Consider the following 103,179-nt stretch of genomic DNA (forward strand, 5'->3'; position numbering starts at 1 on the left):
ACTTTGGAGCTTGTGTTAAAAGAGAAGAACTTGATGTTTTTCCAGGCATACAGTTTTACTGTATTTGTTTCAGTTTATTTGTGTTACACTGAATCCTGATTTAGATCTATGACACATGTGCAGTGCATACAATGCATACTTACACCATCTCCAACAAATGTAACTGTACAATGCAGCTATGCTGACCACAACAACTGCATCTGATCTTCTTCATATGAAACAAAATGCAATTTGTTATAGGCTGTAATTTCATCGGGGTTGTTCACGATGCTGACACAACAGCCTGTATCCTGCCATTACACTTAATTGTCAAAGCTCTGCCAACATAGATTCAATTAGTTTCAGTACACTGAATTATAGGTAAAGAGAGCACATTAGAAAGGTGAAGATTTGTTGGTTTTTTCCACCCTTTAAAAAAAAAATTAAGGGCTATTGGCTTTTCTACTTGGAGCACTCAAAGTGCTTTACACAACTTGTCTCATTCACCCATTCATGCAAGCACTTTTTCCCTGTGCTCTTTCTATGTAAGTGCTTCTATCTAACATTCAGACACATTCATGCTGCGATGGATGCATCAGAGAGCAACTAGGGGTCTATCTTGCCAGCCTTGGCATGCAGATCTTGATCGAACCACCGAATTTCTGATTAGTAGGTGACCTGCTCTACCACCTGAGTTACAGCCATCCTGCGGTGAGATCACTGCTACACTATAAAATCAGCATGAAGAGCACAGAGGTTGCACTGCACTGAGTTTGGTAAAGAGTCAGAAACCAACAACTAGGCAGGGATCTGTTACGCGGCTTTGTAAAGTCATTAACGGCGACTGAACTATTGCAGTGCACAGTTTTGGACTGAAATGTTATTTAAATGATTTGATTATAAAAAGAAAAAAAATCTCTAAAATTCGTTTTTGAAGTGTTTTCTGTACCAGGCTTTAGACTTTCTGCCCTAAAGATGGTCTGTCAGGATGGAGGTTTTAGCTGCATGGAATACCCTGTGTACATAAGATGTCAGTTACAGATTTTGCATTTTGAAATTCAGTCTTTGCAGCAATCATCGGAAGAAAATGTGACTAATGTTCTTGCAGCTTTGGCAATATGTAATTTCCTCCTTAAGAATCACAATTTTAATGCTAAACAATATAATGCTCAGCTCAGCATAAAAGCTGCTCCTAATAAAGAAACTGGAGTCTTATCTTGTTAGAAGCCTACACATTAGAATGATGGACACCAAAATGAATGAGCTATAGTGAAGCATCCATCACTGGACTGCTTGCAGGAAGTTTAAAATTTACATGTTTTTAACAACAAAAACACAATCCCTCTTCATCTTATGAATGAGTTTGTAGAAAGTCTGTTTAACTTGGAAACAGATTTTCTTCTGAAAAGATGCAAAGACACAGATGAAGGAATGATCAAAAGGGAGAAAGGGCTTTGGGTGGCCCCTGAGCTTCCGATTGTCCCATATTGTGTTTTGGAAAAAGTTACTTTGTTTGGTGGTCTGAGTTTTCTGAGGGCACTAGTCTGATCCGGGACATCCTGTTTCCTGAGGCAAAGACATTTGCGTTTTCCCTTTTCTGTCCTGGGGTGCTGCCCACAGGGCTGGAGAAACTTGAAGGATTTGGCTGTTTATGTTTTTAATAAAAAAGTGTTTGTTGTAACTGGAAGCAAGATGAAGGTTCATATGTAAGATAATTGCAGTAATCGGGTCAATAAATGTAAGAGTTGCTGTCAGTGTGTAAAATACTGTGGTGATGAAGGTTATTTGATAATCAGCTTGATCTTTTTTTTTACATTTTAGATTTAACAGAAGACAGTCTGCTAAAAGAAACATGAGAATGTTTCACTGATACAAGTACAAGCCTAATTCATTCTTTTGTGGTTCGCTTAGGTTTAGCATGCCAGATAAGACAGAAGAAGAATCTCTTGCCAGGTGGTCCAAAAATATAATTTTAATTAGTTGGATACAATAGTGAAAAAAACTTGTCATGGACACCAAAATCCCCAAGACCTGTCAAAATATTGATTCCCTAAAACTATATGGAAATATAATGACTATTTTCAAATAGCAGATTTACTTATAATTCACAGACAATTCTCTTCTATATTATTACAAAACCCCCTGAAACAATTTAACTATGTACTGTGACCATCTCCTTTAAAAACACACACCTATCACTCTGTAAGGGAATTTCCTGTGCAGAGTTTACTCTCTCCCCTAAAAGTTGTCACTATCTTCCTTCTCTTCCAACTGTAAAGAGTGTGTTAGGGAGGAAGGAATGTGGTAATTTGAGTGGGTGGTAGTGGGGCTGGATGGGGAGGAGTGCAGCTCAATTAGGTGGTAGGAACTACCTGAGGAATGACAGCACATAGCTGTATCTTCAGGCACTAACAAAGGTTATTTAGAAGGCTGTAACAACATATTTTAGCAAATGGACATGCATTATGTAGATGCCTCGGGGGTCCGGGCACACCACTCAATTCTAGTGATAGACTTTAATTATAAGTAACACTAATTCATGCAATTTGGTAATGAAAAACTTAAACATCCATGTCACCACTAGGTTATTTGTCATGAAACTGGCACGTGAGAGACAAAGGGTGGACCCATATGCAGGGTCATCAGACAGAAGTCTAACTCAAAACCACATATTTTACTTGCTGGTAAAAGGTGAACTAACCAAACAGGAATAAAGCAAAACTGACTCAGTGCTAACAGAAGGACAGCAGCTCACACACATACATGAGGGAAAACATACGGAGAACAGAGTGAGACACAGACAATGTATACACAGGAGGCGATGGGGCCAAGTGGACACACCTGCGGAACACAGCTGAACAAAATCTGAGACTGCGAATTGCTAAGTTAATAGCTAATGCTAGCTAGTGTGGTTAGCAAGCTACATCAACAGATGAACAGACATTGGCTAGTGCTACGAAACACATGAATGAAAAAGTATATTTTACTTACCAAACTCCCAGATGAGCTAACCCTACAGCTTTGCCAAAAAACTATTAAAAATACTAAATATGGGACAGTTGGTTATTCTAAAAGAAGATGATGCCGTTCAAGTTGCTAAGAGAAATTGGTTGTTTTATGGTAGCATGTCTGTATCTGTTTGCCTATGGAAAGCCCAGTGCACCAGTGCAAATGTGCTTGTGTAGTTCTCCCAATAGCAAGTAGCTTGATGTGGATGAAGCTGTGAGACCGTGTGCACGAGAAAATGCTAACTTCCTGGTTTGAGACCGGATGTAGGGTTGTACATTTCCGGTAGCTTTACTTTGCGGTCAATCACTACTGCGAAGATATCCTCCAAAATCATGTCCAAAACTGGAAAAAGGAAAGATCGTGTTAAGTTACAAAGAGCAGAAAGTGGGAACACTCACCACTGTTGTGTCATAAAAAAATCGAATGATCAATTTTGACGTTTAAAGAGTTTAGATCGATCAGTTGTTTACATCACTCAACACAAGCAGAACTGCATTACAAAATCAGAAGACACATCATCCACATTCAGAAGCACATCTTTGTATAGTGACAGTTATTATGATTTAAACAGGCAAATGTTCAGCATTCAAACTACAGGTGAAGAATAGTCAAACCAGATGTTTCCCCGTTATGTCGATATCAGCTAGTCAAGTACACACCTACACAGCATGTTAACAAACTGTGAAAAAAAGCCACACAAAAAATGAATAGAGATTGACAGACCACATGACTTTCGCGCATTGCATGCCGGGTACTCGTGGCAAAACAATCAAAGCAATGCATCAAACGCAAGCATTTGCAGCACCGCAAAACGTTCATTCTCTGGTTCCAATACCTTCTTGCTTTTTCTTTGCCCCTCAAAAAAGGTTTGTACAAAACGAAGGAGTATTGCTGGCAAGGGTTTCTATACATTAGTGTTTATGAAGGGTATGTTGTGACTTACCTTCAAAATTACAGTGGTCCCTCGCTATAACGCGGTTCACCTTTCACCTCGCTGTTTCGCAGATTTTTTAGTGAAAGTTTGCATGCTTTTTACATCACATTGTGTCCTGCGTCCTGATCGCTGCAGACGATCTCCTCCATGCCGTCTCTCCTGTACAGTACAGAATTGCTGCATCGCTAGCAGTGTGACTCTGAAGTGCAGTACTGTATGTCGACATGTCAACGAAACGTTTTGCACCGTCAAAAAATAAAATTGGTTACTTGATTTCACCTATCGCTGGTTATTTTTAGAACATAACACCAGCGATAAACGAGGGACCGCTGTTTACAGATACTGAGAAATATAAAATTTGAATCCCTTTTCTCTTTTGCTCTGAGGCGCAGGGGAAAAAATATCGACAAGTCGATGAACATCATTTACAGATATATTGGGTAAATGCCCAAGACATCTATAGAAATATAAATCGCGGCTTGACTCATTCATTTGCTTAACTTGTTTTGGACCGTAAACAGGGCGCGAATAGGACACCGGAAACAAAGCTCCCCACAGGAGTTTCCGTACCGGAAGTAGCATATGCTAACGTGCACGTAGTCTATTGTAGCCCACAGAGCAGTTGTTTGTGACACTGCCCCCTGGTGACAGTAAAGAGCTACAACATTCAGATGACAAAACTGTGGGTATATTGTGCGCAGGACCTCAGCAGAACCAAGACGAACAGTTTGGAGAAGGAGAACAGTATGATTACGAGAAAGGGTCTTTAAAGTCACCAGGGACTGACCTATTGCTTTAGAGAGTTTTGCAGCAGTTTGATTGAAATGTTATGTTATGTTAATGATTTGGTTGTAAAAAGGGAGAAAATAATCAGTTGAAGGGTAAAATTACGTTTCAAAGTGTTTTTTTTGTACCAGGCTTCAGATTTTCTGATGTAAAGTTGGTCTGTCGTGACTGACTCCCTTTTGAGCTAGTCTCCAGCTATTTGTAGGTTTTGTTGCTTCCTGTTCATGTTTTAGCGGAGAGGATTTTCACTTAAAGAAAACTGAAGAAAAAACAAAAACACTCAAAAGTACACACTGGCTATAGTTTTCTGGATCAAGAATTGAAAAACTTTAAATCAACTTATTATTTTATTGTTAATACAAGGCAATTTTTCTCTTACCAGCTGCTTTTAGTGCCTACATATAAATCCATTAATAACTGCCATAATTACAAGTGAATGTTGTTGGAAAAAGAATAATAATATAAAAAAAACGTGTTCATTTCTCAACTTAGCTGATGTGTTCATTACAAGGTTTTCATCACATAGCAGTATCCGGATAACTGCCTGCTTAATGTGCTTCACTTGGTGTTTCCGCTGAAAAGACAGACACGGCAAGCACAAAACACCTCGGTCCGACAGACACAGTTAATGGTCATCACCTCACTCCCGCAGAAGCCTCATCTGATGACAGCTTTATAGAAACCTGGCCTGACCTTTAGCTCACTATTGCCATGGAAACAGGTTTATACCCATGTCAGCTTTTCATGTCAGCAGTGTGCTATTATGACAGTATCCAATATAAAAGGTACACAGTTTTCACCTGGATGATCAGCTCATCTCCAAATAATTGCCTAAGCAACTTTTTTGTGTGTATTGTACGATATTTACACCATCACTCGCTGTTAGATTGGTTTATGTGCTTACAGGCAAAAAAACAAAACAAAAACTGGCAATAAATCACTCTGTGAGTGATTTGCGGTGTTTTGAGGTCAGTGGTTTGGTGTAATTAGGCCAGACACAGTAAAACAGTGAGAGACAGCTGTGAGAGCGCTGAGAAAGAGATGGAAAAAATAGAAATAGAAGAGAGGAGGAGCAAGATTTTGAGATAGCTCCTGAGTTCTTTTTTTAGGCTAAGAAGTGCTAAGAAGTGCTAGCTGTATCTCACTGATACAATGCTCTCATACACAGCAGAGAGTGGGCCAGAGCCAAAGGGCTCCACACTGAACCTCGCTGCTTAGCCACGAATACTGCCAGGAAGAGTGTGCCACCTACAGGTGCCAACAGAGAGTGAAGAGGTAAACTGACATCTTCACTCTTTCACTAAACGAGCAGTGATCATTTTTTTTTAGATTTGATGTCTCCTTGTAAATTAATGGATAGTTTTTTGCTTTAGTCATAACCAGTAGACGTATGCTTGTGTAGAATAAGAAGTTAATTTTAAGGAATACAGGAGACGATTAATCTGTAGACATAAATCAGAATGAATAGTTTTCAGCAAACATGCCCAAAGAATGCACGTCTAAGAATGCAAACATTCACTGGATACATAGAATAGTGGTTAGTTAGTGGTTATAAAGTATCACAAGTCAAAGATGTTTCTAAATAGTGGGTAGAAAATAGAAAAAATAAATAAAAGTAATCTGAGATTAAAATGTTTACAAACCAGAAACAGAAAAATGAACAAAGCCACAGAAGCGCTCACACTCCATTCCTCCTTTCCTTTTATAGGCTCTTCTTTTAAAAAGCTCATTGCAGCAGCTCTTTGTAGGTTTGGATGAGTGACTTGTGGAGCTATTTCCTTTTGGCATACCTTCACTCTCCTCTCATGACGAGACATTTTGGCTGGCAGGAGGGAAGATGAGTGGAGAGTTGGGGGAGAGGTTGGAACATTTAGATTTATTCTAAATGAACAAATGCCAGGTGTCACATAAACTATAGAAATTACACACACATCTACACTACACTGAACACACTCCATCCATTACTTGTTACATTCCATGTTAAGAGGACATTTGTCAGAAAGGAAATCCACCCATGAATGAATCCCATACACTTTTTCTTCACTTCATCTTCAGCTCTTTTACCTCCTTCCTCTCATTTACAGGGAGGGCTCTCCACTGGACCAATCCTCTGTCTTTCCTTTTTGTTTTGTTTTCTCCAATCAGCTGCTCCCGCTCCAATAATTATCTTTAACTGCTGAAGCCAGTTAAAAGCTGATGCATCCCAAATTATTTAAAGTCCATTTAAAAGATGCTTTATGAAGAAAAATAGTATTAGGGACTTTTCCAGTGAAACCGCAGCCCACAAATGCTTACCAACTGTGCTATCCTCTTTTACACACACAAGTCATAAATCATGAAACACTCCTATTATGCTATGGTAATATAAAGTACTCTGAGTGGTCAGGGAGACTAGAAAAGCTTGATTTAATGCCTCTCCTTCCCACTATGAGTGTCCAAACATTTACCGCAAAGCTTTTCTTTTTTGTTAAACTCATCAGTGAGTAAGACCAGTGATCACTGCAGAGGTAAAACTGAAAAAGAGAAACAAAGTGCAAATGAAACCACCTGTTTTTTAATCTGTACTACCAGCTGAGCGCCTGGCAGACAGCTGACCCGGTTGTGAGATGGGTCCAAGTTCTCTGTGAGCAATTAGCATTCTTTTCTCCGAGGGCTGAACAGTTTTCAGGCACCTTGTTAATATAGTAAAAGAAAATGTAATAAACTCACAGACACTTCACACTAATAGTGTTGGCAAATGCATTTCACTTTGACTGGAAGTTAATAAAGTGTACTTGTTATTGTTTAACTTTTAACTGAATAGGAGTTATTTTATACTGTACTTTTGTGTTTGGCCATCAAGAACAATATCTTAGTCACTAAACTGAGACAAAGTAGGTGGAAAAGGAGAAGACGTGGGAGAAACTGGTGCATTAATATAGCTCCAAATTATCTTTGAGAAGTGCAATGTGCAGCAAAGGTGCACGCCCCTGCTAAATGAGCCCTGACAAGCTCTCAGTGATGCCAGAAGGGGGGAAAAATGAAGGGAAATGGAAAACAAAGCCTGAGAAATACTTCATCCAGAGCTGTTTTTTTTTTTTAACATTTTTTGTGTGCCGTCTTTGACTTTATTTTTTACAAGTCAGTTCTTAATCTGAAAACTGCTTTCTAGTAATTGGTCCTAATGAGGAACAAATAAAAATGTGCTCACTGCATGTGTCGTTATAGTTGTGTTGAAAGAGAACCACTCAGAAAACGTCACACATTTCAATCTACATACTGTAATATCACAAAATTAATAGCAAGTTAATTTAATTTATCTTTAAGGCAACCAGCACAATGCTATTTATAGGCCTTTCCATCAAAGACTTCAGCTTTCCACTATGTGGCTATTTAAGACCCTATTTATTGTACTTTTTCTCTATAAATACATCTTTTCCGCTGTCACCTCCAGTAACCCTGGTGTTATGTGAGTCTTGACCAGACGTTACAGGTCACCTTCCTGACATAATCCAAAACAAACAGTTGACAGGATAACCCCTGGCCAGGTTAGAGGATTACTGTCTGACTTCATCATTCAAAAGACACTACTCCCACTCCATTCACGCATAACTAATGACAAGTACACAAGTAAGCTTTTCCAGGTTACTGGATTTACAGATCCATGCGTGTACGTGTATGCGTGCATATATGGAAAATTTCTTCTCACAGTTTATTGAGCTCTTCAAGATTACCTCATTTGTTTGTGTAATTATCAGACAAAAGCACGAAAGCGGGGAATTCTTGTATTCTGTAGTTAAGTCCTGTTGCATATGAGGGTACCAGCCTCGGGTCATTTGAGTAATGACTCAAGTTCTCTCTCATTTGCTCTCTCTTTTTTCCTTTTTGTGAAGCTCTCTTCACCCATAAAGCATTTTGCTCTCTCACTTCTGACTTTCAAAATATTTTGTGCAACATAAACTGATGCAATCTGTTTATTTTGAGATAGTGTGTGTGTGTGTGTGTGTAGGAGGGGGAAAGTCTCAGTGACAACACACAGGAAGCTGTGTTTTCCTGCAGTATAGGTAATACAGACATAAATATAAACAAAAGATAGAAACATTAGAAACATAAATAGAAACTTTTTTTTTAACTCATTCAATTAAATGATACAAACAAAAAATAACTACCTTCAAATACTTTCTCTACAAGGCAATTTGTCCATAATTTTTTGGAAAAAGCCCAACAATTTTGCAATTCAGCCTCTGTACAGCACCACAGGGGATTTTAAATCAGAATGTGATTGTAGTACCGATCTCTGTGTTATTGTCATTGTCTATAATCAAGAGATGTCTCCAAATACGTAAACTGGGTTTACACCAACGTGCCAGCATCTGGTTATGTTCAAGAACAAGAAAGCCAGATAAGACTTTTCAGATTCTTTTACAATTTTCTGCAGAGTTCTGAAAAAACATTCTTCTGGCAGATGAAACCAAAATTAACCAAGATTAACAAGAATAACAGGAAAACAAAAGTATGGGGAAAGAGAGAAACAGTCCATGATGTGAAGCCTACCACATCATCTGCCAAACATTGTGGAGGGAATGTAATGGCATGGGCATTTATGACTGCCAGTGGAACTGAGTTACTAGTGATAACTGACAATGAACACTAGACTGCTGATAGCTGTAGCAGGTGCCTTTGGGACATGGTCACTACTTGTGTCTTTGGGCCTTAGGACTCTCCTCTCGACTTGTACCAGGGGGGCTGGCCTCTAGCAGGGTTGACTGCCTGTTGCCTCTGGTCATCTGGGACTCTCATCCTTTGGCTGTGAGCTCCCCATCTACAGCCTCCCGCCTTCTCCTGCTAGGATGGATGCACAGGGGTTGCCAAGATGTGATAACTGAAAAATACAAATAGAAATGAATAAATAAACACATAAAAAAAATTCACATGAACAAGAGGAGGCTATAGAGATTTTATATAGATATATTTAAAAAGCAAAATGTGTTTGGTACCACAGTGCATTCAGATTACAATTATGATTGAAAAAGCTGCCATTCAGGATTGGAGCAGGATGGATTCAGAAGTGTACACGGCAATACTCTCTGCTTAGATGCAGCTAAATATTGCTGACCTAACAGCACTTCGCAGTGTAAGCAGATATTGACCCTGCAAAAAATGCAAAATAGGAGTTTAAAATATCCCAAGAGTTTCTCAAGAAAAATAAATAGACTAATATTCAATGACCAAGTCGGTCACCTGATCCCATCATGCTTTTCATTTATTATAAAGAAAACCTGAAAACAAAACTAAAACCAAAATGACCCAAATACAAGCAGAATGTGCTACAGGAAAGGCCTAAAAGAGCATCTCAGGGGAGGAAATACACCTTTTGGTGATTAACTGCGAAGGATTTTCATCCAAGTATTAGGAACAAATTCTTAGTTTTAAAATTGTGTTAGTTTGTCCAATTAATTTTAGGGCTGTATTTCCTGCAGAAGTTTTGTAAGTTGACAGTCTGCACATTAATCACATCTTAATTGTTGCCACTGTGGTGGTGTAGATGGCAAAACTACAAAAACAGTGGTTGCGTGACAAATTATAGACCTTGCTATAACTGGGACTGAGTCAAAATAAGCTATATTATACTACCTTTCATTGTTTGTACATGCTGTGCTTGCTAGCATTAAAGGGATTCAAGTTTATTCTAAGTATAGTGTCTGTGTTCATTATAATCAGCCCCTGCATACAGTCCAACTGCATGGCTGGGAAGTTGGCAAAATAAGATTGCTTTAAATAACTGACAGTGCTTATGCTCATTACAATAACAGATCATCAGTGGAACAATGGACTATTGTGTGATGGATGTTTTGGTTGCAAACCTTTTGAGTTACTATAAATCAGAATATCATCACAGACACAATAAAAAACACACTAATTCCAAGTTGATTGGTGATCTTCAACCTGTGCTTTATGCTGTTGTCCATAAGTTGTTATAATGGTATAATCATTGGATCAGCAGTGCAAAACAAATTTAACTAAATTAGTAAACTTTTACATACAGAAATGATCTTAGGAGATAATCTTTCATTCACATTCATTTGAACTTGTATCTTTATTTATCACACAAATTCCACATGGCTTTCAGACAGTAAAAGTTCAGATTTAATGACTGTGCTGTTGCTGCCTGTCAGCGATGTTTAACTGCTTTCATCAAGGCTGTATATTATCAGTGTCTTGTTTTCTTTTCTCTGTAGCAACTCTGTCCCAGCGTGCCAAGGAAGAATGTCTTTTTACTTGTCTATATGTTTAACCATTTAGATGTGTAATTACATGCAATGTTGGGTGCCGTTAGCCAGAGGCCAGATTTACTCCAGTTCTCTTGAACAAGAAATTGCTCAAGACTGAGAGTCAAAAACAATTACAGGCCAAGCAGAACAAGCGTTTATGTCAAACAATAAAGGCGGTTGCCATGTAAACCACTTTACTGTACATTTATCATATGCATATATTGTATCGACAACAAAAGCTTGACACGAACAAGTAGTTTCACTTTAATAATCTCTTGCTAGTAAAACGCACAGCACCTCCTGTATCATTTCCATACCCACAAATATTGGCATCTTATTTATTTATAAGATGTTCTCGCTGTAGCACTGTGATCTTTTCAGTATAGCTAATTTCATGTATTTATTTGTAATTCTTTGTTTGTGATTCAGGAGAGTTGTTTAGCTCAGAGATTAGCTAACCTCGTGCATTCTGGTTAGCTCATAAAATGCCTACTAGCAACTCTGGTAAAACTTTGGGCTGATGGAGCATGCGCATTAGCTCAGACCCATTGCTAATGAATAGCTAATATCAAAACAGCTGAGCCAACAGACTTCCTATTTGCTTCTTGCACATATAAATGGAATTACGGTTTATAATCATACAGTTCTTTTGGAGTTTTAGATATCAGGCTTTTAGCCAAAGGTTTCTGAACATACAAACCTTCAGAAACGTGGATTTTATGCTACTAATGTTAGACATTGAAGGCTAATGACATGCTAAGACCACTTTAAACATAACATGAGTTCCCAAGTGTAAGATTCAGGCTGAACAATGACTGGGAAACCGTAACTTAGTTTATAAAGACCATAGAGCATAAATAGACGATCAGAAAAAGAAAAGAGAGGCAGGACTACACATACTGTACAGACGGAGGTAATGAGACACGGGTGAGGGCAGGTGGAAACAATCCGATCCTAGAAGGGAAAGGAACAAAAGAAAACAAACAAACAAACAAACATTTCAAGTAAAACAGGAAGCAACCAAAGCGAAGTTAACTAACATTAGAGATCAGTTTTGATCTCTAGTAACTAAAATATCTGACTGTTTTGAAGTAGCAGAGTATGTACAACAATTTAAGTACATCACTTTAAATTAAGTTTAGCCTAAGTAGTAAAAATATTTGAAAATGTGCTTAAACAGGTGGTTAAACAGATCTGCTAATATTCTGGAAGAGCTGCACTCATCAACCTAGTGCCTATACTTTATTTACAAGTATTAGTCTATGTGCCATCTGTCTTTTCTGACATCTGGGCTGCAGCTGGAGCTGGGAGCGTTTCCTCTGTCATTACTATTACAGTCTGCAAGGAAGTCTTCGGTGTCTGTAGACTCTTTCGCTCAGCACTTTCATTTTTTAACTGCACGTACAAAATAAAAACAAATGTGTACCAATCTCACTTGTTTTCATCAAAGGTATCAGTGTTCTTTTTTCTCTTAAACGCATGCTTCATCTCATAGACTAGTAAATGTAGCCAGTCAGACTCAGAATATGTGTGCAACAGTAGAAAAAAAGGCAGTCATCTCATGTCATTGGATCTTGATGTGTATTCAGCACATGTAAACAAACAGAATTACATCACATACTGATTTTTAAAGCGATCCAAGAGTGTGGGGAGATACTGATGAGCTGATTTGGTATTATGTCTGATTTATTGTGTTTTTAAAGCATACCAACATATCACAATCTTACAGCTGCTCACATTTAATTTTCTATCCATATTTTAAATCACGACTCCACGTTTTACATTTTCTGATCAAAACGTCACCTTAGGCGCAGTCACAGTAAATGATGAGTGAACGGGTGGCTCGATGCTTGAATTAATTGTTAAAGCTAAACAAATTTGTTTCTTCATCCATTTTCCCCCAATGAGTCAGGCAAGAGTTCATTTTTTTAACCTTTTTCACAGAAGGTAAGACGTGTTTTACTCTGTCATCTACCAAGCCCCACCCCCTGCTCCTCCTTCCACATCAACATATTCCTGTCAACTTTCCCAGACAGCCTTGTTAACTTGTCTACCGCACTCTGAACTTCTGCCAGTACGGAAATAATAAACACATTTTTTCTTCGAGTCCACTTAACATCAGCCATCACTTGCTTCACACTGATTTTTCTGTGGTTGACTTTAGTAATTCTCATTAAGTAAATTACACTCTCCAAGGTTGACGCTTCTTACTTAACCTGTTGCAAAATCCCAGCAGGACTTATCAGGGTCTCGTGAGAAAACAAAAAAACAGAAAATAACACAGAGTTGCTGAATAACTTTAGGTCTTTCAAATTTGTATAGCAAAGTGTTAAGTCTGAGTGATAATGGCTGAGAACAGCTTAAAGTGGACATTTGAGTACTGATTTCTTTTTAATTAACACACCAAAACACAAGGCATGATTTCAACTGATGTGTAACAGACACTTTTCCCATGCATCCAGGAACTCTTTGACTTCCCTACAGTTTTTTTTCCTACAGCTGTTTGTGTTAACTTTAAACACAGTAATAATTTAACACTCTGCCTCAAACTGGATGCCATTTGTGCTTTTATATTCAAATTTGAAAATGAAAAAGCGATTTGTTGCTTGCCTAAATCTGACACCAAAAAAACAGTTTTATTTTATTTTATTTTTCTCAAGTCAAATGAAGACAAGTTCCACTGACTAAATTATACAGTTTAAGAACTACTGTGTGGGAATTAGTGGCATCTAGTGGTGAGGCTGCATAATTACAACAAAAAGAAAACCGCTTCCTCACAGGTCCTGGTGAGGCGCGCTCAGTTAAGTGTAAATTATAAAAGATGTGTACAGAGCCGGTGTTGGGTTTGTCCATCCTGGCCTGCTGTGGAAACAGGATAAAAGGAGCTAACAAAATTTAACAGAAGCTCAGCAGTATATAGTTATGGTTGATTGATTAAAAATCACTACAAATACTATATTTAGTTTCGTTCTCTGTCTGTGAATAGAGCTCATTAAATCAGACACACCAGTCCTTTAAATTGAGCCTCATGTTTCTGTACCTATGACAGATGAGGCTGCAGATGCTTTCCATTCTCAAAAAGAACATTTCTTTAAAACCTTTAGGCGATTTCCTTAAATGTGTCCCAAACCTTCCCTTTAACTCAAAGAATAAATAATAAAAATGTTATGTTCAAAGGTCAAAGGTTAGAGTCACCATGACCTCATAGAACAACTGGCAATTCAAAGATGGCAATTATGACACAATTTCACAAACAGGCCTAATAAAATAAAAATAATAAAAAGACATTTTAGACCCAAAAGTTTAAAGGTCAGGTTTACTTTGGCATCATTTTGCTCTGGATTGTAAAATAGCAACATTATTTGGTCCCCACCTGAAAGTCTGAGTCTGAAGAGATGTAAAGTATCCTTTCACTAATTGGAGTCGTAAATTGCAGCACACAGTGTAACTCACTGTAAATCTATATTGGAAAAGGTATTTTAGTACTTCTGAAAATGGTTAAGTATCATGCAGTTTTTAGGATCTGTGCATAATGTTGTTGTGTTCTCATGAGCAGCTGCGCATTGACTGCATAGCTGAGAGCCCATTTAGTCACCCCAGAGAGCTTCAGTGGGTAAATATCGCCACCTTGTGTTGAAGTAGAGGATTCACTCCTGCTGTTCAATACTAACTCAATAGTTTATAAAGTTTAATATTCAAAGTGATCATTGTAAATACTGTTAATATAATTGTACTGTAACTTTTCTTCCTTTTTCCTGTTTACAATGTTTGTTTGTTTGTTCTTGTTTCTTTTTACAAAACAAAAGGAGGTGATGAGCACTGCACACAACAAAGGAGTGCATCAGTGTAAGTTTAACAGTAAGATAACACCTTTTGCCATTAATTCACAAATCAGTATCATTTTTTCTTACAATTTTTTTTGCAGTTGTCATTTTGGCATATAATTAACACAACATGCGTAATTCACACTCTCTGCTCTGTCAGTTCCTGTCTCCACCTACACCATGTGACTTGTCAGAGGGTGAGGCACTTGTGTGCACTTGTTTCACAGGGTTCAACCGCTACGCAGGACTAGGCCAAGGCTTGGACGGAGGGAGAGGCATCTTGTGCCCAGAGCCATGGACTACCAGCAGAAACTGGCTGAGAAACTCACCATCCTCAAAGAGAGAGGAAATGGGGTGCTGATACGAATGAACTACATTAAGAAGGTGAGGGGAAAAAGAGGAAGAGTTAAGAGACAAATGGTGTGATCTACAAAGAGGAGAAATAAGGAACTTCTTGTTCATTTAATTTATTTTGGTGTAAATATGAGTTATCGAATGATAAAAATGTATCTAAGAGCAAACACGTAAGAACGCACTGATTCAGTGCTTAGCGGTAAATTAGATTTGGAGTTATTGTGAATCATTTTCTTTTCAGTTTCCTGACAACCTTTACAAAGCAGTGATAGGTTCACTGTACAGATCACATCCTTATAGCAGCAATAAAAGCAATAACAATGTTTGCTAATAGTTTAAGAGCTGAACATGTTTCATTTTTAATGCACAGAAGTAACAAACTTCAAACAGGAGCTATACCAGTACAGATGACATGAAATTTACAAATTCTCAAACTCAAGAGGGTTTTCTGAAGGTGGAGTTTAAACTCTGGTTATGAGATATAGGGATATAAAGATATAAACTATGTGCTGCGGGCACTGTTTTGTGTGTTTACTGGCTTTGCAGGATGGGAAAACTGTCAACTGAGGCTCTAGCTGAATGTATTTTTGAGGAGAGGAAGTGCAAACAGGAAGTTGGGCTGTGCTGTCAGTCAACTCAAATTTCAGTTACTTTGAACATAAAGCTGTAAAACTCCCACAAAAGCAGTAAAATTAGTGAACAAATAAAAATATACGATCATTTTAGCCACATGTGTGTCGATAGCGTGACTGGAGAGACTAATGGATTCACACCGACAACCAACACATTTCGAGAAACGGCATGCAGTTTGCATCCATGTGCATGCTATTCATCAAGGGGAAGTGGATAAACAGCTGAGACTTCAGCAAAACCCCAACAAATGCATTTTTCCACTTCTGCCCTCACACTTGTGAGCTTTGAGAGAAGCCTTTTGCTCTCAGCTTCTAAACAGCCCTACGGGAACAGTTTTATGTTAATGATCTTGCTCAAGAGGTTGTTTAAAGGGGTAGTGAAAGCACAGCCAAGTTACTTTACTTGTTTTCTTGTCATTGGCATTTTCTACCTATCGTCTAGCGGCTCTTAAAAATAAAAACAAAAAATAAAAGCTATGAAACTGAAATGTGAAAACATGACATAGAATATATTGTACATGTTCCTGTCCTTAATCTCCACACCTCTCATCTAGACATGTGGAGATCCCAAACTGCGGCCCTCCTTCCTGACAGATAAGGCCATGGAATCTGCCATCAAGTATATCAACAAGAAATTCCCCAACATCGACTACAGGGGAAACATTGTAAGTGCAAACCGCTTTTGTTCAAGTTTACTTTTCCCCGAATGTTCGTCTCTACGTTTTTCTTCTTGTTTTGTCGGCTTGTGTTTATAAAGGTTCTGTTTCTTGAAATGAAAATGAAAACATCATTAAATATGCCAGAAAGTGCTTTGCTTGTGTTGTACCAGAAAGATTAACGTGCGAAAATGAAAGTTTGAGCTCTCGAGAACATGATGTTCTTTATGTATTATGTTCATGTATTTCTTGTAATTCATCAATCACTATCAACCACAGAGGAAGTTAAACATCACCTCACATCTAACCACTGATGTCTTCATTATTGTTTAGCAAAATCTGACCAGCATCCAGCGACAGAAATCAGAAGTGCTGTCCAACACAACGAGCTACTACGAATCTTTCCTGGATGTCATTGAATTCAGGGTGAATATAGTTGTTTTTCATCATCTCACATTCATTCACATTTAAAATCTCAGTTGTTTTTTGATATTGAGTATGTTATTGAAACATAATATATGGTAAATGGCCTGTATTTGTATAGCGCTTTTACTAGTCTCCCCTAGGGACCCCAAAGCACTTTACACACCCAGTCATCCACCCATTCACACACTGGTGGAGGCAAGCTCCAGTTGTAGCCACAGCTGCCCTGGGGCAGACTGACAGAAGCAAGGCTGCCATATCGCGCCATCGGCCCTTCTGGCCAACACCAGTAGGCGGTAGGTGAAGTAGGACACAACGACCGAGACTGTCCGAGCCAGGGCTCGAACCGGCAACCTTCCGATTACAAGGCAAACTCCCAACTCTTGAGCCACGATCGCCCCTAACCCTAACCCTATATGATGATTGAAAAAGTGAAAGTTAATCACAAACACTGAAAATTACTTGTGCATCATTTCTTATGTAGAACTGTGGAGACATCTTGAGCCGCCGCTCATTTCTTTATATTTTGCTTTTAAGGAACCCGACTTTCTTATAATGTTTTAAAATTGTCTTGAGCAATAGTTCTGCAGGCTTTCTGGAGGTTATTCAGTCTCTATCATGGTTGTGCTGTGTGGCAGGCAGGATGTAGGACCCAAATGCAGGATACAGACAGAATAATTAACAAAAAGGCAGCAGCTTTATTGCTGTAAAATACACACTAACACTAGGTACATGATCACTGAAAAAGAAACAAAAGATTAACTTGAACTAAGAATCATGCACTTAACTACAAATGACTAGATAAGACTTGACATCATATGATGTGGCTAGGGAACCTGGCGCTTATGCAGGAACACACAGCAAATGAAGAGGACGCGACAACAAACAGGGGAAGACTGAGGACTTAAATACACAGGCAGGATAACGAGAGGATGGGAAACAGGTGGAAACACAGCTGGGACAAATCAGACAAAAATAAGACAAAGGGGAAGCAAAACTGAACACACTAACATAGTGTTACTTTGACAGTCTCTGTCAAAGTAACACTTGGCATATGCACAGAGACACGTAACATTGACCTATGAATCATTCAAGAATAAAAAAGACACATAAATCAAGGGCTGAACAAGCATCTACACATAAACTGATTTTTATCTCGTTGGAAAGAACAGCTTTTTCTTATGTCTTTAGTTGAATCTATAAAAAATACTAAAGATAAGCATAAAATCAAACCAACAAAATTAATCTCAAAGAAAATTAGCCAAAAACCTGGCACATATATGATGAACGGTGTCTGAAAGTCCTCAAGAAACAGGAAAAAAAATCCAACAGAGACCTGGATTAGAATCCGAGACGTGCACCTGGCTCTTCAGTTCATCCATCTACCAAAGTCCCATCAGATATGATGGTGGAATTGAAAATCAGTGAGAGTGATGAACTTAAATCTGGAATTTTTGGTTCAAGTCATCTTCAGTACATACGGAGAAGATCAGCAGAGAGGTACAACAGCGAGTGTCCATAGTGATCTATAAAACATGGTGGAGGCTCTGTCATAGTTTCAGCAGTGCTGTTGGGGCTCTTGTGATTTCAGGCCACCATGGAAAGTCTCTGATTGACAACAGATTAATTTTTCAGCTTAGCAAACACACTGTGACCTGAACAGAAAAATATACAGTGGAACATTATCAGTCATGGACTGTCCTCCCTAGAGCCAGGACCTCAACATTACTGAGGCAGTGTGGGATCATCGGGAATGGAACAAAGGGCATCCAGAATCATAAGAGGACATTTATGATGTCCTTTGAGAAGCCTGACCTATTCCTGAAGACGACTTAACCTCCTAGGACCTGGCGTCCACATATGTGGAGATCACATTTTGGGTTATTTAGACCAAAATACTGAATTTTGCTGTAGAAGGGCCTGATGGCCACTTACAAGGACATTATACTGCTACTGTTCTATCAAAATTTTAAACGAATATCCTCATATTTGGCTCTTTTTTTTTCTTAAAAACAAAAATAAGGTTAAAAAAAAAATCTGGTAATTCTTTGTTTTTACATTCATCGGGCCCCAAAATGACCAAATATCAAAGAAAAATTAAAAATACATGCCATGGAAGAGTTCGGGTCTTAGGAGGTTAAAGAAATTACAAGACAGTCTGAGAAATTTCAGCCTGTGTTGAAGAATAAAGGAGATCATACTGAATATTGACTTACAAGCTCTTTATATTTGTACAAACTCAGTTTTGGCCTTATTTGTGGTATTTCTATGTATTCTTGCATACGGTTATAAATCGTTGAACCCATTTCCTGGTTTCATAGCAAAATATAGGATATAGAAGAAATGAGTGGTGGCTCAAGACTTTCACTCTACTGCATAAGAAAAGACAAACCTGAAAATAGAGCGCAGTGCTGGCGGTCGTAAACAGAGTGCAGTTTGTCTCGTTGTTCGCTCTGCACATTCACTATTTCAGACCTTTTGTTATTAGAATACATTTACATATAGAGTGGTTTATTGTGACCTAAGAAAGCAATTGATTATATTGCATACACCGAGGGCAGTTAGCTCATTGTGGTTTTAACACCTTTCTCAAAATATTAATTTTTCTCTGTGTGGAGGTTGCAGCAATGCCAAGACATTCATGGTATTTGTAAGACTTCAATCATGAAGATACAAATTATTCATGATTATAAAGTTTTCTTTAAAAATGGACCAAAGGCAAATTTTCTTATTATGCAGGTCTGTCATTTGTAATCCAATCCTCCTTTTTCCATTCAGGACCATGTTTATGAGTTGCTGAACACCATAGACGCCTGTCAGTGTTTCTTTGATATAGTAAGTATTTACTCTGTGGGTAGTGTTTCGATGAAAACATTAAAGTTGTTACCTGTTCGCTTTGGTCACCAGTCATTCTGATACTGCTGCTGTGTTTCTTATTCCTACAGCCTGATTACACATTGCACATTATGTTGCTTTTTCTTCTCACGCTCGAGCTTCATCTTCTTCTGCTATTGCCACATTTAAAATTGCACCTGTTCTTTATATTTCACACCAAACCCATCCAAAATAATCTTTTTGCCTTTAATATGTGATATCTGAAATGGAACGTAGAGCAAATGATGACACTAAAATTGTGATTTCAGACAACCAACTTTGACTTCACCAAAAACTACTTGGATCTGATCATCACGTACACGTCCGTTATCATCACACTCTCTCGCATCGATGATAAGAAGGCCCTGGTGGGAATGTTCAACTGTGCCCACGAGATGACGAATGGAAGCAGGTGGGGGAAAAGATGGACGCCTCAGCAAACGTCGTGCAGCTTTTTAAAGCGGCAGCAAACAATTCAAGTGCTAAATGCTTCATCCACAAATACTCCAATTTTTCTAATCATTATAATACATTTGAATTTTAAGCATTAGTTACTACTTACTTTAAAAGCCACACTTTGTTTGGCTAATGCAAGGCCATTTGCAGCAACCACAGTCAGATGTTTCTATTCTCATTAAAACCTTGTAAGTTGGATTAAAATAGTACTGTGCTGCACTGGTATTGCAGCGTTGCTGCTCTTGTCATGCCTCCACTGATTGTGACCCCTACAGTGACCCCTCCTACCCTCGGCTTGGCCAGATGTTTCTGGAGTATGATCATCCCTGGAAGAAGCTCACGGAGGAGTTTGGCCCTCATACAAAGGTAAATTCAAAAATGTGTCATTAGCTGTCCAAGTACAAAGGTAAACTTTAAATACAGTAAAGTATGCAAAATGCTAGTTCTTTTATATAAAAGGTGTTTTTCTTTTTCCCTGCACCCGAACAACCCAAGTGCTTTTATGCCTTCACCACTCTATGAAACAAAAACGTTTTATTATAGTTTGCCGTTCTCTCCACTATTTTGTTTTTCAATGATGAACCATTAAAAGGGTTTACTCATGGGTTATCTTGAAATATGCCCGTGTGCGTGCAACGAAACAAATTACCATTTATCAGGTTTTTAAAGCGTTGCCTTATCTCAGAATTTCGTCCTTTTGGCTTTTTAAATGTTCTCACTTTCCATCCGTCTTCCTCACTCGGTGTCCTTTGCACCTCTATCCCTCTGTCAGGCTGTGACAACAGCATTGCTTTCGCTGAAGATGGTCTACCCACGGAGGAACCTGCCAGCAGAGCAGTGGCGAAGCGCCCAGCTCCTCAGTCTGCTCAGTGCTCCAGCTGCCATGCTGGACTCAGCCTGTTGTGACACTGTGAGTCTCATTTCCTCTCATACCCTCAACTCCTGTTTTGAAATAGTGAGACGAGGTGTAGAGAAATATGACAATGTTTTACTACCAGCATAAGAGTGAATGCATTTATTCAGGTTATTTATGTGAGTTCTGTTTTTATTCTGCATCTTTAAAACACTTAATTATGAAAACTGTGTGCCTTTAGCTTTTTTCTGCTTATGCCCCGACTTTTGTTATATTGAATATACTTTGTCTTGTATAAAAATCTACACTTTGGAAGGCAGCGAATACTCCTGCAAATGAAAAAGGACCAAAACACAGTATAGAAAAGGGATGTATAACAGCTGAAGTAAAGACTTTATTCATGTTGCCAACAGTAAATGAGTCTGTGGGAGTTAATAAGTTGGTTGTCTTCTACAGATGGCGTGCGAATACCTGTCTATGGAGACAATGGAGCGTTGGATTATTAGTAAGTGTTTCTATCTTTCCAATTTAAATGTATTTGTTACAGAATTTAAGTGGTTTGAGAACCTATTGGATATACCCACATGTAACACACATGAGAAAAATGGGTACACAGTAATAGTTAAGCCACCCCTCATTTATTTATGATTCTGTGAGGAAAATGGGAAATAGATGCAGAAATGTGCAAACATGAATGAAAACACAGCATGTAAGGTAAAAAAAATGAGTATGTACACTTCTAAGGAACCTGGGCTCTCTGTCTTGTCATTTCTTTAAGTAGTCTTCCTTCTCTCACCCCAAATGGTCGCGGCAGATGGCCCCGCCCCTCCCGGAGCCTGTTTTTCCTGGAGGTTTCTTCCTGTTAAAAGGGAGTCTTTCCTTTCCATTGTCGCCATATGGGGGTCATATGGTTGTTGGGTTTTCTCTGTATCTATTATTATAGGGTCTACCTTACAATATAAAGCGCCTTGAGGCGACTGTGTTGTGATAAACAACACTGTAGAAATAAAGACTAATTTGAGGGTCTTCGAAGGGTTCAAAGCTCTTCTTTGGATGATGCCTGTCTTTTGTTCTGTTCTGTGTTAAAATGATCCCACACTGCTCCAGTGATGTTGAGGTCCGGGTGCTAATTTAGCACACCTCAGCCTCTGTTCCCTGTTGCCCTTCATTAGAATGGCTTCTTGAGAACGTACAGAGACAATTTGGACTGGATAAATCAGATTTATTTAGGTATTTTCAATTAAGACATTTTTACAATACAGAAATTAGGAAGAAGTTCTTGAGAGAAGGAAGCCATATAATAGAAATAATAACAGGTGCATATAAAAATCCTCCATCAAGAATTTTATCGAAATTATATAATGGCCTGCAAAATTTGAATAGGAATGAAACATTATATATCAAACAAAAGTGGGAATCTGAATTACATCTTGAGTTGTCAGAGGATGACTGGCGATCCGTATGTCTCACACAGCATAATTCCACCAGCTCTAGACGATGGAGAGAATATGGCTGGAAAAATGTGATTAGGTTCTTTATTACTCCTTATATCAAAAGCAAGCAGCTGAAAACACCCCAACGATGCTGGAGATTATGTGGAGACTGGGATGCCAATCACTCTCATGTGTTTTGGAAGTGTAAAAATATCAAACCTTACTGGCAAAGCATTGCGGTAACAATGAAGAAAGTGCTGGGGTATGACGTGCCGTATGAGGCATGAGTAATGTATTTTGGAATATGGGAAAATGTAAGAAAGGAGGACCATTACTTGTTTAAAATTATGTTGTTGTCAAGCAAAAAGGTAATAACAAAAAACTGGCTGAAAAGTGACCCTTTAAAATTGGAAGAATGGACTGATGTAATTGAGGACATATATATAATGGAGAAAATGACCTACACTTTGAGACTGAAATCTGACAAACACCGAAAACAGTGGACAAAATGGATAGCCTATAAGACTCACTCAGCCCCATAAGGCAGGGCCCCCTCCTCGTTGTTTGTTTTTTTTTCCTCTTCCACAGATTAGGTGTCCTTTATTCCTTTTAGTTTGTTTCTTTTGTGTTCCTTTTTCATATTTTTGTTTGCATGTACTATAAAATTGGAAAAAGTACAAAATAAAAAGTTAAAAAAAAAAGAAAAAAGAATGGCTTCTTGACAGCCAGTCTTCCACAGACACCAATTCTAATGAAGGTTCAGCACACAGCTGATGGTTAAACTGAAGCTCTAGATGCGTCTCTGAGGTCCTGTGTCATATCTTTGTTGGCTTTTTTTACACCATTTCCTAAGATCGTGACTTTCAGATACTGTTTGTCTGCTGTAGATAGTAGTTTAATCAGGCCTGGTGCTTCTTTTGTAATTCACTTTTCCAGTTTCCTCATTTTTTTTAAGGACATACTGCACACCATCCCGGGACTAGCCAAGCTTTGGACTCATAGCACTAACGAAATGGTAACAAACTGTGTTTATTCCCTAGGTATTGGGATACAGTGTAAATGTAAATAAAAACATGATTCAGTGATTTGCAAATCTCATAAACCCATTTTTATTCACACGTGGAACACAGAAAACATATCAAATGTTCCAACTGAAAAAAATTACGAATAGGGTCATTTTCCCACTGTGCAGCACCCCTCTTCTTTTAACAACAGTAAACATCTGGAGCTGAGGAGAGCAGCTGCTGAACTTTAGGGAGAGGAATGTTGTCCCGTTCTTATCTGATATTGGATTCCAGCTGCTCGACAGTCCTGGGTCTTTTTTGTTGTATTTCTCGGTTGGTGAAACGTCTGGAGACAGGCTAGTTCAGCACTCGGACTCTTCTACTGCTGTATGAGATGCAGTATGCGGTTGTCATGATTTGGCTTTGTGCAGGCAGGAATTGGACCCAAACACAAACTCAAGGGAAACAGGACTGAACTCAAAATGCCAGCTTTTATTGCTGAACAGAAAACTTTACAAAACCTAAACTGGGAAGATTCTAAGAACACACACACACACACACACACACACACACACACACACACACACACACACACACACACACACACACACACACACACACACACACACACACACACACACACACACACACACACACACACACACACACACACACACACACACACCATGAGGGAGGACGCAACGCTGCACGCAGGAAGACAGAGGACTTAAATACACACATGAGGTGATCAGGAGAAGTGGCAACACATGGGGAAACAGCTGACACATAACAACATCACAGGGGAAATGTAAAACTAAACACAGGAACACAGGACCTCTTTCAAAATAAAACAGGAAACATAATGAAACACGGACGACATGAACTTAACAAAAGACATGAAACACATGAAGGGCAAGGAAGACTTAACACTAGGGCTCCTTGAAAAATAAATAAGGGACACCTCATGACCAGGGTTGGGCGACCCGATTGTCTTCACCCTTGCCAGTGTGGGGAATTTTTTAGCTCTTTTTTTTGTGTGTGAAATTATTTTTTTAACCATTTGACAAAGTGCGTCCCTTTTCAGCTCAATACTTTTGTTTCTAAATACGGAACGATTCCGTTTTTCAAGGGACGGTTGGCAACCCTACTTAACACAGGGGTTGAAAACACAAAGGGAATCTAATAAACAAATGAACTTCACCAACTTAATGAGCTTAAACAAACATCAACATCCAAATAAACTAAAACGCTGGGTCGACAGACCCAGGAACATGACAGCAGTTTAACATTGTCTCACTGAAATAAAGTCTTCCCTGAAAAAGTCATTATCTGGATGGGAGCATATGTTGTTCTGCATTGTTGGTGCCTTTCTAGATGTGCAAAATGCCAATTTCACAGGCACTCATAACACTCATAACCATCAGAAATGCAGACTTTTGAACTGACCTTGACATCAAGATGGTTTCTCTTCTCTTTAGTCCAGAGGATGTGGTGTCCATGTTTTCCAGAAAGAATTTCAGATTTTGATTCCTCTGACCCAAAGCTTTCCACTTTGCCTCAGCCCATTTTAACGACTTCTGGCCCAGAGAAGAGGGCAGATGGAGTATCCATCTATCCATCTGACAGAGGCTTAACCTGCATTTGTGTGAACTGTGTCCACAGACAGTGATTTCTGGAAGTGTTTCCGAATCATGCTTGTTTTTAATGAAGGGCCACCTGAGAGCCCAAACATCACGAGCACCTTATTTTAAATGTTGGCCGTGGTTTTGCACACAGAGATTTCTCCAGAGTCTTGGAAGCATTTGATGTTTTTATGTAATGTTTGTGGAAGTTTTGAAAGTTTACGTTAAGATAAGATAAGATAAGATAAGATAACCTTTATTAGTCCCACACGTGGGAAATTTGTTTTGTCACAGCAGGAAGTGGACAGTGCAAAAGTTATGAGGAAAAAATTAGGATACAATAAGAATAAATACAGTACACAACTGTACAGAATAGAATAAAATAAAATACTATATACAGTAGAATAAAATAAAATAAATATACAATAAGATAAAAATAGAATACAAATGCTATATACAACTGAGTAAAAATACAACGATGACAGAAAAGATTATTGCACTTAGTGTTATTGCACATGTGTGGATGTGTGTGTTTGATCAGTTAAAGTCTTTATTGTGGAGTCTGACAGCAGTGGGGAGGAAAGACCTGCGAAATCTCTCCGTCCCACACCGTGGGTGCCGCAGTCTCCCACTGAAGGAGCTGCTCAGTGCTGTCACAGTCTGCTGCATGGGGTGGGAGATGTTGTCCAACAGTGATGACAGCTTAGCCACCATTCTCCTGTCACTCACCACCTCCACTGGGTCCAGAGGGCATCCTAGAACAGTCTGTTGTTCAGATGAACACCAAGGTACCTGTAGCTGTCCACAGCCTCAATGTCCATACCTTGGATGTTCAGTGGTTGCAGTGGAGAATGCTTGTGCCTGCGGAAGTCTACCACCAGTTCCTTGGTTTTACTGGCGTTGATCTGGAGGTAGTTCAGCTGGCACCAGTCCACAAAGTCTTGGGTCAGTCCTCTGTACTCCTTGTCGTCCCCATCAGTGATGAGGCTGACTATTGCAGAGTCATCAGAGAACTTCTGCAGGAAGCACTGGGTGGAATTGTGGGAGAAGTCTGCAGTGTAGATGGTGAAGAGGAACGGAGCCAGAACCGTTTCCTGTGGGGCCCCCGTACTGCAGACGACCCTGTCCAACACACAGCCCTGAGTCCTCACATACTGTGGTCGGTCGGTGAGGTAGTCCAAAATCCAGGTAGTGAGGTGATGGTCCACTCCAGAGTTCACCAGCTTGTCCTTTAGAACCGAGGGAAGAATAGTGTTGAAGGCACTGGAGAAATCAAAGAACATGATTCTCACAGTGCTTCCAGCGGTCTCCAGGTGAGCGAGGGAACGATGTAGGAGGTGAATGATGGCATCATCCGCTCCAATGCCAGGCTGGTAGGCAAACTGAAGTGGGTCCAGTGATGAGCTTATTAGGCGCCGAAGCTGAGCCAGGACCAACCGCTCCAGGGTCTTCATCAGGTGGGATGTCAGAGCCACCGGCCTGTAGCTGTTGAGGTCCTTGGGGCGTGAAGTCTTTGGCACTGGTACAACACAGGAGGTTTTCCAGAGCTGTGGGACTCTTCCCAGCCTCAGGCTCAGGTTGAAGAGGTGCTCCATCACCCCACACAGTTGGTCCGCGCAGGACCTGACGACCCTCGAGCTGATGCCATCTGGGCCCGCTGCCTTCTTGCCATTAATCCTCCTCAGTTCCCTCCTAACCTGGGTGGTTGAGAGAGACAGGCTGGAGCCTTGTGTTGAGTGTGTATTGGATGCTGTTGTTGGGGGTGGGGAGGAGTGAGCAGGGTGAATAGAGGAGGTGTGAAGTGTCTGAGGTGTCAGAGGTGGAACAGCCGCAGTGGGCGTGGGTGAGTCTGCAGCCGATGTTGCAGACTGCCTCATGGCTGAATCAAATCGGTTGAAGAAATGATTCAGTTCATTTGCCCATCTCACATCCCTCCCAGGCAGACAGTTCTGCTGTTTGTGGCCCGAGATGGTTCTGAGGCCTCTCCAGACTTCACCAACGTTGTTTTGTTGAAGCTGGTTCTCCATCTTCTGCCTGTAGCTGTCCTTCCCATTCCTTATCAGTCCCCTCAGCTCTCTCTGCACCCTTTTCAACTCCTCTTTGTCTCTGGATTTGAAGGCCCTCCTCTTCTGCTTGAGGACGGTTTTAATTTCTGGGGTAATCCAAGGTTTGTTGTTGGAGAAACACCGTACAGTCCTGGTAGGTACGGTGTTATCCACACAGAAATTTATATAGTCAGTAATGCATGTAGTAAGGCTGTCGATGTCCTCTCCGTGGTCATCACAAATCACCTCCCACACAGTCGACTCAAAACAATCCTTAAGAGCCTCCTCGCTCTCCTCCTACCATCTCTGTACTGTGTGGGTGGCTCCCTGCGCACTAAGGGCTCATACACAGGGACAAGGTGCACCAGGTTGTGATCAGATCTGCCCAGGGGAGGGAGAGGTGATGAACTGTATGCCTCTTCTGCATTGGCATACAGTAAGTCCAGTGTTTTATTGTCTCTGGTTGGGCAGGTCACATACTGGGTGAAGGTGGGCAGTGTGGAGTCCAGTGAGGCATGATTGAAGTCCCCTGATATTATGAGAAGGGCTCTCGGTGATTGTGTTTGCAGTCTGCTGACCACAGAGTGGAGAGAGTCACAGGCTGCATCCGCGTTGGCCGAAGGGGGGACATACGCTGTTATCGCGATAACATGCGAGAACTCCCGGGGCAGGTAGTACGGACGCATGCTAACGGCTAACAGCTCAATGTCTCTGCTGCAGAGTTGCTCTTTTACAGTGATGTGCCCAGGGTTACACCATCTGTCGTTCACAAAAACTGCCAGTCCCCCTCCTTTCCTCTTACCGCTGTCTCTGGTCCTGTCCGCTCGCAGCAGCTGGAATCTGGATAAGCAGCTGGATAAGGAATATTATCCTGAAATTGCGCCACATTTTGTGCATGCACTTTTTTGTATACTGGCGATTCTCTGTCTATCATCAACCCAGTTATGTTACAGAGTGTGGGAAATTTACCTTATTAGTTGTAAAATGTTCCTTCAGCTGTAGCTTTAGTATCAGTTATTTTTTCTATGATTTTCTTACCCACATTCCAGCTTTTCCAAGATGTGTTGTTGCCATTAAATTCATACTTGCTATCTTAAAACGATACATTTTCTCAGCTTAAATATCAGATACTTCAATTCAAGTTGTGAAAAGAAAGAAAAGAAGGAAATATGTAACATAGTAACTAGCAGTATTCCTTCAGTTGTGTAGACTGTTTGATGACAGTTGCTAACTGTCCTTCCTGTAGTTGGCTTCCTGCTGTGCCACAGCAGCCTGAATTCAAACCAAGCCTCCCAGGAGCTGTGGAAGATGGGCCTGCGAAGCGGCATCTACCTGACCCTCACCAGAGATGAAGTCCTCAACATACACAAAGTGTCAGAGGACCTCTTCGACAACATTAAAGGGTATGCAGCCGACGCTGCTATAGTGTACTCTGCATTGTGGACTGTGAGAAAAAGCCCCTAATTAAGAAATCAGATCATGGGTATGAGATAATGCTATTCTGAGATTTTAAGCTGTCAAAGCTGACAACCAGAGCAGATTGGCTCCTTAACAGACTCGCACTGTAATTGAAATTAGGAATAGAGGGATAAAAGGTCAACAAGAAATGATAAGAAACAGATCTTTCTGTGATTGTGGTGTGATTTATAGTGTAATGTTTAGAGTATCCTCTTGATTTAATCTTTTCATATATTAATTTCTAATAAAAACTGAGACTGAGGTTAACATGAAGCTAATAATGAAAATGAAGACGCTTTGTCATTATTTGTCAAATAATTTCCCCCAGGGATCAATAAAGTATTCTGATTCTGATTCTGATTCATTATCGCAGCAATATTTGATCTTATTAACATTTTTTCTTTTTCATCAGCTACAACAAACGAATTGCAGACATCAAGGAATGCCGTGAGCATGTTTTAGTCAATGGGTAAGCCTGGCAGGAGATTACATGTTTTTATTTCATGTGTTTTATCTGTGACATGAGCTATAACACCAGTAACCTTGTGTATTTTTCTCTGGATAGCGGGGCCATGCACAGAGAGAGGCGACATTTCCTCAGAGGGGCATTGAAGGAATTATGTAAAGTTCTGGAGGATGAGCCGGGACTTCTGGGACCTAAGGTAGAACAGCAACGTCGTTATTGCAAGATCTTTCACAAAGACACATTCACATTGTAATAATTGGCCGTAGACATCACACATCCAGCAGTCTCACATTTCATGGTAATTTAACTGCTACCAAACCAAATCTGAAACTTTTTCCTAACATTTATTTTTCTTCTGTGTTCTGTGTGCCAATCAAATCCCCAAGGCGCTGTTTGTCTTCATGGCTCTTTCATTTTCCCGTGACGAGATCCTTTGGCTCGTCAGACACTCTGAGAATATGCCAAAGTTAAAGGTTCCCGAGGACTACATTGACAAGTAAGTGCAGAGAAAGTGAAGCGTGGCTATGGGCTGCTGTAGCTGCTAGTGATGCTGACAGGCAGAGATCAGCAGCAGTGAAATAAATGAGGCATGCCAGTCACAAAAAAACCCTTTTTTGATTTGATACTGTATATCTGATCATGGCTTCAACTTTCAAATCACAGTTTTCCGTGTCCGTTCATTCTTTTCACGATTTTTTTTTTTAATTTTCCAGTCAGCTGGCTGAGCTGCTGTACTACATGGAGAAATTAAGAGGTCTAATGAGAAAGTACAACAACGTAGTTCAGCGTTACCATGTGCAGTACCTGGCACAGTTTGATGCCTTAGTTCTCAACGACACCATACAGGTACCTGAACGTAAGAGTATGTGTGTGAATATACAGCAGTAGTTTAAAGCACACAGTGTTTTTTTTTATTAGAGTGTTTATTAGAGTATTTTCTTTTTTCCATCGTAGAACATGTACGTGTGTCCAGAGGAGGAGTCAGTCCTAATGAGCTCGTTTGTTTCAACTCTCTCTGGTCTCTCAGTCAAACAAGGTAATCACAAGCAGTGCTGAGCATTTACCTGTGAATAGATAAGGAAACAACCAAATAAAGACACTTATCAGTAACCAGAATTATAATGACCATGACTGGCTTTTCCCCTGCAGTGGACAACAAAGAGGAGTTTGACTTCAGGGCTCTTAGACTGGACTGGCTAAGATTACAGGTAAGCAATTTTAATGCATAGACTGTGATGTAGAGTTCAGGTAAAATGCATGTTTGCAGCAGAAATCAGCGTCGCATCTTCATCTTTTTTAGGCCTACACAAGTGTGAATAAGGCCCCCCTTCCGCTAAAGGACTATCCCGACTTGGCAAAAGTGATGAACTTGACGCAGTTTCACACGAAGATGGTGGACGCTGTAGAAGAAATGCTGTATGAGACATCTGAGCTGTCCATCTTCTGGTCAGTCTTCTCTTCTCTTCTCTTCTCTTCTCTTCTCTTCTCTTCTCTTCTCTTCTCTTCTCTTCTCTTCTCTTCTCTCACAACTCTTTTTTCTGTTTTACAGCTTCTGCCCACGTGTCTTTGAGAAGATGTTTACCCAGAGCAGCGAGGAAGCGACCATGAAGCGTTACCTCATGGCCTTCCCTTTGGTCTGTTCTCACTTCAGTCAGAGTGGAGACCCTCTCTGCCCAGAAGAGGTCAGTGTTCAGTTATCTTGCTGAGGAAGCTATAAATCACCAGCTAAAGGTGGTGAGGACAGCAGACATGATTGTTGATTTGTAGCTCTCGTGGTGAATCGTAGTTTATGACTGCTATAGCATGCATTATACATTGATGACAAAGTTAATAATTTTACACAGAAATAGAGACCTCTTTTTGTTGTGACTAAATGAGTGAAGATTTATGCATTGTCTTTATCTACACTCTTTCCCAGCTCAGTCTGCAGGTACCTGTCTGTATGTTTGCACATACCTTCCTCCGTGTTCTGTGTTTTGTGTGCCAGCACACACACACACACACACACACACACACACACACACACACACTTGTGTTTCTTGTGTCTCCAGGTAGAGGCAATGGAGAAGAGAAGTCTGCGCCTGTGTGTCACCTTCTTGGAGCAGATAGCCAAGCAGACCAGCACTGTTGTGTTAGAGATATGTGCTGAGCAGCGCAACCTCTGCGATCAGGTGAAGTCCCAGTCTATTTCAGGCTTTAAAAAGCTAATTATCTAACAGATTTGCCCTGCCAAAATCCATATCCAAATGTAATCACACTTGCCATAGCTGGAGGCAGGGAACAGACTTGGGAATTTGAATAAAATGATAAGGCAGGTCTGCATTTCTGGATTTGATTAAGTCATGTTGTTTCTTTAATCCCTTGAGAAAAATGTGATGAAACGGTTACTTTTTGACAAGATTTCTGCAATGCGAATGAAAAGTTGCATAATGTGTTTTTGAAGATGTCACTTTATATTTGCTTACATGGATTTAATTCTACCACCCTCCTTCTCTCTCTTTCTCAATCTGTCTTTGTCTTTCCCCTTTCTTTTTTTGCATGCATTTTCCTACTTGATAACCCCTCAGCTGCTGCCGAAGCACTGCGCGGAGACCATCAGCGCTGCCCGATACAGAAAGCAAAAAAAGCAGATGCCAAAAAAAGGAGAGGTCCAAAAAGAAAAGCCAGGCGCTGAGAGCCTCAGGAAAGACAGGACGGTTGCTAACAAGTCAGCTTTCTTTTTGTTTCCCCTGATTATTTTCATCTCTTTCTCAACCATATGATTTGTTTTTTCCTTTTCTGAACCGGCAGATGACGCACCCCTATTACCCTCTGGAAATGCTTTTCTTTTTTCAGCAGAGCTCGTTGAAGTCAAAGAGCAGTTACATAAACACATGAGGGAATCGGATCAAATCAGTTCTTTCACTGCCTCGCAAATTTCTTGCTTTTAGTTATTAGGAAAAGAGGATGAAAGTACTCTCTCGCAAGGTGTAATTGATTTTGGACTTTAAGTCCCTCTGAGGTGAATCAGTCAGGTACTGAGTCAAGCCTTTAAATGTGAAAAACGAAGCACCGTCGCCCTTTAGATAGAACACACAGCACTGTTTTACTGGCATCACATTTTATTTCAGTGTTTTCAGCGTCTGATCACATTCTGTAAGTAGCCAAATTTAGAAAGCTCATTAATAAAGTTGTAATTCTGTCAATTCATTTTTCCTCCCCTCAGCCTCAGCTTACAGATAAACCAGATATGTTTTACAGTGTTATTGTCGAATATTTGTCTTTACAATTATACACTCCCTTCTCTCTTGCCTCCTTTTTTCTAGCATGGACAAGCTGCACCTGATGCTGACAGAGCTCTGCTCCTGCTACAGTCTTTGCGGTGACTTTGTTGTTTTCAACCACATCGTTGTTCCTACAGAGTTCCTCATATCTCAACTTGAGACGCGTCTTTCTGAGTATGTGGGGATACGAGTTTTTATATATGTGCACATAGGAGCAGAAATCTAATGCTCATAATTGCTTTAATTGCAAAAAAAGATCTAATGTTAATTTATGCTGTGCAAATGTAACATTGTGCATATCAACACAATGCTCACTATATGTTAAAATTAGTTGAATGGGAGCTGCATGCATTCTGTTTAGAAGTGTCACCTCTATTATGAATAGAGCTTGCAGAAGTATTAAACCTAAAAAGTAATAATTTTTTTGCAGGACTTGACAGAGAGCAGAAAAAACCAGCAAGCCTTTGATTTTTCATTTGGCTCTTGTAAAGTGCCTTCTCCAGCTCTGTAGTGAGCCCCACTTTCTCATCATTACAAGCTGTGTTCTACCAGCTTAAAATCTCAGAAGAGATTCATCATGTCCCTTGCTCTGTATCATTTCAGTGCTTATTGCTGTTTAGATTAGATTTTGGTACCAGGGTAACCCAGTGTTTCTCTGTATATACTTCGCTCAGTCTCGCTGCCTTAGCTGATGATTATCAGCGCACTTGACTATTGGCATGCTTTCAGTGATTAGTTGAAACTGTAAATAACGTCAAGGACAGAAAGTGAGAGAATGAAGGTCTTACAAAAAGAGAAAACTGACAGCGAAGCCCTGGAGCAGCGCCGAGTCACCATGGCTCGTTTAACCCATTTTAAGGTCCCATCTGTCCATCCTCAGTCCACTTCAGCCCAATGACAAGTGACGTTGGTTAAACATGTTTCTCCAGAATCATCGTGAGAATGACCAATTACAACCAGACCACCCAGGAGATTACCCGTCCCTCTGACCTCCTGGCAGGGATAAGAGCCTATGTAGCCAATCTGCACAGCCTCTCGTGCTACATCAGCGTGGACGTCACCCGGCTGGTGAAGAGTGTACTGCTGCAGCAAACTCAGCCGCTCGACTCCCACGGAGGGCAGACTATTACAACTCTCTACACAAACTGGTCTGTCTCATGTATAGGTGTATCTACTGTACTTAAACACACATATCAAAATACAGTGATTCATGTATAAAGTATATTAATTCCTGGACACTTGTAGGAAATGCATTACAAACAGAAACCCACTTTGCATACAGGTAAATCCTGCTGAACTTCTATCACTTACCATATGTTTCTTGTTTTGTGGGTTTTCCTTTTATCCAGGTTCCTTGAGAGTCTTCTGCGCCAGGCTAGCAACTCCCTCATCGTCCACTGTCCTACGCTGCACTGCTTTATGAGCCAGGTTACTGACACTGAACCAAGTTTCAGAGCAGAGGAGTTCTCAGATATATCAGGTCAGCCTGGAGTTTGATTATTATAATTTAAAAAATTGTCCTACAAGCTGTGCCTTTTGCAGATTTTTGTGCTATGCCTTCTTTTCACAAAAAATAAAAGTGAAAGTGAGGGTAAAAAAAAAGCATATGGTAATGATGTATTTGGAAATATAGTGTATAGTCTTATATTGCCCGGTTCGTTACGGGCTGGTAATTCAGAAGACATTTATCAGTGACTTGCAGGCTGTAGTATCCATAGCAACATATCCAACTTTTTATTATGAGCTTGTCACGCACTCGGTTCCTGTACTTAAGCTACAGTAGCCTGAATAATTTCAGTCACTTGGGTGTAATCTGAAAGCAGATTCCCCAGTTGACACTTTTTATCCTGTGACAAAGGACACGTTTTCATTTATTTATTTTTTTGTCGTTTTTCTTCATTTTTATCTTTTATTGGTTTTTACCAAACCATGTTTGTATGCCTGATAGACTCAAAATAATTCCCCTGTGGGATTTTAGTGATGGTGATTCCAGAGTAGATGAGATGACTCACTCTGTTTAGAAAAATCACGTATGTCTCGTCGACTGCTGTGACGGCATGCAGAGGAAGCGCTATTGCACAAGAGGATGTGGCGCTTGTCACTGCGGCAGTGTGAAGTACTTTCTTGCACACGCTGTGTCATGCAGTTTATTCTGGCCCTGCTTGGATAATTTGAACTGCAGTATTGCTTATCATCTCATCCACTCTACCCTCCGTGCCTCATAATTATTCCAGCATGTCTCTGCTCCACACAACCTCCCCGTCCACCTCCACACCACCCCGCAGGAGTAATGTACCTCTTTATGACTACATTAAGGCTATATGCACTTTGCTAAAGACCTCGGCTCATGCATGCAAACATGTGCAGGATACAAAACACACCCCCACACAATGACATCTTTGTTCTCTATATTTACTCCTCAGTGAGTATCTGTTTGCCTCAGAGTGAGTCACTTGCCTGTCCATGAACTACTTCCAATTTCAGCCACACGCATCCTTATTTGTCCGTGTTCATTCAGAAGTCAAGTCGAGTGAACGGCCTAATAGCTGCAGTTGTTTCTGTCTCACTGATTCAGTTACACTCACACTTTACACTCAAATTTAAGCAGTGTCTTTTCTCATCTCCTCGAAACAAATACATCTTCATGTAAGCTTTCTTTTGTGAATCTAGCACCGCTTCAAACCGCTGTTGATTCCTTGCTTTTTGCTATCCTTAAATTGTTTGTATTAACCTCTGAACAGAGTTACAGGCTCTGGCAGAGCTAATTGGTGCATATGGCCTGAAGTTTCTGAGTGAGAACCTGATGTGGCACATCACCTCTCAAGTCACTGAGCTTAAGGTACAGTATGAATCAGTGCAAATGTTTCAACGATTTTATTGTTTTCTTTTAGTATTTCAGTAAATGAGCATATTTTGTTTTAGGAAAGCACAGGTGTGGCTTTCATATCAGCATTTACTGCTTACGTCAGCAGTTTTTGCTTTTGCTGACTGTGTGTATGTGGCGCACACAGTGCAGCAAGTGCAGTGCACTGTTTTTTATGTCTTGCATAAAGGCTTTTGAGGTCTGTTAACCAAGTTCTTTCAGTTCTCCTTGGTGGCTTTTCTGTAGTCTAGCAGAGAGACAGACCACTAATAACACTTGTCTTTGCTTTGGTGGAGAAACAATAGACTCTCACACACGAGAGAGAGGTTAATGCAGCTGTACTGGTGTACTGGCTCACCACTTTACACCTATGATTGAAATGAAACGATGCAGTGTACTGCCACACAGCTCTTTCACACCTTTGACCTCTCCCTGGTTTAACATCCAACTGTTAGCACTTATTTTGCTTCCTTCTCTGCTGGTAGAAAATGGTGGTTGAGAACATGGATGTCCTGGTACAAATGAAGAACAACTTTGATAAACCTGAGGAAATGGTCAATCTGAAAAAGAGGCTGACAGGTGAGAACTGGAGGATGGAGCACAGCGAGGAGATTACAATTTAACAATGTACATATCCACACAACAACGATAAGTGGAAGAGAATGGATGGATGGATAATAATAATAATAATAATCGTGATAATATTAAAAATATACTGAACAGGAAATAAAAACTCTGTGTATAATCTTGTAAGTTGACCACCTTTACCTGAGTGGCATTCTTGTCCCAGTTTCACAAGTTCACCTGTTATAGTATATAATAGCGTGTTCACTTGAGCCATGATTAGGGACAGAATTGCCCACAGTAATGTAAACCATGGATTGTCTGCTCGTTCTACTTGAGTATGCATGAAACGCTGCAGGAGCACAGCTGTAAACCCCCGATGTCCTTTATATGCACCTCTAGGTGGAGAGAACGTGCTGAAGAGGATGACCATCATCGGTGTGATTCTGTCCTTCAGAGCCATGGTCCAGGAATGCCTGAAAGATGTAATGTCCAACAGGATTATGATAAAATAACTTATCTTATGATGAAATTGATTAGAATATAGTTTAGATTCACTTAATTTCAAGGTTTTTTTCCCCATGATTGGTATAATTTTACACTAAAACGGCATTTCTTCTGCACTAGAATGAAGACTACACATGATAGATGAATAATAACTTCTCGAAAAAAGCTCTTAATATAAAAAGGTATTTTTCTTTCTTGAGATATGATCTCAGTAATGTTTCATCATATAACTCTATAATTTAGATCCTGCATAAGCACTGCCCCTACCTGACGGGACCCATTCAGTGCCTGAGAGACTTCAGCAACCCTGAAGCTGACATCCAGGTAAATCCCAGCTTTTACCCTACAGCTAGAAAAACACATCCATATATGGAGATCTCACTCAAGAACGAATGTGTAGTAATCAAATTTTCATGGCCTGTGAATCATCACATCGCAGCTGATCGACCTTGGGTTGTGTCACTGTGGAAAAAATGAACACTGTTATTGTATTAACACTCCAAATGCAATGCACATGTATCATTATTTACTTGTTTATGAGTATAGAATATAGCATGTACGGGTGCTCCATAATTTATATATTAAAATAACAGATGGAGAACAACAGTAGATCTGAACTGGGGAGCTTAAAGAAACAACATTTTGGTAAAGTACCAAACATATTAAATTCCTTATCTCCCTCTGGACCAATCTGTGTGACTGTGACTCATGAACTCTCCCTCACTTTACTTACGTCTGGCTTCTGATTGAGGCTTGACAGCCGTGCCACAGTCCGGGGCCAGGATAACCCCAAAGACGTCAGCAGCCCCCTCATGCCTCTGTGAGAGAGTCTGATTGCTGCTGCAGCGTTGCTCTCTGAACCACATCAGTGGAAACATTTTGCCCAGACAGGCCAACCATGCATGCAACCAGAAATAGGGCAAGATCAAACGCCGTGTGTCAAGACAAAGACATCCACTGCTGACTTAGTGTAACTCCTTGGAAAGTAAACTGTTATTGCTGTGATATGAAATGCAAAGCACAGATCAGGATCCCACAGTCTGCAAGAAATGCAGGAAATTTTAAACGTTTAAAATGAAGCATTAAATTTGAACTCTGACAAGCAAGTCATTAAATCATCGTTTTGTGTACCTAAAGGGGAAACTTTAGGGTAAAAAGGGAGACGCTGCATGCAAAGAAATTAAATGCACTCTATTCAAGCACCATCCACTTATTGTCTCTAATACTGTGTGACCTTACAGGTAACTCTGAGCATATATGAGCTGGCTTCTGCTGCAGGGCTACCATGCGATATCGATCCTAGCCTCGTTGCAGCTATTCGCAGCATGCAGACAGGTAACACTCAAACTATGATCAGCACCCCCGATATGGTGCATTGCACTTTAATGGCTTATTTAACTTTTTTCTTATACGTTTCACTTAAAAACCTGCAGATAACACATCACCTGACGAGGAGCACAAGCTGTCCCGTTTGTTACTCGTCTACATTGCCGTGTCCCTGTCCCTATTAGCCCTCGACCCCAACTCGTTCTACAACCGAGAACACGGAGGTGAATATTTATTTGTTCCTTTCAGCTGCTTATCGTTTTTTGACCGAGATTATTCTCCAGGCTAATCTGTCTGTCTTCCTGTCATTATTTACCGGCTGCTGATAGTGTGTAAAAGAGGTACTCTGCCCTGAAACATGAGGCGTATTAGCATCTCTGTGTATCATACTTTCCAGTCTGGCATGGTCTGAAGCAAAGCATGTCAGTTAATGAGAAACACGTTTCTGTGAGGGACTTTTGTTTACAGATAACTTTGTCTGACGTGCATTGATACAGTTACTCTTGGCATGCGGCCCTGCTGACCCCAAGTGCCTGGCTCTGTGCCTAGACTAAAACATTAAGAGGAGCAATAGCTCAGATTTCCATCAAAGGGCAGAGTGGCATTTGTCACAGATTATTTTCTTTGCCTCGATTTTCCATTGACATGTTTGAAAAAAATGTGCCCTGTAAGCCAGAGGAAATATGCTCAGCACGCTTCCTCTTAAGTGTTCATTAAGTAAATTTTCCAAAACCGTTGGGCCTCAAATTCATCCTTTCTGTGGTAGTAATAGCTTTTTTTAATTTATATTTCTTTAGGCCACAACAACAACATCCACTGTTTAGCTAGAGCTATCAACCAGCTGGCTGCTGCCATGTTCACCATCCAGAACAAGAACATCGAGCAGCAGCTCAAAGAGTTTCTCCTGGTGAGTGACACAGATGCTGATTGTGATGTGGTTTGGGCAAATTTATTACAGCAGAAATACTGAATGATTTAAACCAATACTGAATAAATTAAATCCTGACTTTCACTATGTTTACACCCCAACTTTGAAAAGCCAATAACAAGTAAAACAACAAATATACAACACAAAAGATCAGTTAGACTGCCCGCACCATCATGCTGCATCTTTTTTATCAGATGTTGACTGTTTTTTATGTGAAATATTCTTAATAATTAAGTCTGCGAAGGAAAAAACACACAAACAGTTCTTATCTCTCCTTACAACAAGTGGTGTAGGTGGAAATTGAGTCATAGCAAGAAATCATGAGAGCGGAAGGTTAGAAAACACTGAAACAAACAGCTTCACAGACAACACTCATCTAAGCTGATGCTTAGATTTTCAGCAAATGCAAAAGTCATATGGCGAAAGACAAATGAGGACAATTACAGCAAAAACGTGTCTCTTTTTTGTCCTCGTGTCCTTCCACAGCTGGCCTCGTCCACGCTGCTTCAGTTGGGACAAAACGTGGAGAGAATGGAGATCAAAAACCGAGAGTCCATCTACCTGCTCCTGCACATGGTAGGTGTGGCAGCGTGTAGAGAATCATTCATGCGCTTTGAACTTACAGAGAGGAATCTGCGAGTTTATCATCTGACTAAATGGAAAAGCCTGTGGCTGTTAATTAGCTGAGGATTTTATTCTCTTTACAATGACTGGTCAGACCTGCAGCGTCTTCTTTAATGCCTCTCTACTTCAAAGCATTTATAATTGAACAATTAACGACTCCTTTTAAACCTCACTCACTTAGATCGTGGAGGAGTCTCCGTTCTTGAGCCAAGACATGCTGGAGAGCTGCTTCCCGTACGTTCTCCTCCGAAATGCCTACAGGGAGGTGTACAAGTCCTTCATTGTGACTCTGGGCTGAAGACCTTGTTAAAAATACTTTTCTTTTAACATTTATTCAGATTAATTTAATATGTGCTGTACTTTTTGACAATATCAGTGTTATAGCGCTCAGTTTAGATAATAACCTTTTAAAAAATCATTTTGTAACATCCTCAGTATTATACTTTAGATACATCATGAGTACAATAATATATGTTTTTAAAATATAACCCCATCCAATCGTACATAAATCATTGCATACATAGATGCTGTATAACATTGTTTCTAACAACCTTTCCATGAATAAAGAGACAATAATACGCTTTTTGCCCTTTTTTCATGAGTATTCAACTTGAGTTCCTATTTCCAGTCAGTCCTCCATCCTCACTTGCCCTCATCCTCTCTCCCTGGATGATAGTCCTGTCCTCTCTATATTTCATGGACAGTTTAAATGATGCACTCCAGTTGTACGGAGCTGGAAGTGCTTGTTGCTAATTTTAGGTGGCCCTCACTGATTATATTTTTGCACTAACTATATTTGCCATGTCACGCCATTCTTCCATTTTGCCCTCTCTTCGGTCTCCTCCCTGTCTATTCGGCACATGCTGCCGTTGTGTCTCTTTGGTTACCACAGCGGAGACGTGTGTGCTTGTGTGCGGTGTTTATGTGTACGTGCGCACACCGGGGACCAAGCCCTGTCACGGGAGCATGAGAGCTTCAGTCCCCACTATGAGGAACATTTATGGAGATGAATGTTCATGAATAAACTGCAAAATTATGAACAGAATTAATCTGTACGTGTGAAGGAATATTTTTCTGTGCATTAGACAGAAAAGCGGCCTTCCTTTCCTTTCATATTTTCATCACTTTTGTCCACAGAATAGCTACATATCAGGTGGAAGATTTGCTCATTCTTATTTCATCATGCTTCCCATTAAGCACCTACCCACCTTGTAAGCTTCCTTTTCTATTTTTTTATTCTTCCTTATACTCGTAAAGTTTTAATGGAGATTTTTCTTTGCCTGTGTAGTAGAGTGGCTCCTCTCTCTTCACTCAGTTTTGAAATAGAAGGTTTACAACACATTATAATGCTGCTATAACGTGAGCTAGATGCTGTTTGAAATCACTGGTTTAGGATTTAGCTTGTTTTATGAAAAATTTGATCAAATCAATTTGATTTAAAAAAATAATCCATAATTCATGGTAGCAGGCAAAGTGCAGGTTGAGCAAACCAGGAGCTAATTAGCTTTTATTTGTATTCTGAAAGATTAATTAAATGTCTGCTAGTGATTCAAAATTCTATATTTGTGTTTACCAGTACAATAAAAATATAATCACACATAAAAACATGCTCTAAGAATGAGTGCTAATACCGTCGTGTCTTTTCTGCATAAGGAAACCTTGCATGCATATGAACTCTTCCCTTGCACAGCCTATCCTGAGCCCCTGAGGACATGGTGGAAACTCTGGTCCTGATATGAACACTCTCTTGCTGATTGTATTGGTGACGCAAAGCCTCCCCAGCTGAGCACTGAACACTAGGGGATTACACCCACACCCACATACTGTGCACACTGCAAAAATACTGCTTACATACACAGGAGACGTAACAAGGAGCAGCATAGGTAACATAAACTAGCCTTATGTGCACATAAGGCTGGTTTACATCATGACATAATTGCACATGCTGTATTTACTTACAGAGGTGTAAGCCATTTCGTATCTCTCTTAAACCAACAAACACACACATGCAGCTGGTCTTCTGCAGTGGTGCAATCCAGAGGTCATGACACCAACGTGTAAGATACGTGGAGCAGCTGATCGAAATCTCAGCCTTGTGACATGGAGGATAACACAGGGATGGTAAGGCATTTATTTATGTTCTTACCCTATGATCATAATTTCTGTAGATTCTGTGATTCTGTGATTGTGGAGTGCAACACTGTTGATATGATGTATTTTTTTTAATTTTCATAGTCTATTAATTGATGTTAATTGTCCCAAATTGCCAACCCAAAAATGATTAATTTATTCTGTCAAGTGTATAATTATAGTATAAGTATAGTATAATTCAGATAGAGTGGAAGCACAGGCTAGGGGAGTAAGCATGTCGTGCACTGTATTGATCACCTGATCATAAAAATGATTTGTCCCTGTGCCGTGTGGTCAGTCACGTGTCTCTAGTTTCATTTGTCCACGTTGGGCTGATACGTCTGCCTTCACACCACTGCAGTGGGAGTAATATCTTTATTTATAGTGCTCGCTATATTTATGACATTTATGGAAATCTTGCTAGTTATGCAGGATTTATTCCATGATGGATTTAAACTTCATGGGTGGATCAAAAATTTTTTATAATTCAATTATTATGAATTATAAAACTGTAGTGGTGCAGTGATTAGCACAAGCATCATTCTCGCCTCACAGCAAGGAGATCCTGGGTTGGAATCCATCAACCGGCTGAGGCCGTTCTGTGTGAAGCATGTTCTGTGTGGATTTCCCCGTCTTCCTCCCACAGTCCAAACACGTGGGCCATAGGTGTGAGTGTGACCTTGAAAGGTTGTCTATGTTAGCTCTGTGATAGACTGGCGCCCTGTGAAAGCTAGAATAAGCTCCTGCAAGGCTGAATTGGATCAGCAGAAGAAAATGGATGGATCTTGAATGCAATACAAATATGCAAAAAATATGTTTTCAAGATTTCCCTGATTGTGTGCACAAAAAATTTAACTTAAGCTTTAAGTCTTGGGCTTTTAAGAAATAACATCACTGCTGAATCAAATGACTTGATGTCGAATCAAGACTGTAAAACAAAAAGTAATATGTATAAAACTAAAGATTATGCGGTATAATAAATAATAATAAAAAAAATGTTATTTTTGAGATAAAATATAATAATATTTAAATATATATTAGTGCAACATGAACCAAAACTTTCTGCAGTGCCTATCACAACTGGAGGAAAGTGAAAAAATATAATAATTCTGTTGTTTGCTTGATTTTGCCCTTTAGTCTTACCCACATTGCCGACTAGGTTTCAGAACTGCATCAGAAACAAGTGAAGCTTGGCGCTAAACCAGATTTTGTGGGTTTGTGTATTCATTTATTCTTTAACATTCTGTTGTAAAAACAGACAAAAACACCTCTACGTGATCTCCTGCACGGTCTGTTTCTGCAACATTTAGTTTCTGTAAGAAACGCAATATTTATTCTCCCTCTGAAGTGCAGGAGTCACTGGCTCAGGTCGGTCCACGGAGAGAGAGCAATCGGAAGGTGCGTGTTCCTCATCATCAGAGACAAACAGGAGTGATGAGAGATAAATGGAGGGGAAAAAACATTAAGATAAAGCAAGAGGCTAGCAACCACACAAAGGAAAATTCTCTTTTCAAAAGGTTATACATAAGATTGACATCGGAAGAAATACTCCTCTGCAGCCTTTAATTTACATAGAACAGCACGAATATGAGCCTACTCTCTGGTATTTCCACAAGTTGATTCTTTAACAATCTGAAATTCGATGCTGTTTTCGATGAGGGAAAAAATAAATAAAAAACCAAAAAAGAAATACCCAAATGTGACACGGGAGATGGAGAATCATATGACACGATGTTACTTATCTTCATTTCTACAATATGCATGTCATGTCAAAGAGCATGGGAGCATGACAGTGAGTCTGACCCAGCAGCCAAAGCAGCACGGCCAAGGAGAGAGAAAAACCGGAGGCAGGGGTTTTCCCAAGCCGCGTTATTGCACAACTCTCACAATACTCTACTATAAATAAAGGCTGGTAATACATTTTGGCCCAGAACTGTAAAAGTGTTTAGAGATGCGCTTCGCTGTCTCCTCTGGTCTTTTGCGCTCTGCCCTTTTTAATGTCTCAAAAAACAGAGAATTCCCCTTTTAGTGCAGATACAACGCATTTAGCTGACAGTGGTGCACATTTTAGTAAATGTAAGTAAAGCGAAACCAAGAAATCTGTTGTTGAAATGAATTATTAGGATGATTTCACATGTTTTTGAAGCTTACATTTTGTACAACAATTGTAAAAAAGTAATCAGTTTAAAGACATCGCACATTTTTGTGCATAGCTGCACCAATAACAGCAGTTAACCTACTGCGCTTTTGCGGACGGCTTTCAAAGACAAGTTTTGTTTATATGTTTTGGTTTGAGTGGCTCTGGTGGGCTTCACTGAAAGACTCTCTGTGCAGTTCTCTGATTTGCGGCCGGTGGAAAATTCTCATTTGGGATTTGAGTACACACTGCTTGAAAGCCTTGCAGTCAACACTTCATCAGCGAGTGAGGTCAACTCTCTCACACCTCACACAACGGGTGTACACATATACACAAACACTCATGGTCTGACAAAGACACTCACAGCGGCTCTCTCTCTCTCTCTCTCTCTCTCTCACACACACACACATGTGCACACACTGACACGGTTTGGGCCCGCCTAACCAATCAGAGAGAAGTGGAGTAGGTTCCCCCAGAAGTGGGTGGGAGAGTTGTTGAAACAGAAGTCTGTCTCAGGACACATAAAGTTTGCGTTGGTAGTTTGCAGAACTTTTCTGCTTACTAGTTCCCTAAAATACATTTTATTTATTTTTTTTATATTGGCATTGTTTTCTTTCTTTCTTTCTTTTTTTTTTTTTTTTTACTGAACTCTGGGGTCCATCAGAGCACAGCTTGAGCACGGAATGGCTGAACTGGTTCGAATCCGTAAGAAAAAGCTCCAGATACCCATCTCTAGGTAAGACAATTAATAGACTTTATGTTTAGTTCACTACACACTCCAGCTTCTATTTGATTACATGAACAGGGCAAGAGGACTTCATCAAACATGCTTGCTTTTGTTTGTTTTTTGTTACAATAACGTTCAGCAGCACAGCATTTCTATGCAGGAGATTTTCTGTTTTGCAAAAGTGGAAATATGTGACTCAAAAATACACTCGGAGTTAGAGGGTTATGGTTTGACATGTTTCAGACCGTACTTGCTCTTATTAAGTTCAACAAGTATTTTGCGTTTAACCTTTTGGTCGTACAAATATACATAGTGACACGAGAGAAGAAACGTGTTTTACTCCAAGTGTGAACACTTGTCTTGCCCACGCTTTTGCTGAAGGAGGTAGCTGTTGCAGAAGTGGTGGGTCATGTGGTTTTGTTTTGGTGAACTCATCTGTTTTTTAGTTTGAGCAGGGTTCAGAGCTCCAAACCTTGTGGGGTTTTGAGTGCGGACAGGGGTGGGGGTTGGGGTGACGTTGTTTTATTAATTTGTGCTTGCAAATGAGATGCCATTAAGTCCATTCTCTTGTGCTCATCTATACTTGTAGAGGACGACATTCTGCAGTGTGTAGATGTGTAGATTCAACAATGCTTGAGCCAAAGGAGAATTTGTCATCTTTTTCTATAAACACACTTTCACTAGTGCACTTGACGAGTAATTTCCTGTAAACGTCCTGTCAAAGCTTCTTCTGCCGCAAACAGTTGAAACAAAAAAGGCTGTGTTATCATGAAAGATTACTTGAGATAGAAAGTGAGCGGTGGTATTCAGATGCATGCTATTTTTATGACTCGACAGCTTTCAAAAGCCTTTGCCAGCGTGATAAACACTTGAAAAGCTGTGAGCGTCTCATCCCCAGGAGTTGGCTCCATTGCCCGGCCTTACGCTGTTTGAACACAGTCATTCTGGTCACCATATGGGCAACGCACTAAGATGTTTTGAAGAAATTATCTGCGGCACGGATACTGTATATTATCACGTCGATATATTTCAGAAATCAAATGAAAACACAATCACAGCAGAAAGATTCCAGTCCTACAAACTAAGGATACGAATTTTAATGACAACTGGATCAGACGTGGAGCTTTTGGACTCATTCCTGAGAGGAGGTTACAGTAACACACGGCAGGTGGGTTACACTCTGAGCGACATCGAGCATTTGCTTTCTATTATACTTCAGGGGATGTGCTTCCAGCACGTAATTTGATTAAAAGTTTCGAAATCAAAAAGAGACAGCGTGTTCTCAGAGAACATTTAGATAAAGCACAAAATTATGATTTTTTTTCAGGGAGCATATTTTGATATAATTTGAGTTACATAAGGGCCTAACCATGGGAAGCTTTCCTCTCATGGAAAATTTGGCACTAATGATGCCCTTTTTGGACAGCTTGGCACTTAAATCACTTCCAAATGAGCTTTTTCCGTTCATCAGGATTTCTCAACTGATTGTTAAAACGCTTTGGACGTCATTTCACTGACTCAAGACAACAACAAGTGCTGTCGGTCTGCAAAGACCTGTTCACGGAGCTGCAGGTTCAAGCTGTTCCTATTTGTATCCTAAAATAACACCGTAGGCAGAATAAGTTACAGAAAACACTGATTTTTGTTCCTTAGCTATTGTTTCTGGAGCCAAACAGTGCTTTAATGTTTACCCATCCTGCTTTTTACTTATTGCACGTGGATGCTGAGACGTGCAACAATTTTCAAGCACCAAAAAGGATTCTAATATTTCGTTTACTTTCAGGCTGAGGAGCATGCTGAAGCAGCTAGACGAGAAAGATGTTGATTTTGAAGAAATCAAAAAGAACCTGGAATACACAGCATCGTTACTAGAGGCAGTGTACCTCGATGGAACAAGGTAAAATAATACTATAAGAAGAAGAAGAAAAAGAAGATGAAATTGTAAATCAGTTTTGTAGATCAGTGCCGAGCTTTCACATCCTGGGTAAGCAGCGAGGGGAAAGCACTAACCACCACAGTATAGTCCTGCCAGAAAAACAATATAAGTGTAAAAGATGTTATCCAAGGAGTTCATGGGACACCTACTGTGTGAATAGCTTTTATAACTGAAAAAAGATCAGTTCATGTCTGTTTGATCAGCTTCACTTACATCTTCCTCTGAGTTGTCTTGTACTTTTTAAAGACTTTGATGAGATCATTGATAACACTGTCATGTTGCTACAATATGAAGTTGCAATCAGCAGCAGGTTAGCTTAGCTTAGTGCAGAGACTGAAAATGGCAACTCACCTTTGTACATCCCTGAAGTCCCTAATGAGAACTTAACACCTGTTTTGTTTAGTTATTCCTTTAAACAGTGACTCATCTGGGGCAGATTTCACCATTGCGACTAAACTAAATGACCACAGTGTTCTCTAAGAGGTATAGCTAGTTTTGAAACTGTTACAAACAGAAACTAGAAACCAGCATGTGTGAGAAAGTGGGATTTTGGGTTAGCTACAGATGGCTGATACAAGTATTTTAACAATCACATGGATTAGCAGTGAAAGTCATATGAAAAAGAAAGTTTTCACCCGATTATATCTAATCCTGTGAAAAAATAAGTACACCCCGTTATGCGGTAGCTTATTGTCTATATGACCTTATCCGTTCTCAAATCATTGTGGAGAATTTTAGGCCCACTCTTGAGTTGTTTGATAAATGTGTTTATGCAGAGTTCTCAGTTCAGTCAGGTTGAGGTCTGGACTTTGACTGAGCCATTTTATCACCTTCATTATTTTCTTTTTCAGCAATTCTGCTGTAGATTGTTGGTGTGGTATCAATGACGTGTTGCATGACCTAATTTCACCCAATTTAGCGGTTGAGCAGATGGCCCCACATTTGAGTCGAGCATATTGTGGTATATAGAGGAGTTCATGTGTGACAATGAGTGTAAAGAGCTCAGGTTCTGCTAAACTAGTCTGAAAACTATTGTTCATGACTGTTTTCAGCTGCATGCATTATGACCAGACATCTCAGCTTTGGTCTTTTCTGTCCAAAACACATTGTTCCAGAAGTCTTGCGGTTTGTTTCGATGCAACTTTACAAACCTAAGTCGTGCTGCCAATTTCTTTTTGGAGAGACAAGGCTTTTTCCTGGCAACCCTTCCAAACAAGCTGTACTTGTTCTGTCTTTTTCTTATTGTACTGTTATGAGCTTTAACATTTAATATGCTAGTTGAAGCCTGTAGAATCTGAGCTGTAGCTCTTGGGTTTTTTTGTAATGTGTTTGACCTCATGGCGTGGTCTGACCTTGATGTGAATCTCCTGGAAAGATTGTTTCATTGCACTCACCTGAATGCTTCACACCAGCAAAATGACAACGCCTGTGCCTTTATAGAAGTGCCCACACCTTCTGACGATTAATTAATCAAGGGGATCTGACTAGCTCCTGATAGCTACCTACTTTCTTATTTCCTATGGATTCACTAAGGGTGTACTTAGTTTTTCACAGGACTGCATAGAGTCCTATGAAAACTTTCTTTTTCTCCTGACTTCTCAGGCCTTCCCCTGCATGTCAGATGAGGAAACTGATAAGAAAAGTTTGGTGTCATCAGCACAGCAGCCATGTAAGTGTCTAACAGCAGAAAGTGGTCTTTCAGGACTGGTGGTCTGGTAGCCTGATGTACAAAGGTACACAATCCATGAAGTGTGGAACGGAGGATTTTATGATCCAGTGTGTCATAGAGAAAACAGAGTGAAAAAAAACATGTTGCTTTGTGCAATTTTAGGTGCTGTTTCTCTGCTAATATTTGAGTGGAAGCAGTACGATGAAGTCTCTTTTGGTTGCCTTTCATAAAAACCAGAGTAAAAAGTGCCAAAAGTCTTTCTGGGAGTAGTAACTTCTTATTTAGCTTATTTAACAGACATACAATTGAAATTACATTTTTTAATTAAACTTTTGACTGGAAGTTAATGGAAGTATTTCTAAATAAATCTAACTGTGTAATATAAAATTATCCTAACACCATTAAAAGTCTCTGAACCACAGTGATATCGCAGAGGCACATTATTAGTGCTGCTCATTCATTCTCAGTCTTCATTTTTACCGTGTCTTAATATTGTCTAACAGTCACTGTTTCTCACAGGCAGTGTCTGGAGTCTGAAGATGACCTCCAGCAACTGCAGTCAGACGGGGTGCCGTCAGAGGTCACCGACTGGCTGGCTTCCACTTTCACCCAGAAGATCCGCCGTCCTACGCGACGCTCTGATGAGAAGCCCAAGTTTCGCAGCATTGTGCATGCAGTGCAAGCTGGGATATTTGTGGAGCGGTATCACGTTTCATTCATTTCTATTTAAGAACTGCAAGCATAATGAATGATGTTATGGAAAGGATCCAAATGCAGGACATGTACTATAGGGAAATTATAGAAATAAAAGAAAGACCCAGACATGATAATCTAAAAAAACAGAAAATCTGGACAAAAAAATCTAAAAGGCAAAAATGATGGAAAGACACAGAACATAACCATGGATTAAACAATGAGGCTAAACTATGCAGAATATATACACAGAGGAGATTGAAACAGGACAGTTATGAGGGCAGAACACAGGAGGAACAAGTAAAGGAAGGTAAAAAAGGCTGAAGAGGAGCAGATCATAAAGGAAAGAAAAGACAGAAAGTAAATGAGATACCACAGAAAACCTGCCATGAAGCTAAAATTGGGACACTGCTACCCAGAAGACCAGGAGAGAGATGCACAGCAGGTAAAAGCAAACACAGGGAACCACAGGGGAACGAGAACTATACGAGAACAGAATAAAATAAAATAAAAACTGGGGCCAAAGACTCAATACTATAACAGACAATAACAGACATCACTAGAATGACAATGAAATCTCAACAAGAATGGAAGCTCAAAGTGTCATGACCAGAATCATTATGAAATCAAAATTTGAATGCGAAACTCAAAATGATAAACAAGAACTCAAAACCCTGGAATCATTTTTTAAAACAGCAATTCATAAAATACTGACTGGAAGACACAGAAGCAGTCATACAGCAGTAACTCTCTTTTATGAAACTTAAATAATAGGAAACAAGGAAACAAGCATCTCATATAATAAAAGTACCATTATAAATTACTGATTTCATTGTCTGTGCAATAATTCCGATACAAGCTCACACTCTGTTGTTATTATTACGTCCACAGCAACACGACTGTGAAACATTATCTCCATGTTCTTGTTAAAACTTCCTTCCAAAGCAGACAGGGACTTTAGAGGATTTATATAAACAGCTCCTAAACCGAGGTCGCTGCACAGCGTCAACATCTGAACTTTAACTGAACTCACCCTAAACATTCCCTTATTCCAGGATGTTCAAGAGGGCCTACACAGCAGCCATGCCGGACCAACCTGCAGCGGTCGTAAATTGCCTCAGGGTAAGCCCCCTCTAATCATAACTCTCACAGTGGGTTGGATCTTAGCTAAAAATATGGACATCACATAATCTATCGTATACACACCAAAAGTATACACCGGTGCTTTCCTCTCTTGCTCTTTAGGACGTGGACCGTTGGAGCTTTGATGTGTTTGCTCTGAACTCAGCCAGCTCTGATCATGCACTCCGAACTCTATTCTTTGAGCTGATCACCAGATATGAGCTCAACAGTCGCTTTAAGGTCTTTTAACTTTGCATTTCATTGTTTAGTTTGTATATAGTTCATCGTCTACACAATGACTCATTATAGTCATTGGAGAATTTCAGTGCTTTGGATGGAAGATCTCACTGTAATATAATCAGAGCCACTCTGAAGGAGTATTATTGTGAGGAACTGGTGTTGTCATTTGCAGATATTATCAGGCATATGGGTTTTATTATCCTTTGTGGTGTTTGGAGGGCTAATGGGTTAGCAAATTATGTGTGTAAATCACATGCATCATGCCTTATTACAACATCCAGGTTGTTTTAGCTTTTACTGTTGACATAAACTTTGTGAACCTGTGGTATTTTAAACATAGCTTTACTTTTGATGATTATGTAACCATTTTTGCAGATTCCCATCTCGTGCCTCACAGAATTTCTGTCTGCGCTGGAGAGAGGATACTGCAAATACAACAACCCCTACCACAACCACGTTCACGCTGCTGATGTAACTCAGACACTGCACTGTCTGCTGCTGCGCTCCGGACTCGTGGTACAAAAGACTAACCTGGATTTTCTATTAAAGGATAAGGCTGGTGTGATAACTTTTCTTTTTCATTTTCTGAAAATTCCATGAAAAAATCAAAAGGAAGAATGTGTAGCGGCCCACCTTTTAACACTTTCCAAGCTCGCTGGCCTTTCTGTGGCACTGTGTCCCATTTGCTTTGACTGAATAGACAAATAGGTAACAAATATATAACCTATTTCTTTAGGAGTCACTTTCCTAATTTGCAGTGATCTGTTGTTTTTACAAATGTGGATTACACTGTGTAAATGTTTTTTAAAAATATATCGACAGACTAAAATATCCTAACAACTCTTATGGATTGCATTTACATTTTTTTAAATACTTGTGGCATTCATTATCACCCTGAAGATGAAGGCTAATGACCAGAGTCACTGCCTGACTTTAGCACCACAATAAGGATCGATTGTAGAGCACAAATAACAATCACATTCCAAAATGACTTTTACTTTCAGAGCCTGCAGTCCTGTGACAATAGAAATGATACTTCCTGTTTTGGCGTTGCAGGGAAACAGGATCTGTTCCATTCTAACTTTTCTTTAACCCACTAAGCACTGCTGTTTCAGAGTGAAAATTATGGAGACTAAATAAAGAGATGATGGCCTTGATGTTTTTCAAGGACCCCCCCCACATTAGGGAGTTCCCATGTCAGGACTTTCAACTTGTTACATTGTATCTATGCACTCTATGAGTTGCTGTCTTCATCATCTGACCTTTATGAAGGATGTCTCTGGAAATGTTGCACATACAGACTTTTGGCTTAGCGAGTAAAGCATAATTTATGGTCTTGCGAATGTGTCTGTGTACATTTCCGTTGTACATGTTTCCATTTAGACAATGAGCGGAAAGGGGTCTTTACCCCCCACCCCGAGGTGCTCCAACATCCTAACTGCACATCACTGGATGCACATGACTTATACAAGCGAACCATAAAACATTCCAAAATAAATAAAAATGCTGCATTAAAAGCACAGACAGTGACTGCAGTGGACACTTTACATATTTTTAACACTTGTAGGCTCTGTGTGGGCAAGCACCTACACCACTGGACATGAATGTGGAGCTATAAAAAGCGTCATGGGTGAAGCTGCTGCGGTGCGCAAATACAACCACCTTAGTGGGTGGTTGTATTCTGCTACTTCTAAGGCCAGATAAGGACCAGATGACTTTTATTATGTATATATTTAAAACTTTTAACTGAAAGATGGTGTACTTTCTTTTTACCATTATAGTACTGTTTTTTAATGGTTTTATATTTGTGTCTATCAAGCACTGGCTGACAGAGCTCGAGGTGATGGCATCCCTGTTTGCTGCAGCCATCCATGACTATGAACACACAGGAACTACAAATAACTTTCACATCCACACAAAGTAAGCTCTTTTTCTGCAATATTTTCTCAGCTATATATGAGCCACCTCCTGTTATGAAACTGTAAAATAGTAAGAGATATCAGGAAATACAGAAATAGTGAGGTACGCTTTCTTAAAGCGTACCTCAGTATAGTTTTCCTCTTTCCCCTGTATCGTTTTAGTAAGAGAGCGAGTGAGAACCCTCTAAGGCAAACACAACTTCATGGACAGAACATCGTATTTTTAGACTTTCCACTTAGGAGGACTGAAGAACGTAGTCTCATGGCACCCATCATCATCATGCTTTATTTTGGGAATAAAGTACAAAGATGCCTGCCCACAGTAAAAGAACACATCTGAACAGCAGATCTATCCCAAAGTCAGTAACTCTACTTGGAACATCATCTGACTTTGAGATAGATATGTAATATATACGATATGGGCTGAAAAATCAATGCAATAAGTTATTATGTATAGCACCTTTAACAACAGACTTTACAAAGTGCCTTGCCTGACAAGCAAAAGGACACAAAGAGAATAAAACAACAAAAATAACAGGTGCAATTTATTTAAAGTTGAGACAGATTCAAATGAAAAAAGGAAAGATTAAAATGTGGGTGCAAAACAAATAATGAAAGGCTAAAAAAGAAAAAAACCCCAGAAATAATATGCAAGACGAGAGAGATGTTATTCAAACATTAAAAACCTATAAAGGACGACATCACATGAAATGGCATCACATAAAAGCACGTCTATAAAAATGCATTTTAAAAAGTGATTTATTGGAAGCCTCTGATTCTACGAGACTTCCTCATTTCAAACATTTCTCCTCATTTCATAGCTGACAGGCCCTGATGGGAAAGCCATGACTGCATTTGACATTAAGCCTCAACTTTCAGGCAGAAGTGCTGCCTGAATGTGGCACAGGGCCAGACACGAACATGTGTTAAATGTGATTGCACTTAAAATCAATTCTAAAACAGGCAGAGAGCTAGTAGAGGGGATCAGGATCGGGGTAATGTGTGTCTGCTAAAATGAGTAGGAAGCCAAGAAATTAACTTTCCATGTAAACCAGAGGAGAACGTAGTAACCTGGCGATTACCAAAGGAACAGTACTCTACTGTGCAGTACTGGGCAAAAGTCTTGAGCATCAAGTTCTTGTGCCTTGACCATTTTCAGAGGAATGTTTGGGGGTTTTTGTTTGATGATCTGCTGTCCACTGAAGCCTCATCAAGAAAAGACACATTTTGGGTGCTTTTGCCTTTTTTCTCATTTTCCAAGCAGAAATATAAAGAAATTAGACTTTTGCACTGTAATTTGTAAGATTAAGTAACATAATTTCTCATTTTCAGGTATTGAGTTGACGAAAATGTTCCACCCAGTATTTACGAAATATACCTATATAGAATAAATAGTTATAAAGTCATCAGCTAGACTTTTAGGGTCACTAGATTTTTTATTTTTTTTTTAAAAAGTATGTCTCTGTCATCTGCATAGCAATGAAAGGAAAAACATTATGAATAAATGAGCCTGGTTCTGTCTGAGGTTTCTTCCTGTTAAAAGGGAGTTTTTCCTTCCCACTGTCGCCAAAGTGCTTGCTCATAGGGGTCATATGATTGTTGGGTTTTTCTCTGTATGCATTATTGTAGGGTCTACCTTACAACGTAAAGTGCCTTGAGTCACCTGTTGTTGTGATTTGGTGTATAAATAAAATTCAGTTGAATTGAATCATGAATATTAGGAAATTACAGACCCACAGAAGTCTTACCAGTATTTTTCATTTTTTACCACACACTTTTTTACACTCCCCAACAGACCACTTTAACACACCTTTGTGTTGTCTTTAAAACCATTTCCTTAAGTGTTTTATTCAATGTTTATTTTACTGGTGAAAGGTGGCAGAAGCTTAAAAATAAATACTAATTGGAAAACTGTCCACAGTGGGCTTTATTACCCATTTTAACAGCTGAATGACAATGAGTGGATACAGGATTCTTGATTGATAAATCCGTTAATTATCTTACTTTAGTGAGTCATTAATACCCACACTGTGTCATTTTTCACTTACATCCCACCTCCTCTTCAGCACTTTAAAATTCATCATTAAAGGCTTGCAGTCACAGTCATTAAATTGTTCCCAGAGGACTCTCCTTTTATCTCAGTCTCACCTCCTTCACTCAGAGCAACTGTCGTATTGAAGTTTTCACTTTAATGCACAGGAACACTTTACAACCTGCCCATCTGTCCGTCGACTGTCTGTAATAGTCTCCACTCACCTTTTGTCTCCAAGGTCAGAGTTTGCATTGATCTACAATGACCGGTCTGTACAAGAGAGCCATCACCTGAGCGCAGCATTCCGCCTACTGCTGGACGACCAAATGAACATCTTTATTAATTTGACGCGGGAGGAATGGATGTAAGACCTCAAAATTTTACAATAATTAATTTTTGTGTGTTATAAATCATGACCCATTTTCCCTCCCAAGCAGACAGTCACAGGGAGACATAAATAGGTCATAGAAAAGTTTTCCCTCCTCTATTAGCAGTGTGATCAGTTGCTCACCTGTTGATCTCTTGTTAGAGAAACTTTTTTGCTGTCTGTATGTATGAACTTCACAAGCCTGTGTAAAAATGTCCCCGTCGATCTGTTGGTGTTAAAGGGCATTCTGAAAAGTCAAAAATCCCCTCCAGAAATAAATGTGTTAACAATGTTATAAATGAGGTTTTAACCAACAGCAACAGCAACATTTAGTTAGAGTCTGGGCAAAGACAGCTGTTAAATGTAGATTAGGTTTGCAGTAAGTCCTCATATGTGTGTATATGCATAGGCGTGATACAACATTACGAGGAGAAAAATAAATAACGGAGAATTTATGCTGCAGGAGAATGTAGGAGAGCAAAGCTATAATTTGTTTATCTTAGTGTGTTTCCAATGTGACCTCTAGGAAAAACTAATTGGCCAAAAAGTAACATTTTATTAATTAATATTTAGTTTTATTTTATTATGGATATATGGAATCGACTGAAACAATTGCAATACATTTATTCACTAGTTTTAAATACCAGTTCTGTAGTGTGGAGCTAGTTTGTGGCTTTTGACAACATTTAGATTTTTTATCTGTGACGACATTTATAATTATGTCATTATTCTATTTTATTATCGTTATTTTACATATAAACTGACATCCTGATGCTTTAAGGAAACAGCCCCCAGGCCTCAAGAGCACTTATGGGAAAGCATACAGTGTCTCTTATAGCTGACCCTGATCTTTGACCTCCTAAGATATCGTGTAACGACATATTCACCAAACAGCAGAGGAATAACAAACATAACAAAGTCTGACTACAGCGTCTAAACTTGGAAATGTAATAAATAAGTTGCATTTGGTAGATGCTATAGGAATGTTGTGATACATACATTTAAAGTAAAAGTTAGCTGTAGTTGATGGTCTGCGGTGCAGTCTGCGATAACAACATATCTATACTCGCATAGTTTCTGTATTGGCTGCTGCTTCATATATTACTCACAGAATATGCGATTGGGGGAGCTGTGCAGATATCACACAAGATAAACCCCAGCTGCATACTTTAGTGGGCTTTTCTAGCAGTCAGTGTTGCCATGGGAACAAGGAAATCTATTAGGAAATCTAAACAGGTTACAACCCCATTGAGCCTTCCTGTCTGTCATTTTTACTCACTCCTCATCAGCCAAGGTCAACTTGTACACTGTGTGTTTGTGTGTGTGTGCGTTCTCACAGGGAGCTGCGGTCACTCGTTATAGAGATGGTGTTGTCCACGGACATGTCCTCCCACCTTCTCCAAGTCAAAGCGATAAAATCCTGTCTACAACAACAAGAACGGTACTGCTAATAGACTGTGCTGTTGTTTGCACTGTGGCGCATAATCAGCAGGCCATGTAATGGATGCTTGGAGTGCAGTGAGCTGATTAGAATAGCCTGCACATGATGCAGGCAGGCAGTTTAGTTTCAGGCTGGCTGCTGTTTAGTCTGCTTTTCAGTCTGGAGACACAACAAAACAACAGTTAAAACAGTGATTGCCTTATGCTCTCTACACCAGGATTGACAAGCCCAAAGCACTGTCTCTGTTACTGCACACGGCTGACATAAGTCATCCATCCAAGCCTTGGGCGCTGCACTCTCGCTGGACCAAAACCTTGATGGAGGAGTTTTTCAGACAGGTAGGCACTATATATATATATATATATATATATTCTGCTTAACAGGCCTGAGATATTTCCTATTTGTTGTTTGTCATCTCGCTATGCTCTTCTTTTTATTTCACACAAATTCAAGGGCAGAGTGGCAGGCTCCTCTCTGAGCCTGTTTTTGCTGCAGATTCTTTCCTGTTATCAAGAATTTTTTTTCTACTTTCTAAAAGTGCTTGCTCAGTGGGTCTTTACCCTCCACTTTTAAGCACCCTATAACTACTATTTTGACTAGTGATGAGCATGGATTCATGTCAACAAGGATAACTAGAGATGTGAAGGAGAGAGTGCAGGGAGGGCAGAGTGCGTGGAGAGGAGTGTCAGCTGTGATTTGATTGGCTATGACATGTGGCTTAGAGTCGGTGGCAAAGTCACCAAACGTAGTCCTCTCTGTGTTGGGAGTGACGAGGATGGACACAATTACAAATGAGTACATCAGTTAGAGTTAGAGAGATGAGCCTGAGATGGTTTAAACATGTGCAGAGGAGGGATCGAGCATAAAGTGGACAAAGCATGTTGAATGTGGACCTTCATGGATATAGTGAAGGAAGACCTGAGACAGAGGAGGACAGTGTGGCAACACCTAAAGAGAGAAGCTGAAAGAAGATTTGTTTTGGATAAAAGAATAAACTACTTGTTGCCAACAGTTAGATGAGAAGATGAACAGTAAATAGTGTGTAGTCAATAAAGAGTTTAAGCCAGCAGCTACCCAGCTCAGCTTAGTGCAAATACAGAAAACAAGGGGAACAACTAGCTTTAATCTCGCCAACCAACAAGAAAATCTGCCTGCTAACTTCCAAACTCACTAATTAAAACAGGACATCTTGTTACTGGATAAAAATAAAGTGTAGCCACTGTGATGCCACCGTTCTTACATCACTGATTCCACGTTGGAGTCCAGATTCAAATTTGTGAGCTTTCTTGTTCACTATACTCTGCAGATGAATGATGATTGTAGATGATTGTAGAGGAAGTCCAAATCCTCCAATTTGATCCCTCAGTGGTGAAAAAATGTTACACTGGAGCCTGAAGCCATACCTCAGAGAGAGCTTAGTACATAGTATGTTCTCTCTCTCTTTATCCTACCATATTAGACATTTACTTCCTCTATAGAGCTTATCAGTCTCTATGCCTTCACTTACTTCCCTTATTTGCCAGGCCTCTGTCGTTCGACCTTGCTGATGACTAACATGTTATGCTGTACACTATTGTTGTTTATCTGTTAGGATTGCCATTAGCTGTGCCCTAAACACAAAGCCAACAAAAGTGATGCATATACTTTGGTGCCTGTAGCGGTTAAATCCAGCATTTTATCATTCGGCTTCTTACATGCACTTACATGCACTTACATGCACTGGCTTCCCAGTATATGTGATTTGATTTTCAGGCTTGTTAGTAAGGATGGCGGTCATTTTCTAAAACAAAAGTGCATTAGAGTTTATGTAGCCTGTCTCAAAGGTTGTCCTTGATTGCATGTGGTTTAGATGCCAGCTCATTTGTAGTTCTCGGTGGTCGCAGGCTTTTGCCACACAATAAATGTAAATTCAAAATATAAAAGAACGCATTATGTTATATTCTTAGACATCTCCATATCTGCCCTGGTGCTCCCTGGTCTCCATCTGACTTATTAGCTCTGTTATTAACTGCATGATTGATGAGTCAAAGGGCTGTATGCCTAATAAGAGGCAGCAGTTTTTGTAATTGCTTGTATAGGGAGGGTGGATATTACGTCAGAGCTAAAGAAATCCATAAAAATAGCTCGTTGATATGACACAGAGGCAGCAGAGAAGGAAAATCTCTCCTAACAGCTTATTCTGCATTACTTTGGTACTGAAAAAATTAATCGATCTTAACAGCTCAAGTTTTAACCCTTTAAAGCCTGAACCATGAAATAATTGCTCTAATAATAAATGTTTATTGAACATTCTGACAAAATAATAAAACATAAATTCAATATCAAAATAAATTTTGCTTTATTTTGTAATTCATTGCTTAAAAATTTATTTTTTTGTTATGACTTTTTTCAGATCACACTGAATATGTACATGCGCTCAAAAGCGCATGTACATGTCATATATAATGTAATGCACTTGGCTTTAAAGGGTTACATATGGGAAATAGAGGACTGCAGAGAATCAGTGTTGTTGCCTTTAAAGCCTCACAAACCCCAAATAGAAAGTCAAGCTATCATGTTTTTGTTGACCTTTGGGGAAAAGTATATAATAAAACAATATAATGAGCCAAAAGCTGAGGACTGCAAGAAGTGGCTTTTGGTCTCGACTTTAAAGCAACAGCTGACGCTATAGCTGTTCTTCAGCTCAGCAGGAGACGCAGTTATCCAATCAGGTGGAGGGACTCTTTCTGTTGATGTCTGAGTTACTATGAGAACATAATTACCCCACAGAGAAAATGCTTGCTGTCCTGATTGTCTGGCTTTTTGGCGATGTTAGTTGGCACGACTGTAGTGAGTGTATTTACAGTGACTGCTGCACGAAGCTGCTCCCACTCTGCTTTTTTTACTACCTGGATCTGAAGGAGATCAGAACAGAAGAGGTGTGGGAGAGCGCTGTTGTCTCAGAAACAAGACGTGTGCGTACCTATGAAACACGTTTTCTTTCTGTTTGGCTGTTAATTAAAAAATGTTTGAACAGTCTCATAGTTTCAGGAGGCGACTGTTGGAACAAACTGACCTTTTAAAAGTTATTTTCAGGTGTTGTGTGGGATGCCCTTTAAGTATCTTCTTTCTCTCTTTCTATCTTTGTGAGGGTGATAGAGAGGCAGAGCTCGGCCTCCCCTTCTCTCCACTGTGTGATCGACAAACCACCCTAGTAGCTGAATCCCAGATCGGTACGTCTCATAAATCACACACTCTTTTTTTAAAACCAGCTTCCTCATCGCTTTTGTCTGTTGTTTATGCCTTTGTAAGATTTTCAATAAATATCCATCTCTGATACATAAAACAAGTAAAATGTATTCTCTAGTGAAGCTAATCACATTTTTTCTCTTTCCAAAAGTAACAAGCCAGTGGCAAGATTTATGTTAATTTTATTTTTAACAGTTCACAGTGATATTGCAGCATATGCCCTTTGAATTTTAGTGTTTGAATCACTGAAATGCACTCAAATTTCTTTACTGACATTAAAGACATAACGAGGTTTTAGTATTTTTGAGTCACTAACAGTTTACTTCACATGTTGATATGCTGGATTTTGTTCTCGCAGGTTTCATAGACTTCATTGTGTATCCTACATTTTCTCTGCTGACCGATATGGCTGAAAAGATTGTTATTCCTTTGGTGGAAGAGAACCCAGGTCCACCAGACCCCTGCAACAGACATAGGTAAACACAAGGCCTGTGAAACCTGCTGGGAAAATAAACTTTATTGCACTTTTGGTTTTAGATATTAATATGTTAACAAAGTGTTAACACCAACGCATTTGACACACATTAGAAGTCTGTTTTTACTGTAACATTGAGTGGCACACAGAGTTTGACTAAAACTGATTTTAAAACTCTAGAAAGCCTACTTCCTTCGTGTGTCTTAGTACAATTAGTCATTAAATGGCTCCATCTGGCACTCAGATGGACAGACACAGCACTGACACTGCATAATTTTTTAGCTTTAATAGAATTCAAACTGGGAACTTATTTAAATTTAAAAAATGTATCTATACAGTTGTCCTGAAAGGAGGAAATTAACTTCAAACTTTTTTCAGGCTTCAATTATGCTGTAAAGCTGGTCAGTTTAACGTGAAGGTCTACTTGAAATGCTTTTGGAGTCAAGCTCTGGTTTTTCAGGAAACTTCAGTTTCTGGCACTTTTGCAGTTTTACACTTGGAGCTTGCAGTTTCACTAATTCTTTGCTTTCTATGTATATGTTGATCATGGACACCGTGTTTTTTATGTTACTATCATTTGCTGAGTTGGTCAAAAACCTGTAATTATGACTTGATAATTTTGAGTGACAAAACATGATCATTATTCAAAGGTGAATTAATCTCCAAATTTGTAGCAGTAACTGCTCATTTTAGACACACCAGAAGGATAACCAAAGTCAGTAGGGACCCAAAAGTGTCAGCACAAAATCCTGTTTATGTGTTGCTTATTTTCTTTTTAATTTGTTTTCTTTTTTTTTTGAAGATATATTTGAAGATAATTTCATGGAAAAAAAGTGCAATCCTTTACCTTGGTGTAGAAAATCTCAGGTTCAGCTGAGTCATTTGTTTTCATGACTGGAATATGAATATGCGTACAAACAGCACTGTTTTCTTTCACCAGTAATCTTTGGAAGGAGAGCTCCAGAGGCCTGCAGTGGAGCCTTGCACACATCACAGCTGAGCTGGTGAGCTTCCGCTCTACTTGGACACGGCACACTGAGGACAACAAGCTCAAATGGAAGGAAAGTGGCTCAAATGGTGGGTTGCATAATTATTTGTTTATACGTGCAAAAATCACAAATATGCATTAAAATATAAAAAATAAACACAATCGAGGTTTTATTTAAATGTCTATACTTAATTTTATATTCTACTTAGTCTCCTTTTCTGCTTGCACATATTTCAACAACTCAAATTTAAAAAGATCACCTTTAAAAAGCTTGACAACCTCTTTTAAAGTAGAATAAAAGACCTGTTGCTGATCTGGCTTAGAAAAAGCCTCTTTGTTCCATAAATGCGCTCAGTACCCTTGATTTGATTTGTTATCTAAATTCATTTTAGAATGATCTCATGTTGAGATGAATTCATACAGATATTATTTTCTATTCAACCTAACTAGATTTTCTGATGTCTTTTCCCAATCTTCTATATCCTCCAGGATTTTCAGACCCCGGCGAGACAAAAGAGCAGCAATCGAGACAAGAAGTGTTGTCAGAAAAATCCCTGCAAGACCCCACTACAGATACAAAATAGCAGACAGCAGTTCATTTGTAATACGTGTTTGCAGAATAGAAAAAAGTAACACTTTTGTAACAAAACTCAGATACCTTTTACTTTAAAAACTGAGAGATCTTACCAAGGTAAGATGTAGCGTAATCACAGAAACTTCCTCATGTCTCATTTTAAATGTAGCATACTACAATAATTTAAATACAAAAGTACACATGCTGGTCATGTTATACAGTCTAGTCCATATCATTAATTTAATTTGTCATCTAAACAGTTGTAAGTTACATTTGAACTTTCAAAGCATAAAACAATCATTTAACCTTAAAATAAACTTTGTGTCATATATGAGTTTTTTGTAGTCTGTTTCTTTGTCTGGGACATATTTACACATGGGCCAGTAATCCAGACATGACAACTCAATATAGGAACTTAAGTTAAATCGGTTATGTTTTGCATTTTCCAAACATACAACAGTTAACTTTTTTTTTTACTTAAAAGCAGTATTTTAAATTTCTTTTATTGTAGAAGGTAAAATTTGTTATTATTCACTGCGGTCTGTATTAATTATCTTGTGTTTAGAAAGCAATCATACCATAGTTCCTTGGTTATTGCACCTCAAAAATAATGATAATGAATTAAAAAGTAATAATGTAACTGAACTAAAGAGGCTCTTAGACTTTAAAAGGGAGAAATACTTTTAGGAATAAGTAGTAATAATAAATAATAAAGAGGTAGAGGCCGATGTTTGGTCAGCCAAAATTAACCATTATAAGATGGTTAAGCATGCATTCAAATTTAAAGTGTTCTCTGCTCTCCCAGCAAGAGGAGCTATAGAGCAAAGACTGCAATGGCCCAGGGGTAGTTCAGCTTCACACCCAGCTTCATATTTTAATGCTCGTCAGTGAAGCAGTTTGGAATTGCACCATCGCTTTTCTTCTTACAACAGATGGGAAAAAATGTTTTTCTAATTTGAATCAGCTGATAGTCTTTAAATGAATAAATGCCACAACAACAACTGAAGACACAGCGCTGCTGCTTGTCAGTATGATTTGCATGATTTGAGCTTCCATCCCAACACCCACTTTGAATATAAAATGAATATAAATCCATCACACAGCAAGACAGTAATGACTGTTACACAAAGAGTCTTGTGTTAAAGAAAAAACTGTTCTGTAAGATATGGATACTCTTTCTATAATTCAGCTAAATTTTAGGTGCAACAGCGTAAATGTACATTACAAAATATTTTTTTAAGTCTCTCTAACAGATAAAGTGCAATTGAGCTTTTATTCTGAAATGATCCTTCACTATGTCCACCTCCAATCACAAAGGTGAAACGCTTTAACAGCAAAACTTGTTCACAGCAGTCTGTAAAGATACAGTATCCCACGCAGCTTAAACTGCTGCAGTGTTACAAAATGCATTTGTGAAATCTTGTCCTTTTATGAAAAATATATGTGCTTTTATGCTCTTGCTTCAGATTGCATTAAATTATTTAATAGCAGAGCGTCTATTTTTAGAGTAAAGTTAAAATCAACTTTAGCTGAGCGCATGACCAATGATGCAACGATACGTGAATGCTTTAAGAATTCCTGCTAAAATACATCTGGTTTTCTTTTTTTGACACTTGAATGGGAAAAGCTCTCCTGGTTCTTTGCATCTTCATGCTAACACTGTTGATGAAGTTCATATAATCTTTCCTACAAAAAAAAAAAAAAAAAAAAAAAAGAAACCAATCACCAATTTAAACATTTTATTGTATCAAACAAATTTAGATTACAGATGTAATCATCAATCAAGTAAAACTAGAACAAAGAAAATCCATGTTATTCAAGTAAAGTACACTACTACCATTCAAAAAACAAGTTTACCCATAAATACATTGCAGGAGAAAAACAAAGCTTGCAGAGGAATGTTTTACTGTTCTTCTTGTTTATCGTGGATAAAGTGACCATTGTTGGCAACTGAATAACAAACGGCTGTTGCTGTGGCTGATTAATCTCCTAAAGTGACACTGAAACTTCAGATTTAGTTTTGTTCATTTATTCCATTTAGACATGTCAAGTATGATGTGAAGGTTATAGAAAGACTGTCACATGATGCCACTTCAGTGATACGAAGACAGATTACATGACACATATTTAGTGTGCTGATGACTTTAAGATGTCTTTGTTACAAACTAGAATACAAATAAAATGCAGCAGTTAAAAAAAAAAAAAAAGTGTTTAAATTTGTTGGTTTTTTTTGTACAAAATGAAGCACAGTAAGTACCTTGGGCGTAGACAACAAGTCACTGTACATTCAGTGCCATGCAAGAGGGTGTTTCATGACCAGAATTTAAATTCCCAAGAACCATTCATGTGTCAAAAATGAGGGTGCAATTTACTCACTGAGGATGGATTCCTCCTTGTTAATCCTAAATATGCAAATGGAGCTTTAGAGACGATCGCTTGTACCCTGTTTATCAACTAGACATTTACAAGAAGGGTAATAGTCTAGTTATCAGTACATGCATTACTGTAAGCTGACATAGCTTTCTACTTCTTATTGAGTAACAATTGCTCACACAGGGTTTAAAGACTTAAAGACAGGCTTTCTCCCTCCCTTTATGCTAAAAAGAACTAAAATGACTTTGGGGAAAGGTCAGCAGTGCTTCTCTTCAGCTGTCTGCATGTGTGTGACTGACTGACAGGAGTTTGAATCTTAGCCACACAAACAACAAACTAAGTAAACATATCTGCCCTGTAGCCTTTAAGCTACAGGCAATCGTTAGCAGTGGCCCTGAAGCATAACCAGGGGACTACATCAGAGTCAGACCAGCAGTTAGATGTGGTTTAATGTGCTGCACTTTAGCTTGCAGGTTGGTTTTTCTGTTTTCTCTCATTCAACAAGCAGTGCCTTCCTATTTGTACCGGGAGTAATTCTCTATTCTGAAAAATGAAAACAAAACCAGAATGACAGCTGTTACAGTATAATTAGTCTACTTTTCTGATGGCTGGACTGGTTTCTGACGGGATTTCTTTTTACATCTGTTTACAGAGTCAATACCTGCAGGCTTGGGATGATGTTAAGGCTGCAAAAAAATATGTTTTCTGGGATTATTTGTGAATCATTTCATCTAGAAATGATCACATTAAAAATATTTCCAAGAAATTACATTATACGTTTTGTCTGTTTAGAACTGCAGAGCATGAAACTGCATCTACACAGAGCTCTGTGTGTGTAAAAGTATTGCCTTTGAGGTCATTTTGGAAGCTTTCGAAGCCTTGTTGGACGCAATCACTGCAACTGTGAGTGCAGAATGTATTAAAATAGACTTAAAGCATGAAAATAAACTTCTATAGATTGAATTTCATTTAATGCCCAGTGTGATTAACCTATGAGCGACTCTTCTGTCAGATATGTGTGATATATGTAGGACAAATGTATGAAGAAAAGGTCTGAAATGTGCTCTGTGTAGACACAGTTCAAGGCTGTGGTTACCAAACTTTTTCTGGCACGCCCGCCTTCAAAAGTCGAGCAAGGATGACAGCTCAACAAAATACAGATCAACGGTACACCATCATCAGCCTCTTTTTACATTTTTCAGTCAGTTTAGTTTCACCTTATTTTGTAACTTTGGTAATCACAGCCACCCACACACAGTGCTTGTCTGCCCCACCAGGCAGGCTCGACAGTTTGAGACCCACTGGAGCCAAAGGAAATCATAATTATGATCAAAAATGGCTTTCTAGTTTCTTCCATGTGTTTAATCGACTAATTATTAATAATGTAAATAAAATTGCAGTTGGTCTTAAAAATATTTGTAAATATCAACCGAGTTGTTCAAAAATCCAAATATATGTTTACTATAAAATATCAATAAACCCACATTTATTTCTGTCTTTACTGGTTGCTCATAAGAGACGGCATTTGAATTTAAATTGAAGGTTTTGTCTCTGGTTACTTACAAGGTTCTGATGCTATTTTATTGCTACGAGATGGAACAATAAATGTTGAATTCATGGCACGTATAAATTGATTGAAAATGTTTACATTGATTGCAAATAAAATATTTGTTGTCTTTGATAAATCAACGGGATATTAAACCTGTGACAGATTATGATAATATATGTGTGAGTAAGACATGAAAGCTTGTCCCATTAACCAGATAATAAATCCCAGTTGGGGGATACAATAGGCTAGTTTTAATTTAGTGCGGGGGGAGCTTTAACAAAAACAAATATAATTATACAACTGTCTCTCTACACAAGATTTGTGACACAAAATAAATGTAGAAACTTTTGTTTTTTTTCTCAAGGTGGTAACTAAGGCCTGGCCGTAGAGGAATATAGAAGCCCTGATGTTTTGAAAAAGTGAATCTGCAGACACAATCTTCTGTCATTGTGTAGGGCTGACTGAGCAGACTGAGCAGCATTGTGTTGCACAGAGGACTGCTCTATTTCTCTGTCTTCAGGCTGCATTTCTTTGTCTTCTCCTCTGCCGGCTGACTCACTCCTGCTTTTGTTTCTGCAGAAATATAGACAAAGACATAAAAGAATGAGAGAAGAGGCTGACGCTGGAGATTTTAATGGACTTGTGGAAATAAACAATAAATATTTACAGCTTATTTAGTATTTCTCCAATTTTTTCTTTTTGCTGCTGTGCTTTTTTCTTTTTTTGGGGGGGGGGGGGGTTGCATATGAACAGTAAGGTAAGCGTGTGATCAACATATTGCTACATAAACATTACATGCATTTAGCTTTTTATTGAGAACTATGGACACATGAGTACATGTCAGAAGTAGCAGATACCAGATGAAGCCTGAATTTAAACCTCTGATGTAGGATCAACAAAATCAGGGGTTACCCTGATTCTGTCATATTCTCCATTTGCTGTCATCCCTCTAAACCTTCTGCCTGTTAAAATGACATGATAAATGAAACAACAAACCCAAAGCATGTTTTGGAAAGCACAGGTGTGTTGATGATGCTCGATTTCCACTTAGGTGAAGTATTCAGCTGAACCAGGATAAAGCCCAGACCTCCATCTCACTCTGGCTTTCTGTAGGTATCTGCACACTCATTGCTAATTTAGTATATGGTTGTCAACATTTTTTTTTTGTCATGCTAAAATAAATAGCTAAAAATAACAGTCTCTTTCTCTGAGCTGAGTTCTGCTTTTGTCTGATATTTGAAGACTGAGTAGTGAAAAACTGAAGTGCAGTGTTGGGGAGTAAATGGTAAATGGCTTGTATTTGTATAGCGCTTTACTAGTCCCAAACCCCAAAGCGCTTTACACATTCAGTCATCCACCCATTCACACACTGGTGATGACAAGCTACATTGTAGCCACAGCCACCCTGGGGCGCACTGACAGAGGCGAGGCTGCCGGACACTGGCGCCACCGGGCCCTCTGACCACCACCAGTAGGCAATGGGTGTCTTGCCCAAGGACACAACGACCAAGACTGTCCAAGCCAGGACTCAAATCGGCAACCTTCCGATTACAAGGCGAACTCCCAACTCTTGAGCCACGATCGCCCAGTAACAGAGTACATGTACCGGCATTACATATTTAAAATACAAAATATGAGTAACTGCATTTCATTAAAGTTACCATTTAAATAGGTGATAATTAGAATACAGCTACTTTGTTGAAAGAAATGGATTACACAACGGTCATTTCCAGTTTCATATGTTAGGCTAAATTACATTTTGGCGCATGTATTCTGTAATCTGTAGTGAATGCATTTAAAATGTAACCTTCCCAACACTGTTAAAGTGACATCATACCTGGAGGGTATGTCCATCATTTATATACAGTGTTTGGCGTTTCACTGTCATGGTTTATAATATTGGAACACTTAAGGAGGTGAGGCATCATTCATTTTACTTGTGCTTTCCTTACTGTGACAGGTCAAAATGTGTGCTGTGAAAGATTTACAAGATGGAAAGCAGAGAGAGGAGACAGACTTGTTAACCAGCTGATAGTGGAGCTGGAACAGGTGTGCTGAATCTGTCTGATGAACCAAGACTTCACACCATGCATGGATAAATCAGATTGGGTTTTCACGACCCTAAACTGTGCTTCTCCAAACATAGCTCATTAAATGTAACTATGTAGTTGAGCTAAGATTTGTATTATTCCGCATCCATGAGGCCCGCACTGTCGCTCAAAATCCAAATGTGTGAGAAATTGAGTCAAGTGAGTCACTGCTGTAAATTATCGTGATTTACACAACCAGCCAAGTGGTGTGTTACCTGCAATGGTGGACTTGTAGTCACAGGTTTCCCGTTGCTCACATGAAACTTACTACAGTTGAAATCAATGAGCAGCATTTGTATCATCCTATCAAATGATCAGTAGCCAGGAGTGAGCTGTGTTTTTCTCAGCATGTGAAATATGATTTAAAAATTTTATATGAATTTTAAAAGCGCAAGACTGGAGAGATGTTGGGCTTATTTCAGCTGTGGATTCACTAATAAGACCATCAATGCCTCATGAAAGATTTTAGGACTCACAGCAAGTCATAGAAAAGAAATGATACATTTCAGCGAGAAAGAAAGAATGAAATACAGAAAGGGGAAAAAAAAAAAAACAAGCTCTACATGCTCCATATGCCAGTATTAGCTCTCCTCCTGCCCCCTTTTCCCAAACCTGATTTTTCCACTCGTGTGTGTAGCTTCCTCTCAGGGTATTTCAGCCATGTCGGTGCTCTGTGAAATGGGGATCAAAGCCACTTCACAGATGTTTGTTGACGAGCCATGATTATATGACAGCAAGCCAAAGCTGTTGCGCAGTTTAACAAATTTAAATAAATCCTGCCGGCTGCGTGGAGGACGAGGAGTCCCCTGAGGAAAAGACCACGTTGGAGACATTTTCTGCAAAAAGCAAGGCTCTAATGACAGTTATGTACCTGCTTGTGCATTGTTTTGTTGCGATGAGGGATCTGCTACACTGGCAACACTGAAACAATCCTCTTTCTCCTTGGAGAGGGGACACTCGAGCCCACCGGCAGCCTCTAATAGACTCTCCCTCGAGAACTCTGTAGAGAGCAGAAAGACGAATGGTAAACAAGATGGAATGGAAGTTCAAACTGAGTTGAAAAGGATGAAGATGTTTTCGTTATTTCAACTAGTCTCATCAACAATTGCACCTGAAGTGTCCAGTTGGTGATCTTTGAGCAAAGCTGCCAACAACTGATGTTAATAATCATTCATTTATTTCCCCTATCTTACTGTTAACTCCTTTCACCTGGACTGAGGACTTAATCTGCAGCTCATCTATAAGGTGAATAATGCAAAAAGATAAAAAAATGTCAGTGTAAAGCTTTTTAAGCTTTTACACCACAAACACATCTGTGTTACAGCGAATTTAAAAAAATGTCCCTGCGCTATTACAGCTTCAGAAAAAAAAAGTCTTGTCCACTCATGATGCATTAGTCCCGGCCAATTACTAAAGTGTACACAGTGTGTGCCCTGACCTTGTATCCACCTTCCATTACACTGAACTGTTATCCCTGACCCGAAAAACTCACCTCTGTTTTTGTCATCAGACAGAAGCAAAGCCAGGAGATAGTATCTGTTATGGTGCTGCTTTGATCCAGGAAGTGCTTTTTTTTTTTTTATTGTTAAAGGAGAGTCAACATCAGTACTGAATATTACAACAATCTGACAAAATATCAAAACCAAACTACCTGGGTATGGCTAATGGTTTCTGCAGTGAAACCCTGTATTTAGTGAGGTTTCACTGGAGGGTGAAAAAGTTAATTCCTAATGGAGCCTTTGGGAGCACCCTGACCTATTTAATTTTTTTGGTGCTGTTTGTTTTGGCTCTAAAAAGGGCCTCAAGGACAGCAGAGCTGCTCTTTGATAATGCAGAGAAAGTGTTTCCTTATCTGGACAGCAAAGTAACCTCGAGAACAGAGATGGTTATAACACGTTTTCTTTTTATCAAATCATTTTAAATGATTTGTTGCATGATGTGTCAACATAATTACAGTATGTCATCAAAATAACATAAAAGTTAAAATATAGTAATTATGTTAAGCTAACTATGTTATTTGTATTAGATATTTCCTGTTTTATTCCATCTAGTCTATCATGCGAAACTAAACAAGCAGCTAGCTAAATTTTTATTGATGATACTGAGACAAATATGGTTTCTTCACATCGTGACAAGGAAACAAACAATTCTTTTAAGCATATTTCCTCATATTCTCCCATTTTTATCTGATGCCTTTGTTTCACGTCTACCCTCCCCCCTTTTCTCCTGATCCATCATCGATTTACATACATTCCTTCCAAACATCTTAATGTTTCTTGCCTCATTTTCTGCTTTACTTTTATCCCTTTTCCCCTTATCGAACACCCCGGGCTCATATTAATGTGCTGTGTTTGTTATTTCCAGCCAGTATTTTCAGCTTTCTTTTTATGATGCCACACATACTACTGGCCTCCTTATCTTCTCCTTCCACTTTAGGACCTTCATACTGCTTCATAACCATGTTTTCATTAGTTTCTATACCCTTCCCCCCCGCAGTCACCCCTCAGGCTTTATTCATAAATTAATTTAGGTTTTGTAAGCAATATTTATTCCCTCTTATGCTGCACTGACTGACTGAGATACGAAAATCAAAAGCAACCAAGCAGATTTACACAAGTATTATATTCATGTCCAAATAAGGGAGAGGAAGTAGAAGTTGAGTTGGCTACAAATAGAAGGTGAGTAGTTTGTTTCCCAGTTCTTCCAGTCTGCATGAAGAAATGTTCAGAACCCCAAATTGTCTCTGTTGCAACCGTCAGAGTGTGAGCGTAATAACTGAAAGTAATTACAGGCATTTTAACAACAAAACATTGTATGACTGTGAGTGTGAATGTAAGAAGTATTTTGATTGCCGTCCACTACATCACAGGGTTTTATAAAATCTTGTTAGATAATTAATTGAAATAATTGCTGAAATCTGAAGAGAACAAATATTTTACAAAAAAATTCAAAAATGAATGCACATACATGTATACAGTTTTTGTATACATGTATGCTCATCAATCAAAAATCTTAGGGCCTCTCAGAAATATGCTCTTGTGCCCTTTGGAGGAGTTTGATTTGCAGGGTTGGGAAGCACAGGATTGAAAAACAGCGAAGGCACTGAGGCCGAGCAATATTCAGCTAACAATCCTCATAGGGTGCACAATTATAGCCGCGTTTCCAAGCCTATAGCTGCCACTCGAAGCTGTTTTGCAGAACACTTTTTCATTCTGTCACTTTGTCAATGTCATGTCTGTTGGTATTGGTGCCTTCTTTGTTCTGCAGCTGAGGGATCTCTCTGCGGCTCTCTGAGCTTCAGGCTTTTCAATGCATGCAGACGGAGGGGCGGATCATTCTGTCCGATGTAATGATGGAAATGATGATTGCTTGTCGCTAAGCATGACGGTATGTAATGTAGGTAGCATTAGAGGGTATTTTTTACCCGTTATCTGCAAATAACTCCTACCTACTGAAATCCACTATCACTCCAAAATATGATTTGATAGGTTGTAGAGGTAGATAAATATTCACTCATGACCATATTCACTGAAGATTATCTTAAGGGAAAATCCACATAAACACAGAAATATGGTAGGTCTCAGTGGACCAAGTGTTGAGTGTTAGTCTTTGTGCCTAAATTAGTACTGTAGCAGATTTTAAGGATGCATCTGTTGCTGAATAAGCAGCTGCAAGCACACAAATTAAATCCTGCTTGACAGCCTCCGCACATACCCTCCATTTGGCAACGCAGTTTCTCAAAGGCCTCTGCAGTGGCCTCATCGTCGTGGGGGAGCTCCTCTCCCGTGGGCACAGAGTCGGGGCTGGGCCGGTCTGACAGGCAGCTCTCTGAGGAGCATTCGTCCCCAGCTCCCTGCTGCTGCCTGTACAGGTGGTGCTCTACCAGGAACTGTAGCTCTGGGAGGTAACAGAAGAGGTAAAAGAAAAGCAGGGAAGAGAAGACGAAAATGACAAGAGGTTAGATAAGTGGAAGAGCTATCTTGCGAAGGAAGAGGAGGTGGGTTTGTAGGAATATTGAAGTTAAAGGGTAAATTTAAATGCAAAAAAAAAATCACTAGGGAGGTGAGAGTAAGGAAAGAAAGAGGGGTGAGATGAAGGCAGCCAATGGGAGAAAAGATGGGTCATGAATAGCACAAAGGTAACAGAAATGAAGGGAAGTGTAGGTGGAAAACATATTGTGGGTTAAGAATCTAATAAACTGGCAACATTTAATTAACCCCCTGCACAGTTTGGAGTGACAGGGCAGGTAAAGACACATCAGAGTTTGGATATGAATTCTTTAATCGCCGTCTCTGGCCTCCTCCATCTGTGGTTTATTAGTTTTAATCCCCTTGTAGTAGGAAACTAAAGCACACTGATTATCTCCTCTGCAAGAACTGACTCATCACACTCAGAGCATGCAGTTTAGCTGTAAAACTAATTGAAAAGGAAATATCCTAGAGCTTCCTATTTCTTTTATCTCGTCTTTAATGTTCTCTTGATTCACTTTTCGTAAACGCTCCATGTTATTGCACGTACTTTGCATAAAACCATTTACATGTTGTGTTTGTATGTAAGCTGAATTGGTCTCTTAAAAATGGATTTGCATTACATTTATGGGGTACTTGGACACAGCAAAGTAGAAATAAAGATAAATAAATAATTTGCCTGTTTCATGTGGTGCAGGACCTTAATCTCAAAATTAGAGACCCACTTTTTAAACTGAAAACATAAAAACTGGGACGAATTCTCATAAGACAACGGGAAAATGAATGAGTATTGGATTGAGTGCCGACCGGGTCCACATATAACACTCAACACCAATAAAAACATGTCATCAACTTAAATGAGAACACCTGGACTTCCACTGGATGTTTTTATTTGGTTAACGTTTGGATTTGATTCCTTTTAAAAAAAAAAAAAAAAAAAAAAACAAAAAACTACTTCTATAACAATTTTAATGTTGAGAGGTTTAAATGTGGAGTGATCCGGCTAACACTGGCAAGCCACTTTCTTAGCGAATAGAAATCTTTCATTTTGTGCAAAAAATTTACTTTTTTGAACTAATGCACTTACTGTATGTATGAGGCGTCAGCTAGTTAGTTTGTTTTTTATCTTGGTGTTTCATCAGCTTTTTGCTGAGCAATATATAAAAAAACCTTAATACTGACTAATATACTGCAATAGTTTTCGATTTCAATTCAATTCAGTGCTACTTATATAGCACCAAATCACAACAGTCACCTCAAGGTGCTTTATACTGTAAGGTAGACCCTACAGTAATACATACAGAGAAAAACCCAACAATCATGTGACCCCCTATGAGCAAGCACTGTGGCAACAGTGGGAAGGAAAAACTCCCTTTTAACAGGAAGAAACCTCCGGCAAAACCAGGCTCAGGGAGGGGCGGGGCCTGTTGCGACTGGTTGGGGTGAGAGAAGGAAGACAGGTTTTGGTTGCAACAATATTTTTCTGTGTGGTAATGAGTAGTGTTAGTCATAAAGAGCTGATTTATGATCAGTTGGTGTTTTATCAAAAGAGCACACAACAACTTAACAGCGATTACATAGAGTACTGCTTTATGGTACTTATCATTTTGACTTGAGCAGCTTACTAACCTTCTTTGTCCCTTCAGTCATTACCACAGTCTTCACTGTCTTACAGTAAAGTAGTGACAGAGTATAAAGCATTGTCTTCCAAAGCCAAATGTGACTTTTGCATTTGTTTCTCAAGTACCAAAAGTGTGCTATAATACTTAAAGTACCAGCATCACACTTACTGTAGTATTGATGGCAATGCTTATAACATAACTCACCTTTCATCGTAGGCGTTCCCTTTTGTCCTTTTCGCCGTTGCCGAGGGGAGTTCAACAAGGCTGCCTGTGAAATATCAGCGCTGCACGTCAGCTGGGCAGAGAGCTCTTAGATTGAAGATATTACTATAACATAGAACTAGCTTAAAATTGAAACCCAGAATTCACATAATTTCATTTTCGTAATCTCGTTACAACAAAATCAAACTTTAATAGAGAAGAAACTAGATTACCTTGTACAGCTGATTTGGGAGACGATCTTCATCAATTTCTATGAGAAAGCAAACAGTAGAATAAGTACAGGATTAAATTATGAAAAGGCAGACACACACACACACACACACGATAACTGCACAGAAAGCTTCCACGTATTTCAGTCTGGTTTTAACAGCTTATTCTTCAGTGTGACAGTGCACTGTCGCTGGAGCACTTGTGTGTTTGAACAGTGTGGAGCACAGTGGATATAAGGTGACCTCCAGCCAGATGATTATCTGACACACTGTAACCACAAGCACTGCAATATGGTTTGCTCCATTTTTATCCAGAATTGTTGGTCATAATGTTTTATTTTTCATCATACGTCTGAAGGATTCTTTTTATGATCCACTTACATCTTTCAAATAGACCCCTGTATATGCTCAACAGCTGTTCTCAGATACACACCTAAGCACGTGCAACACTCTTAAAGGGAAATAAATATACATCATACTGTGGTGCACTCTTGAGCAGAGCTTAGTTTGACTGCAATTATTCACATATTATATAGATGCATAAAATTCTTAAGAATTTAAAAATGTTCATATAAAGTATAAAACTTTTACAGCGAGGGAAAGAATCTAAAAGACTAGGCTACAGCTGCCTGAACACTGAAATATTCTTTATTTGTTGTTAAGCTAATTTAGTTTGATGAAACTTGTGTGCGCTTGTACTGAAATTACATTTTAAAAGCAAGATTTTTTACTTCTAATTAATCACTTAGAGTTTTATAGCACTGTTTATTTGAATACAGTTTTTACTTAGCAGTAGAGGACAGGTCCAGCACAATATGAAGTATGAATTCTGAAGCTCACGGGATGAAGAAAAACTCAATTAAAAAAAAAATCAATATATGAAACATGGCTCTGTTCGAAACAATGAAGAACCGAGAAGGAAAGAAAATACAGCTCACCAGAGTACAGTGAAACCATTAACCGGTTTCAATAGCGAGCGTTTTGAACTTGGATCCAAATCAACGTTTTACAGCTTTAAACTTTTTTTTTCTAGGACACCACCTTGTTGCTTGGCAACCTATGCATCCCCAGGCACTGGGAAGGCACTGTGTGTACGAGTGTGTGCACCAAAATATTCCCACTAAAAAGCATGTGCTAGACTGCTGAAAAATGCCACTGATGTGCTCGTTTCTTTTTTCATCGCTCTCTCTCTGTCTCTCTTCACCACACACATGCATGGGGGTGTAAGAAACACAGTATAAAAGCCAATAAATTTCATTTAAAAAAAAAAATAAAATAAAAAAAAAAAAGATTCATCCCCGTGCCGACACCTGAAGCTGAATCCTATTAACACAGCATCCCAGGAGTTTTAGAAGGTTCATATGACATTATGGATGTTTTTCATATTAACTTGTGGGCTCTCCTTTCCGTCTCCGGATCATGTTTGATAAAACGGTCTGAAATTATCAGTGAAAAAATACGTGTATTCTATGTTTCTTGAGCAGCACTAAAACCTCTATTATATAATATTATCATTAGAGTAAATATGTAATCCTCAATCCTCAATATGATAAACTGAAGAAAGTGGCTGGATGCACAGTTGTGAAAATATATGTTAAAAGGTGGTCTTGTAGAATTTTTCACATTAAAAGCTTGATAAAGTTGATATATGATAAAGTTGCCTCTGTAAGAGGCTATGGCCTTATTTCTATGTAGAGTGTAAACCATTAACTATCATTAGCCAGAAAAACAACAAAACAATATCCATACTCGCTGTAACACCTGTGGCTCAGGTGGTGGAGTTGGAAGGTGGGTGGATTGAGCCCACAGTGTTATGCAGTCTGAATGCTGAAGTATTCTTAAGATACTGAACCCCATATTGCATCGACTGGAGCGTGTGTGTGTAATGAAATAGATAAAAGTGCTGCATGAATGTGATTGTGGTTGGGTGAATAAGACTTGCCTGGGTATACAGAAGGCTGGGGGGAAATGGTCCCCTGCGTTCTTGACCCTAATTAAAAACTTGCTTATATTTATGTTCAAATTCCTATTACTTACAATATATTGCTTATTTTTTAAAATATGGTCCCCAGAAGGACAGTTAAGCTAATTTTTCTTTAGTGCAAGCCTTACCCTAACAGTGACGCAACCCTCGTCAGATTCATGTGCTCGTAACATCTGATTGCATAACAGCTAAAATAATATATACCAGTCTTATTATCTTGTTGTTTACTCAAATAACAATCATATTTCAGTTTTATGATGTGAAATATAGACATGTTGCAAAATTATTGTGACGTTCAGTAGTAAAAAAAAAGACGTCGCCTGGCAAAATACAACCGCTTCAGTGGACCAAAATTGTGCGTCCAAAAATGAAGTATAAAAGACGTCACTCTGACATCACCTCAAGCAGCAGGATACTATTTCACATTTTAGACTACAGCCTAAAATGTATTTGTGGTTATCTTAGTTTTTCTTAGGTTTTATGATGATTTAAGTTAGTATTTGGGATAAGCATAAGTTTTAAAATGTTTGATTAAATCAAACAGCACAACTATTAAAATGTGTAGCAGTAGAAAAGCTAAAAAAATAACTTGGGTAAAACAGAAAAATTGTTCACATGGCTGATATTCAGATTGTTTTGTCTCGTGTTGGGCCCATCTGTGATGCAGAATGAGAGAAAAGGCCAATAAAAAAAAAAAAAAAAGCCTTTTCAGCACTGATGAGTCTATCACTGCAGCTCCCAGCTGACTGTCTGACACGACGCCAGATGAGAACAGAGAGGGTCTTCTGCCTCCACTTTACTCTGCCAAGCCGCTTCAATTTAGCTATGCACTGCTGGTGTCTGTTTGAAGCTGCCCTGGTATATCTGATAAAGAAAAAGCAGCCTTGCAATAAATGAAAAAGAAACACTGTTCTCACACTTTGCATCTGAAAGGCTTGTTTTTCTGTGTTCATGTTGCAGTTTGTTACTGTTGGTTACAGAGAAGATGGGAGGTGAAGTCTTTGGTTTGTGCACAAATAATAATTGCCTGCTTTTAATTTTAAAGGCAACATTGTTCCTCCTCCTACACTCAATCCCTAACAAACCAGCAGCCACTTAATACATAAGGCAGATATCAGCCGTTTAAACTCGAACAACCGTATAATGTTGAAATGAAAAAAGGCTTAAGGGCTGAAAGTCTGTGTCTAAAGACTGATCAGAAAAGTGTCTTTCCTCTTGCATATAACAGAAAACCCACTTTATTATTAATAGTATGTGCATTTTAATCAGCGCACACACCCACGCGCCATTCTTTTTTGTTTTGCTTTGTTTTAATATGTTTATTTGTATTCTTGTCAGCAGTCACTTGGCTTAGGTACAAAGATTTTTCAGTCTTGCCTAAAGTTGTTGTTTTTAGTCCTGCACCTAGAAACAGCACAACACAAAGCTTCCTGACGCCTTTTGGATTTAACATAAACACAACAGTCACGCTGTTTTTAACATCCATGGCATTAAAATAGAGTAACATAAATACTTTCTTTTACTTTGTGCACAAAGAGAGATTACAAAGTGGTAGGTCTGTGAAGAGTGTGCTATTTAGTTTGTCTTATTCTTAGTGAAACATGGTCTGTATGTGTAATATTCATTAGACTACACATATATATGATTATATCATATCGTATCATCTTGGAAATTCCTACTAGATTTAAATGTGCCAAAGTGTGTCAGGTGCCAGGATCCACTCCTACAAAGACAAGCTGCTGCTGCTTGTGCTCATGTTATGTGGTTAAAGTATTTCATATATAAGTTCCATAAGTGACGCTGCTCTTTTGCATTTGGAGAAATGTGAACACATTTTTAAAAACTAGTGCAACAAGCAATTAAAACCTTGATTCCTTAATTAAAGAGCACTAATATCAGAGCTGCCATAGTCAGTAGATATTTATGGAGCTGTGATGTACCATTTGTGCATACTGCAATATTCAATAAATAATATGTGATGAGATTTTTGGGCCACCACTGGGTTTGAGATACAGTAGAAAAATCTCTCATAGACTTTCAATATGGTAATCAGCATGTAATTTCAGATGCAGCCATTATGGCAAGTTTAATTTACTGTAATGAATCAAATATTTCTTTTTCATTTCACTCAGCTCTCCTCGTCTCACCCTAAGAGGAAGTAAAGCTCTTCTTCAGAGAAAGCTGTAGTGAAATTCACCACTCGCTTGTAATAAATTCAGTTTCCTCATTATTTAGCCTGCAGTCTGCGTCCCAGTTTTGTATAGCTGTTCCTCTGATGTGCTTTTGGGGTTCACAGTGCACAGGACAGAGCAATCTGCAGCACATTAAATAATGCAGGAATCTGTGTGATGTGGGGCACAGCAATTCTGCACCAGCACAACTCCTCTCCCTCATCGTCATGTGTGCTCCCCATCCCCCTTTCCGTTGCACATCCGTGTTCTGTCTCACACACGTACAACTGTCTCGGGCTCTGATTACATTTCTGTCTCTGATTTGATGTCAGTCTTTGCCGCTGCTAGTGAGGATCACAGGTAGCATAAAAGACAAAAGTAGCTTGTGGGGCTGGAAAGTAAAGCCAATGGATAAATGCCTTAAGCCTGCCTGATTTTTAATGGCCAGCAGGGGGTGAATCCTTTGGTTACAAAAAATAAAATAAAATAAGATTGGAGTGCTTAAAAGTTTATGGGACAGCAGCCAGCAGCTATGTTATGTTTATAAAATAAAAGCATCAATAGAGTTCAAAAAGAAGATTATCCAGGGTATTCTAATGCTTTTAAGCCAGTGAGCCTGCTGAGCTCTCAAAGTCACTTCTTGCTCTTTACATGCTGTTTTGAAACATCAAGAGGCCAACAGCTAAAAAAAGCTCCAGTCGAGATGTCATGATTCAGTTTCACTAACCAATCGTCGATTTTAGGGTGGCTGGTTTTTTTACTGCCTGTGGTCAACACTGGTACCCAGTTTTTTCTGCTAAAAAAGAATGAAAAATATATGTTTGTCACTATCTGATTTCTGTATTTTTACATTCTAAATAAAGATAAATAGAATACACTTTATAATTCCCTGAGGCAAAGTTATCCATCTCTCTGCTCAGATCTCAATTAATGGTTTTTAAAGAGGTGTGAAAGGAACACTAGTGATCTACAAACCACAGCAAGGAGCCATGACAATAATTTACTATAAATTATTATTATAATAAAATCATAGTGTAGAAATTAAAAGTGTGTACTTATAAATGGGCACCATTGTAACAATAACACTACCTGTATGAGGCATGTAGTGCAACAGTGTCTTAGCAGTGTGCCTCCCAAGATGTGTCTGAGTAAAAAACTGTCAACGTGTATCTGTCAGGAAATCACTCACTTCTCGTTGGTACAAAAAACTATTCCTGCAGACCAGCTTAGCAAGCTAACTGTGCTTTACTAAGGGCTATTTGAGTCATTTCTCATTTTAAGTGACACTAAGGCAAAACAAGGTAAATCCATATTATGGGATAAGTGGAACACTTTCTCCCCTGTAAGATTCTGTGGAACCTAAGAGACCTTTTGGTCTCTAGTACATTTAATAAGTTTAGAAAGAAAAAGAATTGTTTAAAAGACATTTAAAATCAGAAGCCTGCAGTCAGTATCATCTTTTTCTATCAGGAATCAGCACAGCGGCTCATCTGCCTCCATCTCCAGCTCCACCTCCCGTCTTTTTGTTAGTGCCACCATCTCCAAACCATACATCATAGCAGCTCTCTTGTAAACCTTCCCTTTCGCTCTTGCTCCTGTCTTTCTGTCACAAATCACCCCTGACACTCATTTCCACCCACTCCGCCCTTCCTGCACTCCTTTCTTCACCTCTGCTGTGTACTGTTCATTGCTTTGGATGGCTGACCCCAGGTGTATCAGCTCATACAGGGAGTGCAGAATTATTAGGCAAGTTGTATTTTTGAGGAATAATTTTATTATTGAACAACAACCATGTTCTCAATGAACCCAAAAAACTCATTAATATCAAAGCTGAATGTTTTTGGAAGTAGTTTTTAGTTTTAGCTATTTTAGGGGGATATCTGTGTGTGCAGGTGACTATTACTGTGCATAATTATTAGGCAACTTAAAAAACAAATATGTACCCATTTCAATTATTTATTTTTACCAGTGAAGCCAATATAACATCTCCACATTCACAAATATACATTTCTGACATTCAAAAACAAAACAAAAACAAATCAGCGACCAATATAGCCACCTTTCTTTGCAAGGACACTCAAAAGCCTGCCATCCATGGATTCTGTCAGTGTTTTGATCTGTTCACCATCAACATTGCGTGCAGCAGCAACCACAGCCTCCCAGACACTGTTCAGAGAGGTGTACTGTTTTCCCTCCTTGTAAATCTCACATTTGATGATGGACCACAGGTTCTCAATGGGGTTCAGATCAGGTGAACAAGGAGGCCATGTCATTAGTTTTTCTTCTTTTATACCCTTTCTTGCCAGCCACGCTGTGGAGTACTTGGACGCGTGTGATGGAGCATTGTCCTGCATGAAAATCATGTTTTTCTTGAAGGATGCAGACTTCTTCCTGTACCACTGCTTGAAGAAGGTGTCTTCCAGAAACTGGCAGTAGGACTGGGAGTTGAGCTTGACTCCATCCTCAACCCGAAAAGGCCCCACAAGCTCATCTTTGATGATACCAGCCCAAACCAGTACTCCACCTCCACCTTGCTGGCGTCTGAGTCGGACTGGAGCTCTCTGCCCTTTACCAATCCAGCCACGGGCCCATCCATCTGGCCCATCAAGACTCACTCTCATTTCATCAGTCCATAAAACCTTAGAAAAATCAGTCTTGAGATATTTCTTGGCCCAGTCTTGACGTTTCAGCTTGTGTGTCTTGTTCAGTGGTGGTCGTCTTTCAGCCTTTCTTACCTTGGCCATGTCTCTGAGTATTGCACACCTTGTGCTTTTGGGCACTCCAGTGATGTTGCAGCTCTGAAATATGGCCAAACTGGTGGCAAGTGGCATCTTGGCAGCTGCATGCTTGACTTTTCTCAGTTCATGGGCAGTTATTTTGCGCCTTGGTTTTTCCACACGCTTCTTGCGACCCTGTTGACTATTTTGAATGAAACGCTTGATTGTTCGATGATCACGCTTCAGAAGCTTTGCAATTTTGAGACTGCTGCATCCCTCTGCAAGATATCTCACTATTTTTGACTTTTCTGTGCCCGTCAAGTCCTTCTTTTGACCCATTTTGCCAAAGGAAAGGACGTTGCCTAATAATTATGCACACCTGATATAGGGTGTTGATGTCATTAGACCACACCCCTTCTCATTACAGAGATGCACATCACCTAATATGCTTAATTGGTAGTAGGCTTTCGAGCCTATACAGCTTGGAGTAAGACAACATGCATGCAGAGGATGGTGTGGACAAAATACTCATTTGCCTAATAATTCTGCACTCCCTGTACACCTTCACTACCTTTAATACCTGCAACTTAACCTTTCCACCTGTCTCCCCCTCATTTACACACACACACACACACACACACTCTCTCTCTTTTTCCTTCAGTCCCTGGAATCAGTATAATAAATATAAATGTAAGTAAATTACACTTATGTTTTCCGGTTTTGTCCATGCTCATTCATCCTCCTATTCCTTTATTTCTAAAATGACTTTGCCCGCTGCACTCCTCTGCACACCCTCTCGAGTTCCTTATTTTTCTTTTCTCGTCTCTGATCTATGAAGCTAAGGGGATTGTTGAGGGTTCGCTCCGCACTTTTATTCAGAGATCAAGGTTGACTTTGAGACGCTGCACATGCTCAGTGTCCAATTACTGACTCAAATAAATGCAGAGGCACATGCACTTGTGAGCACACTTTCACAGTGGTTTGCAGACACCAGGCATATCACAGGAAACACTTATTCTTAATCTATCCAAATTAGACTGTTGTTCTTTGCAAGATAAAAAAGCAAAGACATGTCATCTTTCTGTGGTAAAATGCTTTGATATGAAGAAAATAATAGTTGTGTTCCCCGAATCTGTCCTCAGCAAAGCAAAACACGTTTTTTTCTTACTCAGCAGGGAGTATAACCCTCAGTTTCTTCACCTAAAAATGACTGTTTCTGCCCCATTCCCTGCTGATCATCTGTTAATTCTGCAGTAGGTCACATTACACACTCACAGAACAAAGTAAAGCAGAGGAAGCGGGGAAGCATGACTCATATAACAGGATAACTCTCAAGAGGTCCAGTGTTGTGTTTGATCATTAGATCCCATGAGAGGACGCGCACCAGGCTGTTTTATCTTGCTTTGTTGCAGCAGGAAGATTCATTTGGTGCATGATAGAGTTTAGATGCAACGTCACAACAAGCAGGAGAAGATATCAGTGTGAAACATACAGTACTGTAATTGAGGTAATTTGATTGAGAGTGGGCCTGAATTAATTTTGTGTCTCATAGTAAGATTTTCAGTGAAGAAGTGCTTTAAGGTAAGAATTACAGGTTTGGCTGTGAGCTGTGGGAGGTTAGGCATGTAGTTGTGATATCTGTGAAACTGCACAAACTCTATTTGTGCAGGTTTATTAACTCATCACTTTTTTGAATAAGGGGACCCTTCATTACCATAACGTCAAAAAACAAAGAGACGAAAGCACCTAAACCACCTTTCTCAAGGTGAAAAGGTGGTTTCACCCAAAATAATGGAAATGGTACCTGACTGACCTTGAAGCCTTTATGTGCACACACTCGAGCAAAGATGAATGAGTCTGCTTACAAATGACCGAGTGGATCAGCAGTGCTGTTTTTTAAATTCTAAGACTGAATTCAGCCTTGAGTAAAAAATGCAGTTATCTCATAATTTTGAATGAGGTCACTCAAAAGGGTGCAAACAAAGACGACTCCGGCAGGTAAGCTGAGCCTTTTGGCAAAATGCTTAATTCCATTATGCGAATATAGTATGGGCTACTGTGCACACACCTGATAAGAGTCCTCTGTAATGTGAATGACTGCTGCTCACCTGTCATTTAGCACAATAAGGGATAAAATAGTTAGCAACACTTTGCAGGTGTAAAAGCACAATATCAGCTCAGCTGCTTGCTGCTCAAACCATACCTCTCAGAACTGTATGTATGTCTCCCCTGTGCTTAAAGAAAGCCAAATTCTGCTTTCTTAACAACCTCTGTCATTATGTCAGCCCACAGACAATGAACACAGAGTAAGTTGATACACAAGTGACAAATATAGTGTGCGTGTTTGGGTTTCCTTACCTGGTGATGATTGATCACTGGATGCCACTAAAGTGGCGGGCGTGGGTCTTCGTCTTCTGATCTGAAAAAGGTTGAGAAATTGACAATTTAAAGTGAGACTTTAATTTTTACTGGGCTGAAAAAGACCTTGAGATCTTTGATGTTCTCACAAATTTTTTAAATAATTAACTGGTACATAATAACTCAGGCATTTATGTTTTACCTTATCACAGCCATGCCCATCAATTTTTATGCTTTTTTCTTTTCTACCGATCAAAATGCTAAGTAGCACTACAGCAATTTCTCATATTTTTTTCAACTAACCAATGAGGAAGAGTCTAGACTTGTTTGCCCGATGATCAATTCAGTATCCTTTTTCTCTGCATGATGCTGTCAGACCAGCCTGGACCTTTGTGTTTGGTAGTTAAACACTCTGAAGATGCCTGAGCTGAACAACAGCAATCCTGCAGTGCTGAGCATTGAGGGCAGCAGGGCAGCATGCCGCCTCCTACTAGCTTCTTGGCACTTAACATGTGGACTGTGCTAGAGACCATTCTGGGAGAAAATATTAAAGTACATGCATTTTATATTTCTGTATGAAACACACTGAGTTTACACTTTAACGTCACCTTAAAAACAATGTGCCTGAAACATTCCTCAGAGATTTTGGTCCATATCGACATGACAGCATCAAACAGTTGCTGCAGATTTGTTAGCTGCACATCCATGATGCCCATCATGTTCCACCACATCCTAAAGGTGCTCTATTGGATTGAAATCTAGTGACTGTGGAGGCACATTATCCTAATGAAGGAACCATCAGAACAAGCAGTACTAAGGGCCACTAAATGTGCAAGTAAATATCCTCTATACCAGGGGTGTGCAACTCCAGGCCTTGAGTGCTGATGTCCTTCAGGTTTTAGATATCACCCTGGGTCAGCACACCTGAATCAAATGATTCGTTTATTACCAGGCCTCTGGAGAACTTCACAACATGTTCAGGAGGTCATTTAGCCATTTGAATCAGCTGTATTGGATCAAGGACACATCTAAAACCTCCAGCACTTGAGGCCTGGAGTTGCCTACCCCTGCTCTACTGTTACACCACTGCCTAAACATGTGATTCAAGCCAAGCTTTCATGTTGTAAATTTGAAACTCATCAGATCAGGGAATGCTTTTCCAGTATTTTATCCTCTAGTTTTGGTGAGCGGGTGAAAAATGTAGCATCAGTTTCCTGTTCTTAGTTAGCAGGAGTGACAGCAGGTGAGGTACGGTGTTCTGCTGCCCATCTGCTTCATTGTCCAACATGTTGTGCATTCAGAGATGCTCTTCTGCATACTTGGGTTGCAATGAGTGGTTGTTTGAATTAGTGTTGCCTTCCTATCAGCTTAAAGCAGTCTGATCATTATCCTATAGCCTCTGGCATCAACAAGGCTTTTTCTCCCAGGGAGCTGCTGCTGCTTTATTTTTTTCTGACCATATTCTGTTAACCCTAAAAATGGTTGTGCAGGAAAATCCCAACAGATCAGCAGTTTCTGAAGAACTTGCATCAGCCTGTCTGGTATCAAGAACCATGCCACATGTAGAATCACGTTTCTGCCCCATTCTGATGCACGTTTTGAACTTCAGTAGGTCACCTCAACAGTGTCTACATGCCTAAAACTTAGTTGCTGACATGTTATTAGATATGTGAATTAATGAGCAGTTGAAAACGTGTACCTAACAAACTGGCTGTTGAATGCATGAACCACATCAAAAAATGTTAACGACAAAAATGTTACAAACATCAAGACCTTTGTTGGCCGATGATCATATTCAGATATGTTGTGCTTTGTAAAATGACTCAATATGTCTGACACTGAGTATAACGTTTGCGTTTTCAATGGGAAAATGTTTCTTCTCCAAGATTTCTACATTTCTGAGCTCATAACACAGACCCGCTGGACTGGTGGCTTTAATCTACCCACAACCTAAACTGCATTTGTTTGCTGCTGATGGATCGTTTTAGACCCAACATGACAGCAAAGACGTGCAATTGTTGAATGAAATGAGTACAGCACCTTTCATAGCTTGCTAGTTTCCCTTTGGCTTCAAAATCAAATGATGACATTTCAATTATATTTTGTTCATAAAAAGGCTGCAATACAGTAATTTAAACAGAGCAGGAATTTTAACAGAGAGTCAATTATTCACAAACACAGGTGCACACAAAAGCACAGACATAGCAGACGGGGTTGCTGACTAATGCTGTGTGTCATGTCTGCTTCTGTCCTCCGTGCATCTTTCCTAAATTCTGCTTGTGCACTGAAAACAGAGCAGTCTACCTCAGGCTACACAGTGTAGCATCACGTGGTAATTCTTGTTACAATTTAAATGGGCTAGTAGCGAATGACTTCAGAAGATCCAAATTTGATCAAAAATTGGGAGTTTTAACAATATTTTAAGATGTATCAGAGAAAAACAAATGACAACAAATATGTCAGATGAGAATCAGTGATTAAATCAGTGGCACAGGTTTGAGTTCAAGTCTTTGGTGAGGCTGAAAAGTGCACAAAGCTGTTTTAGACTTATTTCTTCTGGATTGTTGCTCTATCTGGTCTCTGCAGACGTTATTATTGCAAAAGTAATATTTCCCCTGAGGTGACTCACATATAATAAATCAGCAATTGGAGCTGTGCACGGGTATAGACCTAAATTGATTAGCTTCACTCCGTAAAGACGGAATACAGATGTAACTACGTAACTATGGAAATAATGTGCAGTAATGAAAAATGAGCAGAGTCAGTTGTATCGCTGCAGCAAAGTCTAATTGGGTATTCAGATTTGAAGAGGCTTCATTGCCTTTGAAATCACTACCATGGAGCACAAGAAAGCCCCGAATGAGAGGACACGCCGAGTGTCTGTTCTTTCTGTTAACATACAGGCAGATATTTTACTGCTTTGAACACTTCACTTTGGAGAAAATTGCTGACCTCATATCCTGAGACACATGCCAGCTCCCTGTGACTGCAGCCTTCTCTTTAGGCTTGTGATTTTTTTTCATCTGTCTTGTGTTGTATAAATGCTCAAGGTAGTTTGCTTTCACAGTAATCGCTGTGTCAAAACACAAGCTGGCTCCTCTGCAAATGATTGTGTGAAAGTTGTGTATAAACACTAATAAATCCAAGCAGCCAAATTGCTAATTTTGTGAGAGTCAGTTCATCCATCTGTTGTTGCTGATGCTCATCCGAGCTGATATCAGGTGAAAAGCCAAGTGCAGTCTGGACAGGTCAGCAGTCCATCACATCACTAATACAGAGAGGAGAACAACCACTGATCCACACCTTTACTTTAGCTGTTCTGCACAGAACGACCTGAGCTGACAAACAGGCTCAAAGCCAGAACTGTTTTGCTGTGAGCCAACAATGCTCACCACTTTCCCATTGTGCTCTCTGCCACGATGCAGTACAATATCTGTTCAGTACAAAATCACATACAAGCATATACAAAATTAACTGCCAAATAGCTAAGACAACCGAATGAAGCACTGAGCAGGCATCACTGCCCTCTTGTCTGACTGCAGGTTGGTGCTTTTCTTCGATTTCTGTTGAAATCTCACTGAGAAAGCAAAATGTGCACCGATGTGGCCTTACACAAAATAAATGGAAATAAAGCACTCTGGTATACCGTTGGTTTTTAAATGTGCTATATAAATAAAGTTGCATTGTATTGTATATTTCAGTACCGCTTGGTGGTTAGCTGATGAGTGCCAGCAGACTAGTCAGCATCTTCCATGCAAACTAGCGATCAAAGCAATCAAAAGGAGGTTTTGGCCACCTGGTGACCACAAGCAGCTTCCAGAAACCCCTCACCAATCGTTTGGAGAATTCACATTTGCCCTTAGTGATCAGAGGTTGCCAGGTGGTGTTGAGTGGCTGGTCTCTAACTCTGTGTGACTGAAGCCTCCCATATGGAAAAGATATATATAAATCTTATAAAGTTTGTATCTGTCTTGTTTGAAACTTGTATGAAAAGCATACAAGAGTGAAAACAGATAAAAGATCCCTTGAAAATTATATAAATGAAACTTGTATGTTTTGGATACTTCCTAAAACAACATATGAAAGTAATGAGAAAGTGGCCACTTTCATGAGTAAATCATATAAGCCTTATATGATTCACTATATGAAGCAAGTTTTTCCTATTTCTTTTGCATATGGGCTGTGTTATACTGCTGATCCGATGTGGAAGGTTTCTTAGGAATAGCACTCAAAACTGCAGCTAATTTTGTGTAATGTCCCTTTAAATTACAATAAATTTTACATTCTCAAAGTAATTTAAGTGATTTCTCCCTCTGAAGAATACATATTATCTTAATTGCTTTATCTGGTATGTTTGCAGCTTACTTAACCTCATGAGAAACAGGGCTCAGAATCGAGAAAGCCGCAATAGAAAAACACTCTTGTGTATACTATAAATCTTGCATTAATATTTAAGCCCTGTGTGTGTGTGTGTGTGTGTGTGTGTGTGTGTGTGTGTGTGTGTGTGTGTGTGTGTGTGTGTGTGTGTGTGTGTGTTTTGTTACCATTTCAGAAAATCCACCCCGCCAGCTCACATTAAAGCACAAACAGGCATGGCTGTGTAGAAGTGATTATTCCCAGAGACATTATTCTTCTTCCGGCAGCAGAGCAAACTCACTGATCCTTCACTCGCATAAATAACCCAGCTTACTGGACTGCTCACCCCCCTCAAACCGCCATGCCTGCCTTTCAGCCCACAGTCCATTTAAAATGCACTTTTGCGCTCTTCACAACAATGAACAAAAACAGCCTGTGAAAGTGACGGGTGGGCAGGAAAAGCTGTGCATGCCTGGTATTTCTGATGTGTGGGGAGCGGCCGACAAAACACCTCTGACTGGTAAATGTAGGTCAGGCCACAAGGCGGTAGGGTCAAAGTCTTCTTACGATGCCCACGAGTTGTTTGGATGTACAAAAATAAGATTAAAAATGAATAATTACATCCACCTTTAGAATTTTTCTTTTCCTCTTGACTTAATTTTACATGAAAAACAGTGAGACTAATTTTTGTAATGCTGGAACAGCAACAGCTATCGTTCAAGCAATGACTGGAAAATGTCTTTAAAAAAACAAACAAAAAAAACCTCAGCTCTGAATGAGTACAATACTTATTTTAAGACTATGGTCCATGTTGTCCCTTTTAAATTACAAGATGAAAGTTATCGTAAGTGATCAAACTAATAATGGAACAAAACACTTCTTTGGACAGTTTTACATGGAGCCTCCTCAGAGAGCGAGACACTTCTGTTCTCACACTTGACCTCTAAAAGCATCTGAGACAATCTATAACAAGATGGAGAACAAGCACTCAGTTATGAGCACGCTAATCTTTGCTACTAACTTGAAAGCTGTAAGTTAAGGAGCCATTTTTATAGAGAGCCTGCAGGCTCCCTACTAATCCCCACTAAGTGTTGTCATGCAGGCCATGTTTCAGTACACTTTGTCAGATGCCATCACCGTCTCTCCGTTACACACATGGTGTCTCTTGGCATTGATGCCTTGACAAATCACCTGCAGCAGCATTAGACAAAGTAAGAATATCACCTCGGCCTACGACCTACCAAGTGCATGTTTCAAAGTTGAAGTGATGCTGGTTGCATAACTTGCAGGTTTGTGTATAATAATAAGCTTCAGGCTTGTGAGTGATAGAATTTACTTCTTCTAGATCTGTGTTTCTTATTTGCTGATAACGTTCATGCACTAAAAATGACCTCGTAAGGGCACTAAAAATATTACATTCGGTTACATTTAAATTTGTTTTTGGTTGAAATATCTCTGCACACTGACAAATGTTGAGCTGAGAGTGACACCCCTGTCTTAACAATGTGATAATCGGATGCAACATGGCACCTTCTGGATAGATGAATCCCCCTGAAAGGCTTTTTAAAAATGTAATTTATTAACACCCAGACAGTCAGTTACCAGTACACTGGTAAGCTAGCTGACTACATGGCATTGCCAGCTTATTCAGGCCAAATTGACAGATAGCATACAACAAATAAAGCTTAGTTTGGTTTAGAAAAAGCTAGAAACATGATTTCAGCTCCTGTGCTCTGTAAAGGAAAGTGTAAATGGGGACGTATCTGTGGCATTTTCTCTACATTGTTTAGACAAAAATACTCAAAGAAGAAGTTTCAAATCAAAATGTGCATTTATTTTTAAATTGTGCAAATCAGTGGCAAGTATGGCATTCATCTTCAATGACCACTGATAATCTGCTGTACTTGAAGGTTGTTCCTGGAAATCGCCTCCCTGAGGTAATAAAGGAAAGGTGTTTAATAGCTATGTTCTCAGTAAAGGACGAAGACCACCTGCAAGGGGAACGCGAGGACGGACATTGTCTCAGCACTTAATTGTCCATAATAAAATTATTTCAATATGTCACAATTCATCATCTAAACAGGGAATATATTGCTTTCATTTATGAGCGAAGCTTCTTCAAGCGAGCGCTGCTCATGTAAATGAAAGATGGAGTTTAATATGAGCTCTCTGCAGGACAATGAATAAGATTTGATCCTTATACAACTGAAATAACTCTGTTATTCAGCTTATAAATACTCCAATTAATTAATGATAGCAACAGAACAGGAACTTCACTAAACTGGGAATACAAAAACCGAACTAGCCAGGCGAGCAGACAGAACACACTGTTAACATGAGAGTAGAAGACGTTAACAACGCAACACTGACACAAAGACACACTGGGCTTAAATACACTGAGGGAGTCATCAAGGAATTAGAGACAGAAGAGGAACACAGCTGGGAGGAATAAGACCTAACGAGACAGGGAGCACAAAGCTGGAACACTGACATCAGACAGGAACAAGAACCTTCAAAGTAAAACAGGAAACAAAACACACTTTACTAAGACACGGACTAGACAGAGAGAGGCAGACTTGACACTGACCAAAACCTACTAAATAATAATCATAATCAAAACAGTATCACTGATTAATCAAATCATAAATCATAATCTAGAAAAACACCAAAACATGAGAAACAGAAAGCTGGGTCAACATGACCCAGAACCGTGACAGTTATGCCTGTGAGGTGTTCACAAAGTAGCCCTGTGCTCACAGCTATGACTCAAGTGTCCAGGTGCTCGTGTACAGGAGAGCTCCATGGTGGATCTGTCAGAAAACTGCCCAGTCTGAGTATGCCAATTATGTGCTCGACATAAAACTCCCGCATGACTTCCATAAAACCTCCAGGAGAGAACAGATGCTATCACCCAATTACCATATCCTGGATTCAATGTGATGAAATTAAAGCAGAAACAGTTTTCTACATCTGTCAGCGATAATTGTTGAACTACTACTTTAAACAGCCAATCAGCTATGAGTATTATTGTTACAATAAATAATAGAATATGTACAATCTATATAAATGATATGTTAAATAATATAAAAACATTGAAAGAACGCCTGCACTGCACGACTGAGACGACATTATGAGGTCTGCTTCTACACTTGGCTCAGGGCAGGTACGCTCCACAAAATAAGGAAACTGTGAGTTACTGCTTACATGCAAACGCACAAAAATCATTTTAACATTAGCTGTGTTAGCTAATATTAGAAGAAAGTAAAATGCTACTTTGATTTACTGCAAGAAAATCAAAGTACTACCTTCATCCACACTCACTGAAGCAACATAGAGAGAAAATTAAGAAGCAGAATGCCACAAAAGTATTAGATCACACAAAGCTGCACTGATTCAGCTCTGCTGCTCCTTCGGGGCCACAGATTTAGCGAGCGGATAGCGCTGCACATTAAATTCAAACCCCTGTCCTCTCCCCTCAGGCAGGTCGCAGCTGCCGTGCTTAACAACTTTTTATGGTAGAAACCTTGCAACACACAAAAAACACCAATCTCAAATCCCAGCCTCCTCCATCTTCTTGTGGTTGTAGTTGCTGCTGTGCAAGCCCCCAGCTGCCTATTATGTCACAGAAGCATTAGGTGTGTAAATGTCAGGGGAGTGGGATAGTTACCCTTCCCGAGTCCAACGGCTTTTGTTCATGTGACACCATCTGGTCTTGGCCTCTGTCAGGTCCAGTGTCAGATGTACGGCTATAATATGAGATGATTGTGCTGTATTATGGATAAGAGGAGTGAGCGAGCGTTTGGGGTTTTTTTTGTTTTGTTTTGTGTTTTGGTGATTAAGGGTCAGAGAGGTTCCTCTGTCTGGTGCACAGTTCTCCACGGAGGCTGATTCACCATGCTGGGAGGTGTCAGGTTGCTGGGATTACTGAACCGTGGGTGAAACCTCCTGGTGTGACATTCGTACGAGCTCGTGCAAACACAAACACACATTTCCTTTCTTTTTTTTATTATATCTGGAGGTTCCCTTTGTTTATTTTCTTTCTCTTTATATCTGACTGTCTGATTTGTTCGTCTGTCTCATATACACCCACACAAAGACAAACACATAAATAAATATATACACTGTATAAAACCACACACTTGGGAGCCAGCTTGCCACACAGGCTAAAGAGGCCACTCGCAGAGGTCTTAGAATAAATTGAAAATGTAAAGTCCCAGTGGCAATCAGGCACACTTTTGGTCATGCTTATTGAGGCTGTGAGCTAAGAACTCTCTTGAGTCTTTGCAGAAAAAGTAAAGCAAGTTTTACTCATATAAACCTAGAAGGAGATCTATCTGCTCGTGAAAGAAAGCAGGTAAACACACGGCTGTGAGCCGTTTAAGTCTTAAATTGAACGGCTGCAGCCTGGAATCAGACGTGTAACTGAATAAATACAGACGACACCAACTCACCAACACTCAGACACAAACAAGACAGACACATGAAATTACGTCTGCATCCTACAGATACCCTTGCAAAGCCGGATGTTGAGAAAAAGAACATGCACTGCAGAAATTTTGAGAGCGTGAAGCGTGACCAGATCCCAACAGACTCAGTTTGAGACAAAGATTGTTTGTTTGTTTGTTTGTTTACTAATGAAATGTATTCACATATGTTATAAAACGCTGTAATCTCCAATTATCTCTATATTTTATATAGATTGCACGAGCCCTGACGTTTGAAGCCCTGTTGCAACCCTAATCTGTTTTTTAAGACTCAGTCACTGTTAAATGATTGCAAACTTCTTCTGTATTGTTAATCATTTATGCCGTGACAGCGCAGCACAAAGAGTGATCTGTGTGAATACAAATACCAGTGTAATACCTGTCATGTAATATGTAATTTCCATAGCAGTGCAACCCAACATGTTTTCACCTTACCTGTGAAAGGTGGCCATTTTTAAGTAAGTAAGTAAGTAAAATTTATTTATATAGCGCTTTTCACAGATAAAAATCACAAAGTGCTTTACAACACGGGAAATGGGAATATAAAAACAATATAACAGTAAATAAAACAATGTAAAACAATAAAACTATAAAAACAGCATAAGAAGAAATTAATCAAATGCTTTTCTAAATAAAAATGTCTTCAGCTGTTTCTTAAAAGAATCAATGGAGTCCGTGCAGCGAAGAGACAGTGGGAGAGAATTCCACAACCGTGGTGCCACAGTCTGAAAGGCCCGATCACCACGAGTTTTAAAACAAGTGCGCGGTACCACCAACAGTCTCTGATCTAATGACCTTAAAGCCCGAGAAGATGTATGTGGTTTCAGCAGGTCAGATAAATATTGAGGAGCCTGACCATGTAGGGCCCTAAAGGTTAGAACTAAAACATTTACATTTAAAATCAATAAAAAAAAATTCCAGCACCTGTGATGCCTCGTGTTCTTTATTACAACAATATAATGGACCCCCTCTTGAACTTTTACTCATGCTGTCTGAAGGTATTTCCATTTTATGGTTCTGAATGATTATATTCCACCGCATTATACTGCTGAAGTCAGTTACTAAGAACATTTCTCATATTTTGAAGGTGCTACATGATTTAGCAAAATAACCGTTTGAAACTAGTTGGCAGTGTTTCTTATGTGTAAATCCGTCGTCCAGCCTGGGTACAGAGTGAAAGACTAATCAAGCTGCCATTTAGTAACTGGCTCCCTCCCAAGTTTCCCTCAGGATAACTGGTGCTCACGTCTCACGGTTTTATCTGGAAAATGAATCATGGGAAGTCTTCAGGCTGAAATGATCGCAATCTTTTCTCAAATTTTAAAGGGTAAGAGCCCGGCTCGCTGGCTGGGAGCGAACGCAGAACTGGTACTATGAGATGAACCAAGTGTTTATAAAGAATTACAGAGGACTTCGTATTGATTTATGAGTAGCTGGTGCGACCCAAACTATGATTTAAACTGGAGTAAAATAGCATAACAATACATCCCCATTATGTGTGCATTTAGTGGAGGAATGAACAATGTTTATCCAAAAGATATTCCCTGAATTTATGTTCTGATGATAGCGGTGTTAAAGACATTAAACATTAACCTCCTGAACAAAAAGTACCACTGACTTTTTATCAAGACATCAAGGGTGGTGCTAACTTTTGGTTAGCCTAAAAGTCAGGTTTGTCCTGCTTGACCCTGGTTTATCCAGGTTATTCCAGGTATCCTGTAATTTGTCACCTGCCTGTTGTATAGTGTTATTCTTAAACATAAGAACAAGAACATGAGGATATGTGGACAGCACTGCCCAGTATATCCAAAATCTCCCACAGGTAATAAGCTAGCTTTAGATTTAGCACGTTTAATACGTATACATATGAAATCATTCAGCCACTACTGGTGCCCTTTAAATTGGGTATTTTCATCACAGAAGAGACCAACTCTGACAAGGATAATACAGTTTATTAGAGAGAACAGTTGTTAAAGCCCGAAATTAAAGCAGTTGTTTGGTATTTGAGTAAAATCCCAGAAAAAAAAACTCTCTAACTAATAAAAGCTTGATATAGCTTTACCTTGTTCAAGTTTACCCACTGAGTTTAATACAGTACATAAGTAAATACACCACTTCTAAATTTGTGACCTTTTACGTATTGTTAAGGAGGCGTTTACTCCAAAAGCTCAACATCAAGTCATCAAACACTTTGTAGAAGTGACACTGAGATCATGTGACCAGTGTAGCTTGATCTTTTATTTATGATGGTTTCAATTGCATGTCAAAGATCATAACAGTGGCTTTAATAAGTGAAGATTACCTTCCTGAACAAAAATGGCAATTTTTCTGCAATCATCCAGCAACAATTGATTTTGTTATCGAGGGATCCTGGGAGGAGCTAGGATCTTTTGGGTTTGCCTACAGCATTATTACAGCAAATCACTGCAGGGGCCGTGGCTCCAGGTCTGTCCTGTAATTTGCCTTTATGTCAGAGAGTGCTCTTATTCTTAAACATTGCATTTAATTAGTTCTCCTTTATATAAGAAGCACAAATTGTTTTCTCCATTCATGCAGAAGTAGACACCAAACCAGACTGGAAACGGCTCCAGATTTTGTACCATCTGTCTTATTTTGCTGTATACGACTCTGTGTGTGTATGTCAAACTGATGTTACGCTGACTGAAATGCATGTACACACCAGCAGATGAAGCCATCTCATATTCAGTTTCTCGTATCTGAGGCTTGTAATCATACATTCTCCACCTGATACAGTAGCTCTATGTCTTAACTCTCAAACTGAAATCTCCACACAAGAGCAAACTCCCTCTCTCTCTCTCTCTCTCTGTCTCTCTCTCTCACACACACACACACACACACACACACACACACACACACACACACACACACACACATCAATAACATCTACCTTCCCTTTGGGTCTCATAGTATCAGCGAGGGAAAAACTAGTGAGCTCGGGAAAAGCAGCGAGTGAGACAGAGTGTAGCCAGACTCCTAAATCCTTGCCAGCTTTACTTGAGCTTCATTCATTATGAACGACCTGTCCTGTTCATGTTATATTTATAAAAATGAGAAAATGGGACACCTCTTTTCACTATATTCCCAACAGAAGGATGGATTGCACTCACTAAGCTCCTTCAGACACTAACAGGAGTTCTCTTTTCTTATGTCATAAAGTGGTGTTTGCCACAAATCAAGTTGAGTTGTGCAGTTAAATTACCTTAGAAGAAAAAGTCCATTAATGATGAATGAGTTAAATTCATTCACCCTGTCAGCATTTCATTGCTGTAGGATACAAGCAGTCAGTCACTAATGAAAAAAAACAAAACACTGACCTCCTAGAGACATCAATATACTGCGGCACCCCCCTTAACCACCGCTGAGATACTATGCATCTCGGTAAAGCCGCTCACTGTGAGTGCAGATCGAAAAATCAGTTATGAATTCATCATCTTCACATTAGAGATGTAGTCAAAACATACGTCAGGCTAATTAGATGCACAGAAGAAAATGTGGTCTACTTGAAGCAGCAGTTACTTATCAGTGTAAACTACAGCATTTGGGATGTAGCATGCTCAGCTGCTCAGCTCTGACTACACCTGCTTGCTTTGACAACTAGATTACATATGCTTTAAATATGTGTTCAGAGATTTTGCAAAGTGTTCCAAGTATAAAGCAATTTTTTTCTTGCATCTTCACTAGTCATCTTGATTGTTTTTAAAAACGTAGGAGTAGTACTCTAATCGTGTCTCACTGATGCAAAGAGGAATCCCTTAAAAGTCCCATATTACCCACACCTCCTGCTCCTTCCACCTTTCTTCCTGCCTCCTTTCCCTCCACCTTACCTGTTCAGCTGCCTCTGGGTCCAAGTGGGTGTCCAGTAGAGGGACGGTGAACTGTATCTTCCTAGGGCTTCCAGTTTCCATGGTGGCACTGTCTGTCAGAGAGGAAAACGGGAGGAAGAAGGGGATGATCGAGAAAGGAGAATCCGTACGAAACAAGGAGGATAAAGAGCTGAAAAATAAGTGAGCTCCAGCTTATTAAAAAAGAATCAGATTGTTTGAGTTTCTGTCTGACTCTTTTCTGTTCTTTACTTTTGCCTTTAAACACACTTTCCCCTAATTGCCTTGTTGTTTTGTGCCACCCGGTCTCTAATGATTTTCCCTATCTTCAACACCTGCTAGTGTCTCTATTCTATCTTCCCTCTCTGTCTCTCCAGGCTCTCAATGCTCAAGCAAGGGCATTCTCCGCAAGGAACACCTCTCCTTCACTCTCATTCGCTTTCACATCAAGTCCCACCCTCTTTTCACGTTTCTTTCCGTCTTTATTGGCTGTCTGAGCTCAGGGCTGTTCTGCAGCAGCCTCTGCACAGACGAGAGAGCGAGGGTGACAAAGGCATGCTCTCTCGAAGGGTAGAAATGGGTAGGATTTATCCAGCCTCTTCTTCAAGAGTATTTTTAAAATCACCTGCCTACACATGCTAAAAAACAGCCTACGCTGTATTTTAGATACAAGTGGTCTCATTCAGAATGAGGTCAAGCTGACATCTACACATATACAAATTTGTTTGTTGGTTTATTTAACACATGCACAGTATTCATTACTGAACAGCTCTGTGCATAGTCCCTACACAGATGGTACAGTTACCTGGGAATCATGCAGTGTAATGCAATTCTGAGCCAATATTGACCATGTGAGAGAATAATCTGAGCTTATAAAAATAAAAACATATTGTTATGCACACTAAGCAGTTCTTTATTTGCTGTAATGTTTTACACAAAAAGGGTTTTTGTCAGACTTCTGCAGTTTTCTGCCTTTTGTTTGATACATCCTGATGTAGGAACAGTTTGAGGCTGTGATGTGTGTGTGTGTGTGTGTGTGTGTGTGTGTGTGTGTGTGTGTGTGTGTGTGTGTGTGTGTTCTGTTTTTGATGATTTCTTTGTTCATCACTGGCCAGGCTTGTCCTGTCTGACGCCTGGCCAGCACAACCTTTATTGATTGTCTCTTAGCCCCAGTGTCCCCACACCACATGTCCACTGGGCCCCGATACCTGACACCAGCCAAGGAGCATACGGTGTGTCAAATGTGCAGTGCTTTTTGGGAGTGAAATAAATATCAAACGTGACGCCTTTAAACTCTGCTCTGTTTTAGGATAAATTTCAAGCAGGCGTGAAGAGCAAACTAAACTTTAACTCCACACTAAATATGAAAATTCTTAATATTTCTGATGTACAGTCTAGTGGAAGAAAGCACTCTCACTGTTTCAAAAGAACATGCAATATCTTTTTACGCATCTCTATTTCCATTTTAGCGTGAACAGTTCATCCAGAAACAGCAGACAACAAAGGAGCTCAGCAGGAATGAAGCAGCCACATGGGATGCACCATTTGCATCTTTTTCAATAACATTTGTATTTTGCTCTAATTCCTCATTTTAAATGCTTTAGATTGGATAATAGTCACTCAAAAAAGTCTAAACATAGAGAATATTTTGGTCAATAATCACATCTTTTTAAAAAAAAAAAAAAAAAAAATCATGTAAAAATGAACAAAAACAACAGAATTCTCTGTTTTCTTCTTCTAATCTTAGACTGTTTCTTGCTGTGGTGGGATTGCATATTTTATGTCTTGTAGCTGGTAGTAAAGGAGTGAGAGCAATAATAAAAAGCTGCCAATGTAATTAGAGCTTTTACTGAAAAATGTCTCTGTCATCAAAGCAGAAAACTGTGTTAATAAGGGGCGGCGTGCTCTATGTGAGTGTGTTTGTGAGAGACAACAGCTGGCTGCACGTTTTCCAGAGCAGCCTCTGATGTGAGCAGTGAACGAAGGACAAAAGCTTCGTCTCTGCTGCTCCTTCACATCAGCAGAGTTTTATCTCTCTAACTCTTTTATTGAACTTTCAAAGGGAAAAGGTATTAGCCAATCACTTAATCTAACAGAAACTGGGCAAGTCCTGTTTGGTGATAAACTGTTGGCACTAAACTATAATATACCACATACCACTTTGGATCACTGCAACACTTTGAATCTTTTCTTTTTCTGTCATTCTGTTTGAGATTTGCTGCTGTGGTTGAGAATCTAAATTATTGAGTGCTTCTAATTTAATCCAAAGTAAGACAGAAAAACAATTCAATCTGCCTACAAATACTACTTGAACCTCTGAAACCAATTTAAGTCTCAACTTCTTTTTTAAATAAAGTGTAGACCTCCTATAATTTTTTTTAAATGCATGCTGTCACTTTCTACTTTTTTGCTGCATGTAACAGAAATCTTCTTCGTTTTTTTTTCCAATATTTAAAGCTTTGTGTACTTTAATACATATGCAAATTTAAATATGCTTAACTTGACTTAAGTTGACAGTTAGTGGGTAAAACAAGTAAAGAGGTGACAGGGAACACTAATAGTATAGTTCTTTAAGACAGGGCAGGGGCATGGAAAAAAAACTGTTGCCTGTTTTTAGTGTTTCCAACATTATTTATTTTGTATATATGGTGAAATTTTAAAGGTGCAGTTCAAAAGTTTCCACTGCGTGCAGCAGAGGACAGATTCCCGTTTAACCTTAAAGTTACCTGTGCTTTTCTCTCCAAACAAGATCATTTGAACACACTGTAGCCATTAAAGCCTTTTGTGTGTGTGACAAATTGTGCTGTGTCACGGTCATGACCACTAATGGCTGAGACCTCCCTCTTTGCTGTTCAAGATGGCTGCCATCCAAGATGATGACCATGAGGGAAAGTGGAAGTGTGGAGGTCGAATAAAGGTCATCAAACAAAAAAGAAAGGTTTCTCTATGTGTGTGTGTGTGTGTGTGTGTGTGTGTGTGTGTGTGTGTGTGTGTAAAACAGTGCTGCACACAGGAGCTGCCTAAAGCAGTCTTTATACCCAGTGTATCTGTCAGTCAGTCTGGGTTTTCGATCTCGCTCTCTTTGCAGCTTTCTGGTATAATTACTGCACACACAGATGTTTTGCCTGAACCCCCTGCAGACTCATGAAATTCAGATGAGCCGACTTTCTTTAAGTCAGTTAAGCTGATGAGAGGCTACAGCTGTGTGGACAACAGCACCTGCTCTGCCTCTGTTGTTTTCTTTTGTCTCAATATGTTTCTTGTTATCTCACATTTATGTCTCATTGTCAAAGCTGGTATGTAAGACAGATGTAAGTCAACGCCACGCATATCTTCAAGCACAAGTGAAAGCAGCTGAGGGTGTGTGGGGGTGTTCCACGCGCTTAATGTGAACATTTAAGCAATCGCAATTTCCAGTCTACACAGGCCACACCTGAACACTACTGACAAACTGCAGTCGCTCTAATACTAATGTAGTCCTGCTCTGACAGCGAGTCAGTGCCCATAAACTCTAGTTAGATGTGGTTCCTTCTCGTCACGAGTAAAAACAAGATGATGATGACCAACTTGCTTAAAGATGCTTTGAAACAGCAGCTCTTAACGCAGTGCTGCTCATATTTCATATAGAGTTTATGTTTGATAAAGTACTCATATTAACAGGTAAATACTGTCATAGATTTGCATTTATTTTCACATGTTATTTCGAATGTACTCAGATTCCAGTCGGCTTTACTTCCAGTCATCATCACCTGTAAGTAATCATCCAATCAGGGCTCTCTGTGTGCAGCACAGGTTCCCTTTGTTCTGTGCCACATTGTCTTGTTACGCTCTGCGGTCAATCTTACCCTTTTTGTTTTGTAACAAGGTTTTCATTTTTATGGTTCTTGTTTGTTTGTTTGTTTGTTTGTTTCATTTCTAATTAGAACTGTAAAGATCAGAGTCCAGAGGCCGGGAGCAATCTGCTCAAACCTGTGATGTTACGACAACAAACACAGATTAAACCATAAACAAGAATTTAAAGTTACATTTGATTAAAAATAACCAAAATAATAATAAAATGACTGAATTATTGGTCATTAGTCTTAAAAAAAAACAAAACAACAACATTACTTTATTTTGTCTTCTGGGGTGTTGCAGCAGAACGAGAGCTCGAGGTCATAAAAGACTCATTTTAAGTGGGATTGACATGCTTTCCTTCCCAGTAATTAGCTGTGGACACCAGTAATGTGTAGAGTAATTGCATGTTGCTGTGTTTTAATTAGTTGCATGCTGCTTCCCCAGGTGGCCTGTAAATAAGCCACAGACACAGAGAAGTGCTGACCATCACAGCACACTGAACACAGGATTTCCATCCTTATCCCACTACATTAACCCCCCGCATGGTGCTGTTTGTAGAGAAATGAAAAATACTTACATTACGATCGTATTTCATTCATCTCTCTGTGTGTGGTCTCCACTGCATTTACATTCCCCTGATGTTTAAGTGAACCAGCACAGACACATTTCAGTTATGCTCTTGTTTATGGCTGAGCTGATGTGAGTACTGGCTGCAGATCCAGCAGATATAACACCGTCCTGCAAACAAACAAAAAATATACCATTTGTCCTCTGATCGAATTTAAAAACAAGGCAGGCTGATATTAGAAAAAACAAACAATAAAAATGCTAAGTGCTGAAATAAGAACTTAAGCTAAATGATTTTAAGCTTTTTAGGCTAAAAAAAAGCTCATTTATTAGTTTATGAGCTGATAAAACAGTTACGATAAAAATAATAAATGTTGGCTGGTTATAGCTTCCAAAATGCAGAATTCACCATTATCTATTTTATTTATAATCATCTATACAAACCTTTTTATTGTATTTATCATATTATATATTTAAGTGGAAGATTTTGGGGGATTTGAGAGTTTTATTTGGACAAACAGGACACTTTAAGATCTCACCTTGGCTTGAGAAAACTTGGATTGGCCATTTTTACACACATTTCACAAACTAAAACATGATTAGCAACAGATTAAGTGGCCATATTTAAATGAACTCAACAGCTGGATTGATAAAATTTCAACATCTGTTTGTTCCCACCTTTCTTTAATGGATTACTGTGATATTTGAACACTGATAACACTGAACACAAATACACATGAAATTAGCATTACAAGATTAAAGTTCTTTTATTTGAACGGAAGAACAACAAAAACATAGCAACTAACAATTTACAACAAACATTTTCAGTCCTTAACATGCCGATCCAAACAATCACCAGTCACCGTGATTCCCAGTGTTGGAAATTCAAAGAAAATAACAACAATCATAATCATGAAAGATTAAGGTAGTGTCATCTTTCACTGGACACCAGGTGTAAAGTCAAGCCTAATGGGCAGCTTAGAGTGGAACAAATCTAGTATCTTTATAACTCTCGGCTGCTTGACCTTCCACCAGGGCAACACCGCATGACTGCAACATTACTTCTTGCCAAATCTCTGGGGCACGGCCATACTCCAGATCTGACCGGGGGCAGCCTCCCAGTCACGGGAATGCATCTGATCCTCCAGCACAACCTGCCCTCTGGAGCTGCGGCCAAACCTATGACGGGAAAAGCACCAAGAGTGGGAATTATTTCAATTAATTCAACTCCAAACTATGATTTTAGATAGATAAACATCTGTAAACGCAGACCAGAAAATACAAAAGTTTGATGTTGATGTTGTGATCTTAGCTGGGCCTCAGTTACATTTGAGCTTGAAGGGCTGTTACACAGGAAGGTCGCTTCCTCTGTAACAGCCCTTGAAGATGAGACCAGTTTAATGAACCCAGCTTTGCCAGAAGAATCGTTTTGACTGTGAATGATTTTTACAAACGGACATTTCAAGTACATAATGGGTCATTTTGATCTTTTAAAATTCAGATATGGAAAGTAGTTGCAAATGGCTAAATGGATTTTCCTCTTCCTGTCTTCCAGTACACGGTGCGACCTACTGTATATCATAATCCCTTTAAATAGTTACAAACTACCCACATGGTGTATTTTTGAAGAAAGAATGGGTAAAAAATGATTTGATGACAAGCCCAAACTACGTCAGTGAACTTCCTATATTAGTGTTTTTCTGTAAACACATCTGATAGGAAAACTTGAAATGTAGATTAATACAGGCGCTGTGATGCCACTGACCTCTGTGGCTGATGGAGGACAGACTCCCTGGCTTCTCTCTGGGCTCCGTGCAGCAGGGCTCTCAGCAATGAAGTCAGCACGCGATCATCAGTGTCGCTATCTCTGTTTTCACTCTCCTGGAACACACCAGGACACATTTAAGGCTACACAAGCACACAGCGTCGTGTCAAACTTTCTTCTTTTTTTTTAAAATAAAACATGAAGAGCATCACAAACTTAAAGGGCTGATGACTCCAACCAGTCTGTCCTACTGTGGCAAAAAGCCTTGAGATGTAGATATTAAGGCACCAAGGCTAAGAGATGTACATGGTGCACACCAAAATATCCATTCGCTTCATTTTATGCAAAGTAAAACCCAGATCTGTCCGTCCCTGCATGTCACAAAGAGAAATTCTAGTACTCGTGATCTTCTTGTCCTTTATCTGATTCGCTATCCTGCCCCCGACTATCTGCTCACACCAGAATATATAACAGTGTATTTCACACTGTTGCATGAAGAGGAACACCATCTGAAATCTAAATGGGCTGTGTGATTTATCCTGTCTCATTTGATAAAAGGCTCAAGTCGCATTTACATACAATCCTCTCAGAAAATGTTGGCATGTACCAGAGCAGGCAGTCCATATTTAAATCAGGCACAAAGTATGCATAAAAATCACCACATGTGTTTCAGCGATAGGATTTCAGTTTTAAAGCTTCAAATGATCTTGGACCTGACATAAAATAGACTGTCAACATGTAAGTGAAATGAAAATTAACAAGTTTTTCAGTGGTTTGATTGTCTCACCAGCCCCAACAGGCGGTCAGGCATGTTCTCCTCTGAGCTGCCAGGCAAGATGTCATTTTTGTCCAGGCCGGCTTGGATATGAAGAGCCTGACTGACGCCAGCCATCGCCATAATCAGTGCCAGAAGAGTCACCGCTGCAGCTGTGTCCATGTTCTCAGACTCGAGAGGAGGTCAGACAAACACTGATGACAAATATAGAAGAGGAAAGAGAAGAAGATGGCTGTCTAAGCAGACTTGCTAAGAACGAACTTCAGTGCTGGTCACATCCTCAGCGGGTCTTATATACACCTCGTGGTCACTGGCAGGACGTCTCAGGAGAGCTGACAAAAGATGCTACTGTACAACGGGGAACAGGGGACAGGATGGAGGAAGAGCCTTAACTAGGTCCATTTAGCTCGGATCAGGCATTAGTGATGACTTAGCTCCAGAGTGTGTTATTATGTGGCCCCCAGGGTCGTGCAGCACAACTTCCAGTTATTAAACAAATAAATCTGTGCAAATGGACCCCGATCCACCCATCCCAAGGTAATGCACAGAGCATATACAATATACAACAGATTCGTCATGTGACTTCAGTTATACAGGAAGAAATTCAAAGCACACACTGTATTCAGAAGAAATGCAACAATTACCAAAAAATATAAATAAATAAAATGCATGCACTCTGGGCCTTGATGTAGCCTCTCAAATCATCTTCTGTATGAAACAAGCTTTCTTTGTAACTACCCGAACTTTAATCCTACTTTCTTCTGATTGGCTGCCCCTGACAAACAGAAGGTTTGAACAGCAGGTGGGTGGAGCTTCTGTGCTCACAGCTAGAGCTGTGGACCTGTGATTGACCATATAATGGATCTCCTTTTCATGCACTGTAGATTATTTGCTTTCTCCAAAGCTTTATTGACATGAATGTAAAGTAAACCTTGGGTCAATAATAAGACTCTGGCTCATCAAACCCTTTGCTTACACAGAGTTTTCTTTAACAAGCAGATCAAGGGGTTTTAGGAAGAAGCAAACGATGCCTAAAAATGAAACAATTCATCTGTTAAACGTCAGCTCGCTTCCTTCCATTATCTTTCCAAGTAACAACAGCTTTTTTTTATTAGTGAGAGTGACACTTGCTTTATTAGGGGTACTTGTTCAGTTTAGTGTTGCCTCAGTGTGTGTGTGTGTGTGTGTGTGTGTGTGTGTGTAATAATTAGTCACTTCCACATCAACAGATTTGGCTCATCAAAGTGCCTAATGGGTGACAATCCGCTTAAGCACACACGCACATACAGCCTCTTTTTAACTACCATGGCAACCAGGATGACATCTAAGGGATTCTGAGAGTATTAGTTTTCATTAATGAGATCAGAAGCTTTTGGATTACAGGAAAATCAAAGTTACTCACTCTGACTCACAAAAGTGAGTTTATACTGTTTCTAATAAGAGGACAAAAATAAACCCTTGTTTAGTTTTATGTGATC

At 39.4% G+C, this 103,179-nt stretch overlaps 4 protein-coding genes across 6 annotated transcripts; 2 read left to right on the forward strand and 2 right to left on the reverse strand.

Moving 5' to 3' along the window:
- The first annotated feature begins 14,990 nt into the window (after positions 1–14,990).
- Positions 14,991–39,712, forward strand: nckap1l (NCK associated protein 1 like). Its single transcript, XM_084929541.1, has 31 exons — positions 14,991–15,167; positions 16,324–16,434; positions 16,759–16,851; positions 19,627–19,683; positions 19,992–20,134; positions 20,454–20,544; positions 20,951–21,088; positions 21,488–21,536; positions 28,382–28,538; positions 29,006–29,062; positions 29,159–29,255; positions 29,446–29,555; positions 29,773–29,905; positions 30,014–30,095; positions 30,209–30,267; positions 30,360–30,505; positions 30,609–30,741; positions 31,111–31,230; positions 31,627–31,766; positions 32,365–32,496; positions 33,252–33,470; positions 33,672–33,802; positions 35,064–35,161; positions 35,671–35,764; positions 36,152–36,234; positions 36,500–36,580; positions 37,498–37,591; positions 37,690–37,806; positions 38,380–38,489; positions 38,997–39,086; positions 39,316–39,712. Exons 1-31 carry the CDS (start codon positions 15,078–15,080, stop codon positions 39,430–39,432), a joined length of 3,372 nt encoding a protein of 1,123 aa, XP_084785667.1. The 5' UTR covers positions 14,991–15,077; the 3' UTR covers positions 39,433–39,712.
- A 4,167-nt stretch (positions 39,713–43,879) lies between these two features.
- LOC146387713 (dual specificity calcium/calmodulin-dependent 3',5'-cyclic nucleotide phosphodiesterase 1B-like) lies at positions 43,880–63,019 on the forward strand. Of its 3 annotated transcripts, none has more exons than XM_084929542.1 (14): positions 43,880–44,137; positions 45,912–46,025; positions 48,253–48,435; positions 49,482–49,548; positions 49,672–49,788; positions 50,164–50,304; positions 51,608–51,708; positions 53,978–54,103; positions 55,446–55,547; positions 55,765–55,885; positions 58,678–58,759; positions 59,134–59,251; positions 60,191–60,327; positions 60,728–63,019. In XM_084929542.1, exons 1-14 carry the CDS (start codon positions 44,085–44,087, stop codon positions 60,820–60,822), a joined length of 1,557 nt encoding a protein of 518 aa, XP_084785668.1. In that variant the 5' UTR covers positions 43,880–44,084; the 3' UTR covers positions 60,823–63,019. The 3 variants fall into 3 exon arrangements, with proteins under 3 accessions (XP_084785668.1, XP_084785669.1, XP_084785670.1); XM_084929543.1 differs by lacking the exon at positions 43,880–44,137 and adding an exon at positions 44,148–45,296; XM_084929544.1 differs by lacking the exon at positions 43,880–44,137 and adding an exon at positions 47,667–47,733 and having other exon boundaries at positions 45,922–46,025.
- LOC146387714 (protein phosphatase 1 regulatory subunit 1A-like) lies at positions 62,537–95,152 on the reverse strand. Its single transcript, XM_084929545.1, has 7 exons — positions 94,761–95,152; positions 82,076–82,136; positions 72,849–72,886; positions 72,619–72,682; positions 70,539–70,721; positions 67,696–67,824; positions 62,537–65,307 (listed from the first exon to the last, which is right to left on the reverse strand). Exons 1-7 carry the CDS (start codon positions 94,839–94,841, stop codon positions 65,237–65,239), a joined length of 627 nt encoding a protein of 208 aa, XP_084785671.1. The 5' UTR covers positions 94,842–95,152; the 3' UTR covers positions 62,537–65,236.
- A 4,757-nt stretch (positions 95,153–99,909) lies between these two features.
- On the reverse strand, positions 99,910–101,967 carry npffl (neuropeptide FF-amide peptide precursor like). The gene is made up of 3 exons (XM_084927251.1): positions 101,714–101,967; positions 100,927–101,042; positions 99,910–100,340 (listed from the first exon to the last, which is right to left on the reverse strand). Exons 1-3 carry the CDS (start codon positions 101,861–101,863, stop codon positions 100,220–100,222), a joined length of 387 nt encoding a protein of 128 aa, XP_084783377.1. The 5' UTR covers positions 101,864–101,967; the 3' UTR covers positions 99,910–100,219.
- Positions 101,968–103,179: the final 1,212 nt, after the last annotated feature.

Source organism: Perissodus microlepis, chromosome 5 (genome assembly GCF_051167445.1).
Source record: "Perissodus microlepis isolate ML-2025 ecotype Zambia chromosome 5, ASM5116744v1, whole genome shotgun sequence".
Lineage (NCBI taxonomy): Eukaryota > Metazoa > Chordata > Actinopteri > Cichliformes > Cichlidae > Perissodus > Perissodus microlepis.

Coding starts and splice junctions, on each gene's coding strand:
- nckap1l (XM_084929541.1), top strand. CDS start 15,078: ATGGACTACCAGCAGAAACTGGCTGAGAAACTCACCATCCTCAAAGAG. Junction 29,256..29,445: donor CGGGACTTCTGGGACCTAAG/GTAGAACAGCAA, acceptor CAAATCCCCAAG/GCGCTGTTTGTCTTCATGGC. Junction 35,765..36,151: donor TCTGAAAAAGAGGCTGACAG/GTGAGAACTGGA, acceptor ATGCACCTCTAG/GTGGAGAGAACGTGCTGAAG.
- LOC146387713 (XM_084929542.1), top strand. CDS start 44,085: ATGGCTGAACTGGTTCGAATCCGTAAGAAAAAGCTCCAGATACCCATC. Junction 50,305..51,607: donor TGCTGCGCTCCGGACTCGTG/GTACAAAAGACT, acceptor GTGTCTATCAAG/CACTGGCTGACAGAGCTCGA. Junction 51,709..53,977: donor AACTTTCACATCCACACAAA/GTAAGCTCTTTT, acceptor TTTGTCTCCAAG/GTCAGAGTTTGCATTGATCT.
- LOC146387714 (XM_084929545.1), bottom strand. CDS start 94,841: ATGGAAACTGGAAGCCCTAGGAAGATACAGTTCACCGTCCCTCTACTG. Junction 82,137..94,760: donor ACCCAGAGGCAGCTGAACAG/GTAAGGTGGAGG, acceptor AACCTTTTTCAG/ATCAGAAGACGAAGACCCAC. Junction 70,722..72,618: donor GGGAACGCCTACGATGAAAG/GTGAGTTATGTT, acceptor GTTACCTCCCAG/AGCTACAGTTCCTGGTAGAG.
- npffl (XM_084927251.1), bottom strand. CDS start 101,863: ATGGACACAGCTGCAGCGGTGACTCTTCTGGCACTGATTATGGCGATG. Junction 101,043..101,713: donor CTGACCGCCTGTTGGGGCTG/GTGAGACAATCA, acceptor GGTGTGTTCCAG/GAGAGTGAAAACAGAGATAG. Junction 100,341..100,926: donor GTCCTCCATCAGCCACAGAG/GTCAGTGGCATC, acceptor TTCCCGTCATAG/GTTTGGCCGCAGCTCCAGAG.